This window comes from Lagenorhynchus albirostris, chromosome 2, assembly GCF_949774975.1.
Source record: "Lagenorhynchus albirostris chromosome 2, mLagAlb1.1, whole genome shotgun sequence".
Taxonomy (NCBI): Eukaryota; Metazoa; Chordata; class Mammalia; order Artiodactyla; family Delphinidae; genus Lagenorhynchus; species Lagenorhynchus albirostris.
The window spans coordinates 78324342-78449305 of NC_083096.1; the positions used below are offsets into that span (position 1 = coordinate 78324342).

A 124964-nucleotide genomic window follows, 5' to 3' on the forward strand; every position below is an offset into this window, starting at 1 on the left:
TGGTTTGGTTTTTTTGGCTGCATTGGGTCCTTGTTGCGGCACGTGGGCTTTCTCTAGTTGCGGCGAGTAGGGGCTGCTCTTTGTTGCGGTGCGCAGGCTTCTCGTTGCAGCGGCTTCTCTTGTTGTGGAGCACGGGCTCTAGGCGCGCGGGCTTCAGTAGTTGTGGCTTGCGGGCTCTAGATCGCAGGCTCAGTAGTTGTGGCACATGGGCTTAGCTGCTCCGTGGCATGTGGGATCTTCCCGGACCAGGGCTCGAGCCCGTGTACCCTGCATTGGCAGGCAGATTCTTAACCAATGCGCCACCAGGGAAGTCCACGGTCAGTTGTATTTTTTAAAGGGTGTCAAGACCATGCAATGGAAAAAGGACAGTCTTTCATCAGATGGTGGAGGGAAAACTGGACATCCACATGCAAAAGAATGAGACCCCTTCCTCATTCCATATACAAAAATTAACCCAAAGTGGATCAAAGACCTAAACTTAAGAGCGAAAACCATAAAAAGTCTTAGAAGAAAACGGGAAAATCTTCATGACATTGAATTTGGCAATAATTTTCTTGGATATAACACCAAAAACACAGCAACAAAAGAAAAAATAAATTGGACTTCAAAATTAAAAACTTCTGTGCATCAAAGGACACCATCAAGAGAGAGATAAGGTAATCCACAGAATGGGAGAAAATATTTGCAAGTCATATATATAATAAGGGATTAATATATAGAATATATAGAGAACTCCTATAACTCAACAAAAAACAACCCAATTAAAAAATGGGCAAAGGACTTAACTACACATTTCTCCAAAGAAGATATACAGGTGGCCAAAAAGCACATGAAAAGATGCTCAACATCATTAGTCATTAGGGAAATAAAAATCTAAACCACAAGGAGATACCACCTCACATCCATTAGGTTGGTTACTATCAAAAAACCCAGAAAATAACAAGGGTTGACAAGGATATGGAGAAATCGGAACCCTGCACACTGTTAGTGGGAATGTAAGATGGTGCAACCACTATGGAAAAATGCATGGTGGTTTCTCAAAAAACAGGATTACTCTATAATCCAGCAATTCTCCTTCTGCGTATATAACCTAAGAACTAAAAGTAGGGTCTCAAAGAGATACTTGTACATCCACGTTCATAGCAGCATTATTCACATTAGTGAAAAGGTGGAAGCAACCCAAGTGTTTAAAGACAGATGAATGAATAAACAAAATGTGGCGTATATATATACACATATATATATATACACACACACATGTATACATATATATAAACACAATGGAATATTTTTCCTCCATAAAAAGGAATGAATTTCGGATACATAGTACAACATAGATAAACCTTGAAAATATGCTAAGTGAAATAAGCCAGACACAGAAGGGAAAATATTGTATGATTCCACTTATATGAAGTACCTAGAATAGACAAATAGAATAGACAAATACCAGGGGCTATGGGGAGGCAGGGGGTGGAGGGTGGGAAATTATTGCTTAATGATTAGTTTATTTCAGGTGATGAAAATGTTTTGGAAATAGATAGTGGTAATAGTTACATAACACTCAATTGTACATTTAAAAATGGTTAAAATGGTAAACTTCATGTTATATATATATTTTAAAAATATTTATTTATGCATTTGGCTGCGCTGGGTCTTAGTTGCGGCACATGGGATCTTCATTGCCGTGTGCAGGATCTTCGTTGTGGCATGTGGGATCTTAGCTGAAGCATGCATGATCTTTACTTGCGGCAGGCAGGATCAAGTTCCCTGACCAGGGAGCGAACCCGGGCCCCCTGCACTGGGAGTGAGGAGTTTTTGTTTGTTTTAATAAATTTATTTATTTATTTTTGGCTGCGTTGGATCTTCGTTGCTGTCGACAGCCTTCTCCATTTGTGGCAAATAGGGGCTACTGTTTCGTTGCGGTGCGCAGGCTTCTCATTGCGTGGCCTCTCGTTGCGGAGCTCGGGCTTCAGTAATTGTGGCACGCAGGCTCAGTAGCTGTGGCTCGTGGGCTCTAGAGCGCAGGCTCAGTAGTTGTAGCACACGGGCTTAGTTGCTCCGTGGCATGTGGGATCTTCCCAGACACGGGCTCGAACCCATGTCCCCTGCATTGGCAGGCAGATTCTTAACCACTGTGCCACCAGGGAAGCCCGAGTGAGGAGTCTTAACGATTGGACCACCAGGGAAGCCCCTGAATCTAGATCTTTTTGACTATGTAAAAAACTATGCATATAAGGTAGCTGGCACATACTAGAAGCTCCAATCTTTTCCTTTTCCATCAACTACCTACACTTAATACAGTCTGAATAGTCGCCTACGTATGAACGAGTTCTGTTCCAAGAGCACGTTCGTAAGTCCAGTTTGTTCGTAAGTCCAACAAAGTTAGCCTAGGTACCCAACTAACACAATCAGCTATATAGTACTGCACTGTGATAGGTTTATAATACTTTTCACACAAATAATATGTACATAAACACAAAAAATAAAACATTTTTAATCTTACAGTATAGTACCTTGAAAAGTACAGTAGTACAGTGCAACAGCTGGCATGCAGGGGCTGGCACGCACATTCACATCTTTGAAAGTTCGCAACTTGAAGGTTTGTATGTAGAGGACTTACTGTATACAGTGAGTAGTTATTCCTTAGTATTTTCAGTTAACATATAGGCAAACTTATTTTGTACTTAGTGCACTTCTGAAAACTTTAAAAGTACAATGTCAAAGTTACTCAACAGAGTCCAATTTTAAAGGGGTACCTGTTTCCAGAGTACTAAACATGCCTGACAGAGGTAATCCAGTGGACATCTAAGAGATGTCATAGGTGCCAAAGATCAAGGTAGGAGGTATTGTATCTATCGCCCTGTAACTGTGTAAATACTAAAGCACCCCTCTCCCGAAGGTGATGCAGGAATAAAAAGATTAGGGCAATCCCCACTCATTAAATGACCATGAGGTATCCTCTAGCTTCCCAGAGCAGAGAGTGGAAGGTCTTTCTTCCATGACAGCACAAGCTGATTGGGACCTCACCAAGTCGGCTACCCGCTTCTCACACACGAGGCCTTTTCTACTGGCTACCTGCTACAACCCATCATTGTTCACTGCTCCAGGGTACATGGACAGTGGCCAGGACTGGAAATTAGGACAAGCAGGGGATAATTTCAGAGACGAATTCCAGAGCTTAGCCACCCCTTAGTATTTAGGAGAGACGACAGAAGCAACTTTAGCCTCAGAGAAAAGCTGCCACTTAACAGGGAGAAGTGCTGCCAAGTAACAGACCTAGTACTGCTATCACAAACATACCCTGCCATTTTGGCAGGAGCCAGGTCTTTATTCTTTAGCAACAGCAATCGGCAACAGGTGATAACATGCTGTGGCTCAAAATCATTCAAAAGTAATGTACTGAAGACCAAATTCAGAGATTGAAAGGTGATTCAGAAGTATGTGTCTAATTTGTTAACTTATTAAAATGAGGTTGTACAAAAGTAACAGAGTTGAAGACAGTCTGTATATAGAATTTCTCAAGCCGCAATGTAAGTCTCTAGAGGGCAAGGACCAGATCTTCTATTTATAAGCTGTTTCTATGTAGTGCCCAATAATATGCTTTATTCACCATGGGCCTTATTCCTGATGAGTGGAAGAAAGACAATCAAGCCCTGAGACACAAGGAACACTGGTTCCATCATATGTGCTGTTTAATCAGTAAGTATGGTTATCGTGAAAGAGAGAAAAAGACACTGAAGACAGAATTAAGACCAGAAGAAATCTGAAGCCACGCTACTGTACCACAAGGGGGCAATATTTGAACACTAGTAATCTGGAGAGATAGGAGGCTTGGCAGTTGGCTCTGTTTACCTTTTTTTAACATCTTTATTGGAGTATAATTGCTTTACAATGGTATGTTAGTTTCTGCTTTATAACAAAGTGAATCAGTTATACATTGTTTACTTCCTTTTTTAACACTATGCTGAGTGGGATCCACTCAGGGTGAGGAGAGATGGGCTAGCCACTTCCACCTACCCTCTGCATTCTCCTACAGGGGTTGGCACCAACTCTCCTTATACTAGCAGGCATGGCTGTTAGGGGACCAAGATCAGAGGAAACACAGCAGGAGAGGAAGCAGAGCAGCTGGTCTTCCCACAGTGGTCAGATGCCCCAGCTGTCAAGAGTCCCATGCCCAGGAGTGCCTGTTGAGGAGGGCAGGGGTGGTAGTTGGGACCTCCACCTGGAATCTCTTTTGAGTACTATAGGGCAATGGTTCTCCAATTTTAGCCTGCATCAGAATCACCTGCAGGGCTTGTTAAAATAGATTGCCGGGCTTCAACCTCAATTTCCAATTCGGAAGGTCTAAAGTAGGGTCCCAAATTTTCCATTTCTAGCAATTTCTCAGGTGATGCTACTGATCTGAAGATCACACTTTGAGAACCACTGCTGTAGGTATTTCTGGCTTTGTGCCCTTCTTTCTCTTAACATTCCCCCATTCTCTTTCCTACCATCCATCTACGGCTTTCTTTTCTACCAACCCTCCACTAGCCTCCCTTAGGAAAACCACAGGAAAGACAAAACAGGGGTGAATGTTAGACTGTCTTAAGGATTCCTTTGGGGAAGGGTTCCAGCTCTCTACCCTGGTTGATGGGTGTTTCAGAAGTAGAATTTATTCCAAATATATACTTGTTTCCTCTTCCTTTTACCTAATAGTTGGAAAGCAGTTCAGTAAAGAGGAATAGATCGTTTTCCAATAATAAGATCTTGCTTTGGGTTTCATAAAAATTAGACATGGTAGATATACTCCACTACATTTTAAAAAATTTCCCACTTCAGACTACATTTTAAAAAATTACAGTAAAATATAGGGACTTCCCTGGTGGTCCAGCAGCTAAGGCTCCATGCTCCCAATGTAGGGGGCCCAGATTCGATCCCTGGTCAGGGAACTAGATCCCTCATGCCACAATTAAAGATCACGCAGGCGGCAACGAAAATCCTGTGTGCTGCAGCTAAGACCTGGCGCAGCCAAATAAATGAATAAATAATTTTTAAAAATTACAGTAAAATATACAAAACATAAAATTTAACATTTTAATCATTTAAGTGTACAGTTCAGTGGCATTAAGTACATTCACGTTGTTGTGCAAGTATCACCACTATCCACCTCCAGAACTTTTTCATCTTCCCAAACTGAAACTCTGCTCTCATTAGACAATAATTTCCCATTCCCCTCCTCCCAACACCAGCCCTTGGCAACCACCATTCTACTCCCAGACTACTTTTGGACTCGGTTTCTCTTTGACTTAATACAAGAAAGTGTCTATTGCTGACTAGTGGGACTGCTTCTATATATGCAGGCCTTCTTGCATATATGTGAGTTTATTGTAAGAAAGGTAAGAGAAAATGGGGTGGGAGAAAGAAAAGAGGTGGAGACAGCTGGATAAGGATTTTCACATGGGGCCTCCTATCCACAGGCCTCAGCAGCCCTGCCACGGATCCGCCCGATTCTTTCGCATCAAGAAGTTGATCTTGCGAGCCATTTCCATGTTGTAGATTCGCCGGCAGGTTTCATAGCTTTCCCTCTGTCGCCGGCGGCAAGGCTTCTCGTAGTATCGCCGTCGCTTTATGTCCTCAATGAGCCCATCCATGGTAAGGATTCTGTATAAAGACAGGCAATGAAGTTAGAGGCTTAAGCTCCTTATTGTTCTTTTCCAGTTTCACAATGATCAGAAGTCAACTGACCAAATAACTGGTGTCTGTAAAAATGGTGTGAAATAGTGACAATACAGCATTAACTGCCAACATATAGAGGCCAGGCACCAAACAGTAATATGTGGGGAAATAAAAAGGCAATTAATTATATAGTCCTTGTTCTTGGGGAGTTTATAGTCATGGTCATGTTCTCAACCTTTTTTTTTTTTTCTACCACAACACACCTGAGGGATATGGCACAGACCCAAAAGAACAGTGGCTCCCTATGGCAGTGAGTCTCAACCAAGGGGCCATTTCAGAATTTTCAAATGGGTAAGTCATTTGCAATAGGAAAAAATAACTAGGGGTGATTCCTATGTGGTCCTTAGTGGAGAATGTAGTTCCACCCCTACTGTGTTTAAGAGCTGATGCAGCTGAAGTCTGTAAGTCTGAGAAATATCTGGGCCCACTTAATACAGGGAAAGAAGAGGCCCTTATCACAACAGTGATACAAATGGGAGCATTAAAATAACAGCCTCAACCATGATTTTTCCATGTACCACATGCTCCAACCACACTACTTTACTGACTACTCTCTGAACACACATTAATACCAAGTCTTTACTCACACTGCTTCCTCAGCCTAGAATGCCATCCCCAACCCCTAGCTGCCAACCTTCTGAGATTTTCCACATCTTTTTGATGCTAAATCCAGATGCCATCTCTCCACAAAAGCCTTCTCATCTTCTTAGAGAAAATAATTTTGTTGTATACCTATTTAGAGATTATTTCATTTTGCCATTCTGTTAGTTATTTATACAAATGTCTCCCTCACTAGACTAATAATCCCTGAAGACAGAAACCGTATTTTATTAATCTTAATTTAGTTCAGTTTGTTTTTTCCTGCCCACCTAATTCCTTACAACACAGTTTCTCTTGGATTCATAACACGCTTAACTCAAACCAGCCCCTTTGTTCTCACTGAGCCAAGAGGACACGGGGGTTTATTCTATAACCTACCTTATCCCTGGGCTCCTGAGAGCTCTGGCTCCAATCTGAAACTTGTCTCTCCCTCTCAACTCATCATCAGTTGGTCCTGAGGAGGTCTGGAGGCACCTGCTGCTACTGCCCTCCATCCTGGCACTGTTTACATGACCCCATTCCTGCCTACCCTTTCCTTTCATTACATGTAAAAAGTAAGTCAAAAACACAATTGGAGGTAGAGAAGTTGAGACATGGCTATTATAACTGGAAGGGGGAAAGCAGAAGGAAATAAAAATAAGAAACTACCAGCTACTTTCGCTCAGTGGGAAACCCTATTTATTGCTGGTATGTTATACCAAAAGCCCAAGATAACAATAATAGATTGAACATGTACTTGAAAAGATTTGAGCTTTGGGTACATTACAAATGTGAATAGACATGGGAACCACTATCCTTTGGGATCCTCTCCTAGGCTCCTGCTGATTTGTAAGATCAGTTTGTCTAGGTTTTAGTGGCAGGGAGATGGGAGGCAAGGGAATTGTTGCCAACTCCCAGAAGTGGGAGGAGTAGATAATTCAGGTTCTGTTGAAAACACAGTCATGCCCAGAAGTCATGTGGATCCAACACTAGAGTTGTACAATAGAAAAGCACAGCACCAGGGGACTTCCCTGGTGGCACAGTGGTTAAGAATCTATCTGCCAGTGCAGGGGACACAGGTTCAATCTTTGGTCCAGGAAGATCCCACATACCACAGAGCAACTAAGCCCCGTGTGCCACAACTACTGAAGCCTGTGCTCTGTAGGACCCACGTGCCACAACTACTGAGCCCACATGCTCCAACTACTGAAACCCACGCGCCTAGAGCCCGTGCTCCACAACGAGAAGCCACCACCACGAGAAGCCACCGCAATGAGAAGCCCACACACTGCAATAAAGAGTAGCCCCCACTCGCCGCAACTAGAGAAAGCCTGCGCGCAGCAACGAAGACCCAACGCAGCCAAAAAAAAGTAGGGCACCAAAGACTCAGTATCTTGGCCCACAAAAGGGTCTCCATTGCTGGCTTTCTTCCTAATTTACCCTTAACTGTTGGTATCCCTCCAGATTCTGACTGTAAACCACCTCCTTTTTGGTTCTACATGATTCCCTTAAACTTTACCACGGGCTTCAACCCTGTGCACAATGCAATCATTTCCTGAAGAGCCTTTAAAAAGCATTCATGCCTTGGTCCCGTTCCTCAGAGATTCTGATTTAATTGGTCTCCAGTGGGGTTATACACTGGGTATATTTTAAAACACCCCTCAGGTAATTCTAATGTAGAGCCACACTTGAGAACGGGCCCAGACACTGGTTGACTCTTAAATCATTATCTCTAGCCCCAATCTTATCTTAGAACTAGACTGATGTTTCCAATTGCCTTAAACCCCACAAAAACCAATTTTATTATCTCCTCCTAAAATTCATTCTTCCTCCTCTGTACTCTCTCTGCTAATGGCATCACCAGTTAGTCAAGCTAAAAATCTCACCATGTTCCTGGAGTAGGCCTTCTCCTTTACTTCCTACACTCACATTTACAATATCCTATACATTCTATAACCTGAAATAGTTCTTAGATCTTTTCCTTCTCTCCTTTCCCTATGGCTACAGCTCTTATTATGGTCCTTATACCTGTACTGAAATAATCATCTAACTGGTCATTTAATCAATAAGTATTTATGGAATCCCAACTCTGTACCAGACACTGTGTTAAATGCTGAGGATATAAAACAAACTTAGGCATAGTTCCCTGCCCTTGCAGTCTAGTAGAGAAGACAATTATGTAAGAATTACAATAGAATGTGATAGATGCAAAGATAAGGGAAGCACACAGGAGAGGTATATAATCTGGACTTGATAAGAAGGTGGTTATGAAAGCTTTCTAACGGATACCTTATTTGAATTGTGAAGGGTAAACAGGCTGCCCTATTTCCATTCTCCTTCCCTACACCAATTATTGTCCTAAAACATAAATCAGATTGTGGGACTTCCCTGGTGGCGCAATGGTTAAGAATCCGCCTGCCAATACAGGGGACACAGGTTCGAGCCCTGGTCTGGGAAGATCCCACATGCCACGGAGCAACTAAGCCTGTGCACCACAACTACTGAGCCTGCCCTCTAGAGCCCATGAGCCACAACTACTGAGCCCGCGTGCTGCAATTACTGAAGCCTGTGCTCCTAGAGCCTGTGCTCCGCAACAAGAGAAGCCACTACAATAAGAAGCCTGCACACCGCAACGAAGAGCAGCCCCCGCTCGCCCCAACTAGAGAAAGCCTGCACGCAGCAACGAAGACCCAATACAGCCAAAAAGAAATAAATAAATAAATTTATAAAAAATAAATCAGATTGTGTACTCTGATGTTAAAAAATCTTTCCCAATAAACAAAACAGTCTAAGCCAGTGGTTCCCAAACTTGTTTGCACATTAGAATACTTGGGGATCTTTAAAACATTCCAATTAAGTCACAAGAGGGGAGGGACACGGGCAGGGTTTGTTAAGTTCCCTAGGTAATTGCAATGTGCAGATAAATTTGGGAACCACTAGTCTAAGCTCAAAGTCCTAAACAATTGAGCTTCACCCTCTCTCTCTCTAGCTTTATCTTTAATAACTTGCCCTAAAAAGCCTATGTCTAGTCATATTGAACTAGGTGTTTTCCAAACACACTACACATGTATTTTTTACATTTGTTCATGATGTTCTCTGAGAATATGATTCCTTTCTTTTTCTGTTTTATGAAAGGCTATTTATTCTTCAAAGGCCCAGATCAACGGGTAATGATATTTGTAAACTGGTCCAGGAGAAATTAATCACTCCTTCTCTCTGTTCCCAACGCACAGTGGTTCTCAAACTTTGAGACTCATGCAACAGTCACCTGGAAAACTTGTAATGGTCCAGGGAGAACCAATGCCACAGTACACTTTTAAAGCACTGATCAGACAGTACTATATTTAGCCATGTTTGGTTTTTTAGTTTTTAAATTCTCCCTTACAGGGTTGTGTGCTTTCTAAGGTTAGAGATTAAGTCTTTCATTTTTGCATTTAATATACTACTTGGCAAAAGAGCAAATATCAGTAAATGTATGACAAAAATGAATCCTCTTGGTGACTGACAAATGTCCACAGCTCAAGGGATTAAGTTACTTTCTAACAGACACAGTTCTTGGGAATATTAGCTCAGAAGGCCTCAATATTACCTTTACTAAAATGGCACATTAGACTTTAGATAGCATTTTCATATCCATGACCCTAATCATTATCCTATGAAACTGATTAAGCAGGTAATGTCATCTTTTTTTTTTTTGGCCGCACCACGTGGCATGCAGGATCTTACCACTGGACCACCAGGGGAGTTCCCGTCATCTCTTTACAGATTAGAAAACTGAAGTTTAGAGAGGCGGACCTGCCCAAGATCACAAAATGCAGCTAGCAGTAGAATTCAGGTCTTTAGTGCACTCTGCTTCTCAAACAAAATAGCACTCTGCTTCTCAATATCCTATACTCTCAATATCCTATCCTAGCACTCTGCTTCTCAAACAAAAACCACTGAGGTTTGAAAGACAAATTATTGTGGTGCCCATGGGCAAAGCGAAAAATGAGGGAGGAAAGAGCTGGGCCAGGCTCCTTAATTAGAGTAAAAAGATGCAAGCCAAGACGACATGGCACACAAAGGGAAAGGAACTGATCCAAACAATTAAGTATTTATTTCTGTCTAGACCCTGTTTACTGCTATTTAATGAAGGCCACTTTTTGGACTAGAGACTAGTATATTAGAGAAAAAACAGAAAAAACAACAACAAAGAAAGTTCCTGAAAGGGAAAGACTGGAAATATAAAAAGGGCAAGGAGACTGGATTTGAGGAGAGACTATGAAAAGAACAGAGACCCTAGATATGACTTCACCTAGGAAGAAGAGCCTACTGGAATGACAAAGACAGTTTAAAGTAGTATGAAAGAAAACAGCAAAAGGAGGAGGAGTTTAGAAACACACTCAGGTATCCTACTGGAGTTTCAAAAGGGTTCTGAAACAGAAGTGATCATCTTACCAAGTAAATGCCTGTGTGGTCAGGCAGAAAAGAAAGACAAGAAAAAAGTACCAAAGGAATGTTAGAGGAGGTGAAAAAAGTGAAAAGATCGGTGGCCCCCAACATAATGATGGGGTTGCTAAATGGTGTTCCTTGGATGGTTCTAGTTCCAAAACACAAACCAAATAAATTCCAAGGTGCAAGGTGAGGATTTCCTTCCTTACCTTGCACTTTCTAGGTATCCTGAAAAAGCACAGATTATCTTCAAATGTTCCAGAATCCCTAAAGTAGAGGCATCTACTCAACTCATTTCTAATAAAGGATGTAGGAAGAGTTTTGTAGAACTCATGAAGTAAATAGAGAGGGTGTTACTAATGATGCTTCTGCTTTCACAGGTAGTTCAAGGACTAGTCAACCAAGGGGTTTAGAGTAAACAGATCAACCCGGAGTTTGGGCGCCTGGCAACCTAACATTTAAGGAGAACTCAGCTGCCAGTTCAACAGACTATGTAAAAGGAGCTGAGCTGCCTGGGCTGGGGAATTTGGGGGTGGCAGACTCACATGTCAGTGTAGCCAGCCTACATCAGGATCAACATGTACACAGAAGGACTCAATGGGCCCAGAAGCTCACCTACCAGGAATAAAAGGGTTCAACTGGGCATGCTTCCAGTGTGCTTGCCTTTCTTTACTGGGGCACCAGCCAATCACGCAGGGCTTCCTAATGACCCCCCACTCTCCATCTCTTCATCCCAGGGCACCAATGAGGGCCCTTGGTTATATAACAAGCATTTTGTGGTCGTCTCACTGTGCAGACACATAGGCTGTTTCCTTTGTAAGACTACATCTGTGCTCCAAACATGCTAAAGCTTTAACCACCTCCCTCTCCTCTCATTTGCTCTCATACCTATTGTTGTAATTAGACCGCAGAACATGCAACTTATTTTTAAACTACCAACTATCAGAAAGCTGAGAGAAACGAGGAGAAGCCCGGGATTTAAGAGAGATATACAGCAAAGGCAGCCAGAGGACATTACGGAAAACCAGAGGAAAAGAAGTAAAGTGTCAGAAAATACTGTGTTTGGATGGACTTGGAAGGCATTATGCTTAAGTGAAATAAGTCATATAGAGAAAGACAAATACTGTATAATCTCACTTATATGCGGCATCTAAAAAATACAATAAACTAGTGAAAGTAACAAAAAGAAGCAGACCCACAAATATAGAGAACAAACTAGTGGTTACCAGTGAGGAGAGGGGAGGGGAGGGGCAATATAGGGGTAGAGGATTAAGAAGTACAAACTATTAGGTATAAAATAAGTTACAAGAGGAATTCCCTGGCGGTCCAGTTGTTAGGACTCACCACTTTCAATGCCAGGGCCTGGGTTTGATCCCTGGTCAGGAAGCTAAGGTCCCCAAAGCTGCATGGCACAGCCAAATAAATAAATAAATAAATAAGCTACAAGAATATATTGTACAACATGGGGAATATAGCCAATATTTTACAATAACTATAAATGGAGTATAACCTTTAAAAAATTGTGAATCACTATATTGTACACCTGTAACTTATGTAATATTATACAGTAACTGTACTTCAATACAAGAAAAAAAAGGGCTTCTCTGGTGGCTCAGTGGTTAAGAATCTGCCTGCCAATGCAGGGCACATGGGTTCGAGCCCTGGTCCAGGAAGACCCCACATGCTGCAGAGCAACTAAGCCATGTGCCACAACTACTGAGCCTGCGCTCTAGAGCCCATGAGCCACAACTACTGAGCCTGTATGCCACAACTACTGAAGCCTGTGTGCCTAGAGCCTGTGCTCCGCAACAAGAGAAGCTACCACAATGAGAAGCCTGTGCACCACAACGAAGAGTAGCCCCCGCTTACCTCAATTAGGGAAAGCCCACGCGCAGCAACGAAGACCCAACGCAGCCAAAAAATAAATAAATTTTAAAAAGAAAGAGAAAGAAAATACTGGGCTTCCCTGGTGGTGCAGTGGTTAAGAATCCGCCTGCCAAGGCAGGGGACATGGGTTCAAGCCCTAGTCCGGGAAGATCCCACACGCCGTGGAGCAACTAAGCCCGTGCGCCACAACTACCGAGCCTGCGCTCTAGAGCCAGTGAGCCACAACTACTGAAGCCTGCGCACCTAGAGCCCATGCTCCGCAACAAGAGAAGCCACCGCAATGAGAAGCCCGTGCACCACAATGAAGAGTAGCCCCCGCTCCCCGCAACTAGAGAAAGCCCACACACAGCAACGAAGACCCAAGGCAGCCAAAAATAAATAAAATAAATAAATTTATTTAAAAAAAGGAAAGAAAGAAAATACTGTGTTTACTGTGTTTGACAGACTGACAGATAGGAAGGCTGGGACCCTCCAGAACCAACCTGCTCACATTTGGATGCTTAAAAGTCCTTGCCTATTTTAAGAACAAAATATTTGTTCACTTTTTTCTCCTGAGGCTAAAATACAATTTAAGGATATGTATCTAACACTCCAAGATAAAAAGGAACATAAATGCAGCTTCCTAAAGAATAAATCTACATTGACAAAATACATATCCTCCCCAAAGATTATAAAAATCACTGCCATAATACTCGCTCCAAGCTGGCTTCTTCCAACCATGCACTTCTTGCACTGTTTTCCTAGATAACCTTAGTCACAAAGTTCGAATTTTCCAAATTCATACGGAAGCCTAAAACGAGATCATCACACCTCAGGCCCTGAGTGTCTGGGACCAGAATTTCTTCATTTTTTTTTTCTGCCTAACCATGCCTCTCCTTTCTGATCAAATTCTTTTCTTTTTCAGCAATGTAAATTGTTTCCCCCCGCCCAGATCTACTCCTGTTGGTGTTTTAATCCCTGGAGTGAGGAAAAAGTAATACCACATTTCTTACCTAGGATACTTGATAGAATGCCAAGGGTACTATCCAAAGACAAAAATCTCTAGATAAATTCAATGCATCTGCCTGGAGGACCAACTTTAACTAGAGTGGAAGTGGGGGTGCTAGCCCTAAAACAAACGTAAAGACAACAAATAAAAATCACCTAAAATTTTAATTAAAAAAAGAGAGATTAAAAAAAGAAATTCCATGTTTGCTTGTGGTGGAAGAACCCCTTATAGTTCCTTCACTCTCCTCTCCTGTTAAGTATACTTCAGTGGAAAGGTTTGACAAACACTAAATTTAGGGAGTGACAGAAGATAAAGGAACATTTATATTCATTAAGTAGACATTTATTGAGAGCTTTCTATGCACCTGACACTTTGGTAAATGCAAGGAATATACAAATGAAAAAGCATAGATCTCTATCCTTAAGACTATTAAAATCCTAGCTGAATATTAAAATCTCATGAGAAATTGTAAAAAATGCTGCTGGTCAGACGCCACCATCGAGAGATTGATTTAGTCTCAGGTTGGGCCCTGACATCACGAGGGTTTTTGTTTTTTGTTCTAAATAAAGATTCCCCCAGGTGATTGGCAGCAGGGTCAAAAACCACATAGCGTTACACTGACCAGTTTCCTGCTGTTTCTGACTAAAATGAGCATTTCTACCCAGGAAAAAAGTATGCATAAACTGCAATTCACCTATAAAAAGAGAATCTTAAAAGTATGGGGCTCTTGTTTAACAAAAAGGAGGAAGGAGGGAAGAAGAAAGGAAAGAAGGAAGAAATCAATTTAGAGATATTTGAAAACAGATTCTTAGGAACAAGAAGGTATAAGATAGTACTAGGCCAGGCCAGATGACAGAAGGTATCCAAACACACCTCACCTTCTGTCATTTATTTCTTTTTTTCTCACCTACACCCACTCCACACCTGGGATCAGGAAAGATTTTCAGATAAAATGAAAAAAAAAAAAAAAAAAAGAAAAGAAAAAACAGGAAAAGCGAAACTCTCATGTTGCTTAAATAAAAAGGTATTTGCTAAATTAGGATTTCATAAGAGGCGGAGATACAGAGATTTGTTTCCAGGTTAATTAGAACAATCCCAGGCAAAAAAATAGAAGAAGAGTCTTCTCTCAGAAGGTGAATTGGCCTTATGCTTTCTGCAGACTTGGCATCAATAGAGAGATGATCAACTCCTTTAGGCAGGAAGTTAGAAACATTTTGTTTTTCAGGTTTTAAATTTTTGTAAGTGGAAATGGGGGATGAGGGAGCAGTGCATACAGAGGGAATAAATGCTGTTATTTCAAAATGAGATTAGCATTAGCATATAGAGAAGAAGCCTTGGTTGGAAAGTACCAGCATGTATAGGAAAAGTCATTCCAATATACCAGCAGCCAACTAGAGCCTCAGGACAAAATAAAGCTAAATTATTTTCTCATTTTTTCACCTCCAGGCCACCTTGAGCATAACTTGATAATCAAGGAGCATAAGAGAAAAAACAGTTAAAGCAAACTGTCAATCTCTCAAAACAAATGAATAAACAAATCACCCACGAAGTAAAACCAAAAGGGTAAAAACTCCCTTACAGTTACTTCCAAATTATGATAATAGCTAACACATAATGCCTACTATGTGCCAAGCACTGTCCTAAGCAATTTATTTATATTACTAACTTAATCCTCACATCAACCCTATGAGGTGGGCACTATTATTAGTTCCATTTTACTGAAGAAACTGAGGCAGAGATATTAAATAGCTAATCACAGATCATGAGGCCAATAAATGGCACAGCAGGGATCTGAACCAGTCAGTTGGCTCTGTGCTCTAAACCACTAAGTTATGCTGCCTCATTTATGTGAGAAAACTATTTTTAGGCCTGGCTTTGGTCAAAAGTATTAAAGTTGCAGCTACTTTCTTTCTTTCTTTCTTTTTTTGGCCTTGTGGCCATGCTGCACAGCATGTGGGATCTTAGTTCACGCCCCCACCTCCCCACCCCCAATCGTGCCCCCTACAGTGGAAGGGCAGAGTCCTAACCACTGGACTGCCAGGGAATTCCCTGTAGCTACTTTCTTGATACAACTGTAAGAAATGGTTCAATAAAAAATTCTGCACAAATTATTTTTTGGTTCTTCATCAGAGTAGTTAATTTCCTAAAAACAAAATTCTTGCTTTTGTGTTATTTGTTCTTTAAGAATAAAAGAGGTGAGGGGAGCTAAAGCTGAGCCTCTGGAAATTTGTTTTACCATCAGGTTAACAGCTGCCCTTTGACATCCCTTAACAATACAAACATCACAGTCACCCTAGTTAGAAGACCCATCTAAATCCACCAAAATAAATCATACAGAAAAAAACTTGGGATTCCTTGGCAGTCCAGTGGTTAGGACTCTGCGCTTGCACTGCAGGGGGCCCAGGTTCGATCCCTCGTGGGGAACTAAGATCCTGCAAGCTGCACTGCACAACCAAAAAACAAACAAGAAAACTTACAGGAAGAGGTCAGAAGGATGAGGTAATCTACAAGACTTCCTTTCCCCAAATTCAGCATTTCATCTCACTAGCTAATTCACTTCAGAATCTGTAAAGACATTCACTTGGTGCTTCCAGTATAGGGGCAGAGAAAGATCATTAGACATCTCAACCCTCCCACAGACATGCCACTTAAAGGTCTAAAATAGGAGAGTAGGGAATGAGCAGCAATACAAAAACATGAAATAGGATTATCTTACTGCCCTGTACTTAACTGATTATCTTTACTTTCGACACAAGTGAAAATGCAGAGGGAACAGCTTCTGCCCAAGGATATGACTGGCATGCACAGTCACTGAAAGAAGAGGCTGACCCAAGACCAGATCCTTTTAAAAGACATACAAATCATCCTCAGCCTGCAACTGCTTCTCAATTACATAGCTTCTGACAGCACCTTTGTCCTCATTTACTATGGTCCTCTGCCATCCAGCCCTCCACACCTAGAACTCTTTGCTTCGATAAAAATTGGTTCTCTTTCATTTACCTTCTTAGTCCCCAAGAACTCCACCTATATTTAAACCCAATCAAATAAGGATTCTTAACTGCAGAGTGACTGCCATAGGTCTCTCCATTTCCAGAGAAACTAGTCAATAATGTAGTAACAAAGAACATTGCACTAGAAAATTGTGATTTATGCTTCTTTCCACCATTCAACAATTGTAACCCAAGGAATATAACTCAATCTCCCTAGGCTTCTCTTACTTCTGACATAAAGCTACCACCTTAGTGGCCTTAAGGCAGAGGACCAGCTCATATATTAACATCTCTTTCATATAATTATTTGATAATTCAACTCAACAAGCATTTGTTTCTCCAAACTCTGCTTCACTGGGGAGAAAATGATAAGTGAAACTCAAAATCCTTACAACTAGTGATAAGGGAAGCTTAAGGAACTATTTTCTTGAGAAACCACAACTGTGAGGCGTTTTTTATTAGAGTCATTCTACATCTCTTACCCTAGCATTCAAAACCTTTCAATACAGCTCCTCCACTCCAGCCAGTTCATTTCCATCTTGTTTTTGCTTGTGTTGTTAACCTTTCTCTGAACCTGTAACACTTTTCTATCTCTTTCTTGCTTGCTTCTCTAAGATCCCAAATCTGAGTTCATCTTTTCCATTAGCCTTGTCCCACACCAATCCCTCACTCAGCTTTCTATATATCATGTACTATGTTTTCGCTTACTAGCAATTTTATAACTTGATTTTCCCTTTGGGCTCTTTTTAAAGTCTTGGATAGAATTCAGGTTCATTATCAAAGGAATGACGGCTGATAAGTAAGCCTCACAGTTAGGTTTGGGAAAGAATTTCATTTTTAATATAGTAAACTGAGGGTCTGAGAAGTTTCAAGGCTGTGAACACCTGGGCTGGCACTGGTTTGAGACAACCTACAACAGGGGAAGTGAGAGAATAACCACCGCACTTCTCAAGAGTTGGTCTAGGCATGATTCTGGTCCCTAACCAGTTACCTGTTTAGGGTCCTGTATGCACCTTCCACATTCCCTTCCTGTACCATCACAGTTCTGGCAATGAACTTCAGATGTTTTGCCATGACCTTGGATTTAAGTCTTCAGTCTGCAGGACCTAAAGTATGACGGAGAAAGGGGTAGTAAAGTATAGAGACCAGCTAATAAAGAGAAACACAACAGAATACACAACGACGTAGCTTATTCAGGGCCCGGAAATGCAACGGGCTCTAGAACATGCGCGACTGGGGCACCTGCAAGTCCTCATATCCTAGAAAGTATACGCGACTTGTTATCAAGATTCGCCCGATCTCTTTGCCAATACAAACCCTACCATAGGGAAGAAGACAGACGGTAGCAGGGCGTCCCCACGTAGATTTATCTGGCCGGTCATGGGAGACCGGGACGCGCCGCAGGCGTCCCCTCTCCCTCCCAATTACCGCTCCTCGTCCCAGGACGGTTTGGGGTGGGAGCTGGGAACAGGGTCTCTCCGTGCTTGGAAGGGGGGAATCGCGAGAACCGCGCCCTCCCGCCACACCCGCCTCACTTTACCCTTCCCCCGCACAAGGTCCTCAACGCTCGGCGCCCAGCCGACTGGAAGCCCGCCCCGACCGGAAGCGGAAGTTGCGTGATCTCCAGCGCCCCGCGAAGACAATGAGGCTGAAAGGGAAATGAAGCTACGTGGAAACCATGGCAACCGTCCTTCGGGCCGGGGTTGGCTGTTTCTCTAATCCTCCCCCACCACCGCCAACCCCCGGGCCTGGACTCAACACCTGACAAAGCAAAATACTTGTTGCCTTAAATTCCCCCCTAAACGGATTCCTCGCTTTCTCGTGGAGTCGCCGTCCTTCGGCATCAGAGGTCAGCCCGATTCCGTACCCCTTAATCCTATTAAATCTTTTTTTTTAAATTGAAGTATAGTTGATTTAAAATGTGGTGCCAATCTCTGCTGTAATCCTATTAAACCTTAAATAGATAATCCATTTCTTTTTCTGGAAGAATAGGCGAAGCTTCCTGAGCATGCTTCCTGTTTTCGCCAAGGACAGATTCCTTGAGATCTGCTCTCCGGATGGAAAAGAGTTTTACCCCCTCATCTGCCTGAAAACTAAGGGAAAAAAAAATGAAATGAACATGCTATCAGATTCCTATAACATCACCTTCTCAGACATTTCACTAAATAAAGTGAAATCACTGAAGAAAGAATCAATACAGGGCTTCCCTGGTGGCGCAGTGGTTAAGAATCCGCCTGCTAATGCAGAGTACACGGGTTTGAGCCCTGGTCTGGGAAGATCCCACTATGCCGCGGAGCAACTAAGCCCGCGCCTAGAGCCAGTGCTCTGCAACAAGAGAAGCCACCACTATGAGAAGCCCGTGCACCACATCAAAGAGTAGTCCCCACTCAACTCAACTAGCGAAAGCCTGTGAGCAGCAGCGAAGATCCAACGCAGACAAAAATATAAATTAAAAAGAACAAGAATTGGGAAACACCTGCAGGATTTAGAATCAAAGACTCTTTTATGTCAGCTTCTATCCCATTTGTCTCCTAGTGACAGTATAAATAACTCCTTTTTTATTTCTTCCTCATTGTGGAAACAGCTTTCCTTTTATTTTATTCGTATGTTACTTCTACATATATATCATTTTATGGTTATTCACATATGTTCGGATCTACTGGAATACAGTAGGGAAAGGCGCAGAAGAAAGTAGGTCCTAACCAGGTACTTGTGTAATAAGGTTCTTTGGTTACCTCCCCTAAAACACAGAGGCACATACACACACACAGATGTATCGTCATCAATTATGCTAATAGACCTCACACAAAAACTGAAGCCTTGGACTTCCCTGGTGGTGCAGTGGTTGAGAATCCACCTGCCAATTCAGGGGACACGGGTTCGAGCCTTGGTCTGGGAAGATCCCACACACCGCGGAGCAACTAAGCCTGTGCACCACAACTACTCAGCCTGCACTCTAGAGCGTGCGAGCCACAACCACTGGGGCTAGGGCCCAAGCTCTGCAACAAGAGAAGCCACCACAATGAGAAGCCTGCACACCGCAAGGAAGAGTAGCCCCCGCAACTAGAGAAAGCCTGCGCACAGCAACTAAGACCCAATAAATAAATAAAAATAAATAAATAAATTTATTTTAAAAAAAAATCTAAAAACAGAAAAAACCCTGAAGCCTGCTTTAGAGTAAGCCAGGTTCAAAGTACCAAAATAGAGCTAGACTGGAACATGATTATGCTTATCAACAAACTTTTATTGAATGCCTACTTTGTGTCATGCCGCTGACTCTTGGACTACCAAAAGACAGTAAGTAGCCATAAAAAATAAATAGTAAAACAAGGTAGCATATATTGAATGCAAAATAAATTACATAGGCAACATAATATAGTGTAAAGCAAGGATTGGAAGTCAGGAGATCTGGATTCTACGCAAATTCTGATACTGAGGCATATGACCTTGAACAAGTCACTTAAACCAGTAGTCTACAAAGTACTGCCTACCGGTCAAATCCAGCTCCACTCTTGCTTTTGTAAATAAAACTTTATTGGAACACAGCTGTGCTGTTTGTTTATATATTAGGTATAGCTGCTTTGGGCTACAATGGCAGAGTTGGGTAGTTGCAGCAGAGATGTATGGCCCACAAAGCATATATCTATCTGGCTCTTGCTAAGCCCTGACTTAAATGCTCAGTCTATTTCCTTATTTGTAAAATGGAACTAATATCTGCTGTCAATCACACAAAATTTGTCATGGGAATCAAATGGGATAAAATATAAAAATACTTTGAAAGATAAGAAGAGGAAAAGTAGCATTTTTGAGAACCTACAATATACCAAACCTTGTACTAAGCAGTTTATGTACCTGACTTCATTTGAAGGAGTAAAGGGCCAAAGACTAAGCATATATATCTTTAATGGAGCGAATAATTGGGAGAAGGACTTGAGTTAGTCATGGAAAGAAGTGTAGGGCTTAGTTAACAGAAGCAGGAAAGGCTGGGCAAGGTGAATGGCATGAACAGGAGTTTAGAGGCAAAAAGGCTTACAGTGTTCAGGGCAAACAACAAAAACAACAAAAACCTGGAACAGAGGGATCATACAGGGGAGCAGAGGGAGAAACAGAGACCTTGACTAAAGGCTCTAGACTTTCTTCTCAAAATACCAGGGAGCCATTGAATAGGTAATGACATGCAAAGCATTGTTCCAGGAAGACTAATCTTGTTATCAGTGAGAAGGGTTTAGAGGTAAGAGAGGCTATTGCTATAGTTAAGGTTTAGACCAGAGAGGTGGCAATGGAATGGATAGGAAGAAACAGATTTCAAGAGACATTCCAAATACAGAATAAAAGGGATTTGGTGATTAAATACACCACGTTTTAAGCCTAGTTATATAGAAAAATGATGGTACCGGGGCTTCACTGGTGGTCCGGTGGGTAAGACTCTGTGCTCCCAATGCAGGGGGCCCAGATTCAATTCCTGGTTGGGGAACTAGATCCCGCATGCCACAACTGAGAGTTCGCATGCCGCAATTAAGAGTCCACACGCCACAGCTAAAGAGCCCGCACATGGCAATGAAGATCCCGTGTGCCACAACTAAGACCTGACGCGGCCTCAATAAATAAGTAATAAATAAATATTTTAAAGAATTAAAAGAAAAATGATGGTACCATCATTAACAGAAGAAAAAGAGGTTGTAAAAAGGCAGAACGGGACATCTCTAAAAGCAGGATAATAGTTTGATTGGTGAGCACTAGAAAAGGTACCAGACTGGAAAATGAGTTCCGTATGACACATTGTGTTGTCTTACACAAGCTACCTAAGTTTTCTCATCTATAAAATGAAGGGGTTGAATTAGATACAGATGGTACCCTCTTGGCTCTAAAATGCTGAAATTTTCAATGTTTTAAGTGTTAGTAATATGTAAATGGAACTCTCCAGCAGAAATGTAGACATTCAGTATGTCATCTCAGGAAAGATTGGGACTGAAGATGAAGCTTCAGAAGTCTTCTAAGTTGAGGCAATAATTAGAACCATGAAAGGAGATGAAACCTTGAAGTGAAGGAATGTAGTTAGAGAAAAGAGCCAAGGGCTGAGTCTAAGGGAACATGCATACTCTGGAGTGGGCAGAAGTGAGGCTATTAAGAGATATAGAAGTTGTTGCCAGATAGGTAAGAGGAGAATTAGGATAGCGTGCTGACATGGGATCCAAGGGAGGAGAATTTCAGTAGGCATTACCAAGAGTGTCAAATGATACTGAGAGCATGGAGTACCTAGGCTTTGTAAAAGCCCCTGGGATCTAGCTATTGACTGGATGGAAGCTACATTATAATACTCTAATTCTGTAAGATCTTCTTAGTGACTTAAGAAGGTGCAGTAGAGTGATAGCAGTGGACGCTAGGCTGCAAGAATTTAAGGACTGAGTGGTGGAAAGGAGTCAGAAAGAGTATGATTAGACTACTCTTCTTTTTTTGGGGGGGTTGTTTGTTCATTTTTGTTTTTTTAATTTTTTGGCTGCACTGCACGGCATGGGGGATCTTAGTTCCCCGACCAGGTATCAAACCCATGCTCACTACAGTGGAAGCACACAGTCATAACCACTGACTGCCAGGGAAGTCCCTACTCCGTCAAGAATTATAGAGAAAAGATGAGAAAGAGGGCAGTTGGGCTCAAGAGATATTTTCTTTTTTTTTAAATTATTTTAAAATTTATTTATTTACTTACTTATTTTTGGCTACGTTGGGTCTTCATTGCTGCACGCAGGCTTTCTCTACTTGTGGCGAGTGGGGGCTACTCTTCGTTTTGGTGCGCAGGCTTCTCATTGCGGTGGCTTTTCTTATTGCAGAGCACGGGCTCTAGGAGTGTGGGCTTCAGTAGTTGTGGCTCACGGACTCTAGAGCACAGGCTCAGTAGTTGTGGCGCATGGGTTTAGTTGCTCCATGGCATATGGGATCTTCCTGGACCAGGGATCGAACCCACGTCCCCTGTATTGGCAGGGGGATTCTTAACCACTGTGCCACCAGGGAAGTCTCTCGAGAGATATTTTCAAGAAGGGGTACCTAATCATACTTGCGCGAGGAATAATTATTACTTGTAGGAGAAAGAAAGAATAAATAATTCAATAACAAATGGAAGTTACAAGGTAAAGAGGGCGTAAGTGACTCAGCAAAAGCTCCAGAGGTGCAAGGTAATCAAAAGCACAACTGGAGAAGTTTGCCCTAAGGGGAGGGCATGTTGTCTGAAATAAAATGAGACAATAATTCACTGAGAACAGAGGACTTGGGAAACAGGTGAAAGATGTATAACCAGCTATGAGAAATATGCTAAGTAGCCAATGTGCAATAACTAAAATGACTAAGTAGTCTGAAACATTGCCAAGGCTGGGAGAGGACATGGTTTTGATGGAAACTGTGACAAATCAGAAAGAGTAATGCATGGAGAAGGGTAGACGTAGGTAAATTCACAGACTTCAGTTTTGCCCTTTGATGACACTGGGTAGCATACATTTAGCAGCTGCAGGTTTTTGAAGAAGGAGGCCCAGCATCTGAGGGGACTTCCCATTCTGACAGTTCTGGGGCACCGCTTCCTCTTCAAAACTGGCAACCACAGTGGCTGTTCTGGGCTTTTGTGTCCCTCCTCTGGCAGCAGTAGATTACATATGCATTTAGCCACAAGCATCAACAGCTCCCAATAAAGCAAAGAGCTACCCCAGAGCAGTAGAACCTGCTAGTCTGGGCCAGCTGGAAGGTTACAAGAGTGAGAGACACAAACAGAAAGATACTAGTCTCTGGGCCTGAATGAAAAAACAACCCAACTCTGAACCCTGTAACTGTCCCAAGGGTGTTCCCTAGGAAGATAGCAGCAGAGAGTCCCTTTTCCTCTCCCACAGGACGTATATTGTCCCATCCAGACTTCTAATTTGGTGGAGCTCGGGTTCACAAACATTCCCATCCCCTTTCTTTCCTGCAGCTCAGAGGATAAATATTGGTATTCGAGGCAGAAGGTTTCAATTTCCCCCTGTCAGCAAACTGTTTAGGTATAAAATTTATTTAATCAGAAAGGATTTCTCTTCCCTCAACACAAATTCACACATCAACAGTTTAAAAAGTATATAGAGAGACATATATTTACACAAATTAGAAACTACAGTCTCAAGTCCTGCATTAGGGATTGAGAGGATGGACATCAGGAGCAACAGAAGGGTGGCTTCTCATCTGTTGTAGGTCTCCCATGGTCATCTCTCTGGTCATGGTGGGTAGACCAGGAGGGGATGGGGTACAGCTCCAGTCTGATGGCAGAGTTACTGGCAAATTGTGGCAACAAGGCCCCTCTCCAGATAGTTTCTTAGGATCACCAGGGATGACAGGAGATGCTGTAGTAGTAGATGGAACTGGAGAGGTTGGGGCTGAGTGGGTGAAGGGCTGTACTCCATGCTGGAGGAAAAGGATGACACCGATGCTGGTTCCAGTGCCTAAAGGACCATGGCTAAAGGAGATGGTACCTGGGGAACTGAGAGGGGGATTGCAAATTGGAGTAGTGTGGATCCAAGTGAGGTTCATAGCTGGCCATTCAGTGAGGTGCCAAGGCTGCTTTGGTTTCAATATTAGCTGTCCTAGCTGTGTCTGGTCCATCTTTTCCACAGAAAGTGCAGGAGAGGAAGCAGCTGGATAACTGTGGTGGCCTGAAGAATGCTTGGGACAGGGAGAAAAGAGAAAAAAATTATATGAGAAAGCTTTCAGATTAACTCTACCCGGTTGCTTAAACATTTGCTTTCCTTGGGAACTCTGTAATGCTAACATACCTTGTTTTATGCAATAGATAATTTCCTGTCAGGCCATGATTAAGTAAAAGTTTTAGTAACCAAACTGTACTTTCATTTACTTAACAAATTCTTGTACCACACACTATATAGGCGCTGGCTATTCACACGTATACAAAATAAAACAAACAGTCCCTTAGATTCTCACTATTTATAAACTAATTTATTTTAGAACTTCTTTCTAAAAAGTCTATTTTTAACTGGAATCATCATTTCCCAATTTCTGTATTTTAAGTTCTAATTTCCTATGTTGAGTTCCTTAAGAAGTGTAGATTAATATGCAGGCAACATCCTCCTGCTTATGTTTATGTATTTATTTTTTAATTTTTAAAATAAATTTATTTAATTTATTTTTTTGGCTGCCTTGGGTCTTCGTTGCTGCGCATGCATGGGCTTTCTCTAGTTGCAGCGAGCGGGGGCTTCTCTTTGTTGTGGTGCACAGGCTTCTCATTGCGGTGGCTTTTCTTGTTGCGGAGCACGGGCTCTAGGCGTGTGGGCTTCAGTAGTTGTGGCACTTAGGCTCAGTAAGTAGTTGTGGCACACGGGCTTAGTGGCTCAGCGGCATGTGGGATCTTCCTGGACCAGGGCTCGAACCTGTGCCCCTGCATTGGCAGGCAGATTCTTAACCACTGCACCACCAGGGAAGTCCCCCTCCTGCTTTTTTTGTTTTTTTAATTTATTTATTTGTTTATTTTTGGCTGCGTTGGGTCTTCGTTGCTGCGTGGGCTTTCTCTAGTTGTGGCGAGTGGGGGCTACTCTTCGTTGTGGCGCGTGGGCTTCTCATTGCGGTGGCTTCTCTTGTTGAGGAGCACAGGCTCCAGGCACATGGGCTTCAGTAGTTATGGCACATGGGCTCAGTAGTTGTGGCTCGTGGGCTCTAGAGCGCAGGCTCAGTAGCTGTGGCGCACGGGCTTAGTTGCTCCGTGGCATGTGGGATCTTCCCAGACCACAGCTCGAACCCGTGTCCCCTGGGTTAGCAGGCAGATTTGTAACCACTGTGCCACCAGGGAAGTCCCCTCCTGCTTATTTACAACTCAATTATGCCCACAGCAGTTGAAAACAAGGACTGTCCATTAGCTACAGGAAACATTCCTCTCCCTATCATTTGAGTGCCCCCTACATACTCTATTATTTGAAGGCACAGAAAATAGGTCATTCCACACTAGATCTAAGAATCTTTTCAGGGACTTCCCTGGTGGTGCAGTGGTTAAGATTACACCTTCCAAGGCAGGGGACATGGGGCCGGGAAGATCCCACATGCAGCGGAGCAACTAAGCCCGTGCACCACAACTACTGAGTCCGCGTACCACAACAACTGAAGCCTGTGCGCCTAGAGCCCGTGCTCCACAACAAGAGAAGCCACCACAATGAGAAGCCCGCGCACCACAACGAAGACTGGCATCCGCTCACTGCAACTAAAGAAAGCCCGCGTGCAGCAACGAAGACCCAACGCAGCCAAAAATAAATAAAAAATAAAAGAATCTTTGCAACACTCTCCTTATGGGTGCCCCATGGGTGCCTTCACCCCTCCCAGTGATGTACTTCTTGTGACCAGTCCTCAAAACCCATGCTTCCAGAAGGGTACTTGGGAAGGAGTAAAAAGAGGGAGAGGGAAAGGGGTTTAGGGGCAGCAGAAGAGAAAAGATTTGCAGAGAGAAGCTGAGGAATCTTCCTGCATGATTCATTTGGCCAGGTAAAAAGCATTCTGTATCTATGCAGAAAGCAGATAAGCTACAACATGAGGAACAGGGCTAAATTCCATGGAGTTCCTTGAGATGATCCAAACAAAATAGAACCCCCAAACACCTAGGAATCAAGACAATGAAGGAAGTTTAGGCATTCCCTTCCCTGAAAAGAAAACTTGTTGAAAAGATCCAAAAGAAAATGCAAGAGGGAGCCCATTTCTGCATGTACACTTCATTTCTTTGGTTATTTCCCCAACTTTTCCTCAGGTTTATAAGTTCTCACCTTGGTCAGCTGACTATGCAATGATGACTTCTGGGCAGCTATATGAGGAAACCAAGTCTTTAACATTCCTTCTACCTGTAGCAGGGTTCCGAGATAACGCTCTCTGTGAGGAGAAAAAAAAAGCCATTAGGTGTGAAAAAAGCAACAGGACAGGACTGGAGATAGGTCCTTTTTTATGAAGTACTGAGGAAAGAGCTCTTTTATGAAGTACTGAGGAAAGAATCAAGGGGACTTACCCCATCTGTGGCTTCTGCAAAACACCTACTATACGCTGGATCCTGTCCATTGCCACACTCTGCTGGAAACTGCTCAATCCTGGGGTCAGGAAAGAGAAAGATCAAGGATTGAGATTCAAGAATTTAATCAGGTAAAGGAAAGACAGAAGGGGTTAAAATGGATTCACCTAAAGAAATTGTCACAGGAGAAAAAGCTAATCATCCAGGCCCCAAACAAAGACTTAAGAGAAATACACACTCAAAACATATTTTGAGAGACAGAGAGATGAATGTAGCTCAAATGAATACAAGTAATCAGATAACTACCTCTCTCAAATCGACCCATCTTCAGTCCATTCAGTAGGTCTGTGAGAGGGGGTATGAATCCTCGGAGCTCTTTACACTGTAGAAAAACAGGACAAAGGGTATGAGAAGACCAAGAACTGCCCACACCAGTACTTATTCTTCCATCTCCCAATCTGAGAGCCAATACTATCCTCATGGGGTCCTTACCAACCAACTGGGTGCTAAGCCACTTGGTCGTATCTCCTTTCCCCAGCTTTCTCTTACCTTCTGAGCAAAGAGCAGGTCTCCTTCTGTGGTACAACCCTGGATGTTTAGACTGGTCTCCAATTCACCACCTCTTGATCTTTTGACCCCAGATCCTGACATAGAAGAAGCCAAGCCCCGCTGTTCCGAGTGAGATGCTGTAGGTTGCTTACTGGAAACCTTGGGTCGTTGCCTGCAGCGGATAGGACCAGGGCTGGGCCGAGAACCTCCCCTCTGACCAACAGTGTCTGGCCTGGGGCCATGGGCCCACTTGTCGTCCCTCTCACTATCGGAGGGGAAGCCAGAGTCACTGTTCACTGGGGAGGTGGAAAAAGAGGAATAAAGAGAGTAGGAAGAAACGCTAGATGGAGAATCCATGGGTTCAGAAGCAGGGGCTGGAGAGCAGCTCCCGGAGTACCCAAACATCGGGACCTGCAACTGAAGAGCAAAGAGAGGGAGTTTGAAACCAGAATCTGAGTATTAGGAAATGGACTGGGAGACTAGGGTGTACTGTCTGCGATCACAATATCTCCTCCCTCCCTCCCCAATATTACCTGTCTCAGGGACAATTTAAAAAGTCATCTTCCCCACCTCCCCTCCTCCATTAAGAACCTGGATTGCCTCTCTGGCCTCCGCAGAGCAGCTCTTAGCCTGACACATACTTTTTTCCCTTAGTTCAGAGTAAATATAATGATTTGACACCTTTCCCCGGTTCGCCTCTTCTGGTCTCATCCTGACCCCGTAGTGAGCCTCTCTACCTGAGATCACGCCACCGGCAAGCTGGAAATCTGCGGCACCCGAACCCACCTAGGGACCCGCAGCAACCTCCCTCCTCTTGCCAATCTTTCTGATCAGGATCCCTGCGCCGGACCATCTCCAGTCGCGCCTGCCACGTGATGCGATCCCTCTCAATACCAATATCCGCGTTGAGTCCCTAAGCCCACTCCCACCGGGTCTGATCCTGCTGCGCGGATCGCTCCCTGACCTGAGTCTCCTCACCTGTGTCGGTCGGCTCAGCCCAGGCTGTCTCCAGCTCCTACTCCGACTGTCGGGTCAGGGCTACCCACCTCCGCCTCCCTCCCACTGGGTCCCGCCCCTTCCCCCTCCCAGACACGTGCAGCTCCGCACGTGCCTTCCCCCGGCGTACACAGACCTCGCACCCTCATTGGTTGTCTAGCCGGTGGCACGTGACTCTCGTTACTGAAGTTCACATTCCATTTGCTACAGCATACAGGGGCTCGGCCAATAAAGAGGCAGTCAGGTGACGATTGGTTGGAAGGTAAGCATTCCGTGCTCCGCCCCTACATGCGGCTAGCGAGGAGGACCCGGTGATGAGAGAAGGAGGAGGATGGAAAAAGAGTGGAAAAGAAGGGAGGGGAGGAAAAGGGCGGAGCCTGTGGCTTTAAATAGGATGGTGGTGTGCCGGAGCCGCGCAGCTGGAGTGTGCAGACTGGTTGTGTGACCTAAGGAGTGCGCCTTGAGATGTGGGACTCTTGGCTCTTCCTTGAGAACCGACCCCTCTGCCCCCTCTTTCAGCGCCTCCGCTCACGAGTGCAGCACGTGGAAACGATCAGCGACTTGCGTCTGCAACGTGTGTGAGACAATGGATGTGTGCCACTATGTATACTCTCCCCCTCTCGGCGGCCCAGCTCTCGTGACTTCCCGGTCTCTGTTTCACCCTCCCCTCCTCCTCCTTCTCCTACAAGTTGGGTGCCTCCTGCCCTGCTGGGTGAGGAGGGTGGGGATTGCTGCCGAGAACACCGCGTCCTTTCCCCGGCTCCCGCTGGGGCGGCTCCACCAGCCCTTTCCTTATGTAACCCGCCACGCACGTTACCAGCTCAGATGCCCGCCCGCCACGACTCCAGAGGTCAAAGCCCCGCCGGGTTGCTCCTGACTTTTCTACCCCGGTTCCCCGGGCCCTGCGCCCTTAGTTCTGTGTTTCTTAGCACAAGAAAAGGAGAGTGGGTAGGTCTCTGATCTCCTAGATTATGTACTTGTCCAGATTCAGTTTCTTCATTTGTCCTCTGGAGAAGATTTGAAGGACGGAGGGTGGCAAGTCCGGAGTTTACTATTCACTGGCCCTTGCAGTGCTTTGTTTTGTTTTGTTTGTTTGCTTTCTTTTGCTGTGCCAGGAGGCTTGCGGGATCTCAGTTCCCCAACGAGGAATTGAATCCGGGTGACCGCAGCGAAAGCCCGGAGTGCTAACCACTAAGCCACCGGGGAACTCCCCCTTGCAGCATTGAGAGCACAGTGGAGAGAAGGGGACAGGACCCAGGGATTGTGGGCTGATTGAAGCTATAACATCGAAGAGGCCGCAAGGGGGCAGCCCAGTTCTTTTTAGGGTCGAAGGATAAAAGGAAAAAAAAATTTTTTTTCTTTTTAAGGTTTGTCCCTGGGTTTCCCTGGTGACGCAGTGGTTAAGAATCCAACTGCCGATGCAGGGGACACAGGTTCGAGCCCTGGTCGAGGAAGATCCCACGTGCTGCGGAGCAACTAAGCCCATGTGCCATAACTATTGAGCCTGCACTCTAGAGCCCGCAAGCCACAACTACTGAAGCCCACTCTAGAGCCCGTGCACCACAGCAAGAGAAGCCACCGCTATGAGAAGCCCGCGCACCGCAACCAAGAATAGCACCCGCTCGCCGCAACTAGAGAAAGCCTGCAGCAACAAAGACCCAAAGCAGCCAAAAATAAATAAATAAATTTATAAAAAGAAAAAAACAGTCTGTCCTCGAATGCCTTAATTACTAACTGAAAAGGTACATAGTTAGGGGCTGGAGGGGGGAGATAAGGGGAGGAGGGTGTGAATTTTAAAAATCTATTCTAAGTAGTTTTTGATATTTTACGTATGTTTAACAATGTGCTTATTTTATAAAAAGGGTTCCACTTCAACTTTCTTTCTCCAGATATACTGTCTCAACACCATATATGATAAAGCAAAACAGTAGAATTAGAGGGAATTATAGGCTGTGAATAAACCTGTTGTTTGTGGGTGTTTTTCTCCATTCTTCCCAAAATTTCAGGGTTTATTTTTTCACAGCCCTAATAATTCCCTCTAACTCTACTGTCGCCTAACTCCCTTCCTAATCTACCCTTCACACACTTATATCCTGGTGCTCTCTTCAGTGTTGCAGCTTTAGAACTGACCCTCATAAAGGAGTAGAGAGTAACCAGATTACTTCATTTATTTATTTAATCTTCCACTCTCCTCTTCCCAAATCCCCATCCAATGAGTCGTAGCAGCGTTCCCTCTCCTAAAAAAAAAAAAAACAAAAAAAAAAAACAACGAAGAAAGGGAAAAACAAAAAAACAGGGTCAGGGGACTCAGGAAGACCCTCCCACCTCTATGGAAACCCCCCAGATTTCTTATTTTGAGCTAGATTTCCCCATGACATCCACTACATGTGTCCCCCTCCCCTCTTTACTCCTTCCTTCTGCTAAACCCTTCATGCCCATAGTTATTTAGATTACCAACGTAAATTCCTTCCCTATAATACAGGTTTCTCTTCCTTCCCCCTTTCCACCATCTCTCCCCTACATTAGGGAACCACCCCCACTTCGCCTCTTGACTCTGCCAGGTTGTAGGGCCCCTCCCATTTTGCCCTCTAGCACCTGAAGAGCCTTAAACCAGGCCAGCTTTGATTCCTCGAGGCAGACTGGAAACCTGGAGAAGTTTCTTCTCCATTCCACCTGCTTCTGCTCTAGGAGGTCCTGAAATCCTCCCAGTTCAGAAAGAGTAATGACTCTTATGACAAAGGCCTTTGCCTCAACATCTCCTAAACCTCCTTAAAGTTAGATAAGATTTTTCTATATGTGATCCCTCTTTAAGCAGCTCAGACAGAATTGACCAGGCTGGAAACACTAGCCAGAGATACTGGTAAAATTGCTTCACAGACTCCCCCAAGGCCAATGGCTGCACTCTCACCTTCTACATGAAATACATCCCCCCCTGAACGAGGGCCCAGGACAGAAGGAGTGCACCAGGACTCTGCAGACTGGATACAGCATTGTTCAGATCTGGACTCTGCTAAAATACAGACATCCCCTCATAGTAGGCTAGTGTCACCCTTCCTACTGCCCACCTCCCACTCTGGAAGGATAACCATCTCTTTACACCAATCTCTGTCTTCTTTCCTCTGAGCTTAGAGAAAGATCCAGCCCTCCTCCCCATCACTATAAGAAGTCCTTTCCTCTGTGCCTTTCAGCCATTCCTGACCATACCAGGGAGACCTGACTCAATTCAATGAGATGTTTTTTGTTTTGTTTTTTAAGCTATGTGCATGACACTATACTAGTCACTGTGCTAGGTGCCATAGGGGGGACATAAATATAATTAAGACAGTGGTTCTGTCCTCACAGAGTTTACAATCTAAAGAGAGCCTACTATACACTTTAAAATATTTATCTGTCCTTGTCAAGCATCAGCTTTCCATTTCTACTAAATCTTCCCATCTGTGTTCAACTATATTCAGACTGCACTTTGATCCTGTTGCCCTTTCTAGCTGTTGCTTCTCTTTTTGCATTACCAGATTTCTCAGATGGTTGGTCTATCCTCTCCCTCCACTTCCTCACAATGTATTCCCGCTCTAACACCACAAAATCTAGCTTTTGCTACATCCACTCAATTAAAACTACTTTCTCTGTGATTATCAATCACCTCCTTCTCCTTGGCCTCTTGGTAGCTTTTGATTGATTGTATTAAGCTTTCTCTTCTAGACTTTAAAATATAAATTTGGCTATCTGCCTACCTCTCCAATCAGCTCGTTTCCATTTCCTTTGTTGATTCCTCTTCTACTAACTACCGGCACAGTCATTGGCCTTTTGGTCTTCTGTGTGTACTGGCTCTAATGAGCTCTACTTTTGTGACTGTGACTTGGCACTTAGAACTGTAGCACTGACTTAATTCAGCTACCTTTACGACACCCTCATAGGGCTGTCATTATAAATTCAGCTTGGCCAATACCAAATTTATAACTTCACTCCTAAATCATTCTAATCTCCCACAGTTCCCATTTTGGTCAACCGTTTTCCCAGATATCCATGTTTAAAACTTTTAAGCTATTTTAACTCTCTCCTCATTTATTGCCCATATGAAATTATCACTGGAGCAAGGCATTTTCTTCAAAATGTTTCTTATTTTTCTCCTCTCCATTCAAAATGCCACTTCCCTAGTCCAGACCTTTAATGGATTGTTTCTGGAATGATGCAAATCTCATGAGTCTCTCTCCACTCCACTGCATCCTTCATACAACCAGATAAATCATTTTTCAAAAATACCACTTTCATTGTGTGTTTACCACACTGAAGAACTTACTAGGCTCCCTATTGCTTATAAGTCTGAACCTTCCCTGATACTTCAGACTCTGTAATTTGGCCCTATCTTCCCATACGTGAGATTATCAAGCAAATATTTGGAGCATTGTAAATGTTATTTCTTAATTTCCCACTGTTCCTTTCCATATACCCTCTCCTTCAGTCATACTCCATCCACTAAACATACCCTGCTTGTTCTATCCCCCTTGTCTATGCAGCTCTTTCACTCTTGGAATAACTATTCTTCCCCCTAATTGCTTTCATCCTTTCATAACTTCCTGCCAACCAAAAGCTCACCTATTCTTCAAAGTGTATTTCAAGCATAATTACCTCCTAAAAGTCTTCCAGACAACTTCAGCCTGTGCTAGTCTCTCTCCTTCCACAGCCTAAAGCACTTGTTTGTCATATGCTGTCAAATGTATATGCAATTTAACATTGTTACAAATCTTTTCATTTTGTTTTAAATGTTTCATAAGTGTAAACTTGAGTTTTATGAATACTTTGAGGACAATAACAACATCACAGATTTCTTTTTCATCATCATCATCAGCAGCAGCAGCTCTAGGCATAGGTTACTTACACATTAAATACTATTCAACTGAAATTTAACTGCACCAAATCTTCCCAGTGTTCTGTATACGGGTTAGTATTAAATCTCAGTGAAAGCAATGATGGCCAAGCTGAGATGAACACCTGCATTGTAGTACTAGTTATTTGGCTCCCCCATCCACCAAAGCCTCCCTCTGCTGCACGTCACCAGCTCTGGGATCTATCCAGGGTAAGGGTTGTCTGTCTCCCCGCCCCCCCCCTTATCCCCAATCCACTCACTGGTTCCATTGTCACTGGTTTCTCTGTTACAGGCTTCTGATGGTCTGCAGGGTCTGTTTCACGACTAATGGTAGTCTCTACTGCTTCCATTACCTCCTTATCCCACTTGTTCTGCCCTCAGTAGGATTAGGAAACACAGAGTTATCACTGCTTCCATCCAACATCCTCACAGATTTTCTATTTAGAGTTCTTTTCTCTTTCACCACCTCTTCTCCCCCCTTCCCGTCCCCCAAGACTTAAACTCAGGGATCTTCCCTACTTCATGTTTGCATGGATTATGTACCCATCCCATTCACCATTTCCCTTGACTCAAGGATTGCTCCTCCCTTTCAGTGTCTTAGCAAACCTACTGCATTCTGGCTTTATCCCCAGCTTTGGTTAACAAATTTGTTTTGGGCTCACTACCTAGTTTCACTTCACCTAACTAATTTTTATTCCTGTTCATCACTTACATTTCAACAATGACCAGTTTCTTTTTAACTGTTACCTATCCTGATCCTCCTAGAGGGTCATGTAGATATCACTCACCAGCCTGTTCTCTGACTCAAACATAGAGTAATCAACAGTGAAGTTTGCACCAAAGTCATCTGGGGAGGAGAAAAAAAATTAGTAGTAACAAAGGTAGCACTAGATCTGGAAATGAGAAGAGGAAGAAACTGTTCAGAATACTTCAATTTGCTCAAGTTGTAAAATTTACTGGTATAATTCTAATGAACTTTTGATGTTAAAATGTTTGTGAATGTGTATGCATTTATATTTTCAATCTGGTATCTAAAATCATGTACAAATTTGAAAAATTTCTGATTTCTAAAGGCTTGAAAATCACTAGTTTGAGACATAACATCATGAGCTTGATAGTCTTTGCTCATAGCCACATTTCTTTCTGACCTAGTTATACCATTGTAAAGGAAACGTCAAAGTGTCAGAACTGAGCATCCCCCAAACCTCTCTCCATCCTGAGAAGGGTCAGAACCTCATACATACTCACCATAGTTGGGGGTGACTGTGTAATAATAGACCACCTGATAATAGTCATCCTCTTCCAGTCCTTCTTCATCCTCATATTCTTGTCCTAGGGGGACAAGGACTAGAGGTCAGGGGGCATCTGGAACTCCTTAGCAATAGAAGGACACCTGACGTTGACCTCAGCTCTATCAGTTTCCTTTCCTTCTGCCTCCACTCTACTATCTCCCTGCCTCTGTACCTCTAAACCTTTCTCAGTCTTCTGGGCTCCATAACTCTGATGAGACCTGTTACACTGTGCCCTTTCAATCCGGGAACTCCCAGAAGAGAAAACGGGTCCCTTCACACACTGTAACCCAAACTAAGCCTTAAAAAGGTAGGAAGCAGAGAGACACCAGAAATTAAGACCTCCAAATCCACTCCTCAGTATGCTCTAGACTTACTGTATTTGTGAGAGATGTTCTCTTATCAGTGTCTCCCACAACTAACACACACACACAGCCTCTTGGACTTGGGCTTTAGTTCCAGTTTCAATGCTAACTAGTAGAATATCTCTGAACAAGCCAGTTAACATCTGCTTTTTTAAAATGAGTCAGCTGGACTAAATGATCCATCTGCATTAGTTTTTCTTCCTTTCCAGGATTAAAAATATGTGGCTTGGACTTGACTGGGTCAGGAATTCTAGGCCTCCTGCTAAATATTTCCCTAAGCTCCTTGAATGCTCTCTCTTAACCCCAAGCAATGACACAGAGTCTGGAGGAAAAGGAAACAATGAGAGCACCTGGCAGACTGGGAACAAAGGAGGGAAGGAGCCAAGCTACTTTTGGGACCTTGTCCCTGAAGGCAGACAGTACTCACTATGGAAAAGCCACCCCTTCTGTGTCTTTACTAATACAAAGTTTTTCTCCAACTCGCTGGGAAAGAAGATACCCTGGCTTCCCTTGCTAGTTTCAGACTGCCCCACCTTCAAAGAGTCCACCTCTCTCCACTCTCACTTTAGTCCTTCTCATCTTGTTCAACTCTGTGGTTATGGTGAGCTGAATTCACTCTTGTTAGGACCTCCCATGGCTGGGGCTCCATCCCCATCAGCTGTCTCTTCTTTGACAGGACTATGCTCTCCTCCCCTTTTCCTGGCCCTAATTTCCAGGTTCCCCCTCTGCCCCTGACATCTAACACAGTTGAGAAAGTGTTATCACTCCTTATTGAACTGCACCTCCCGCCCTCTCCTCATTTTCTTTTCTCCCACCCCATTTATGGTAGAAGACCTGGCTCAAAAGCTCAGAGAGAGACGTGTACTTACCCAGGATGAGTGGCACAGCAAGGATGGCTACAAAGAGGACATCCATTCTGGATTCTGCACTAGTGCCTTGAAAGTAAAAAAGGAAATTACAGCGTTTCCCACCAAACTTACCCCGCCTTCTGCCCTCCTCCAAAGCAGGGAAGGAGCTGCAGCAATCTTCTCCCAGGGGGGGAATTCCCCGCCCACTTGCTTACTGACTGGGCCATCAGTTACTACCAGTGCGGTCCTCAGCCACAGCTGCCCAGATCAAGAGAGGCAAAGTGAACTTTGATGGAAACATGTTCATTGAGACTCTCTGGCTCTAGACTAGATCCATTCAGGCCTCCTGCTGCCACTTCCAGAAAAACAAAACAAACCAACCAACCCACAAAACCCCCCGCCAAAACCCAAACCAAACAACAACAAAAACCCCAGCCTACCAAGGAGTTTCCCCTCTCACCTACTTTCCTTCCTTGTTCCCAGTCCTCACAAAAAGCTCACCCTCCCTCTCACTGTCCCTAACTTACTATCACTATCCAGAGCTGCCCTTCTCTCTGAGGCTTCAGCACAATCTCTTTCTTCACAGTCAAAATATTCTTAGGAAGGGATGAACATTTTTTCTAGACTGAAAATAGTTTTCCTTCTCTGCGTGTCTCGGACTATGAAGTATGGGAACAATATCAACATCATTGTCTGACTCTCCAAGCACCTGCTGCATTGCTTCTGATTTCAAAAAAAAAAAACAACTTTCAGTCAAGACTAGTTACTTCCTCTCTGCTAAGTACTGATCTCACCTCACTTCTTTCTCAACTTTCTGCACACAGGATGGGAAAAGGGAGGAAGCAGGTAGTCTCTTTCCCTGCTGTATATGCCACACCCCTTCTCCCACTTTCAGTCACTTGGTATGTTCCCTTCATTCTAGCCTACAGGGGTGGAGTTCATCTTATCCTTCTCTCTGCTTTTATATTTCCCATTTTCATTCAATTCAATTTAGAAACATCAAACATAATGTATGTGCTAGGCACAGTGTGCTAGGCCTAGTCTGATAGGCAATTCAGGGTTCAGAGGCAAGGGAATAAGAAAAGAATGCAGGTATTTTTTTTTTAAGGGAGTTAATAAACATCCATTCAACATCTACTATGAGTCAGACACTATGCAAGTCTCTGTGGAACTACCAATGAACAAGATAGGTTTGATTCCCGTTCTTAAGTCAGCAAATGCTGTGGTAACAGCTCGAAGGAGAGATGAGAAGAGTTGTCTTATCCCTATCTCTTCTGGATTGCTATGCTCAGAAGCAAGACAATAGAGTCTTGAGCACTGGCCAGGATGTTCCCACCCTCTTAACCTTATTGGGGGAGGATTTGCATGGTGACTTCTCACGTACATCTATATAATCTATTCCTTCAGCTCCTTTCCAGAATTTCCTGGAAAAAAATGGAAAACTCTTATGTGGATGTACATCTATGCATTGCCATAAATCATTTCCAGGAAGGAAAGTAAGCCTGGTTCTCTCTGAAGAATTTCTACAGATTTTTTGGGTACTTTGATTACTCTCTCAAGAACAATATTCCAGTTTCCCTCACTTTCCCATCCTGGTACTCTTTTTCCCAAACATCCTCCCTAAGGACTAACCCCACCTGCATCCAAATGAGGATACAATACCCTCTTCTCATACTTTAACTTTCTTTGCTCTAATATGCATCCTCTGCGCCTTCTCTTCCCCCAGCCTGAGGAAAAGACACTACTGAGGTTCATTTTCAGAAAATAAATGGAGGAAGTATGACATAAAAGGAACTGAGTAACTTGGTGGGCTAGTGGTGGTGGGGTGTCATTTTCCAACTCCATAGCTCGAATTGCTTTTTACAAACAACTTTAACTCCCGATTTTAACTCAAAATCCCCTCTAACCTTCCTAACATTGCTCTCCAGGCTCCTTTTACTTCCCTCTGATTCTCTTGTCATTACGGATGAAGGCTTCATTAGCGATACACTGTATTGCATGCTTCCTATACTAGCCTGTTCAAAGAGCTCCTACTTTTAAGTGTAACCTTCATCTCTTAGGCAGTAGCTCTAGCTCATTTCCTCTCATTCAAGTAAGAACAATACCCGTCCCTATCTCCCTGCACCCTCTATCCTGTGCTTTCTTTGTATTTGTCCTTTAGGTTCCAACAGGATCTTCCCCCCTCTGCAGCTCTTCAAGAAGCGTAGGATTGCTACCACCCTGCCCCATAAAATACCGAAAGGGAACAGCGACCAAAGTCGAACCGAACCAGGAAACTGGGCTCGGGCCCAGCCCACATGTTTAACCGTTTGGAGCCACTCCCAGGGCCGAGGTCCAGGAGGAGGGCAGGACTACAACTCCCAGCACGTCGTGAAGCCACGCCCCCGCCTCCGCAGCTCCGCCCCCGCGGGTTCTCCATTGGCCTCCAGGGGGTGGGGATTAGATGGGAGGTGGCCATGGGGCCGCGGCAGGGGTTTGTCCCCTCCTCGGCTTCCGTAGAGGAAGTCGCGCCGACCTGTATCTGGGGTTTCGGTGTCCCCGCCTTCCCGGGGGTCCGGGGTGACATTGCACCGCGCCCCTCACGGGGTCGCGTCGCCACCCCACGCGGACTCCCTGGCTGGCGTGCTTCATCCCTTCGCCTCTCTTGGCCGGGCCCCCACCTCGCCCCCAGCTGCCCAGCCATGGGGGCCGCAGTGTTTTTCGGATGCACTTTCGTCGCTTTCGGCCCGGCCTTTGCGCTTTTCTTGATCACTGTGGCAGGAGACCCGCTTCGCGTCATCATCTTGGTCGCGGGGTGAGTTAAGGGGTTGGGGAGACGCGGGAGGACGCCGAAGAGAGAGATCCAAAAGGGGCTGGAGGAACTGGGGCGAGCTGGGAGCCTGAGAGGGGGAGACAAGTCGGAGGTGAAGATTGGAGAGGGTCGAGTCAGGGATCTGGGTGATTCGCCCTTTCCCGCAGTTGGTTTCCGCCTTCCAGAGATCGCACAGATTCCTCCTATACTCCTCCTGCGACGTCCGAGGAGGCCCAAGGCGAAGACTTGGAAGGGGGCTGTGCTGACCTCGGCCGGCCTTAAGGGAGTATCCAGGAATGGATACCTCGCCCTCCTGTCCTCCTACACTCTGGCTCTCATCATTCTGAAGACTCTTTAATCAGATTTCTTACCCTTTCCCTGCGTTCAGATCCCTACAAACTCCCTTGGTGGAGACACCTATCCTATCTCCTCCCTGTCTCCCTGGACAATCCGGAAGTCTAACTTCCACTTTTTATGCTGCAGCCTTGGTTGGTTCCCCTCTTTGATTTCCCTGGTTGCCCCCTACCCTTGCTTGTCTGATTGCCTTTGTCTTTTCTCAGGGCATTTTTCTGGCTGGTCTCCCTGCTCTTGGCCTCTGTGGTCTGGTTCATCTTGGTCCATGTGACCGACCGGTCGGATGCCCGACTCCAGTATGGCCTTCTGATTTTTGGTGCTGCAGTCTCTGTCCTTCTACAGGAGGTGTTCCGCTTTGCCTACTACAAGCTGCTTAAGTAAGGAGTTGGGGTGGTCTGGAGGGGAGAAGGGCAGAAGACTGAACTATAAGTGGGGCAGCCCTGGGTGGTGGTTTGAACGAGGAGGTACTAAGGGAAGATATTAGAGGGGAAGGCGATTCCTGCCCTCCCTCATGTTTCCCCTATCCCACCCACCCCACCCCAGGAAGGCAGATGAGGGGTTAGCATCGCTGAGTGAGGACGGAAGATCACCCATCTCCATCCGCCAGATGGCCTATGGTGAGCCAAGGGAGAGGGACTGGAGGAGGGAGTTGGACACTCCTCTCTCCCAGGGAAGTCTCTAAACATCCACATGTCCTAAGCGGCTTCTTGTTTTTCTTCATACCTGACTTCCAAGGAGAGGTGGTCTGGAGGGAGAGTAGGTGTGGGGGAACTGTGACTGGGAATGGGGAGGGATCACTGGTAATAAGGCTATAGTGATCTTTGACATTGATGAAGCCCTCCCTCCCCCCCAGTTTCTGGTCTTTCCTTCGGTATCATCAGTGGTGTCTTCTCTGTTATCAATATTTTGGCCGATGCACTTGGGCCAGGTGTGGTTGGGATCCATGGAGACTCACCCTATTACTTCTTGACTTCAGGTAAGGTCCACTTTCTTTCTTGCCTCCATGCCCCATTCATCCCTGACCCTGATTTGATTTATTGGCCTTCCCTGGGAGACTTCTTTGGCTCAACATCTCAGGAGGCTGGGAGAAGATGAGGGATGTATCTCATCCCCATCTCCCTCCCTGCAGCCTTTCTGACAGCAGCCATTATCCTGCTCCATACCTTTTGGGGAGTTGTGTTCTTTGATGCCTGTGAGAGGAGACGGTACTGGGCTTTGGGCCTGGTGGTTGGGAGTCACCTACTGACATCGGGACTGGTGAGTTGGGGACAGGGGCCTGAGTTAGAGAGAAAAGAACTTAATGGTGAGTGGGATGGAGGGGAAATATATTCTCACTTCTTAACATTTAAAAACTTACCTTGGGAGGAGGCAGAAAGGTGAGTCTTTAGACGTCTCTCACCTCAGCATCAATTGTATAACCTGCTCTGGGGATGCTCTAGGGAGGAGTTTGAATGGATTAGTCAAACTAATGCAGATGGCCTGAGGTGAGCAGGAGTGGCAGAAACCTCTGAGGGGGCTGAAAAATCACAAATGCCCTTAACCGTGATGATATCGGTGTTCTGAAGGACTGGGAGATTCGAGTGAGATATCTGGGGGAGATTTGGGTCAAAGGCACAAAGAGAATATGGGGATTAGAGGAAGAATCTAACCTCTTTTCTACTCTTTCCCCCATCCCCAGACATTCCTGAACCCCTGGTACGAGGCCAGCCTGCTGCCCATCTATGCAGTCACTGTTTCCATGGGCCTCTGGGCCTTCATCACAGCTGGAGGGTCCTTCCGAAGTATCCAGCGCAGTCTCTCGTGTAAGGACTGACTACCTGGACTGATCGCCTGACAGATCCCACCTGCCTGCCCACTGCCCGTGACTGAGCCCAGCCCTAGCCCGGGTCCATTGCCCACCATTCTCTGTCTCCTCGTCGGTCTATTCCACCACCTTCAGGGTTTTGCTTTGTCCACTCATGACCTTTAGTCTCTAGGCTTTACCAGGAGCAGTCTGGGTTCAGCCAGTCAGTGACTGGTGGGTTTGAATCTGCACTTATCCCCACCATCTGGGGACCCCCCCTTGTTGTCCAGGACTCCCCATGTGTCAGTGCTCTGCTCTCACCCTGCCCGAGACTCACCCCCATTCCCCTCTGCAGGCCGACGGCAGGAGGACAGTCGGGTGATGGTGTATTCTGCCCTGCGCATCCCACCCGAGGACTGAGGGAACCTTGGGGGGGACCCCTGGGCCTGGGGTGCCCTCCTGATCTCCTCGCCCTGTATTTCTCCATCTCCTGTTCTGGACAGTGCAGGTTGCCAAGAAAAGGGACCTAGTTTAGCCATTGCTGTGGAGATGAAGTCAATTGGAGGTTCAAGGGTAGACAAGCTCTGAGTTTCCCAGTACCCCCTCCCCAGACTGGATATCTTAAGTCTTTTTCTCAGGTCTGAGGGGAACCATTTCTGGTGTGATAAAGACCCCCAAATTGCCTTTTTCTTTTGAAGTGGGAGGAGGGAGGAAGTATGTGTTAATTCTTCTCCTAACCTCCTTGGACTATATTTTCCCTCCTCAAATTGCTCCTTATGGCTGGGCTTATATCTATCCAGCTTTCCCCTTGGTCCCAGGCTTTGGGGGAAAGGAAGGAAGTGCATGTTTGGGAACTGGTATTACTGGAACTAATGTTTCAACCTCCTTGACCACCAGCATCCCTCCTCTCCCCAAGGTGAACTGGAGGGTGCTGCGGGGAGCTGGCCCACTCCAGAGCTGCAGTGCCACTGGGGGAGTCAGCCTACCGTGACATCGCAGGGAAGGAGGGCAGATTTTTTTCTAGTTTTTAATTGGGGGATGTGGGGGGGGCGGGGAGGTTTTCTATAAACTGTATCATTTTCTGCTGAGGATGGCGTATCCCATCCTTTTAATCAAGGTGATTGTGATTTTGACCAATAAAAAGGACTTTATAATTGTGGGGGAACTTGGCTTTAAAAGGAGGGGATAACATGTTGATTGAGGTTTCTGCCCTCTCATGTCTCTTTTCCAACCTCCCTCCTAACCTGGCAACCTCTCGTTCCCTCCAAGCATAGCTTCGATACAAGGGCAGAAATCTGGGCTGGGGGTCTAACATGTCAGAAGCTCTGGGTTAAGCATTTTCTAGCAGTGGATCTCCCCTTCTCCAGGATTGGGGTAAAAGGAGTTACTCACCCATTCGTCCTTTTCCATACCCTTTGCCCACCTCTGCCATCTGAGGCATTAAGGAATTCTCCCATTCTCAAGAGCCCCCAAAGTAAGGCCAGAGGCGGGGTCGGCAAATTTAATTTCCTAATATATTGAGGGAAAAAAACATAGCAGCAGCAACCCTTTTTCCTAAGGGGAGATCTTGTACTATATCTCGGGACAGGGATACAGAGATGAGGGGGTGGGGGACTTTGGGGCACATCCCCAGCTTCCCCTACAACTAAACACAGTTCACCCTCTGCATTGTCAACATAGGGCTGTCCTTATCTACGTGTTTTGAGAGGCTGAAGGTTCTGTTCTTCCTTGAATGAGAGCCTGTCCATACCTCTGTGTAGGGGCTGTCTGGAGGAAGGAGGGATGTCAGCCTACTCCTACAGTATTTTCTGGCCAGTCCCTGCACCCCACTTTAGAAGCTCCCTGATAGGCGAGGGGAAGCCATCTGTGGTGACCGGGAAGGAGTCTATGCCTCGGTGGTTCGTGCTGAGGTGAAGACCACACTTTTCCGGTTTCCCAGTCTCTTCTTCCTGAAAGGGAGAATGGTTCGTGGAAATGGCTAATGTCCTAGGCGAAACAGATTCGAGGTGGAGTAGGCGAATGCTTTTCAACGCCAAAGAAAAGACTGGAGGAATGGAGAATAGGAACTCACCGAATCTTTCTAGCAATGAAATAAACAGCCAGCAGAAGGCAGAGACAGCCAACCAGGATTCCCACTCCCAGACTCAGCATTTCACCTGGGAGAGATAAAGGTGGAAGGTGTCAGCCTAAGACTAACATAGATATTGAGCTTTTCCCTAACTCACTGAGGAGAACCCTACCCTGCACTCCACCCCTCGATACATGGGTAGGCCTGTCTTACCTGTGGTATACAAGGATCCCACTGTAAGGGAAGAAAACTTGGGTCAGTGAGACTAGATCCCCACCCCAGTTGGGAGCAGCACACCGTGCCAGTACTCGGGGGTGGGGCATGGTTCCCAGTCCAAGCAAGTCCTGGAAATCCCTTCCCCTGGTAGCCTTCTTTTCCTTCCCAGGGGTTCCCTAGTTCCTGCCATTGAGTCCCCCAGTTTCCCGTCTCCTTTTCTGAGCCCTGTACAGTTACCTTGGATGAAAGAAGCAAAGACCGTTCGCTGATTGAGAGGCTGGGGGGCTCGGTAGTTCTGTACCAGGAGCTTAGAGGGCTCCTCTTCCGTGGAGAACAGTGTCTCTTGAAGCTTTTCCAGCTGAGAAGTAGAAGAGTGGGATTAAGGGACAAGTGGCACTCGCTCTCGGGAGTGGGAAAGGGTTTGAGGTTACAGCTATGTCTGCTGTCTCACCTCTCCACCACTCACCTGTCCTATTGAAATCTGGGCCCTTCGACTGAAGACCGTCCAGAGCACACTCTGGTAGCAGGGCGGTGTGGTGAGCGAGCCATTGTAACGGAAGTACTGCGCCAGCAGTGGGGGCAACAACTCTCTCAGGTTGAAGGGAGGCACTGAGGTCTTCTGATCTGGGCAAGAACAGACTAGGACTCATCTCCCTCTCACTGCACCCTCGCTTACCTAGACAGGGCTCCTAGAAGCGAACACCCTACCTACCTCCGGCCCCAACTCACTGCCTCGTTCCAGGCCTCTCAGGCCTTTTTGAGAAATTTCCCTGAAGCCTAATTAATGTTACTTTGTCTTAAGATAGCTTTTTAGGGCTCACCTTTATGCCTGATTTCATGCAAGTGACTCAGAATGTGTTCATAAGCTGGATTCTTAGTCTCACCCACCTGTATGGGGAGGAAAGGGTGAGAGAGTTCGGGATGAGTCCATGTTTGGAGTAAGACACTTGTGTATAGGATAAATAGTCAGAATGGGTTGCTGACTTGTCTTGGGAGGGCGACCAGCAGCACACATGGGCAAAATAGGACTGAGGGATGCAGAGGAAGTGGAGAGAGACCAAGGAGGGATTGGGGGCCACTGACCTCAATGAGGATGCCCAAGACAGCCAGGCCCTGAGGCCTCTGAGCAGCCTCACTTAAGCTTTCGTAGGAATCAGAATCATAATGTACGATGTGGAGCTGAGGGAGGGGAGAGGGAATTGAATCATTTAATGTTTCTCCACCACCCCCTCCCAAAAGCTTTTATCCTAGCCACCACCACCACCTCTAGCACGCCCTAAATCTGTCCCACAAAGCTTGCCCTTTTCCCCCAAGTATGACTTTCCCCAGTTTCCAGATCCTTCCTTTCCCCTGGCACCGACAGTGCCTACCACTGTGTCCTAATCCAGGCTTTGCTCCCTGGTACCTCTGCAGCTGTGGCTTCGCCATTGATCTGGTGCTCTGACCCCCCCAGGGATCCTTTCTGACCCCAGTGCAGGTGGAGCTGGGCAGCTACGTATTTTCGGGGAAGTCCTTCCAGATACAGGGTTGGGGGCAGAGAGAGTTGCACTGTGAGGGAAAGAGAGCGAGTTAGGGTTGGTGGACGAATGTGGATACGTTCCCACCCCTGGGTTGCCACCACTTTGGGGAGATTTGGCCAGCCTTTTCTGTCTCCCTGCACATCACCCACTTCTTCCCATAGGCCACTGCTTTTCTTTTTTCTTTTTGGCCGCGCCCTGCGTGCGGCATGTGGGATCTTAGTTCCCCGACCAGGGATCAAACCCGTGCCCCCTTGCAGTGGGAGCTTGGAGTTTTAACCACTGGACCACTGGCTGGAAGTCCTAGCCACTGCTTTTCTCGTAAAGATCTAGTCAATGCTATGATGCTAACCCACCCATAAAGCTTGATCTTACACATTCAGTTCCCACCTTTGGCTACAGGAGCCTGATCCCCATTCTCATGTCTCCAAATTTACAGATGAAACCTTCTGAGAATTGAAGTTAGGAGAATGCTTCTTCACTTCTGACTCCTAAGATTGGAACTGGAGCTTATATCTCCTTGGAGGCCTGGTCTTTTTACCTGTGTGGCCATTATTGTGCAGGTCCAAAGGCTCGGTGCCAGGCTCTTCATATCCATGGGGCTGCAGAGGTAGCAACTCAGGGTCAAAAGTCACACTGCCTGTCTGAATGTTGATGGGGGACTGGGCGTTGCTTCCACACTCAGGGTAAGAGGCTGGCCAGTGGTCTTGACCATGTGGACCTGGTGGGGGTTACCACAGACATCTGTCCTGTCCTCCAGCCCCTAACCACCCTTCAGCAACCCTTCACCCAGCTTTACCCGTGTGGAGGCAGAAATGCACTTCTCTCCACCCCAGATGAAGCCCCCAGGTGTGCAGGGCTGGGTGAGCAAGGAGCCCCTCCTGGACTTGCTGCTGCAGTCCCTTCACCTACGCAGAGGCAGTGATGATTCCCCAGCTCTCCTGATGAACGGGGAGCAGTTGCTTTTACTTACTTGTCTTCTTGTTGGAAGACAAGAAAGCTAAATGAGAGGAAGAGGGGATGGATAGAAAGCCCGCATACCCAGAAAGGTGGGATTTGAGTAGGAGCAGGAAAACTGGGGAAATGAAATGGTCCTAGAGAGGTAGGGTCTCCTTGGGGCCCCCCTATCAGGTGGCCTTAAGATTCAGATCTGCTGACTTTCCATCATTCACTTCTTGCTTTCGCACTGGACCTTGCATTGACTCTGGAATTCGGTTTAAGTTATTAATCAGAAACGCAAAGGAATCGGGTTCCACCTCTGCCAGGGTCACAAACTGTCCTGCCGACCTCTTCCTCACCCCTGACCTCAAGCTCTGTCCCAATTCCAGATTCAGGTGGGGGTAGGATCCATCAGGATAGAAAGCGAGCCAGGAGGAGAATTGGCAGCTAAGCTTATGGCGCCTTTCCCCACCCAGTTCCCTTTCCACTCCAGCTCCCTCATTCCCGCACAGATTGACTGAGGACATAACTGGCTTTTCTGCTGAATCAGGGTGTGTGGGATTTGATTGTTAGAACAGCGTCTAGGAATCATATATGTGAAAGCTGGGGCATGGGGAGTCGGGGAAGGAAGGAGCTAGGGTGAGAAGCTGGAGGAAACCTCCCAACCCACGTGGCTAAGTCTTCCCGCCAGGTGAAGAGGTCCCAGTGGGAAAGGGGTGTCGGTAGGCCTTGGGTTCTGCTCTCACCGTCATATGTCCAGTGTTGACCTGCAAGGCAGAATAATTCGAGTTACAGCCAGCGCAGCCTGGGGCAGGGCCCTCCTCCACCCCGCCCCCCTTTCTCCTCCCTCTGCTCTACCACTTCCCAAAGGAAGCCCTGAAACTGGACACCTCGGTGGAAAGGTCGAGGGTGGGGGGGGCCCTATTTAAAATCACCAACCAGGCTGTGCTTGTGCTCGCTGAGTAAAGGGGGAGGAGAAATGAAAAGAGATAAAGCCAGGAGACTAAAATTAACCTGGATCCAAATGTGCAAAATACCCAACCCTCACTTTTCTACAGCCTCTGCCAAGCCAATCTAACTCTTAGAAGATGGGGCTGAGGTGACGGTGTAGGGTTTGGAAGAAAGGGACTGGAACAAAGAGAGGGGCAAGGAGTTCAGCGTGGGCGGGCAGTGCTGCTGAGGGGAGAGGGCCATTATTCCTTTGCTTGGAAGCATTGCACGAAAGAAGGCACTGAGCTGTGAATTAACATTTAAGTTCCTCCTCTGGTCCCAGGAACTCTAAAGGAAACTTTCCCCATCACCAGGAACCTCTGCTCCCTAGATTCCCAGATGGCTGGGGAAGGTGGGAATCGGGCAGGGTCCGCTCCACGTTGAGGGTAGTGGGTGGGCACAGGCCGCCAGGCTGGCAGGGACAGGATGAAAGTGAAGCGTTGTGTATGGAAAAGGGCACTGCCAGCTGGGTCACATGCCAGGCTCTCGTGCAGTCCTGTCTCCAGCTAAAAGGTCGGGGGCCTGCTGGTCCAGCTCTCACCCAGGGCCAAACTGCTTCAAGGGGAAAGGGAGGCCTTCCTGTGGGTTGTCTCTGCATTATTCAAACTGCTAGAAACTTTGGAGAAAAATTCTAACTTCCTCCCTGTCTCTCTCTCTCTCTCTCTCTTATTCCCTTAAACAAACCCCTCAGACTTCTAAGATATCCTTGATCTCATCGTTGGGCTCTTCTCCTGGCCCATCCCTTCGTTCAGACAATTCTGAAAAGCAGCGCAAGGGAGGGCTGGAGGCAGCCTCTCACTCACCAGCTCAGTGGGACACTTCAACAACTCGAATTCCCTGGTTCTGGGCAGGCTGAGAGCCTTGCCCTTCCCCTCCCACCAAATCCTCAGCACAGTAGTTTTACATCTCTTCCTCCTTTTCCCCAATTGGTTCCTTTCTCCTCAGGTGCAATTTACAACTCTCCTCGGCTGGGTGCCCCTCACCATCATCTTCTTTGTGTTCCCCTTCTGCCCTCTAGATACCCCCCTCATCCTGTTCTTCCAACAAATTTTAATTACACACCTGCTATGTGCTAGGCACAGGGATCACAAAAATGAGGGCTAGGGGTTCTGGGGACATTCCTGGAGCACCTCGGCCTGTTCCCCCTCAAGAGTCCATCCTCCTCTCCTGGGAGTTCCTGAAAGTCCTGTGTAAATTGTAAAGGGCCCAAGAGTGTTGACTGTTATTGCTACAGCTTTCAGGAAAAACCGGGAAATTAGTCGCCCCATAGAACCGAGAGGGGACTTTGGCCATGAGGTTCATAGTCAGGGATCAGGGTGTGAGTTTGGCAGGAGGCAGGAGTATTCCCCCCACCCCATCAGTCCTCTATCTTTTCACTCCAGGCCTCTTTGGCTCCCTAATTGGATGAGTTTGTAGATAAAGAAGACCAGGAGGGTTGCCTGGGACCAGGGCAGTGGGGGAAGGAGCTCCGGAGAGAATTTGCAGCCTGCAAAGTGACTCCCGCAGTGTGTGTACACATCCTGACCCAGGCTAGTTTGCCCCCATCCCCACGAACAGCAAGGCTGGAATGGCAAAGGGAAAAGAAGGAAAGTGGTCTCCTCCCCAGTCCTGTCTTTTCCCCTGCATCCCTGAGCCTATTATTCCAGCCCTAGGCTTCCTCTTACACTCCTCCTCCTCCATTAAGCATGCATGGCAACATGTGTACATCAGCACACACAGACACACACACAGACATCCAGATGTACCTACCCCCGTTGGCAGCCAGGGTCCAAATCACCTCTAGCAGGAGCGTGAAGAACAACATGGTATCCCTGGAAGAAACACAAGGTACTGGGAGTTTGGGGACTAGAGGACTAGGGCAGGGAGAGGGGGGAAGAGAGGAGGGGGAGAGAGAGAGGCGGAGGGGTGGGGGAGAGAGAAGAGAAGTTTCCTGGAGTTGAGTGTATTTATCTTTTTCTCTTGCTTTCTTTGTGCCTCTGCGGGCTTCCAGGGGATTTGGTTTTCAGTGGGGTACCGTGAGTTTCCGGGTTCCCAGGATAAATCTCTCTCTGCCTCTCTTTCTGCCCTCTCTTTTTTATCTCCCTCTGCAGTCTTCACTCCACTTGCTGGCCAGCTACTTCACAATTGCCTCCCGCTTTTAAGGTGGCTCTGGACGGGTGTACGTGGGGAGTGGGGACTGTCTGGGTTGTTGGCGAACAGCTCCTTAAATAGCCGATTAAGCATGCAGGATGGCCTTGCTCAGAGCGCAGCACAGCGGGTTTCGCAGGGGACCTGGCCCTGGCTCAGGAGCGCAGCTGGGGTGAGCTCTTCCTTCCTCTGCTATTCACACAGACACTGTTGAGAAGGGTGTCCCCTGGAATGGGCGGGGGCAGGAACGGAGGGTTTGGGGGTCCGATCCTCTGGGGTCCCATCCAGCTCCCTCAGGGGTTCTTATTCCCCATCTGGCTTCTCCTCTGAGGAGCAACTCCCTGGATGGTGTAGGGCAGATGGTGGGAGGACCCGTTCCCCACGCCCTGCAGAACGTGAGTGCCCTGGAATAGGAAGAGTGCAGAGTTAGGAGAGAGGTAAATGAGAAGGAGCTGGGAGACTCAGGGTGCGGGTGGAGGGGAGGAAGTCAAGGACCAGAACGTGGGGTGTGGAAAATAAGGAAGAGAAGTGAGGCAAAGGGAATTCGTTTGGAGCGATCTCCTTCTCCTGCGCCTGTCACCACCGGCTTCCCACGGTGAGGCTGGGTCCACGTGCCTGTGTGGCCTGGGAGGGGGGTGGTTTTGTTTGCTGAATAAAGCCCATTTGTGTGCCCAGCGGGGGGTGGGGCTGCAGCAACACCCTGGAGAGACAGCGGCTCCAACTGTGAGGCCCAGCCATCTCCCTCCCCAGGGAGTCCAGATCTAGGGCGGCTTTTGTCACCAAAGAGGACACTGACCCCTGGCACGGTGGCCAGGGCAGGAGGAGAGACGGGGTGACCTTAGAAACAATCACTACCACCATCAGAAAAAAGGCGGACTCCAGGGCAAGAGAGGGGAGGGAGCAGAGAGAGACCATGTGATCCTGTTGGAGTGGAAGAGGGGCCCAGGGTCTTCCCTCCTGCCCAACAAAGGGCTGAGGCAGGACTTTTGGGACTGAGTGAAAACTGCCACCAGAGAACTGGGCAAGTGGAGCATAGAGGCTGCCGAGTCTCAGGAATGTGGGCTGGTGTTTGTTCCCCCACGGGACTGGAAATCCCGATTGGAATGTACATCCTAAATCCCTCACTACAGAATGTGAAACCCAAAGATAACTTCAGGCCAGACTTTGAAATCTCTTTTTCCTGATACCCTTCACCGGAGTCACAGCCAGAAAGATGCACCCGTTTGAGCTCCTTCTGCCCTCCTTGCTTCTGCCAAGTAGCAATAAATAGCCAAAACAAAGGGAGCGGAAGCTAAATAAGGGTGCAGGATAAAAGCCAAGTGAACAGAATAATGCATCTGCTAGATCATCAGCCCCTGCAGAGGCAGGAGCCTACCATGCTTTTCTGTCCACTGTGGTTGATCTGCAAAGCAAAGCCATTTTGCAGATGTCATTTCCTTTTTAATTCTTTCATCACCCTCCGAATTACTTTTCCCTTACAGATAAGTTTTATGTTTCAATGTTCCCCCAAAGCCCCACTCATCCCATCTAAGAAGAAGAAAAGGCTTAAAGTGTAAATTATACTTACTGGGAATCAGGACAGTTAACACAGAGGAACAGAAAAAAGAAAGAAAGCAGAGACATCTTTTGCAAGGTAGGAAAGAAGAGGCCCGGACAGAATGACCTCTGCCAGGACAGAGTTCCCCTGGAGTGTCTGGGGCTGTGATGCAGCCTCCCAAGGTAGGTAACGTGTCTTACCAGGCGCCACCTCCTGGTTGTCTATGAATTTTTTAATTTTTAAAGTTTCAATTCAAAATGTTTTGTGTGTGATTCCTTCTGGGAAGTGTTTCACTACTGGTGGGCTTTGGCATTTTGCCTACACAACTGAATAATGTTTCACAAAGATGTCTTAGCCCCAAATCAGCATCTTCCCACTTCTGAGTGAGCAGTCCCTCCAGGCCCTCATGCTTCCCAAAAGGACGAAGGCCCTGGTATCTAGGAGAGAGGGGGAAAGGAGGCAAACTCCAGGCACTTGCCTTTATTTATTTATTTCTTAAAATTTTTATTGGAGTTACCTTTATTTTTACCTTTGGCTTTACTGTGGATATTCCTGTTGTCACCAGGCTGATTTGGAGTAGTGTCAGGAGGACCCCTACATGTTAAAATAAAAAAACGCCCCCACAGTTGCTACTCAAACTCTGATGCCTTTGTTTTAATTCCTACTTCTCCCTCTAGCCCTTTGCTCACTCTGGGGTTGGCTGAAACCCTGCTAAAACCAAGTTCTGCTGCCTTCTGGCGCCATCTCCTGTCCTTCCAAATGCAGTGAAATATGAACCAGTCAGAGAGTCAAAGGTATCCAAGTGTGGTGACTTTTGGGTTTGTTTTTTCTTGCCTTGTTTTATTTATTTATTTACTCGGCTGTGCCGGGTCTTAGTCGCGGCACGTGGGATCTTTGTTGTGGCATGCATGTGAGATCTAGTTCCCTGACCAGGGATCAAGCTTGGCCCCTCTGCATTGGGAGCGTGGAGTTTTAAGCACTGGACCACAACGTACGTCCCAAGGGTTTGTTTTTTTCTTAAGAGGTCCTTTTTTTTCTTTTTAATAAATTTATTTATTTATTTATTTTTGGCTGCGTTGGGTCTTCCTCTAGCTGCGGCGAGCGTGGGCTACTCTTCGTTACGGTGCATGGGCTTCTCATTGCGGTGGCTTGTTGCAGAGCACGGGCTCTAGGCGCGTGGGCTTTAGTAGTTGTGGCACGCAGCCTCAGTTGTTGTGTCTTGAGGGCTTCAGTAGTTGTGGCTCACGGGCTCTAGAGCGCAGGCTCAGTAATTGTGGTGCACGGGCTTAGTTGCCCCGCGGTATGTGGGATCCCGGACCAGGGCTCGAACCCATGTTCCCTGCATTGGCAGGCTGATTCTTAACCACTGCTCCACCAGGGAAGTCCCTTAAAGGGTCCTTTCTTAAAAGGATATTTAAACTTACTAAATACGGTAAATAGTCTAAAACACCTTGCAGTAACCCACTAAGTGCTCTGAGTTTGTGTGGTGGGGAATATGAGAGTTCAGCGAGGGAGGGAGGCAGATCAAAAGGAAAGAGGAATGGTCAACACAGAAATTTGCTCAAACAGTACAGGTGGTGACTAATTGCCTAGAAGAGAGAATCGATGAGACAGAATTAGATGGATTCAGTTTCCTAAAAGGGCAAGCAACTTTGCGCCGTGAGTAACATAGTAACACAGAGTAGTAACATAGAGTAACATAGTAACATAGAGATAGTCTATTTTGATAATCGCATTTATTATCACACGCTTGTCTTCTAACACACTGGTACTGAAGGCCCTTAAGCAAACACAAAAGCTTTCAAGAATTAAAGTCAAAGTAATTTGGGGGAGGGGCTGGTCAGAACTCTGGATCATTTTCTCGGTTTTCCAGTTCACATCGCATGACAGATTCAGTATGAGAATCTTGTAGACAGAAGACAGGTCAAAGTTTGTGGTCTGAAATGTTGCAACTTTAATTAAAAAGGAGTAACTTTGTGTCATGCATTAATTCCATGCTCAGAACACTGCCTGGTACATAAATATTTGCTGATTGAATGAATGCGTCTAGTCACTGGAATATTTATTTACTTTCTTTCTGCCTTTTCCCAGAATTTTAGGCCAGGAGGGTCCTCAGGCATCATTTCAACTCTCTTGTTATACCCTATAAAGACTGAGTTTTGAAGGATTTATGGATTCTCCCATGGCTAGTCATAGAGCTGCTAAGCTAAACCAGAAAAAGGACATAGGCGCCATTGAACTTTCTCTTTTTGGTTTTCAAACGTCATTGTACATCAGAATCACCTGGAAAGCCTGTTAAAATTCGGATTTCTGGGCCTCTGACCCAAGGTTTCTGATTCTGTAGGTTTGGAGTATGTCCAGAGATTTGCATTTTTTGATAGGTAAAAAGTAGATTTATTAATAACGCTTTGTAAAGAGGTTGGAGGAAAATGGGGCACAAGAGGATGGTCATGTTCCAGGTCTTGGGCAAGTTCCTGGGACAGGCTGCCAAGTGAGGGTCCTTGGCTTCACTCAGGAAAGAATTCAAGAGGGATTCTTGAATCCCTGAAAGTGAAAGCAGAGAGACACATTCCATAGGCAGAATGTGGTCCTTCTCAGAAGGTGAGAACGGCCCAGAGACTTGCATTTCTAATAGGTCCCCTGGTGACCTGTTAGATGGTACTGGTCTGAGGGCCCACACTTGAGAATCAGTGCTCTACACCTATTGGAGGAGCAGAGGTGGTAAGGAGTTTGCTTTTTCTTTCTTTTTTTTGCTGCACGGCCTGGCTTGATCTTAGTTCCCCAGCCAGGGATTGAACCTGGGCCACGGAAGTGAAAGCACCAAGACCTAACCACTGGACTGCCAGGGAATTCCCAGGAGTTTGCCATTCTTTGTAGAGATTCCAGCCATCTGGAGTTGTTCTTGCAGTCCCTTCTGCAAAGGTTAGCGACAATACTTTCACTAGTTTACAAACATATATTGAGTACTTCTAGGTGCTAGGCAACATGGCAGGCCCTAGAAAGAAAAAATTAATGACATAATCCCAGCCCTCAAGAACTTCACAATCTCTTTAGGGGATGCAGATACCTTACCCAATTACTGGAATACAACAGTGAGAAGTTCTAAATAGTGGTAGAACAAAGTGTTATGTGAACCAAGGGGGGTGGACAATTGGCAGTGAGATTTTCTTTAGCTGATGTCAACAATCTTTCCACAGGATGGGTGCGTAACCAGGGCCTATAGTTATATATGAGAACATAAAAAGTGCACTCCACAGCAGGCAGACCCATGCTTCACTGTCTCTGAGATGACGCCAAAGGATACGTTATGTCAAAGCAGGATTCTCCTTAGTATATTTAATAAACTGCTTCCTCTGCAAGGAAGGATATCATGGTGCCCTGGAATTATAATAATTTGTTCCATCTACTCTGGTGGCCTCCTCATTCTGCCTGACTTCTCCCTTTTCTTTTTATTCTCTACCATTCATCTAACTCAAATGAAGGTTGTGTTCCAACCCAAGCAAAAGACAGTAACACTTATGCCACTTCCCTTCAATAGTGAGAAGATTCTAGTTAAAGATATTTTTCTTTGTTTTTTAAAGAATTGTTATGTCTGAATTGCTATAGGAATAGGAATCAGATGATAATATAGCAAAATCTTGTGACGATGGTAGCTTATTACTGGTTTAATCATCCCCCAAATAAGAAGTCTGTTCTCAGATCAGATTGTGACAAATGATTTGGGTTTTCTTTGAAACCTTAAAGGAAAAGAGCTTGCTGTGCTTTCATCGACATTTTATTTGCTTCAAAATATCTATACTTTTTTTTAAAAAAAGAGCATGAGGGCTTCCCTGGTGGCGCGGTGGTTGAGAGTCCGCCTGCCGACGCAGGGGACACGGCTTCGTGCCCCGGTCCTGGAGGATCCCACGTGCCGCAGAGCGGCTGGGCCCATGAGCCATGGCCGCTGAGCCTGCGCGTCCGGAGCCTGTGCTCCGCAACGGGAGAGGCCACAACAGCGAGAGCCCCGCCTACCGCAAAAAAAAAAAAAAAGAGCTTGAGTCTTGAAAGGTAAAGTGGCTTGGCTGGGGTCATGTAGAAATATTACTAGGACAAAGCAGCAGGCTCTGACAGACTCACCACTCAAAATGTAAGATACTTTAAAAACAAAACCAAAAACCTTTAAAGGAAACAGATGACATTTTTGACTCTGGCTGCTTCTGCCTCAGTTAATTCCCTGTAGCTGGTGGGGAGTCATTGCTTTGAGGAGGAAATACAAATACAAAACCAACAAACCTTTTTTTTTTTTAAAGGTTCGAGTCATTTGTAAGGCAATACCTGCAAAAGTGAAATGCAGTTATTTATGAGCTCATAGATCCTGCATTCTCCCCATTTTTCTACCATCAAACATGCTTATTGTTTCATGTATTACATATATTTTATTTAAATAGCACCATCACTGGCTGGTTACAAATCCATGCACATTGGCAAGAATTTCTTTTTGTTCCTTTTTTAAAAAATAAAAAGGAAATGTTGGAGTTGGCTCCAGAATGGTAGAGAATATCAGATCTTAGCAATGGCTTGTCACTTTTCCTCTTAATTATTATTTTACAATATACAAATAATACCTGATTATTTTAAGGAAAAGAGAAGATTCCAAAAAGCAAAAAAGAAAAATAACATCACTCAAAATTCTCCTAATTAGAGATAACCACTGTTACCATTCTACTAACTTACAATCTTTTTTCTATGACGCTATATCTAAATGCATATATTTTGTGTGTATAAATATTATTTTTTTTACAAAAATAGGACCAAGCTATATACATAATGGGCCTATAACCTTTTTTCTTGACACTACTTTGTGAACATTCTTCTATGTCAATAAATATATATCCCTGTCAGCAATTTGAACTGCATAGTATTGTATAGTAGAAACCCAATGTGTTTAACTAATCCTCTGCCTTTGGACTGGTAGGTGTTTTTCATTTTTTAAAAAATTTTTACCTATGACAAACAATACTTCAATCAGAATATTCTTGTTCATATATATTTACACATTTGTCCAACTCTTTCCTAGAAGTAGAATTGAAAGAGGGTGTATACTTTTCAAAAAAACTCTTTATTATGAAAAATTTCAAACTCATTCCTTTTGTTAAAGTCAGGTTTCTGGAGGTGTAATTTACATGGAGTAAAATTCACCCTTCTTTTTTTTGCGGTACGCGGGCCTCTCACTGTTGTGGCCTCTCCCATTGCGGAGCACAGGCTCCGGACGCGCAGGCTCAGCGGCCGTGGCTCATGGGCCCAGCTGCTCCGTGGCATGTGGGATCTTCCCGGACCAGGGCACGAACCCGTGTCCCTTGCATCGGCAGGCAGGCTCTCAACCACTGCACCGCCAGGGAAGCCCCACCCTTTTTAGTGTAGAGTTCTATGAGTTTTGACAAATGCATAAAGCCGTGTAACCACCATCATAATCAGGACATCACCCTGTCCCGGACATAATTCCTGCTCTGTTTCTCACCCTATAAGTTTGCCTTTTCCAGAATGTCTTATGTATTAAATTATACAGCATGTAGCCTTTTGAGTCAGGTTTCTTTCACTCAGCATTCATTCATGTTGTTGCGTATCAGGAGTTTGCTTCATTTTACTGCTGAGTTTTTCTGTTATACAGTTGTACACAGTTGGTTTATCCATTCACTAGTTGAAGAATATGTGGGCTGTTTTTAGTTTTCAGGAACCACAAGTAAAACCACTATAAACATTCAAGTACAGGTTTTTGAGTGGACGTATGTTTTTATTGTTCTTAACTAAATACCTAGTGCTGGGTCGTGTGGTAAGTGTATGTTTAACTTTGTGAAAACTGCCAAACTGTTCTTCATAGTGTTTTTTATTCCCACCAGCAGTGTTTGAGAGCTCTGGTTGCTCCAGCACTTGATACAGTCAGTTGAAAAAAAAGTAGCCAATCTAATAGGTGTGTAGTGATATTTCATTTTGGGTTTAATTTGGGGTGTGTACTATTTATTTATTTTTGGCTTCGTTGGGTCTTCGTTGCTGTGCGTGGGCTTTCTCTAGTTGCGGCGAGCGGGGACTACTCTTCGTTGCGGTGTGCGGGCCTTTCATTGCGGTGGATTCTCTTGTTGTGGAGCACAGGCTGTAGGTGTGTGGGCTTCAGTAGTTGTGGCATGAGGGCTCAGTAGTTGTGGCTCGCGGGCTTTAGAGCACAGGTTCAGTAGCTGTGGCACATGGGCTTAGTTGCTCCGTGGCATGTGGGATCTTCCCGAATCAGAGCTCAATCCCGTGTTCCCTGCATTGGCAGGCGGATTCTTAACCACTGTGCCACCAGGGAAGCCCTGTTTCTTCTGTTTTAGCCCTATGCTCACCCTCATCTTCAAGGATTCTTAGTGTTTCCAAATTCAAAATCTTTGTGGGATTCTACAGTGTAAATCAGTTTGTCTCTCAATCTCCTGCAGGCAGTAAGGTTTCAACTTTCTCCTCTCTGCTAAGACAATTACCTCTAGTCTAATGGGGTCTCTGAGGGGGTCCCAATAATAGCATTCCTTCTTTGTGCAAGCATCCTGAACAAGTTGAGAAATAAAGCAAAAAGTAAATATGGAGGTCAACATATCTCCTTTGTTACTGTTGGAGGCCAGATTGGAGGATGCAGCTTAGTTTGACAGTCAGTGGGCCTGCTAACTGTACCCCAGAATCAGGCAGCCTGGATTGGGGCAGACCTCAGTGTGGAGGAACACAGCAGAATGTGTGTTCTGATGAAAAGGCTCTCTCTCCCAGGAGCACAGAGGATGGAAGGAAGTGGAATACTCCACTTAGGGTGGATGAACAAAGGACTGGGAGAGGCCCAGCTGTACTAACTGAGCTCTTTTTTTTCAAGAAGGAAAACATCAGAAGTGAGGAGAAAGCCTTTCTGAACTACATGGTTCATCAGCTTCACAGATTCCATAATTTTGTTGGGCTCTCTCATCAACTGTCTTCTACTTGTTCAGTCTCTTTGTCATTTTGTGTTTAAGTTTATTCCTTCAAAGTCATTTTAGTAGGTTTGGGAAGGAATGGAGGTAAGTATGTACTATATTAAATTCTCCATGTTTAACTAGAAGTTTCAAGTTATTTTTTGAAAGTTACCTTGTTATCAAGGTTACACATTTTTTTTAAGGTAACTATTATCTGTGCTACTGGAGAAATGCAATGATGCAATAATTCTTAGAGTGCAAAATCTCTAAATCATTTCTAAATCATTTCTATTTGATATTGCAATATAGATTTATTTCTAGGAGACTTACTCTCCCAATTTTGTTTTACTTTGACTAATGTTAAAACTGTTTTGTACTCCCTTTGTACACCTCATAAAGAGGTGACTCAAACTGGGGAATATCAACCTAGAATTTTATCCTTTTGCAGATATTTCCTAGAATTTGGTATTCATACAGCAAAACTCAAGAGTTTATTGTAATGGTATGCTTCCCTTTTCGCCACTCATTGAAAATCCCTACAGAGAAAAGGTTCCCAAATTAAAGAAAGAATGAGATTGAAAAAAACCTGGAAAATGTGTGGCAGTTCAATCATTTTATAGTATTCATGGTGCCAATCAAACCCTTTTCTCAAAAAAAATCTGATAAATATCTTCAACTAAATTAAAATTTAGTGGAGTTCTTACATCTCAACAGGGGTCATAAGATTGAATATCTATGTGTGGCATTTTGGGCATTAATGGGGTAAGAATATTTTAGGGAGCAGAACATTTTGTGTACATGAATTAAACAGGATTATAATGGTCACCTTCGGAAAAAGATGTGAACTTTGATCAGAGGAACCGGGTTTCAGATTCATCTTCACAAAGCACTAATCGTAGGACCTTGAGTGTATCCCTAGTTTTGCTATTGTTTAGTTATCCATTGCTAACAAATCACCTCAAAACTGAGTAGTTTAAAATAACAACCGTGGGGCTTCCCTGGTGGTGCAGTGGTTGAGTGGTTGAGAATCCGCCTGCCAATGCAGGGGACGTGGTTCAATCCCTGGTCCAGGAAGATCCCACATGCCGCGGAGCAACTAAGCCCGTGCGCCACAACCACTGAGCCTGTGCTCTTGAGCTCGAGAGCCACAACTACTGAGCCTGCGTGCCGTGACTACTGAAGCCCACATGCCTACAGCCCGTGCTCTGCAACGAGAAGCCACTGCAATGAGGAGCCCGTGCACGGCAACGAAGAGTAGCCTCTGCTCGCTGCTACTGGAGAAAGCCTGCGTGCAGCAGCGAAGACCCAACACAACCAAAAAAAACAAACAAAAAAAAAACAAAAAAACCCCACAACAACAACTGTGCTGGGAACTCCCTGGTGGTCCAGTGGTTAGGACTTGGTGCTTTCACTGCCAGGCCCAAGTTCAGTCCCTGGTCAGGGAACTAAGATCCTGCAGGCCGTGCGGTGTGGCCGGAAAAAAAAAAACCAAAACCATGCTTTATTTACTTAAGATTCTGAAATTTGGGCAGGGCATGGTAGAATGGCTCATCTCCACTCCACATGATGTTGGCTGGGACAGCTTGACAAGGGCTGGACGATCCAAGATGGCTTCACTCACATGGCTGGGACCTCCACGGGGGTGGCTGGGACAGCTTGGGGGATGTCTGGGCTCTCTTTCTCTTTATAGTCTCTCATCCTCTAGGGCCTCTCTCTAAATATGGCCTCTCTCTCCAGCAGCCTAGTTGAACTTCTTTATTTGAGAACTGATCCCTAAGAGAGCAAAAACAGAAAATACCAGGCCTCTTAAGGGCTAGGCCCAGAACTTGCACAGTGTTATTTCCACTACATTCTATTGGTGAAAGCAAATCACAAAGCTATCCCAGATTCAATGGGAGGGGAAATACACTCCACTTCTTGATGGGATGAGTGCCATATATGCACAGGGTGGGAGAAATCGTCCATGGCCATCTTTGGAGACAATTTACCCCACCATTTAGCCACAATAAACTTCCTTTTTTTCCTTTGGAAAGGTAGCTCATTTTAGATAGTTATAGATATAGGTATAGATATAGATATAGAGATATATAGCCCTTAACTCTAAGATCCTATACAAATATAACAACTTACTTTGCCTTGACGGGTGTTGACCTGGAAGCTTTTCACAGAATATTAGCACAATGAGCCTGTAGAATTGTTCATATTCTTTGAGTATTGATCATCTATCCTGGTGCCAAGAGGGGCAGTAGCGACCCTGTTGGATGGTTTTCTGGGATTTCTCAGAGGTATGGGTAGGAAAAGTTTCTCGTGGTTCTAAATCAGCCTGAACTCTGGAGAAAATGCACTGGCATTAGTTGCACCAGCTTAGTTTTGTCTTGAGACTGCGAATTAACTAGTTTGGAAAACGGAAAGGTAAAAAGTTAAGAGGAAGAGAAGTTTGCAGTTATCCTTAGCTCCTATTACTTATTCCTCAAGAAGGCATCAACCAAACTCTGTATTTCCTAATGGAAGTATGAATTTAAACTACCATCTCAGAGTTATTTGAGACATAATCAATTACTGAACACGTCTTGAGTACCCACTGTGTGCTCAGCACTGTGCTAAGGCCTGTGAGTGATGCCAGAGGAAACCAAGTTACTGACTTGGTTTTTCTCTAGGAAATTCCAATCTGGTTGGGCAAATTGAATTAGATAACACCTATGAGACGTTGCAAGGCAGCATAGGATAAACGCTGAATACGTTTAATAAGTCCTAAGGATTCAGAGGAGGTAAAAATCATTTTGGTTAAAGTAGAAGAACAGCATAAGCAAAACTAAAAACTAAAAAGAGTAGAATGACTATCACCAGTACAGAGCAAAAGGGCACTAGTGAGTCTTGATCAGAAAAATGTGATCGAGGGGGTTGTTCAAGTTACAATTGCTGTATAACAACTCCGAATTTAGAGGTTTAAATGATCATTTTATTCTCTCTCACGGTTTTTGTGGGACAGGAATTGGGGACAGGTTCAGCTGGGTGGTCTGGCTCTGGATTTCTTATGTGGTTGCAATCAGACAGTGGCTGGAGCTGGAAACAGTGGGGCCTGGAGAGACTGAGGGCTGGCTGGGTACCTCTCACCTCTCCATGTAGGCTGGAGGCTTCTCCATGTAGTTTCTCCCATAGGTCAGTTTGGGCTTTCTCAGAGGGTAGCTATGTGGAGAGGGGCTCTGTCACATGTTTGGTTCCCTAGGAACTCAACTGTGAGATGGAAATAGCATTCGGGATATTTACTGATATTTTCAGGGGAATGCTCTTGGGACCAATACCTGTGGAAGGGAGGAGAAGGAAGCAGGATTAAGCTGTGGGAGAAACTGAATGGCAATGCAGTCCAACAAAATTCTCAGTCAACCCCTGGGGGTGCTCTAGAGCTGGGATGAATAAGTCTTGTCAGGGCAAAAGGGCTGGCTGGGCCTTTATACCCCAGTGTTGATCACTCACTGGATGTAGGATGCCCCCAGAAGGAGGTATAACCTTGGGCAAGGCAACTTTCTTCAGCTGAGGCAACCCCTACAAGTACTGACAGCTGAAGGTCATCTTCCGGCAGTACTCCCAGTACCATGGAATAAGTCCTCGTTCCTGAAGGAAAATCTGGGTGGTGCATCACAGTGTTGGCTATAGCCCCAAACAGATCTGTGGCTTTCAGTAGAAGGAGTTGGTCCTCTTGTACCCACCTGACACAGAGGCAGTTGGGGAAAAAATACTCCAACCTCAGTCTCCTGCAGACTTCCAATTTCCTGTCAGTGCCCCTCCCCCATGGACCCAATGCAGGAAGTCATAGGACTTGATGCAGTTCACGTGGGTTTTGGGTAGCAGAGCAGGGTGGAGAAGGGTGAAGGGTGGATCTGGAGAGGCAACAGAAGATATTCGGCAGCGGAAATGACTTTAGTTTTTGAACGTTAAAGATGTTGAGTTAATAATATCCTGATGCATGCTTCTTATTGGTGCATTAAAGGAGTGTTCTGAACTGTCCTCTCATTCATTCCACTCCTTGCTCCTTGACTCCTGAATCCTTAACCTCACTCTTTATTCTACCATTTAAACCCTGCCTCATTACTTCAGCTTAAAACATGTTTTACTTCACAAGTTTGGCTTTTTTCCTGACTCTATTTCTTTTTTTTTAATTTAAAGAAATTAAAAAAATTAAAGTATGGTTGATTTACAATGTTGTGTTAGTTTCCGCTGTACAGCAAAGTGATTCAGTTATATATATATGTATATATTCTTTTATTTATTTTTTTGGTTGCGCCAGGTCTTAGTTGTGGCAGGCAGGCTCCTTAGTTGCGGCTCACAGGCTCTTTATTTGTGGCATGTGAACTCTTAGTTGCAGCATGCCTGTAGGATCTAGTTTCCTGACCAGGCATCGAACTCCGCCTCCCTGCATTGGGAGTGTGACGTCTTAACCACTGAGCCACCAGGGAAGTCCCTATATATATATTCTTTTTCATATTTTCCATTATGGTTTATTATAGGATATTGAATATAGTTTCCTGTGCTATACAATAGGACCTTGTTGTGTATTCATTCTATATACAATAGTTTGCATCTGCTAGTCCCAAACTCCCAATCCATCCCTCCCTCTTGGCAACCACAAGTCTGTTCTCTATGCCTATGAGTCTGTTTCTGTGTCATAGATAAGTTCATTTGTGTCATATTTTAGCATCCACATATAAGTGATATCAAATGGTATTTGTCTTTTTCTTTATGACTTACTTCACTTAGTATGATAATCTCTAGGTCCATCCATGTAGCTACAAATGGCATTATTTCATTTTTAAAGGTATACACACACACACACACACACACACACATACACATGCACACTACATCTTCTTTATCCATTCATCTGTAATGGACATTTAGGTTGTTTCCATGTCTGACTGTATTTCATTCTTTTATCCTTCATTTAGCTCCATACACCTGTCTGCTAGTCTGGTAGTATTCTTCTTCATCCAACCCCTTCCCGGGCACCTTTCTTTCTGTGTACTAGCCCTGTGGGGAATTTCTATTCCCCTGCATCTTTTTTATCCTGGTTTCTTGATTAAGACTAGAAAGTTTCAGGGTATTGAGGTAATGGAGATAAGAGATGATATGAGGGTGGGGACAATGGGTATGGGGGGTAAGGCCCACTTTCGTGGATCCCTGTTTATGCTTACTATGGTGTACTTTCTGCAGCTACTATCCAGTGGGGAAATGAATTCATGGCCTTTCCTCACATTCAGTATTTCTAGCCCACTCTCGCATTCTGTCTACTGTGTTCTGTTACAAAAGCCCTACCATTTAACCCCCTTGAAATTCTTTGGCTTCCATACATTTTTTCCCCACAAATTCACCTCCTTCTTTTCTACCTGCTCCTCAATTTCTTTGACAACTATGGTAGACAACTTAACTTCTCTCTCCTCTTTCCCCTCAACCATGTTTTGCTCTCCTTTGCCTGGTAAGTCTTCTTATATACATTCTCTGTGGACATCTTATTTTGTTCTCATGCCCTCAACTATCACTCATATGTGGATGACTCCCAAATCTGAATCTCCTTCCCTGAACTCTCTCTGAGATTCCATTCCAGAGTTCCAGACTCTGCAATGGCTAGGGGGATCAGAACACAGGACTTCTTCCTAAGCTGGTACTAAAATGTGCTTCCAGGTTTCTTTGTAGCCCCTTTTTTCCTTCTCTTGTTTTTTAAACTCTTCCTTGAACTGTTCCTCAGTTCATTTTGGTTCAGTTTTATATCATCTTGGCTTCCTTTGGCCTGTATTCAAACAAACAAACAAACTAACTAACTAAACTAACTCCAAATACCTGCCCCCTGCCATGTCATTTTATACCAAAAGCTCTCCCTCTCCCGCTTTGTTTTCATCTTCATAAAATTTCCTTTTCAGGGAATTCAAAGGAAACACTTGGCAAGGAAAAGACAATCACTATTTTGTTTTCCTTTAAAGTACTTAACATGCCAAATACCAGATATTTACATTTTAAATGTAAGCCTATTTGAGGAGCTGTGTGTCTCAGTATGGGAGGAGAGGTGGTGTGGAGTGGTTAGAAATCTGTATCCTAAGGTCTCTAACTTGAGAAGCTGGAAAAATAGCAAATAAAACATTCAGCTCTGGGAGAGGTTGTACTAAGTCACCCACTTCCTTCCCCAAATCATCTGGAATTTCTTTGGGTATTTACCCTGAGAAAGGTATAAAGGAATGGAAAGGACAGAATTTAAGCAAGAACTAAGAAAAACTAGACTCTCAAGACAAAATTTTTTAAAATCATTCTTACACCTCTTTTATATTCCACATTGACAGACTTTTAAAAGCACATTTAAACTACAGATTTCCATGGAAACCAACCAAAGGGATTTTAGAAAGGATAGGCATTGCAGTACCATTTCTATGTGCGTTGATGTCTCATTTTCGTTAGGCCAGCACTGTTTTCCCTCCAAGGTCTTAGTGTTTATTACAGCAACAATTACCTCAGTAACAATTCCTCCAGGATAGTTTTATTTAAAGGTGCCTAACTTATACCTCACCCAACTGCTTTCAAAATCGTTCAGTCCTTCCTGCTGGAAGTTAAACTACCATCTTTATCCCTGCTCTGGTTCTGCACCAGAAGCCTATCTCCGGCAGGACAGTGCCACGAAGGCGTCCTTTTTATGTGATGTGCACGTTGCTGTACACTTTGGCTGCAAAGCAGGAGTTGTGCTTTAAAACCGCCAAGAGCGGGGTGGGTGCCGTGTGCTAAATTATCTGTCTCGCAACTTCCACACGTCAGAAGGATGCTTTCTTCCTTCCTTTAACACTAAAATCAGGCAAAACAAAAACAAAAAGAAACCCGACAGGCTTCAAAACCGTCCGGTCGCCTAGGGAAAGCGCGCCAATCACACAAAGAAAAGGAGGGGGGCTACTGGGATTCAAAATCATTTCCCCGGGACGAACACCTTCCTGGACCTATCGGAGTTAACTGCGCGCTTGGTCGTAGCCAATAGGCACAGTGTTTCTGGCTCAGGTCCTCCCTAAAGACTGATAGACATTTATGTAACCCAATGGAGTAGTGAGATGCTGAAGAATCAACCAATACATTCGGGAGGTGGGTGGAGTGTAGGCCAGGGGGTTGGCGGTGCCGTGTCATGGAGGCTCAGTCTCCGAGCAGCCATTGAAGGGGAAGGAACTGCGGGTGTGTGTATGTGTGTGCGTGTGAGTGCGCGCGCGAGTGTGTGGACAAGAAGGTGGGGGCAGCTGAGTTAGAGTCCCAACTCCTTGGACTCCATTTGCTATTCCCTTCTTTCTCCCCCACACCTATCTGGTGGTGGTGGTGGGCGTTTATATTTGCATTTCTTTTCATTCATTTCCAAATCTTTTAAAATTTTAGGGTTGGGGGTAGTGGGAAAGGCAGGAAAAGGTAAGGGAGGAGAGTAGTAGCAGAAGAGCAGGAGGAGGACATGGAGATGAAGAAGAGGATTAACCTGGAGTTAAGGGACAGAGCCCCGGAGGAGGTGAGATGACTCAGCCCCCTCCCCTTCCTCACCAGCCCTGTATTCGGAGGATCGGGTTTCTGGGGGTCCTGGAGGGTGTGTGGGGCGGGGTAATGAATTAACCCCCATCTGGGGGTAGGGCTGGGGGAAAATATTTAATTTTAACTTTTAAATCATTAAAATCTTTTACTTAAAATGGCGAAGGGTTTAAGTTTCTAGGGGCGTTTTTGTGTGTGCTTGGGGGCTAAGCCCCTTCGCCTCTCCTCGAGTCAGACGTCCTGGCCTCGTGGAGGCGGGAAGCGGGGTGTTGGGGGCCGCTCGGCCGCTTCGCTCCTCACGTTCCAGCTCCTTGGGGCCGGCGGCGTGGGCGCGACCCCCCAGTCCCACTCGCCTCTGCCGCAGCCATCGTCGCCTGAGAAGTTAGTCCAACTTTTCTGCAGTGCTGCCAACTCTTTTTTTTGGGTTGGGGGGCGTCTCCGGCCTCGAGTCCCCTGGGCGTTGGACGACGTCGCGCCGGGCGCGGGCTGGGGTCGCTCGCGGAGTCCGCGGACGGCCCACTGCTGGCGGCGCCCACTCCCCCGGGAAGCGGTGCGCGCCGCCCGCCGCCAGGCGGAATCTGGGTCAGCGGCCCGTTCTTCGGCCGCGGGTAAGTTTTGGGACTCGTCGCAGTGGCCGAAGGTGGGGAGAGGACACGAGGCTTTATCCCCTTCGTCCCCCCGCGGTGTAACGAAATTCGGCGTGTCGTAGTGGTGGCTGCAACTCCAATTTTGATCCCTGGAGACGGTTTGACAAAACTCAACAAATGGGTCGTAGAAGTTTCGTGTTTTCAAGATGGGCTCGGCGAAACTAAATGATGCGCTCTCGCTGCTGTCGCCTTAGTTAAAGAGACGGGGTTGGGAGGGGCCACGTGAGGCGGGGTCGTGGTCAACTTTTCGGGGGTCGGGCGGGAGGCGTTTCCGCCTCCTTTTCGCGGGCGCCTCCTCGGCTTCACCCAGCTCTCCCCGCCCGGGGCGGAGGCGCTAGGGGAACGCGGGCTGGGAGGCGACCCCCTTTTTCCTTGGGGAGTCCCCGCCCCTTGTGGGGTTTCCCGTCGGTCGGAGCGGCAGGTCGCGAGAGCGGGGCCCATGGCCAACGAGGAACCTCGCATTTCTGATCGCAGAGGAAAATGTCTATAGGGTCTTGCTGATTGCGGCCTCTGAAATAAACCCCAGAATTGCAATATAAGGGATATAATTTTTTTCCAGCAGGGGTGGAGGTGGTGCTTGTGCATACCAGTGTGGAGGATGAGTAGGGTCTGTTCGGTGGGCTGTGGCGGCGTGAAGGGTGGGAATCCAAGGTCCTTATGTACTTTTTAAAAAGTCTCTGTTTTGCTGAAATTGGTAGATAGCAGGGAGGAGGAAACAGTCACTACTATCATCCCACAGATAACTTGAAGTTTCCTAGGGCCTAGTCTTTAGGGGCTTAAGGAAAAAACAAACAAAATCAAAGTTAAAATGCTGTCTCAAAGAAGCACACATTTCGAATACTCTTTTATGTCTTGGGTTGGAAAAGTGGGTTTGCCCCTCCTTCCCCATTCTTATACCTATCCTATCCCTAGTAATTTCCTTGCCAGTTTTGGGGAGTGCCGGATGTTGCCTTTTTGCAGCCTCTCCTCCTTCCCCTGTGGTGTAATAACGGTCTTCTATTTGTATAGCCCTTTACAGTTTACAAAGCACTTTTCGTGTTTGTTGTTTCCTCCTTCCGACAGACTTGTAAGGTGGATGGTATTGTTGTAGAATCCAAATTAGCAAAAGGAGTCTCAGGGCAGTGAAGTTACTTACTCAAGTGGAAGAACTGGTTTTCTGACACCAAACCTAGTGGCCCTCTCTCCTCCACTCAGCTAGACTAGGAGTCAGAAGACAAAGTGGAGGCACAGCTCTGCCACATACTGTGACTGACCCTAGGCAGTCATGCTTACCCTCTGGGCCTTGGCTTCCTCCTCTCTAAACAGATTATGATGCCTTCTTTGCTTCCTGAAATAATTATGTCATGTTCAAATAGAGAAGGTAGCATTCCTTGTTGCTAATTTTTATTTCTCAAAATACCTCAAACATATTTTTGCATTGAGAATGGAGAGCCAGGGTTTCCTGCCTCCCTCTTAAGATTAAGTCCATTTAGGCCCACACCGGAAAGTTTTGTTACAACTCTGACCTAAGAGAGGATCCAGCAACCCCTTCCCAAGACTGGGGAGAAGTCACAAAAATTCTACCAGGGTGGCAGGGAAAAATAGCATTTTGTCAAGGATGTGTTGTCCTGGGTGATATTGTTTCGCCTCGATATTAGAACAAATAACACATGAACGCTGGGCTGTCTCAGAAGGAGCTTTCTAACATTTCTTCATGAAGGGTAACAAGGTATTTTTGAGTTTTGGTGACATTTATCAACCAAAATAAGGGGGTTTAAACTGAAAAAGTGAATAAAACAATTTCCTTTCTTCTCTCTGCTGTTTTAGGACTCACTTAAATCCTTTCTCAGTAGCCTTGGTATCCCCTCATGCATAAATATATGCCCTGATGTTGAGGGTCTTTTTCATGAGGGTCAGAAACAATTTTCACATGGGACCTTTTTCAAAGTCTTATTTTTTATGCAATTAAAATTTTTTTATTAGTGATTTGAAGCAGGCATTGAACTTCTTAGTCCAAGTTTAAATTTAAAAAGTTAACTTATAATGATGACTTAAGACTGTATTTCAATTTGGGGGGAGAATGAAAAGGATCTATATGAGGGAATTGATGGTTTTAATATTCACATTTCCAGAGTGTCAGGACCCAGGTCTTTTGCTAAACAGACTGCAAACTAAAGAATCATTCATATTCTCTCTTATAGGTGACAGAGTTGGTCCTTGATAATTGCCTCTGTGTCAATGGGGAAATTGAGGGCCTGAATGATACTTTTAAAAAACTAGAGTTTCTGAGTATGGCTAATGTGGAACTAAGTTCACTGGCCCGGCTGCCCAGCTTAAATAAACTTCGAAAGGTAAGCTGGCACTAGGCGTGAAAGCATCATGATTTTGATGCCGTGGGCTATTATGTATATTTTTTTCCCAAATGAAACAACCATTCTGCATTTTAATTAGAAGGTTCTAAGTTTCTAGAGGTAGGAAAATGGGGTTTTGTAGGATTTTGAAATCAGCTGTCATATTACTTTTGGAAATTTAAATTGACTAATGAAATCGCTTTATGGCATGAATTTAACATCTACCAAATGTTTTTCTTTGAAACATAAAATCCAACTATTATACAACTGGAACCAAAACTGAGTTAGAAGTCTGTTATATAGAGATTCTAATATTTTATTTGGCAGTCATAGGTGGGATTTTGGAAATTAAAGACTGTGACAGTCCCTTGAAGCCAGAGAGAATGACAATTGTTTTCTTCTTTAAATTGATACATTTGAGAAATCTTTGATGTGTCCTAAGCCTTCACCATTCTTTGTTTTCTCCCCATGTTGAATTTATAGTTGGAACTTAGTGACAATATAATCTCGGGAGGCTTGGAAGTCCTGGCAGAGAAATGTCCAAACCTTACCTACCTCAATTTGAGTGGAAACAAAATCAAAGATCTTAGTACAGTAGAAGCTCTGGTAAGTGGAAAGGTTTGTCTCTGGACTTGCTTTTTTTGGTTGAATTTTTCTGAGATTTGCTTGAATTTTATCTTACTGACTTGTATTTATGTCACTCATTTGAAACTTCTGAATCTCTTATATGTCGTGATCTAGATGATACTGCTTTATTTTCCTTTGGAGTAAAACATTCAGATAAATTTTTTAAAAATAAATTTATTTACTTTACGATTTTATTTTATGTTTTTTGGCTGCGTTGGGTCTTTGTTGCTGCGCGCGGGCTTTCTCTACTTGGCGGAGAGCGGGGGCTACTCTTCGTTGTGGTGCGCGGGCTTCATATTGCGGTGGCTTCTCTTGTTGCGGAGCACGGACTCTAGGTGCGCGGGTTTCAGTAGTTGTGGGTCGCGGGCTCTAGAGCGCAGGCTCAGTAGTTGTGGCGCATGGGCTTAGTTGCTCCGCGGCATGTGGGATCTTCCCAGACCAGGGCTCGAACCTGTGTCACCTGCATTGGCAGGTGGATTCCTAACCACTGCGCCACCAGGGAAGCCCCAGATAAATTTTTAAATCAGTGAGAAATTTATTTTATCATCAACTTCAGGAGCTGAATATCTGGTTTTAAAATTTCCAGTATTTTCTTAAATTCTATTCCTTTTTCTTTCTTCTTGATTATTTTTATTTGCTCCTTTGTTTCCTGGTATGAGGGAAGGAAAAGGGGATGAAGTGAAACTCTGAAAATTGTTGCTCTGATTTTTTAAAAAAAGCTTGGGAGGAGGTTGAAATTGTTGAAAATAAGCTTGACTGTGGATTTAAACTAACCATGTTATTGTTGTTGCCTATTTAGGCACAGATTCAGTCAACAAAGTATACTGAGTGCATACTATGAGTAAGGCACTAAGCCAGGTGCTAGAGATACAGCAGTTGCCAAAACAAAGTTCCTACTCCCGTGGAGTTTAGGTGCCAGGGCCTCATTAAGAGAATTAGCTGTGCTTGATATAATAACCCTTCATTATAAAATTCTAAAAATCCAAAAATCATTCTCTTGATTTAAAGTTTTATACATGTTCTGGTTCATGAATTAAAAATAAATAACATGAGTTTTTAAATCTTGAATGTAATTTTTAACTTTTTACTTTTCCAGCAAAATCTTAAGAATTTGAAGAGTCTTGACTTGTTTAACTGTGAGATCACAAACCTGGAAGATTATAGAGAAAGTATTTTTGAACTGCTACAGCAAATCACATACTTAGATGGATTTGACCAGGAGGATAATGAAGCACCAGACTCAGAAGAAGAGGATGATGAAGGTAATCATTCTTAATACTCATAAATGTGTCACAGTTATAGCCTCCAGTCTAGCTGGCAGATTAGATTGGGCCTGGGTATTTAGGTGTGGGGAAAAAAAGACGTTAGTAAGACAAAAATTTAAAAACTCATAGCCCTAGTCTCATATTCATTCAGATTTCTGATAGCTTTGGGGAATTTAATGATTGTTATAATATTAAGCTCCATGAAATTTTATATTTCTGTAAACTTAACCACCACCCAGTAAAAGTGGTAACTTTTAAAATAGTACTAAAAAAAAAAAAAGAACCATTCATCACATAATTATCCATACAAGTCACAAAGTAGAAACAACCCAAGTGTCTATCAACTGATGAATGAACAAAATGTGATAAATCCATACAATGGAATATTATTCGGCCACAAAAATGATTGAAGTACTGATACATGCTACAGTGTGTGAACCTTGAAAACATTCTGCTAAGTGAAAGAAGCCGTACTCAAGCCACATATTGTATGACACCATTTATATGAAATGCCCAGAAGAGGCAAATTCATAGAGACAGAAAGTAGATTAACGGTTGTCAGGGCTGCGGGAGAGGAGGATGGTGAGTGACTGTTAATGGATATGTTTTTTTTGGGGGGGTGGTGGTGGTGATGGAAATGCTCTAGAGAGTTGAATATACATTTTTGGATAAATGGGTGACTAATAGATCTGATGACAGAAAAGCTGTTGTCAGTAATGGGACACTGTTACTACTGGTTGAAAAGTTTTTCACATGTAAGAAGAATTTGATAGATAAACAGTGTTATAAAATGATGGAATGATGGACAGGCAGATTTTGAAGTGTCCACAAAGTAAAATAAACTTCAGTCCATGTAATGTTTTGATGAAAAATCTATACGTTGGGAAAATTTTAATATTTAGACACCATATTTCTCAAACAGTAAATGGGATGTTATAAAAGAGAAATCTTAAAAAAAAAAAAAAATCACCCTGATATACTTTCTACCCATTGGCTTACGAGTTTGAGGGGCCAAGGCAAAAACATTTGCCTGGACATTTGCTTATCTTTTAAAATATTTTTAAAGATGGAGATGAAGATGATGAAGAGGAAGAGGAAGATGAAGCTGGTCCACCTGAAGGATATGAGGAAGAGGAAGAAGAGGAGGAGGACGAGGATGAGGATGAGGATGAAGATGAAGCAGGCTCAGAACTGGGAGAGGGAGAAGAGGAGGTGGGCCTCTCATACTTAATGAAAGAAGAAATTCAGGTGAATAGACCTTCTTATGTGCACTGAAAATTAACTGTTTAGGCATAGGGTTAAGTAATATAAAAAGTAAGCTGTGTAGAAATCTGAGAGTTGTTTCTAACTTGTGTGTATGTGCGTGTGCCTATCTTTTTTCCCACTGCCCCTCAGTTCATATTATATCCAGATAATAATAAACCCTATGATTTTACCTCCTAGATAGCTTTCAAATCGGTTCTTCTCTCAGCAGCATGGGACAGTGGAAACATTTTACAAATGTTTCTGAGCCTCAGTTTCTGCATTTATAAAACTGAGATTATACCAACTTCATAGGGTCGTTAAGGATTTAACAAACTAACATGTGTAAAGTATCTAGTTGCTGGCACGTTATAGGCACTCATGAAAACTTTCCCCTAATTATTTCTTGCTTATGCTTTTCTAGTAGTTTTCTAAATGGTCTCTTTGAGAACAGCGTCACCACTTTGTTGTATCCTCCATAGTGCTTGCCTGTGTAGTCTGCATGCAAATGTGATCATATCACTGGCCTGCTTGAAACCCTTTAATGTTTCCCTGTTGCCACCAAGACATACAAGGCCCTTCATTATCTAGCCTCTGCTACCTTCTCTAGCTTCATCTCCCTCAATACCAAATTAAATCATCACACGAAGCTATTAATGCCTTTCTGTCTGTATACACATTGTTTACTCTATCTGAAATGACTTTCTACCCATGCCTTCTGATGAACTTTACTTTCTTTTTTCTCAGGTAAACATAAATATACTAAAGCATGTAAAGTGGACTGATTTTATGTACAACTCCATGAAATTTTATATATGTACATACTTGTGTAACTACCACTCAAATCATGCCTCGTGATTCTTATCTTTAAACAGTCAACTCTGGCGTTGCCTCATTATTGAAGCTTTCTGTAATTTTTAAGAGACAGTCACTCCTTCCTCTGTTACCTTTGAACCTTGATTAGGTGTCTGTTGCCTGTAGACACTTCTGTAAAAACTTGTTTATTTGGCCACTTTCTACTAGATAGCTCCTTCAGGGGAGGGCTGTTCATTTTTCTATCTCAGCATCCAGTACATTGACTGGGACATAGTAGGTTCACAGGAAATCAGTTGACTTGAACAAATGATCTTTAGTCCCTGGGAGTTTAGATAAGTTATTTTCTCCTAATGTTAAATTATTGAGTTTTGTTTTCATAATTCATAATTTAAAGTAATATTTATTAAAAATAACATCTCTTATTTAGACTAGAAATTGTATTTTTGTTTGTTCTCCTAATGACTTTTACATTAGTTAGATAGACAGTATCACTAATTAATGATGATGTTTCTCAGATACCATTTTTTAAAAAATTTTATCATTTATTTTATCTATTTATTTTTGGCAGTGTTGGGTCTTCTTTGCTGCGGGCAGGCTTTCTCTAGTTGCGGTGAGCGGGGGCTGCTCTTCGTTGCTGTGCACAGGCTTCTCACTGCGGTGGCTTCTCTCGTTGTGGAGCACGGGCTCTAGGCGTACGGGCTTCAGTAGTTGTGGCACGCGGGCTCAGTAGTTGTGGCTCATGGGCTCTAGAGCACAGGCTCAGTAGTTGTGGCGCTCCGGCTTAGTTGCTCCACGGCATGTGGGATCTTCCCAGACCAGGGATTGAACCCGTGTCCCCTGCATTGGCAGGCGGATTCTCAACCACTGCGCCACCAGGGAAGCCCTCTGATACCATTTTAAATATGAAACTAGTGTAGAAAAAATGGGACTTAAACTTGTTTGGGGCTTTCGTGAGTTAGCTTTACAATAATGAAGAACAGAACTTTTAAGCATTTTAAGTATTCAGGGAGAAAGGCAACCTATTCAGTTTACATCAGCATACAACTTGAATATTTTTCCCCTAAGTTTTAATTTACTTAGTAAAATAATGGACTTGTTATTTTGCAGTTTGACTTTGTTTTGGTTTGTTTTGTTTGTTTGTTTGTTTGTTTGGCTGTGCTGTACTGCTTGCGGGATCTTAGTTCCCTGGCCGGGGATCAAACCCATGCCCCCTGCAGTGGAAGCACGGAGTCCTAACCACTGGACCACCAGGGAATTCCCTGCAATTGACTTTTTATTTTCTCTGCCAGTAATTCTTCTTTAAATAGTATTAAGTCATTTAAAAATGACCTTCAGCTAATTGCAAATGTTTATGTTTATCATTCCATTGAGTACTGGGAAATATTAACTAAAAATGATGTGGAGTATAGAGCAAACATCTCTAAGATAATACATACAACATTAAGTCAATGTGGTAGCTGGGACCAGAAGTTTTCAATCATGATGAGATAATTTGGATGTTTTTTAAAATGAAGTCTTGTTTTTATTTTTAAAAATAAATTTATTTATTTTATTTTTATGTATTCTGGCTGCATTGGGTCTTTGTTGCTGCATGCCGGCTTTCTCTAGTTGCGGCGAGCAGGGGCTACTCTTCGTTGCGGAGCACAGGCTCTAGAGTGCAGTCTCAGTAGTTGTGGCACATGGGCTTAGTTGCTCCGCGGCATGTGGGATCTTTCTGGACCAGGGCTCAAACCCATGTCCCCTGCATTAGCAGGCGGATTCTTAACCACTGCGCCACCAGGGAAGCCCGAAGTCTTGTTTTTAGAAGCTAAGAGCCAGAGAAACTTCAGAGACTATAAGACTTAAAAAAGAAATTAGAAGGAAATAGAAATGGTATTTGATTAGCTCTGTTTTGTTTGAGTCTTGTTTCTATTTCAGCTGCTCTTCAGAGGTAAGGAATTAATATGTATAAAGAAGGACTTATGTATGTGTAGTATACTTCATTAAAAATGGAGATGGGGGCTTTAGAAGAATTGGGAATTATGGTGTTCTTGAACTATTCATAGTACAAATGAGGAAACATTTTATTACCCACTAGTTAGGAACTAAGACCATAATCTTTACAGAGCAAGTCTCTGGTAATCTAATAGATGATATATTTTTTTAAAAGGCATAAAAACATGAATTGATTAATCATGTTTTGTTTAAAACAAAATCCAGAGAAGTGATTTGCTTTTTAGACTTGGGCTTTTCTAAATTATCATGAATAAATGTGATTAGTATTTCAAGTGGCTTTTAAAAAATTATAAATATTTAAATACCCTCATTTATCATTCCTTGCAGATTTGAAATGTTTAAAATGTCCTTTTCTTTCTCCTTCTTTTCCTCTCTCTTTCCCCACTCTTCCATCCCCTCTCTCCTCTACCCCTCTTCTCTTCCTTTCTTTTCTTCTTTAAATGTAAGCCCACACATTCTCCTGATTTTTACTGTAGTTCCTTAGTTTATTTGCTACCCCATCTATTGCTTATGCTCCTGGCAGCTTGGGTGTTCTGGTATGGAATGTTTTCGTGTTTGAATTGACTGTATAAGAATGATTTCTGATATAAGTGTCATGCAGTTTAGTTTCTCAGGGGCTTTAAGCTAAATGCTGGAAAAATAGGTTCTGTTTAATATTTATAGACACAAATAGAGCTGTGGATACTTTGAAAAGTGTGGGTTGTCCAAGTTTTTCCTAACTACCCAGCAGTTTTTAACATTTGCCATTTAAACTATTTTTAAGGAGGGGTAAACTATTTTGGGGTTGGAGGGGGGACCCTCCAATCAACCCCTAGCTTGATTCCATTTTTTCAAACATATATTAGAACTTAACCATTTGGAACACAACCAAGCACAAGGCGGTAACTGTGAAAGGTATACGTAACAAAAGACATTTTCTTTGTAGGAGAGTATTCAAGCCATTATTCTAATCCTGTTTTCTCTTTTATATTCAGTTCTCTGGTAAGCTTGTTGATCTATTTTCTGAATCCATAGCAGATTAAAATTGAAATAGTAACTAACTGCAAAAGAGAAGGCATAAAAACTATGGAAAGATACAACTCAAAGTAGAGGCCAGGGTCATTTTAAAAAGGAGAAAACCATCTTATATATACTGATAGGCTTTGAGAGAATTGGCATATACTAATTAGTGTACTGCTCATGGTCACAATGGTGACTATGACAATTCAAGAAAAAGATTTGTTAGGTTTAGCATAAAATGGTAGAAGTGTGCAATGTACTTTAGAGATTTTATCCCAGTTGGCTAAATTAAAAAATAAATGGTTATGATGTTTCAAGGCTATGTTTAAATCTTAGCTATCCAGAACAACTCATTCCACAGGGGTTGTAGATCAAGTTTTATTGTGATTTTTATTGACATTTGCTATTTTGATGTGTAGATTTTTAGATGTAGAAGGAACTTAGAGATCTTTCTAGATGAATACTTTCTTTCATTGATTGGAAAACTAAGGTCCAGAGAGATTAAGTGACTTATTCAACACGTGTAGCTGTGTTCAGGCTAAGATTCAGGTGATCCTTCCTCAGTCTATAAAACAGAAGACTGTGTCTTTGAAATAGTCAAAAGTTACTCTGTCCATTAGCCACCGGGCACATTTGTTTATTTAGTTAAAGTAAAATAAAATTAAAACTCAGTTCCTCATTTGCACTGGTCACATTTCAAATGCTCAGGAGCCACCTGTGGGTAGTGGTTACTGTATTGGACAGCACAGGTACAGAACATTTCCATTGTTGCAGAAAGTTCTTTTGAACGTTGCTGGTCTCAAACATAACTTGTTTTCATGAAGAAACTAGATTTAGTTGGGTTTTTAAAAAAGACCTCTGTAAGTGAGGCAGAGGTTGTCAGAACACAGGATGACCATAGTTTTTGCTCCTATTGGAATGTATTATTATCAAACAGTGAATAGCCCATGTCATGGCTTATTTATTCTCAAACTGAATTTTTTTCTTTTAACTGAAGTATAGTTGATTTACAGTGTTGTGTTAGTTTCTGGTATATAGCAAAGTGATTCAGTTATACATATATATGTATACATATACATATTCTTTTTCATTATGGTTTATTGCGGGATATTGAATATAGTTCCCTGTGCTATACAGTAAGACCTTGTTGTTTATCTATTTTATATATAGTAGTTTGTATCTGCTAATCCCAAACTCCTAATTTATCCCTCCCCCACCCCCTCTCCCCTTTGGTAACCGTAAGTTTGTTTTCTATGTCTGTGAGTCTATTTCTGTTTCGAAAATAAGTTCATTTGCATCATATTCAAACTGAATATTTGAATCTCAAGGATGAAGAAGATGATGATGACTATGTTGAAGAAGGGGAAGAAGAAGAAGAAGAGGGTGAGTTACATTAGCCATTCAAAAATCCTAAAAAGCTATTATTCATGGATTTTAAAGAATGAGTCTATAATTCAAATTATCACTGATCTCTTTGATGTTGGTAACATATAATAGAATTCCTTGAAAGGTGTAAAACCTTTTTTTTTTTTTTGGTGTAAAACCTTTTTTAAAGAGGAGTTTTCTCAGGGTATTCATTAATTCCATTTAAAAGAAAAAAAACAGCTTGTAACATTTATTTTCTAAACAGGAATGAAGAGATAATGGAACCATAAGCTCAATTTATTATTTTCTTAGGGCCTTTCATTTTGGAGGGGGTGAAACTTTATTTATAAGAGAAGAACAGTTGAACTCCAGATAATGCCCGTTTTAGATTTGCTCTCTGCTTCTCTTTACCTAGGCCTTTCAAGAAATTTAAAAATTCACTAACAATTCCAATGATGTCAAGCCCTTGGTTTTTTGATCTGTACTTCATGATTTGGCCACAAGGGTGCATAGCAAGCTGTCATTATTTATGGATTTCTAAGTCTATTAAGGCGCATAGCAAGCTGTCATTATTTATGGATTTCTAAGTCTATTAAGGCGCATAGCAAGCTGTCATTATTTATGGATTTCTAAGTCTATTAAGGCTGTTTCAATACTGAAATTGAAAGTAATGCAGAGGAGAAACTTAACCTATAATTTTCATACGCCATTAACTTTTCACTAAGATTCAAAATTCTGTAGCTTAACAAATATTCATTTGTTAAAATTAAGTATTTTACAGTTTTCCTTTTACTCTTTCAGAAGAAGAAGGTCTTCGAGGGGAAAAGAGGAAACGAGATGCTGAAGATGATGGAGAGGAAGAAGATGACTAGATCATTCTAAGACCAGATTCCCTAATGTTCCTGGGTGTGCAATAGAGTGATCACATCTTCTTTGTTTCTTCATGTACGATAGCTATCCCTACAGAAGATAATGTGTAACTTTTTATAGGAAAAGTGTGGTTTTACTATTTTTGCCTTACCATTCCAAATAAGATTAACTAGTCTGTTAATGATCATATTGTATGTAGAGACAAATTTTCATTGACCCCATTGTGAAATTCCCTAGCAATTTATTTAGAATCTTAATTTTTCTAATTAAAGTTCACTGTGTTAGTCATTTTTAGTATAATTAAAACATGATTGCTTTTACACAGGCGTAATATGGTGCATTTCATTCATAGGATTTTAAAGTTATTTATAAATTAACTGAAATCACAGTTGGCTGGAATCTGGAATGAAAATAGTCTCTTGAATGATAAGTTGGTTATTTTTTTAGGGGCAACCCAGAGATCTTTAGTTTGAAGGCAGTGACTTTTTTTTTTTGGCTGAGGGTATTTGGGTGCTTTTTTGTCACATGAGTAGCTTGGAAAGTAGGAGCAGAATAGTAAAGGTTCTATTCAACAATATAGTTCATGGCTTTTGTGAAGGCTTCTAAAACCTTTTAAGCCAGGTGACTAAGAAGATTTTAGTTTCCAAGGAAAAATTGCTTATACTGATTTCAGAGACATGTAGGAGAGCCCTTTCTTCAAGTCGAAGATCATGACCTGCCAACGGTTGTTATTTTGTTTTGTTTTAAGTGTGCATTCTTTGTTTTCCTCTCAGTGATTCTTTTATGATCACCTTCCTTTCTTGTTTCACTCCCCTCTTCTCAAAAAAGAGTTGGGAAACTTATGGACACCCAAGATGACTTTGTCTTATACCTCAACCACCTTTTCAGACCTGTCTTAGCTTTAAACAAGCTAAGTGAAAGAAATTGAGTATTTTCTGAAATAGGAATATTATTATCAATACAGTTTTATGCAACAGACTCTGCTTACTGTAAATCTCTTTCTTGACAAGATGTACAGACTGTATTAGGAGGATGAAGAAAGAAAAGAAGCAGAGGAGGCTCTTGGAAGCAGCATGTGTGTTCCTCAAAAGTCAGAACAATTGCCTGTTGATAATTAATGAGACATTCAAATCAGATTAGCTTCCCAAGTGATTTAGATACCACTCTGCAAAGTACTTCTAATTTTCCTGAGTAGAACCTTTAATTATTCTTTCTATAGTTTTAAAGCATTACCAGATATAGCATTTAATTGAAATATACTGGACAGTTGGAAAAATATTTGAAACTAAATCAATATTAAAATTAAGATTTGGTTTCAGGTGGATGTCCATTAAAAATAGAAAAATATTTGGGATAACTGTGAGTGTGTGTTTCCTTATACAGCTACTAAATATAATATTATGAGTAGGCAAGTACATCCCCTTTTTTTGTTGTGGAGGCTCCATGTTCAAGGCAATTGCTTTCTTAATCTTGGCTATCTAAAAATTTTTTCCCCTTTGTTTTGAATATTTGTAAGTTTTTAAAAAGTTAGTATCAGCAAATTAATTGAAGTTACACTTTCGTACTGGGACACATTTAAATTACTGAATATAGTATTGCTTCTTTTTTGGTTTAAAATGTATGACTTGGGGATTTAAAGTAAAAAATGATGAAGTTATTTGTGGATAAACTAAAAAATTTGCATAACTGACTGAAATAAAACTGTTGGGATACGTTTAGTGGGGGGATTGGAATCTCCAAAAGGCTAACATTTTACTCCTTTTTAACAATTATAATGCCCTGTTTTAGTCCGTTAAGGGTTCTCATTGCATAGTATGCCAGATTATAAAATACTTATTTTAAAAGTTAAATCTATATATTGACTTTCTTATCAATCATCTTATTGTGCAATCAACATGAGAGTTCTTTGGTTTGAAAACAACACTTAGAGCCTCCAAAAAACTTTTTAAGACTTACTTAGCTTTGTGGGTGGTATTTTCATGCAAATAAGTAAGGGTGGGTTTTATATTTTGTAGAAGTTTTTGGTCCTATTTTAATGCTCTTTGTATGGCAGTATGTATATAGTGTGTTGAATTCCTCGAAACCCTCCTTAAAAACTTTGAAGTTAATACTTTTGTGCAACTGTGTTTTGAATAAAGCCATGACAGTGTTAAAAACAAAAAAATGCAGTACTCCTCATTATTCTTTTATTATTTCTGACTGTTCCGTGTTTTTTTTTCTGTGACTGCTGTAACTTAAAGTTTTTGAAACCGAATTGCTTCAAATAAATTGAAGATTTGTTGTTAATGATTAGTTTCACTGTATGACATTCATTTTTTGAACACCACCATTGGGGGCTTTGAAGGTCTTTTTAGAAACAGAATCAGCTTGAAAGTTAACATTCAAACGCTTGGATGTGATATGAGGTACTACAATGTAATAGTTTAACTCATCAGCTTACTAACTTTTTTTCCAAAGAGCAGAAAAAATTGATTTTCCTTTTTGAGTTGCAGATTGAGCCAGTACTTTTTGTATTTTGATTTGAAGTAATAACGTATTACCTACAGTTGAAGTAACTATATCTATAGTTAACTAAAGTGATTATAAACCTCTTGTACACCAAATAGTTTTCTAAAATGAGTGCAAAGTCTCCATTCTGTATAATGTTTACCTTCAGAGTCCTTAGGTAATGTAAGTATAAATAATTCTTGCATGTTAACCTTGAGTAAATCCAACCTGATTCAAACATGTTTTTCTGCTCTCATTTTGGCTTTCCTGTGATAAGTGATTTTTAAAATGTTTCATTTGTAGACAACTCGAATCTATTTTATAAAGTCAAGGCATAAGTGTAATGTTAAGTAATGTTTTCATGATTGCTTTACAGTTTAATATCGAAAAGGTATTTTAATTATGGAATTCTGCTTCCTGACAGCTGGAAAATATTGAAGTATATTTCAACTGCAGGAATTATTTATTGAAATTAGTATGGTATTTTTTGGTTTTATGGCTTAAAATATTCAAAGCCTTTCCCCTCTTGGTTAAAGAAGATGGTAGAAATACACTAAAAGTTTTTGGTGGAGGTGTTAGGCAAAGAAGCAATTCTGTGACAGATTGTGAAGGTAAAGAAGCAATTCTGTGACAGATTGTGATTCAAAAATACTTTTAAGTATTGTTTATTCCTTGTTCTATATTTTAAAGAGAGGCTTTGGAACACGTGACATTTATTCTCCTTGTTGCTGAAAATTTCCCCTCTGTTGTTCCTAGTACTGGATGCAATGATATTCTGCAGCTGTTGCTTAATAATAGCATTCTACTACTGTATTCCTTCTTCATGTACTAATCAGCCTAAGATTTGAGAACCAGGCTTGGGTAATTTGGCCTGAGGCAGCTACTTGTGTTACTACTAGTCTAATGAAGAGCCCTAACTTGAAGGAGAACAGATTCTACCACAAAATGGAAATTACAAAATGATTTCCAGGAGAATCTTTAAAAAGGCTTTATATATTGGTAAAATACTTTTATACAAATCTAGCCACTTTTTTGGGTGGTAAGACCCTGAAGCAGGGTTATCCCATGACAGCAGTTCTGCTTGAGTAGGAATCAGAAGCAAGTATGACTTTCAATGTTATGAATATTTACAAATAATTTAGATTTTTGTTGAGGCATCATTTGTACCTGGTTACTTATAAAATGGACACATCCACATTACTTGTCAATACTGACGCCACCAAATAGGCACACAACACTGGTGAAAACAACTCATTCTAGCTGTTCAAGAAGTGACTTTGTAAACAGTTCCCTATTTTCTCTGATTCTCCTATTAAATACTCAGACGGCACCATCTTGCAGATGAAGGCCATGACCTGTGCCCTCCACTTTAGTTGTAACTTTTCCTGGTTAGACTCACTCCACAGCTCCAGAATTCTCTGTGTTAATTCTCCAGTTAATTCTCTGTGAGAATTAACTCACAGAGGCTATTGGGTTTCTCCACTGGAAGGCATTTTCTCCCACAGTCATCTTCTCTTGGCACCAAGAAGCCAGTAGCAGTGTACTCAATGGAGCTCAATGTCATTTATATAGACAGCTGTGTCTGAGGAATACTAGGGTTGGTAGAAGAATCTATAAGTATCATGGAAGGAACTGAAGTTGGAGCAACTATATTTCTTAAGAACCAATGACAGCAGCAACAGAGGAAGCTAGTGTCTGCAAGGGAAGCAGCAATTACCATCACGCTGCAACTCTAGCAGAAAAGCCAGTGCAGGTTCAGAGCTTTTAGCTGTGCACCCCGTCCCCGTTTTCTGAGAATATTCTGAGTTATGAACAGACTCATTTCTGCAGTGTTGAGGATTTATTATTTGTAGGAAATGAGTGAACTCTTCCTGAACAGGATTCCAGGTGAGGGGTCTTATTTTTACCAAGCTATCCATATTGCGATATGTGGAGGGAAATTTCCTTTTTTTATTGTTTCGACATATTTGGCATCTTATCCTTTTGCAATACTGCTTGATTTCCCAATGCCAAGGTTCCTGGGCTGTAAAAGTCAGTTCATGATGGATCAGAACCCTAGAAATCAGCCCCATCCATCTTGCTTTTACTCCATGCCCTTCTCACTTCAAGGACTCCAGCTTTAAGACTGAGTTTCTCTAAAACCTGTTTCTCGTAACACTCCTCTGGGGCGAACCAACCACATCTTGCAGGTAATCTTATCCCAGTATCATTGCTTCAGATTCTTGATAGCAGCCTGGAATAAACAGAGCGGGAGATTTTACTTAAATGCTTATATTGAAATAAAGTAGTCTTTTAGGGTATGTCTTTGAGGCTATCCGTGGTAGTCCTGTGGGACACTTGCCTCTTCAAATTTTTACCTTAATTTCCCTAATCCTCTACCACTGAGATATAAAGCAGTTTTTCTCTTCCTAGGGGATTGATTTTACATAAAGGCGCCCTCCAGCGATTCTGGAGTCTCACGCAGTAGGAAGAGGACCTGAGCGTGCTGGGGAGAGAGCAACAGGACTTGAAATTACAGAAATACACTCTAGTTATAGAGAAAAATAAATAAAAAGCGCCAGTCACTTTAGAGCGTGCCACTAATTTCATTCACGGAACACACGGAAGAAAGTTCTGACAAACTAAATTCTTAGATTCAAGAGCGGAGTCAAATAGCCAGGAAATTAGGGACGAACAGGGGCCACCCGAATTGCTCTGCAAGGGCGCTTTCCGAGACGCCTCGGATTGGGCCAGAAATGCCGCAACCCGGTCACGTGTTTTCGCCCCGCCCTCCCCGCCTCTAGATAAACGAGGGCCGGGGCGCCCCCTCGTCTTTAGGTCAGGGAGTTGCGCATGCGTCAGCGAGTTGCTCCAAGTCGCGCCGGGAGCCTGGGCGCCAAGGGTCCCGCTGAAGTGTTCCCTCCTCTTCTTCCTCCTCTTCCTGAGTCCGCCAGCTAACGCGGACTGGAACTCTCCCGGAAGGTGGGGTCCTTACGACCTTCCTTTTCTTTACTCACGTTTTACAGCCCTCGCTTAACGGTTTACAGAGCTTCTGTTTCCTTTCTACTTTTCAAATATTGCATGATTCTTAGTCCCACATTCACGAATATCATCCGATTTAACGACTATAAACTGAGATGTGTTATGTCTGTTTTCTAGATCTCTAAATGCGATTCGAGCTGAGGCCACTTTGTTTCTCCCTCTCCTTGTGCCTTTCTGCTTCAAGTTTGCACTTGAGTGACCTTCGTTTGGTGGTGAACTTTGCTTCTTGTCCCCAGGAGTTAGCCAGCTCTGCGGTTCCTATTCCCATTTTCCCTATCTTAAAGCCAGAATTTCTGGATTGATGTGAGCCTTAATAGTTCAGTCAAGTCGGTACCTAAGGACGAATCAATTCTGGAAAATATTAGAGCAACCAACTATCTGGAGGGAAGTCACTAAAAGATGACGCTCAGCCCATATGTAAAATGATAAAGAGCTGTAACATATGTACGATCTTTTCTCTCTCCTAGAATGAAAGAACGCTTCTACTGGGAAAATTTTGTAAAGGTCAGTTTGCAGGCTTTTAGTTAAGGCAACTGAATTGTAGTTTGTTAGAAGTGTCTCAAACTATTGAAGAGAAATTGTCATCAAATTATACTTTTTATTGGAATCGGTAAGTCACCTTTCAGAGACTATTTGATTCAGTTTGTCTTGTACACCAGAAAGGTTTCTTTGGAGATATGGAAAATGAAGGCAAACGAATTCTTGTATACACAATTTTTATAAAAATATTAAAGGATGGGGAATTCCCTGGCAGTCCACTGGTTGGGACACCACCCTTTCATTGCGGAGGGCACGGGTTCCATCCCAGGTGGGGGAATTAGGAGCCCACAAGCCGCGTGGTGAAGAAAAAAAAAAGAAAAAGCGTTCATGATTTTACAGAATTAGCAACTATAAATATTAAACCTCAGTAAAACTGATGCCAATCCTTTCTCAGGCATTTTCAATGGCTTTTGCAAAACAGCCAAAAAATTGGGTAAAACAAAGGCCATCTTCTTCATTTAAAATAAAAGATGAGAACATACCTGGCTTTTTAGAAGCCAAGATCTGTTAGGTAACAGCATTTCTCAGAAGAGGATTTTCCTTTTGTCAGAAGTAAATATTTAGAAGTTTATTTATTTAGTTCTCCTTGTGTTGAGGGATTGTGTGTGTTTTCACCATGGTTTTGATACTGCCACAGTACTCAGAAATAATTATTAGCAGAGGAGGTTGATAGTGAATTTGTTTTTTACAACCCATAGGACATTGAGAAGCCACCTGCTGAGAAAGGGGCTATTGCCATCTGGTCTATGTTATGAAGCCAAATCATTACACTGATCCCATAATAAACCTCCTTTTCTTTTTGTGTCATCTGTTTTCCCTTCCACCACTGTTTTATATTAGCCTCAGGTTGCTGTTGGAGTTCAGGGACAAATAAGAGGTCATATAATGTAGGTCATTGCATAATGATGAAATATCAATTCTGTAGTCTGTCTCTAAGGCTCTGTCCTTGATAATATAGTGTGCTGTGGTGCTTATGAAGCTTTCACTCCACATTAGATATTATTGTTTTTAGCTCACGTGACTGTATAAGTTCACTTTCAGGTTTTTATGTGTTCAATCTTTATAAGTGGCAGTTAACGGATGAAGAAGTGAGGAGGTTATGCACAGTATTTCAAGGCAAGGAGGCCTGTAGCTATGATCAAAGGCAAAGGATGTAGAAAAATGTTCATTTAACAAACTTTTTAATATCTTTGTTTAAAGCACCTAAGTGCTAGGAAAACAAAGATAAATAACACACAACCCTATCCTTTGAAAAACACAGTCTAAACACAAGATTATGAACTGAGAGAGAAAATGATGGAAGGTAGAGAAATGACTGAGCTGACAGCTTGTGCCCAGGAAGCTCAGAGGATGCCAGAACCTTGACTTGCTCACTTCAGTGAAGGTCTCATCTTCCATTTAGCATGGCTTAATTTTGTCAACGCAAAGTTGATCAGCCTGTGAGGGACAGGCTTGTGCCATGAAAACTCACAAGAGGCTAATGTCTAAACCAGAGGGTCAATTTATTGCTTTATAGGGAGATGGTATAATTACATTGACTGCGGTGTTCTTTTATTTTTTTTTAGATTTTTTTGATGTGGACCATTTTTAAAGTCTTTATTGAATTTGTTACCGTATTGCTTCTGTTTTATGTTTTGTTTTTTTGGCCGCAAGGCATGTGGGATTTAGCTCCCCAACCAGGGATTGAATCCACACCCCCTGCATTGGAAGGTGAACTCTTAACCACTGGACTGCCAGGGAAGTCCCAACTGCAGTATTCTTGTTCAGTGTTCTTGTTCAATAGGAATATAATAATATCCACAAATGTGAGCCCCAAAAGTAATTTAAAATTTTCTTTTTAGCCATATTAAAAAAATAAAAAGAAACAGGTAAAATTAATTTTAACAGCATATTTTATTTAACCCAACTTATCCAAAATGTTATAATTTCAACAGGTAATCAAGAAAATTATTACTGAGGTAGTTTATTTATTTGTTTTTTCATACAGAGTCTTCAAAATCAGGGGTGGATTTTATACCTACAGCACATGTCAATTCAGATTAGCCCTATTTCAAGTACTCATGTGGCTATGTGAAGGTCTAGGATATGCCTTTCCTAGAAGAAGTTAACCGGGAGGCCAAGATAATAATCAGAAGACTCTCTGGTGAGCATGGAATCAGAACGGGGGGTGCTGGATAGTCTTGAAGGATACTTTATTGGCCTGACAAGCATGATGAACCTACCCTGATCCAGTAGAGTGTACCTTTTTGGTGGTTTTAGAGTTTGTTGCATTTAACATGTCTTGCATCAGCAGTAATACACTGATACTGCCAAATTCTTCTTTTGAGTTTATGTAAATCACTTTTTTCTATTAACATTTTATTCAAACAGGTTTAAATTTTTTTTACCTCTTTTATATTTAGTCATATTTGAATGCAGACTAGTCAATATTTGGTTTGTATGTTCCTAATCTCTTCAGCCAAACAGTTATTCTTTCATGGGGTTAATACTTTCTATATCTAGCTAATTTCATCCATGATGTGTTTTCTAAAAGTAAATATAAATTTATTATAGATGTATTTTAAGAATGCAAATTACAACCATATTACCAACAATTTGGAAAATAGAGAAGAACAAAATTTGCCCCAATACAATAATTGCTTATTAAAGTGCATATTTTTATTTAGTTGGACTAATAGACTGTAAATCTATATTCTGTTTGTTTTTTCCCTTCATGTAATAATACATTAAAAAAAGCAGTTTCCCGCATTTTTAGAATTTCAAATGAAATGAAATTTCAAAACAAATGGAATTTCAAATGAAATAGAATTTTTTAATGTGTTTATTAATTCCATATCTGTACTCATACACAGATTGGCATGATAGATTTTTTAAAACATCCTTTACATGTAGTTATATATATTTTATAGCCTTTTTCTTATTGTGATAAAAAACCAACATGAGATCTACCCTCTTAACAAAATTTTAACTAAAATTTAACTACATTGTTAACTATAAACACAATGTTGTACAGCAGGTCTGTAGAACTTTTTCATCTTGCATAATTGAAACTTTATACCTATAGCCTTATTTTAAATTAATATATTAATTAATTGTTTTTTCTTTTACACCTGGGTGCCCCAGTGTTGGAGGCCCCTTGTCCCAGACTCCTCCGTGAGGAGTGTGGCTCATCCCACCTATTAAGCAAACCCCAGTCCTCCTCAGTGCCTTCCCTCCTACTCAGAGTCACAGTGCAGCGCCGCCTTGGCTCAGGGCCTGTGGCCAGGTGTCCGGGACAGGGCTCTGGCTCCGAGGCTGTGCAGGGGCAGGACAGCCGGAGGCCAGAACGGGGGAGTGAACTGAACACGCAAGGGGCGCAAGTCTCTTCTGGGGCAGTGACGTGAGCCCCTGGCCAGGAACCATGGGGCCCCAAGGTCCAAGGCCAAAGCAACCCGAACGCACATCGTTGGGGCCGGTTGTTCCTCCCAGCAGTAGTGAGGTGTCTAGAATTCGTCTCAGGAGACCATCGCTGCCTGTACCTGGAGCCTCTCCCCTGAAGAATAGACTCAGGGCACCAGTCTCTTGGACCCAGCCCAACTGCCAGCACCCTGCGATGGGGAAACTGGCCCATTTACCCAAGCCCCTCCATCCGGAAATGTTCTCTTTTCAACAGCATAGGGGACGGCTGCAGGCTGGGGCGAGGGCCAGGGCCTGGTCCAGGTGGGTGGAGTGTGGGGTTTCCCAGGAAGGTAAAAACAGACTGCAGTTGGAGCGCGCAGGGTATACTTTGTGGCTTTGGGTGTGTGTGGAGGTGTAAATGTGGGTACAGATGGAGGGGCACGGAGGGAATGCGCTGGGACGCGCTGACTGCGAGAGGTGGCTCAGAGGATGGCGGAATTTGAAATAGAATTTTAATCTGTGGGTATGGCATACTTTATCCAATGCTTTTTGAATATTTATCTCTCTCTCTCCTTTATTATTGTTTTTCACTCTAGTGAACACCTTGACATTGTGATTACTTCCCCATATTTTAGGATAGTTCCTTAGAATAAATTCCCAGAAGTGGAATTTATAGGTTAAAGGATATTAATATTTTTATGACTTTCAATTCCAAAAGGATTTTTAACAAACTATCATTGATGATGAGAGTAACAGTTTTATTTCACCCGTCCTTGTAATGGTTATATCTTTCTTCAAACATTTATTTAACAGGCTTATCCATTTATTTATTCATTATTTATTGAGCACTTGCTGTGTTCCAGCAATGTTCTAAGCACTCATGACACAGCAGTGAATAAAACAGACAAAAATTCCTGCCCTCATAGATCCTCCTGGGTGAAACAGTCAACTAGATAAATAAATGAAATATGTGTGCTAAAGGGGAAAACTAAAGCAGGAAGGAGAACGTGAAGTGTCGTTGGGGTGAGCATTTTAGAGTGGCTAGTAAAGGTCTCATTTGAATAAGTGACAAAATTCTAAAAAATGTTTTAAATTTAAATCACAAACCTACAGAAAACTTGCAAGCATAGTAGCAAAACCTTTTTTTTCCTGAACCATTTGAAAGTCAGTGACTTACCTATATAATGTTCCACCTTCCCCAAATATTTCAGGGTGTCTTTCCTATAAACAAAGACTTTTTTTGTTTTGTTTTTTTTTTTTTGCGGTACGCGGGCCTCTCCCTGTTATGGCCTCTCCCATTGCAGAGCACAGCTTCCGGACGCATAGGCTCAGTGGCCATGGGTCACAGGCCCAGCCACTCTGCGGCATGTGGGATCCTCCCGGACCGGGGCATGAACCCGTGTCCCCTGCATCGGCAGGCGGACTCTCAACCACTGCGCCACCAGGGAAGCCCAAGACATTTTTTTACTTAACCAAAATGTAACCATCAAAATAAGGATATTAACCCTGATACATTATTACTGTCTTATCCTCATCCCTACCCCCCCATCAAATTTTGTCAGTTGTCTCAATAATGCCCTTCATAGCAAAAAGATCCAGTTCTCCGTTATGACTTGTTACATTTAGTTATCTTGTCTCTTTAGTCTCCTTCAGTTTGAAACAGTTTCTCAGTGTTTCTTCAACTTTTATGACTTTGACACTGTTGAAAATTTCAGGCCACTTATTTTGTAGAATAGCCCTTAATTTAGGTTGTCTGCTGTTTCCTTATGATTAGACTTAAGGTTATACATTTTTGGCAGGAATATCACAGAAGCAATGCTGTATTCTTGTTGTATCTTATCAGATGGCACATAATTTCTATTTGACCCATTACTGATACTGTTTACTTTGATCACTTTATTTAAATGGTGTCTTCCAAACTTCGCCACTTTAAAGTTAGTCTTCTTCTCTTTGTAATTAAGTGTTTTGTGGGGAGATACTTGATGACATTTCTCATCAAATTTTCAGTTTATTTGTCTATGTCTATATGAGCTCACAGTTTCCTGTTTTAATCAGTGAGCTAGTATCATTATTTTGGTGGTAAAACTATTTTCACATTTTCCCATTGGAACATTTCAAGCTAAGCTTCTGTGTCTTTTCATCATGTCCCGATCATTCTTTGAACATGTCCTTGCTTTCTGGCATACCAAGATGTTCCAGGCTTATCTTGTACTTTCCTGCCCCAACCCTGGAATCAGGCATTTCTCCAAGGAGCCCTTGAGAATGCTATCTTGAAGCCACACTCTGTGCGCTAGGTATGCTCATTGCTATTGGCATTTTGCTCCTTCCAGGTACTTTCAGTGGACCGAGAATATTTTTGTATGTATACATATAATATATATATAAACAATATATACATATATTTATTTATACTATGTTTATTATTTATACTATATTTATACTATAACTATATTGAAAACCATGAGTTCACTTCAATTTCAATCCAACACTTCAGTTTTCATTCTAGTTTTATCCCTTTCCATCTTTGTACCTCTATACTCTATTAGTGGGAAATTAGCTGTCTTTATCCTCAATGTATTTACTTATTTGATCAAACCCTCTGTGTATAAATAATCTCTTCTTCCGCTGCCACCCTTTCCCCTGCCTCGATGCCCTTCTGACTGAATATGGGCTCAATATGGGCTCCACCACTCCATGTAAGCACGTCTTCACCCTGCTCAGGCTTGACACCCCATATGCCAGGCCACCCCTCTGCATGGGTGCCCTCTTGGTCCTGCTTGGCTCTGACACACCACTATGGGCCAGTGTACCTTGTTCTGCCCCCACTGAATATCTTTAAGACTAAATTGCCAGGAAATGAAGGAAAGGGGAGGAGGAAAATAAAGGCAAATTTTTAGTAAAGACCCAAAGGAAATTAGAAAGTGAGCGATTTGATATCTTGGTAAGAGCATTCCAGATAAAGAATAGCAAATGCAAAGGCTCTGTGGTAGGAGCATGGCTTGTGTGGTTAGAGGGACACCAAAGTCACATGGCTAGAAGAAGGTAAGCAAGAGGGATAGCAATATTAGATGGAGTCATGGCGATAAGGGATGAGGTAGGGTAAGAAGGGAATAGATCATGTAGGGCTTGTAAAGTTTTTGGATTTTACTTTGAATGGGAATGGGCAACTATTGGAGAGTTGAGCAAAGGAGTGAGAGCATCTGCCTTAGGTTTTAACAAGTTCACTATGGCTACTCTCCTGAGAACAGAGGAAGAGGGGCAAGGACAGAAGCCAGCACACCAGTTAAGAGGTTATTGCAATAATCCAGGTGAAAGATGATGGTGGCTTGGATCCTGGTGGGGGTGGGGGAAGTGAATTGAATTCTGGGTGTATTTTGGAGGTGGAGCTGACAGAAATTGCTGACTGCTGAGATGTGGCATATGAGAGAGAGGAGTCAAGATGGTACCAAGATTTGTGGCCTGAGCAACAGGAAGAATGGAGTTGCCATCAACTGAGAAGGAGAAGACTGCAGGAGAATCTGGTTTGGGAGAGAGAGGCATTATCAGTAGTACAGAATGAGATATATTTGCATTAAGTTTGAGTCTGTTGTTAAAAATTCAAGTGGAGATGGCAAGTAGGCAGCTGGATATTCCAGTCTGAATTGGAGATATAAATTTTGGGAATCAGTGATAAATAGGTGCTATGTAAAGCCATGAGACTGGTTGAGGTCATTAGGTAATGAGTCTAAATACTATTGAATTCCTAGAGCACTTCAACATACAGAGGTTGGGGAGATGAAGAGCAAAAGAGCCTAAGAAGGAGCTGTCAGAAAAGTAGGAGGAAAAGTAGATTAAAATGGTACCTTGTTGTTGCTTTCATTTGCATTTCTTTGGTTACTGGTTGCGTGGTCCTTTGTAGATTGTTTATAACCTTTATCAATTAGGCTTCAGTGATTTGATTTAAAAAAATCAATTGTATTAATTTTTTATGTAATAGAGATTTTAACCTTTTGTCATATTAGATGAAATATTTCTTCTCTTTGTCTTTTTGTTGTTATATGAATGTTTAAAATATTTATGTAGTAAGTAGTAAATCAATTAGTGTTTTTATTTGTGATTTATCTTCTTCTTATGAAACCTAGAAATTTGTCTCACCCTCCAGAGATTTGAAAATCATTTAATTCTACTTTATTCTAGCTTTTCATTGTCTTGATTTATTTTTATTAACCTTTGTTGTTGTTGTTGTTAACTTTATTTTACTGACTTTATTTTGTTTACCTTACAGAATTAGTTTTGGTGCATAATGTGAGGTCAGGGTTTAAACCCATTTCCTCAAGCAAAGGGCTCAGGCAATCAACACCAAGTATTATTTGGTTCAAGCAGGAATTCATAAATAGAAGGTTCAGGAGGATGCAAGGGGCCATGCACTCACTCTCCAGGAGAGTGGTGTACTTGCTTGAGTGCACCAGGTGTGCTGTGGTCAAACATGGGAGTGGGCTGAGAGTGGAGCTGAATTGGGGTGTCAAATAGCCTGAGCTTGGGTGCCAGCTCTTTAGGGAGCTGCTGGAAACACTAGCTGTCCAGCACTTGGAGACTTTGGAGGAAGGTGAGATCAGGCACCTCCAGATACCAGCCAGCTCATTGTCAGGCAACCCTGGGGGAGCCCCTGGGCCCATTCTTTGGACACTCTTTTTTGTCTCTCCATGCTCCCAAATTGTTAGTTTTTCCAGCACTATTTATTATTGAATCATCTATCCCTTTGCCAGTGATTTTTTGATATCTCCTTTTTAGCATATATTAAATTTTTATGGTTATGTTTTACTTGTGTCTAATAATTTAAAAATATTAATATCATTAACAGCAGGATAGTAAACTTCATGAAGTCAGATTTTAAGCATATATTAATTTTTTAAAAAATTAATTAATTTTATTTATTTATTTTTGGCTGTGTTGGGTCCCATTGCTGTGCACGGGCTTTCTCTAGTTGTAGCGAGCGGGGGCTACTCTTCGTTGCGGTGCACGGGCTTCTCATTGCGGTGGCTTCTCTTGTTGCGGAGCACGGGCTCTAGGCACACGGGCTTCAGTAGTTGTGGCTCATGGGGTCCAGAGTGCAGGCTCAGTAGTTGTGGCGCACAGGCTTAGCTGCTCTGCGGCACGTGGGATCTTCCGGGACCAGGGCTTGCACCCGTGTCCCCTGAATTGGCAGGCGGATTCTTAACCACTGTGCCACCAGGGGAGCCCAAACATATATTAATTTGATATGCAAAACATATACTCTCATTTAATACAGGAACAGGTTAGCGTTAAAAGAAAGCATTATTTTATGTATTTACTATTCTTATTTCTGAGAAGTCTTAAGTTTTGTCCGTAATATCAATAGACTTTTCTCTCTAGCTTGAGTGCTATGGTTCTCTGCAGTAGAGAATTTTCCAATAAAGACAATGCTTAAAATAATGGTTTTCTATTTAATTAAAGCGGATATTTGCAAGTAGGTGTATTTTCACCTCACTTTTGAATACATTTGAATTGTTGTTATACTCTTTTTTTTTTTTGGCCATGCCGCTTGGCCTGTGGCATCGAAACCACTCTCCGAGCAGTGGAAGCACGGAGTCTTAACCACTGGACTTCCAGAGAAGCCCCATGTTGTTATACTTTTGAAGGTGAGGCATTTGTTTATTATTCCTTTATAATTATAGGTGGCTGCTAACATTCTGGTTCATCTCTTTTAAGTACCTAAAAGATGCCCTCTCAGTCTGAAAATAAAATTATCCATTGGAAAATAAAACTAGTAAGATTAGTACTGAATACTAAAAATGAGTCTCGCCTATAAATATAGACTTCGAATCTTAAATAAAAAGACAAGCAAATAAATATTAAAATATATTGAAAGAATAATTAATCACAACTGAGAAATGCTTATCTCAGAAATTTGAGGATGGCTTAATAATAAGAAATCTAATCTTAAAACAGAAAATGAAAAATCCAAGATCTTTTCAGATGCTGAAAAGATATCTGATAAAAAGTAAGCATTCTATTTTAAGTACTTATTAGGAATGGAATAGAAGGATACCTCAACATGAGAAAAATATTTTTCAAAATAACAGTATTCTTCTTTCTTTCTTGTTTTAACTGAAGTATAGTTGATTTACAATGGTGTGTTAATTTCTGCTGTAGAGCGAAGTGATTCAGTTATACATATACATACGTTCTTTTTTATATTCTTTTCCATTATGGTTTGCCACAGGAAATTGAATATATTTCCCTGTGCTATGCAATAGGGCCTGGTTGTTTATCCATTCTTAAAATAACAGTATTATTCTTAATGGCAAAAAAAATTAAGGATGTTTCCATTAAGATGAGGAGCAAAATTAAGGAAGCCCGCTATTGCCTGTGCAAATAAATGAAGACCAACCAAATGAGAAAAGCAAAGACTATTTATTCTGAGCTTGCTATAGCAAAGGAATCAGCCTCTGTTACCTGAGTTTTGTCAGTGACTCAAAATCAGGTGCAGAAATGGGAACGCTTCATAGTGGAAAAAGGGAAGGCTTCAGGTGTGCGCTGATTGGAGGCTGCTGGCGTGGAGAAGCTTGTAGGCAGGCTACCTAGAAATAGGGCATCCTATGTGATTGGTTAGGGGTGCATATTTGGCTTTCTATGGTTGGTCCCACATTGGGAGTGGGGACCAAAATTAGGGAAGCTGTCAGTTATTAATGAAGTCCTGGCCATTTTGAGCCATTTGTTAGAGAAGTTATTGTTTAGCTACTTGGATTGTCACTATAGATAGCAGCCTGGCTTCCTGCAAGTCTGACATAGCAGGCTGGCTTCCTGGGTTGTTTATTGTAGATAAGGGGTTAGTTTCCTGGGCAGATGGGTGCAGCTGGTGGGTCAGGTTTCTATTTTCTATATGGTCTGGCCATTATCCATTTTTATATTTAGTCTCTCACTATAATTTAAAATTGTTTTGAAATTTCTGACTCATGCAATAAGATAGTAAATAAATAAGTGGTTTAAATCCTAGGGGGAAATAGATGATAGAATTTTTATGTTAAACTGGACATTTGAATTAATAAAGTAGTTCAGGAAAAAAAATCACTCTACTATTCTGGCAATAATTAGGTAGAAAATGTAATGAAAAATATCTCATTCACTATATCAACAAATAAAATTCATAGGCATGCTTTTATTGAGGAATGTGTTTGACCTATATAATCCAAACTGTCAAATTATTACCAGAGAGAAAAAATATTGGAAACACCCTTTAATAGAAACACCCTTAGTTTTTCACCACTGAATGAAAGGAGAGGCATGCTAAGTTTTGGATGGAAACCCTAAACATTTTGAAGATTTCACACCATCTTAAATCAACTTAAAAATTCAATACAATTCCCATTTAAATTCCTTATGGAGGTTTTTTAGGGGGGAACTGAAGGAACTGAAAATTTTTTATAAAGTTAGTCTAAAAGAATAAACAAAAAGACCAAGACAAGTTTATCCATTCAATAAGTACTTATTGATTTCTGTGTTCTAAGCCCTAGGGATACATCTGTGAATAAGATGTTACAATTTAAAAGTAATCAGGTGTAAGTATAATGTGTTATCTTCTCTTCTTATGAATTGTTATTATCATTGACAAATGTAATTTTATGAAGATAAGAAGACGTAGACCTGATATTAAAAAATCAGTGATAAAAATTTTTAAAGAAATCAAGTTAAAATAAAATGTGTTATTTTTTTCCCTAAATTCCTATTATAGCATAATATTGCTTTTTAAAAGCAGGTATATTAAAATGATAATTTAAAATTCTCTTTAGATTAACAAAATTAAAAAAAATCCTTATTACTGAAATATATTTAGATAGGATTATTTCTAATAATTTATTCTAAGGAAATAATCTGTAAAGCAGATAGTGAGTGCACTGGGATGTTCACTGCAGGGTTAATTATATTAAGGAAAAACTGGAAGCAGCCTAAATGTCCAACAACAGAGTAATAGTAAATTATTCTTTACTCATAAGTAGGATATTATGGTGTTTTGAAATAATTTAAATGAAAAAGGGAAACACTGGAGTTGAAAGGAGCATTGGTAATCATAGCCTCTTCATTTTACTAGATAGTCTGGAGAGGTAAAGTGATTTGCCCAAGGGTACACAGTAAGGAAGTATGCATTGTGGTTACCAGCATGGGCTCTGGAGTAAACTGAACTGACTTCGAATCTTTACCATTTACTAGTGTTATGAAGTTGGGGCTCATATGATCCCTGAGACTTAATTTCCTAATTTGTAAGATGGAGATGATAATAATAAGGCTTTGTGAGAGTTAAATGTACCTGTTGCAGATCAAGTCCTTAATAAATATTTGTTATTAATATGCATGTAATATAATAAAGACTATATCTAGTCTTTGTCGCCAGTTCCTGGCACAAGCTTCAAAAACTTGGAATTTCCTGAGTATCTTTTGTTATTCATTACAAGCCCCTTTCTACCATACCTGAATTTATGCTAATGAAATGACTCTTGGTGGGACCTTAGATAGTTTCAAGTGAGGGACTGGCCATACCAGAAAGACCTAGCACATGATTAAAGGATTGGAACTTTCAACCCCACTCCCCTAACCCCCACTCCCAACCTCCTGGGAGGGGAGAGGGACTGGAAATTGGATTCAGTCACGTGGCCAGTGATTTAGTCAATCATACCTATGCAGTGAAACCCCAATAAATATTCTGGATCTGAGGCTCAGTGGAGCTTCCTGATTCATAGACACATTAATGTGCCAGGATGGTGATGCACTGGATTGCATAAGGAGAAGGCATGTGTCCCCCTCCTCCCGTCCCCCACCCCAGACCTTGTCCTATGTTTCTCTTCCATTTAGCTATTCCTGAATGGTATTTTTTATAATAAACTTTTAATTGTAACTACAGTGCTTTCAGTGAATTCAGTGAATTGTTCTGGCAAATTATCAAACCTGAGGGGTTGTAAGAAACCTGAGAATTTGTAGTCAGCAGATGTGCAGGTGGCTGGTGTCTGAAATGGGGGCAATCTTGTGAAGGACTTTGCCCTTAACTTGTGGGGTCTGCACTAACTCTCAGTAGATAGTGTCAGAGTCGAATTGTAGGACACCCAGTTAGTGTCAGAGAACTGGTGTTAAAATGCAATACAACTAACATACTAATGATAATAATCGTACCACTATTCTCCGAGTCCTCAAATTCTGTCTTACCTCATTTCTTATCTCCTATAACCAGTCTCTCTTGTATGTCCTATTCTTTATAAACCTTATGAGACCATTTTATTTGAGGCATCACAAACATGTTCTATTCCTAAAGTAACTCTCTGCATGTTATTGTGTCTTTTTCTCACATGAGTTTTACATAATAATGACAACTTAATTTTCCCAAATGGATAGTTTCATTAGTAATACTCTTTTACCTAAAAATATTCTGCGGGGGAATTCCCTGGTGGTCCAGGGGTTAAGATACTGGGCTTTCATTGCCGGGGCCTGGGTTAAATCCCTGGTTGGCGAACTAAAATCCTGCAAGCTGCACGGCATGGCCAAAAAACTAAAAAATAAAAAAAAATAAATTTACGAAAAAACAATTCTGTGGCACAACCCATTGCTTATTCATCAAGGTCTTCTACAACTCTTTCCTGTGTTATTTTCATTCTTCCCCAAGATGTAGTCTACTTTCTAGCCACATTGAACTTCTCATTACCATATGTTGTGGGTTGAATTGTGTCCCCCCAAAACACATGTCCAAGTCCTAACCCCCAGTACCTGTGAATGTGATCTTATTCGGTAATAGAGTCTCTGTAGATGTAATCTTTGTAGATGTAGTTAAGACGAGGTCATCCTGGATTAAGGTGGGCCCTAATCCCATATGATTGGTATGCTTGTAAGAATAGGAGAAGAGACACAGACACACATGGAAGACAGTCATGTGAAGAGAGACACACACAGGAGAATGTGATGATGGAGGCAGAGATTGGACTGATGTGTCTATAAGCCAAGGAACACCAAGGATTTCAGGCAACCATGAGACGCTAGGAAGAGGCAAGGAAAATTCTCCTCTAAAGCCTTTAGAGAGAGCATGGCCTTGATAACACCTTGATTTTTTATATTTATCATTCAGAACTATGGGAGAATAGATTTTTGTTATGTCAAGCCGCTTAATTTGTGGTACTTTGTTACAGCACCCCTTGGAAAACAGTATACCATATCTCTCTGGTTTTGGTCACACTTTCCCCTTTGCCTGGAATGTCCCCCATCTCTATTCACTAAGATCCTATTCATTGTCAGGGCAGTTTCTTTTATGGATCCCTCTGGATTCAGTCTTTCTCTAACATATCCTTGGATTGCTTGTCTAGAGGTCCCACATGATGTGGCTGTTAGTCTCTTATCATCATTCTTCTGGTCCCCACCAAAATGAAAACTCCTGGAGGGCAGGAATTGTCTTTGCATCTTCCACCTTTTGCAGCAGTGCCTTGTTTATAATGCTTGTTTAGATTTTTAGAATTCCTTAGTTATCAGTTGCCTCATTACAGAAGTACAAGAAGGGAAAAATTTCAAATATAGGTTAAAAATAGCTAGAGTTTACTTTACTTGAAATATTTTTCCTTAAGCTCATACTTTACTTGTTGCACTTTTATGTAATTTTATGTTACATAAATCATAAAGTTCTCTGGAGGCATTTTACCATATCACAGAAGGAGAAAAAATAAATTGTATAAAGCATTCCATAAGAGAAATACAGTAAAATCTCCAAATTACTATATATATACGTAATCCATATATTGCCAATTCAGATTAAACTGCTTAGTACAAAGGACACCTTGATGCCCAAAGTGATGCCAGGTGAAAATAAAGAAGATGTTCTGTAATGAATTAATGTACTCTGTAGACACTATTTTAAAAGTTTAAATCACCAGATGATATTGAAACCTGACAGGAGGAGATGAAGCAAGAGAATTTCTGAAGCTTACTTTCTTAAACAACAAGTGCTAAGCTAAAATAATTTCTTCCATTTCAAGTCAAGGAATACACCTTTTGGCCAATTTAAGAAACAGCATCTGGATTAAAAATTCTTGTTTTTCATAAGTACTTTGGAAAAGATGAGAAAATAATCTGTATACAGAGTTTTCTTCATAAAGTTTCAAGGGTCAAAATCATAAGCAGTAATGAACGTTGTTTGGAATTGTATCTTTTCCAAATTTGTCAGTGGGTTGGCAAAGGTAGGAAAGTTGTTTTCTTCTGGGAGTATATGCCATTGTTTAGTTATTTGAAGGTATTGTAACCCTTAAAGATTGTAATTATAATTCCTTAAAGAGTGTCTGAATAATACTTCTCCATGAAAAGGAAGAGTTTATGGATGCTTGCCATCAAAAGGATTATTGGGAATTACTGTATCAAAATGAGGCACCACAGGTGCTGTGTGATGAGCCTTCACAGTGACAGCTTTCACTGTTAAAATACTAGTGAAATAGATGAGAATAAAATTTCAGACAGTTCTCTCTACCTACATGAAAGGGATAGGCCTATTTTTCATAATATATCAAGCTCAGTTCTCTCCTACAATGACTTAACTTGTTTATAACAACTGCTACAAAGGTCAGCTTTCTGCTAAAGGGTCACATCAAAGTAGCATTGTTAACTTTGCCATTTTTGTCCTTTGAAGTCAGATTCTATTTTATGAATCAAATTTCAACTTGTTTAACAGCCAGTATAGTTGGGCTACTGGACTTTTTTTGTCTCTTGAGATTCGATAGGTAGCTATTGCCACATATTTAAATGCGTGTTTCATGTCCACTAAATTTGTCTTGCAGTGCTAGAGCAGATTCTCCTCATTGTATGTGTACTAGCCTCCAGGTTTTAATCTTGAGATTCATGTTATTAAAGGTGAATAGCAAGTATGTTTTAGTAAAATGTGATAGTTATTAGCAACCAGAGAAAGAGAGCACCTGTACCTTTAAAAATTGTGAACATGGTAATAATATGAGAGGTAATTACTCAAATGCTGAAATTCTGAATTAACAGGATATTAAAAGTACTAAAAGAGTAATGAAATGTTCCTGTATTAGTTTCTTAGTGCTGCTACAACAAATTACCACAAACTTAGTCACTTTAAATAATACAAATTATTTTTTGTATAGTTCTGGAGGTCAGAAGTCTGAAATGGGTATTATGGGAATAAAATCAAGGTGTCGGCAGAGCTGTGTTCCTTCTGGAGGCTCTAGTGGGGAATTCATTCCTTGCCTTTTCCAGCTTCTAGACATGGCCCACATTCCTCAGCACGTAGCCTCTTCATCTTCAAAGCCAGCTATTGCATCACTGAGACCTCCACTTCCATCATTCTATCTCCTCTGACTTTCCTGTCTCCCTCTTTCACTTGTAAGGACCCTGTGATTGCATTTGGCTCAGCCAGATAATCTAGGATATGCTTCCCATCTCAAAATTGTTAATGTAATCATACCAGCAAAATCCCTTTTGCCATGTAAGGTCACATATTCACAGGTTCTGGGGATTAGGACATGGACTTCGGAGTAGAGGTGGGGCGATTATTCTGCCCACAGGCTTCTAACTGCGGTGTCTTCTCTTGTTGCAGAGCACCGGCTCTAGGTATGCAGGCTTCAGTAGTTGTGGCACGCGGGCTCAGTAGTTTGGTGCACGGGCTTAGTTGCTCCACGGCATGTGGGATCTTCCTGGACCAGGGCTCGAACCCATATCCCCTGCATTGGCAGGCAGATTCTTAACCACTGTGCCACCAGGGAAATCCCTTCCTTTAGCTTTTTTTTTTTTTTTTTTGCGTTATGTGGGCCTCTCACTGTCGTGGCCTCTCTCGTTGCGGAGCACAGGCTCCGGACGTGCTGGCTCAGCGGCCATGGCTTATGGGCCTAGCCGCTCCGCGGCATGAGGGATCTTCCCGGACCGGGGCACGAACCCGTGTCCCCTGCATCGGCAGGTGGACTCTCAACCACTGCGCCACCAGGGGAGCCCTCCTTTAGCTTTTTACTTTGATCCATGTCATGTAACTTTTCTATGTTGTTGTTTTTAACTTTTCTATGTACATTGTATTTAAACAATATGCATTCTGAATCATTTGGTTGTCCTTTAAAAGATCAGAGCCTAAAACCTCTTTGTCCCTGGCTTTATTATATGACTAGAAGACTTTCTAACTGAATTTAATTAGAGAGGATAGAATGAAACCAATATGAACGTTCAGCAAAGCAACAGCCTCTAAGAGGTCAGGAGTGATCACAAACTGCTCTGTGCAGCTAAAATAGATTTCCATTCCAAGGTTCTGCTAATAAGAGCTTGACAATTGTAGAGCTTTAATACTTTCAATTTCACTAAGCAATAAATAAAATATTAGATCTGAATGTGTTAATAAAAATGATATGTTTTTAATTATATAAGTGAATTTAAATTGTTTATTGATTCTTATTTCTTGTTTATTTCTCCAGTAAAACCAATTGGGCCAGTGAGAACTTTGATGAGGGGAGGAAGTTTCATTCAATGTCAGTCCAAACTACGTTTTATTTTTAAAATATCTAGTCCTCAGTCATTTGTAGGCTTTAAAATTCATAGAATCAGGACTTACACACATAAAGCACTTACATGAGGAAAAAGTCATTCATAGCAGATCTGAATAAACCCTCCTAATTAAACTTCCTAAGTCCAGATTTGAAACATCCTCTGGTATTTTATAAGAATTTTCATATTATGTTTACGACCAGTACAGATTCTCTGTTGCCTGACCCTCTAAATTTTGCTAGAACATAGTACAGACACTCATACCTCCCCCCACCCTTTCCCAGTCATGTTCCCTATATTCAGCTAGAAGTGCAAGCTTTATTTTCTAAGCACTTTGAAAGGAAGTGAATAGATCTAAGAAGTGAAGCTGGAACATAACGGAGTAAAGAGTTTCCCACCAGCCAAGATTTTGGGGGTGGGGAGAAGAACTGAAAATCTTAATTCTCTATTTTTTTGTTTTTCATGCAGAAATGAAAGTTTCTTTTATTTCACTCAAATGAATGAATCTAGAGAGACTTTTTTTGTTTATAACTTTCAGGACTAATATGAATGTTTTGGACAGCCTTTAGCAGTTCTCAACCAGGGACGATTTTGCTCCCCAAGGGACATTTAACAATGCCTGGAGACATTTTTGTTTGCCACAATTGAGGTAGGGGTGCTACTGCATCTAGTGGGTAGAGAGGCTGGGGATGCTGTTCAACATCCAACATTGGACAGGGCTGCCCCCACAGCAAAGACTTATTGGCCTCAAATGTCAATAGTATGAAGTTGAAAAATCTTTGGTCAAGAGGACGCTATCTAATTTTTGACAGACTTTGATATGTCAGTATTTAAAAATTTTATTCTAAAAGTGTAAGCACTAGAGGGCAGTACCTGCCCAACAGTTGTGACTGATATTACTTTACTTTGGGGGTCTTTCTTTGAAGTTAAAGAGGAGCTCGTGATTTAGGTTACTTGAAGATAACTGACTTTAGGAGACCCTTAAAGAACTGTTTAAGTAATTCTAGGCCAAAAGGCAGTTTTAATGACTACTCTTTCTGAAATCAGTAAAAGCAGAGCAAGCATTTTTTTTTTCTTCTTTTTATAAATGATGCCCTGTGAACTTTTGCCAGAGAAAGGGGGAAATTCACGCTACGTTTTTCACACACAGAAACACTATCATTGCCACCTACACTTCTATTTGCTCTGTCAAAGAAGGTGATGGAAAGTCGCTATTCCTAGGGCATGTGGATCATTGTAATGCTGTGGAGGATGTGTCTGGGACAGGGGGACTAACAGCAGAAAGGCAGAGCTGATTGAACCCATTAAATGAGGTAGAGTCTGAATCAGCTCTTTGAATCTTCAAAACAGGTAAATAATAACCAGTTTGTTTGAAGTTATTTACATTAGTTAACTATGGAAGAATGCAATACCATTTTCTGTTTTTTTCCTAAGGATCAGTCCACTTTTTAAGAATGAAACAATATTTTCTCTTTTCAGTGTGAGACATCCAGGCTGAAGCCTAAGATTTTAGGTATTTTAATAAAAATTGAACCTCCCTCCCCTAAACAGGACAAACCATTTGCTAAACTCACATTAAACCTACACATTCCTTTTTATTTATTATTAAACATTCAAGGTATACAACACAGTATAAAGAATGGACATTTATGAACCAGTCCAATTGAAACCTTCTGTGCACCCTTCTCCAATTGCATCCTTCTCTTCCTGTCTCTCACCCTGCCATCATGCTCAGGTGCCCAGGTAAATGACTTTGATGTTAAACAATCCCATCTGTTTCTTCATAGTTTTATTATATATGCTAAATATGCACAGTAATATATAGTTTTTGCATATTTAAAAACTTTCTATAAATGGCATGTAACTAAACTGTAATTTGTGTTTCCCTTTCAATGTTATGTTCATAAGATTTATCCATGTTGATACAAGTATCTCCAGTTATACCAATATTATTTATCATCCTCCTATTATAGTTATTTAGGTTATTTCCAATTATTTGCTAATCCACATAATGATGTTATGTATGTTCTCATATGTAGCTGTTTTTGTGCATGTGTGAGAGTTCTCTAAGGCAGGAGTCAGCAAACTATGGCCTGGTCCATAGGGCTTTCCACCTGTGTTTGTATGATCCAGAAGGTAAGAATGGTTTTTACATTATTGAATGGCTTTTAAAAGTTTAAAAAGAAACACTGATATTTTATGACACATGAAAATTCAAGTTTCAGTGTCCATAAATAAAATTTTATTGGAACAGCCATGCTCATTTGTTTATATATTGTCTATGGCTGTTTTCAGGCCCAGTGAGTAGTTGCAACAGAGATTAGATGGCCTGCAAAGACTGAAATATTTACCTTCTGACCCATTATAGAAAAAGGTTGCTGCTTTCTGCTCTAGTGTATACACATAGGATGGAATTGCTAGGTGGCACCTATTTATATTTTGCTCTCATCAATTAAATCTAAGTTTAAAAATGCAAAATCCTATCATCTGTTGCATCAGATTGTATATTTTCTCAAACTCTGAAACAGATATGAAAAGAATTCTCTGAATCTTACGCTTTCATTTGGTTTAAGTAATGAGCTTAAACACATCTTTGTTGTAGCTTCTTTCCCCTTAGCTCTGGGTAGGTACTAATTGGTGCAGTGGTACAGAATACTAATTAGGTTTATCATTCTTTTGAAAGGGTGCTGGGAATGGGGAAAAAACTAGGAAAATTTTTATAATTTTTGAGTTTACTTTTAAGGCCTTTTTAAAAAAATAAATTTATTTATTTTATTTATTTTTGTCTGCGTTGGGTCTTCGTTGCTGCGGGTGGGCTTTCTCTAGTTGCGGCAAGTGGGGACCACTCCTCGCTGCAGTGTGTGGGCTCCTCACTGCGGTGGCTTCTCCTGCTGCAGAGCACGGGCTCTAGGCGAGCGGGCCTCAGTAGTTGTGGCTTGTGGGCTCAGTAGTTGTGGTGCACGGGCCTAGTTTCTCCGTGGCACGTGGGACCTTCCCGGACCACGGCTCGAACCCGTGTCCCCTGCATTGGCAGGCTGATTCTTAACCACTGCGCCACCAGGGAAGTCCCTTAAGGCCTCTTTTAAATATCCAAGAATATGTGATCTTAAAAAAACCCAAGTAGTTCAGATTGACTTTATTGGTCATTGGCTTTACTGCCCTCTACTAGAATGTAAACCCAATGAAGACAGCAGTTTTTGTCTAGTTTTGTTTATACTTGTAAAAATGCCTAGCACATAGTAGATGTCCAAGGAATACTTAGTAGTTGAATGAATGGATATATAGAACATAATCCATCTGAATTAAAGCTTGAAATTCATTGAACTACCTGGATATTTATAATACATCCCTTAATATTAAGCAACACTATATTTGGAATTATACAAGATATTTCCTGTTTTCATCTAGGTATTTTAAACAGTAAGGGCATAGTTTGTGACTTTGCTCTCCTTGGTGAATAATAATGATGATGAAAATAGCTAACACTAGTCTGTAAGTGCTAGGCACAGTTCTAAGTGCATTACATGTGTACAGTCATTTAATCCATATACTGATAAGAGCTCTAGGAGCTAGGTACTATCATTATCATCATCTCCATTTTTACCAATGAGGAAACTAAACACAGAGAGTTTAAATAACTGCCTAGGGTTATAAAGCTACTAAGTGGTAAAACAGAGATTTGAAGCCAAACAAATTTTGGAAGAATATATATATATATTTTTTGCCAAGTCATGTGGCTTGAGGATCTTAGTTCCCCCACCAAGGATTGAACTTGTGCCCTCCGCAGTGAAAGCGTGGAGTCCTAACCACTGGACCGCCAGGGAATTCCCTGGAAGACTGTTTAAATCCAGGAGGAGGGGTCTTTGAAGTCCTGTAGTCCCTCAGGGTAAGCCATATAATAGGAATATAATGTGAGCCAATTTTTTAAAAATGAATTAATTAATTTAGTTTTGGCTACGTTGGGTCTTCATTGCTGTGTGCGGGCTTTCTCTAGTTGAGGAGAGCGGGTGCTACTCTTCATTGTGGTGCAAGGACTTCTCATTGCAGTGGCTTCTCTTGTTGCAGGGCACGGGCTCTAAGCGCACAGGCTTCAGTAGTTGTAGCACACGGGCTCAGTAGTTGTGGCTCGCAGGCTCTAGAGCACAGGCTCAGTAGTTGTGGTGCACAGGCTTAGTTGCCCCGCAGTATGTGGGTTCTTCTCAGACCAGGGCTTGAACCCGTGTCCCCTGCATTGGCGGACGGATTCTTAACCACTCTGCCACCAGGGAAGCCCCTGAGTCACGTTATTTACTTTAAAATTTTCTAGTAGCCACGTTTAAAAAGTTTTTTAAAAATTGGTGAAATTAATTTAAATAATATATTTTATTTAACCTAATTAACAAAATATTATCATTTAAACATATAATCAATATAAAGATGGTTAAGATATTTTACATTATATTTTCATACCAAGTCTATAAAATGTGATATGTATTTTACACTTACAGCATATCTGAGTTTGCAGGAGGCACATTTCAAGTGCTCGATAGCCACATGTAGCTAATAGCTACTTTAACTGAACAGTGTAGCTCTAAGTTATAGAAGAGGGAATGTAAACCTTGAAAGCACATAAGTTGTCCAAAGTCATGCAATTCGTTGGGTGACTCACAGGTAAAGGTAAAAATTTTATGATTTTGGAGGTTGTGGGAGCAGTGCCAGGGATGATGGCCAATGAGAGTTTCTAAAACTCTGAGAAATGGAGCAGGACCAGGGCAGGCCTGTAGAAATACAGGGGTAATGTGAAGTCCTCTAGAACCACTAAGTAGGTCTCAAATGGATTGGTTTTAATGGCCAAGAGGTTATTTGTTCACATTCTGAATTGAGGTTCATCTGGCACTTATTTGTCTGCCTAATATGGCGAGAGTAGTATTAATATACTGCATTTTTAGTAACTACCTGTCAATTATAGTAACTGGTCTCAATTATATTTGATCATTTTGCTAGCTGAACTCTACTTACTAGCTCTTTACCAATTAGAGAAACAGTCATCATCATGAAGTTCTGATTATATGCAGAAGAGCTGGGGAGTGGGTGGTAGGTTCACTATGTAAAAACCATATGATCTTGGCTCTCATTAAGCTTGAAATCGAGTGGGAAAGTAATATTAGTATAGAGATTTAGTTAAATTTTAAACTATAGTCCTAAAGTGCTAAACTCCCAAAGTACTAAATGCATGGTTCCAGAAATGCAGAAGGAGAGAGAGTTCATCATGGCTTCTGAGTTAAAATGAAATAACTAGTTATTTCAAAAACAACTTCATATTCATCCTAGCAGTCACACTGGCATTATTTACACATTATAGAGACAGTATGTTTTAAAGTTAAGCTTAATTTGTTTTGTTCCATTATGAAAAGGACCCTTTGAAAATTTTGAAAATATAAAAAAAGAAAAACATGAATCCATAATTCTAAAGACAACTATTTCTGTATATTTCCTTCTAAGTCTTTTAAAAACATTAAAAAGACTTGTGATCATGAAATAGAATTGTTTATTTTGGTTTTTTCCTTAAAATTATATCACAAGCATTAAAAATGTTCATCTATTTCATTTAAAATACCTACTTGACAATAGTGAGATGTGTCATCATTTGTTCAGCCATGCCCATTTGATGCTTCAGTGACCATCTTTGTGAACCAACTCTTTTTTGTATTTAGGTTTTTTTCCTTAGGTCCAATTCCTGGAAGTTGAGCTGCCAAGCTAAAGAGTATACCATTTTTAAGGTTCCTGATATATTTTGACACATTGCTTACTGGAAGTATTGTCCCCATCAGCGTGAGGCCCATTTCATGGCAGTCAACAGCACTGAAGTAGTCTCATTTGTTTTTCATTTGCTAAGTTGGGAGACAAAAAATGTTATTTTATTGTTTTAGTATCAATTCTTTGATGACTATTATTAAGTACGAACAATTCCTCATATTTATGGTTATTTCTTTGTGTTTTGTTTGTTTGTTTGTTTGTTTGTTTGTTTTTTTGCGGTACGTGGGCCTCTCACTGTTGTGGCCTCTCCCGTTGCGGAGCACAGGCTCCGCACACGCAGGCTCAGCAGCCATGGCTCACAGGCCCAGCCGCTCCACGGCATGTGGGATCCTCCCGGACTGGGGCACGAACCTGTGTCCCCCACGTCGGCAGGCGGACTCTCAACCACTGCGCCACCAGGGAAGCCCGGTTATTTCTTATTTATTTATATTATTATATACTTTGTAATTTTCTCAGGTTTTATCAGTTTGTTTCAGTTCTTGATGTGTTAAGACATTGCTAGTTTTTTTTTTTTTTAATGGATAGTGTTGATAGTTCTTTTAAAATAATATTCCTTTAAACACCAGTTTTCAACATGTAGGGTTTTGGGATTCTAAAAAATATATTATTTGGGGAAAACATTTAGTTTCCATTCTTTTTAGGCACTCTTTGAACTGCTTTCTTATGCTGTCAATGGGTGTGGGCTCAAGTGGTGTAAACTACTTATACTAAGCAATTACTTTAAGAAAAATAAAATTACAAAGATACATTTTCTGTAAAACATACATTGGGTATACAAAAGTGTGGTAAAAAATGTTTTTGGGAAAAAAATGCTTTGGGGAATATTTACTACTTTGAATTATCTGCACTATTTTCCTACGGTAGTGCCAATAGAGTAGATTGTGTGTGAAAAGATTTTCTGAGTTTATTTATTTATTTATTTATTAAAGTTTATCTTTTGAGATAAAATTCACATGTGAAAAGATTTTTACCTTCAGATTTTGGAAGACTATATTGTTTAATTTAGAAAGGAGGCATGGACTGTGTACCTCTTCTTATGTACCCCCAAACCTGAAGTATGCCTTATTGTTAATTCCTAGTGCTCAGGACTGAATTTTTTTTGTTATTTTAAATTAGTGCTCGTTTCTATGGGCTGCAAACTTTTCCCAATAGCTGAAGCAGAGACTTCTGGGCACTGTTTTATTTCTTCTTTCTTCACAGTTTTAAAAGAGCCCCTTGCCTCCTCTGTTTGTCATTACGTGTACTGAAGTACAGAATAGAAAATGCAAAACAAGACAGCTGTACAGGAGGTTTTTCTTTTTAAAGAAGTTGATAGACAAATGGTACAGGGTTCACTGTTCTCGCCAGCTGAGAGTTTAGCTTCCAGAAACCGCTACTTTAGGGGAACAAGTGAAGTAGTGTGGAAGGCCTGAAAGGCTTCATTGACACAACAGCCGGGAGGCTCTTGTACTACTTTGTCTGGTATGCAGTGCCCTTCGGAAACCAGCTCTTCAGAACTCTACACCCCCAACATCCCCAAAAGCTTAAAATATTAGGCTTTTTTATTTTTGGTGGGTTTTTTTTTTTTGCCACTATACTTGGTTTTCTAAGTGAAATTACTGAAAAGGAGTTTGTTTTTGTTTATCTTTTGCCTTTGAGTGTCAGTCAGTGATTCACATAATCTCTTGGCTTGCTTAGTGGTAACACTGGGGGTCTGGGCAGTAGGGCCAAACAGTTGAACCTAACAAATTAGTGGCCCAGCTTTAGTATTTGCTTTCTGAACTAGAATCTAAGTGCTGCAGCAAAAAGGAGTCCTTGGGTGGGGGAAATAAGACAAATTTGAAGCTGATGATTCTCAGCTGTCTTGAAGGTTGATCTGGAGAGATTTAAGTTTATGCTAAGGAATAACTTTCCAGTAGAACAAGATATTAAAAGTTGTTAGATTTGTATCAGTGAAGTTGTAGACTCACTTGTAGACTTTGAGAGAGTGCTTCAAGGAAGACACAATCATCTGTGGCATGTCGGTTTGGTATAGAAGGGCTGAGGCCAGGCAACCTTTTCATCAATGGTTTTCATTCAAGTATTAATAGAGCTCCTATTATGTGTCTAGCCCTGAGAAAGGATGTGGCCTGTGCTCCCGAACTTTGAGGAGCTCAGAGTCGTTGACCCATAGGCTGTGGAAGATCCTTAGAGATAAACGGTTCAGCCTTATTCTGCAGGGAGCATTGAGGCCCGGAAAGTTGACTTGCTCGAGATTACATGGAGTTCGTGGCAGATTTTTGACTGGAAGCTAGATCATTTTACTCCCAGTTTGGTATTTTTCCATTCGACTCTTGTTGAAAGTGCCTATTGCTGTCAGAGAACAATTCAAGACAAGATATGCTGAAGTGCACATGGGAAGAGTTCATTGCTACCTGGTGTTATCTGGAAGTGTGACAGATTTTGAAGAATGGGTATGGTGTGGACATTACAAAAGAACCAGAAAAATCTGGTCTCTGTTCTGTGTTGTTGGGGGATATTTACATCGTTCAGTTCAAGTATGAGCCTTTAAATGTTATCTCTGTTGGAGCACGTGCACACAGGAAGTTCCCTTATTAAACATCAAAATGGAAGCTGGGTGAGGGTTGGGAGGTTGGAGGTGGGAGGGGAAGTGCAGTCCAAGTGATTCACAGATTTCTGAGTAAACTTGGCCATCACACATTGGAGGATGAACTTTGAGTTCATTGCTAGAACTTGGGGTCTATGACGAGAGGGGCCCTTGTGGAGCTCTTGTGGAGGTCTTGACGTAAAGAACTTGAGCGACCCCCCTGGAACTTCTGCCTGGCTGCTAGGAATTAGTTCTTGGCCTTAATATTTGATCTCTTCTCACTCTATGCCTATGCCTATAGGTTTCCTTTCCCATTTAAGAGCGTTGCTAAAAGCAAAAGCAACAATCTTAACCATCTGCTCCTTAAACAAGAGGAGATTTATTACTTTTAATCGAAAGGATACTTGTTCCAACAGGAGAAGTGTATGCCTCAGAGAGGAAAGCCTGTGGCAGCACATATATTTTGGTCGCTGCTCTGCAGTCAGTTGTGTGTGTGTGGGGTGCTCCCCAAAGTGCAAGCAGCAGATACAAGAGTTTAAGGCCAGAGAGAGCACTGATGGTTCAGGAAACAGAAAGTTTAGTGCACATGCAATACGGCTGGAGTATAGAGCAGGGGGCGGGGCCCTGAGGCATCTAGCAAAGGGAGTGGGGAGAGGGAGATTGGGGCTGAAGAATCCAGATCTGGAGGGCCTTGTAAACCATGTTAAAGAAAGTAGACTTTAACTCAAGGGCAATGGGGATATGACTATGAGATTTAAATCTTAGATCACTCTGATTGCTGTATTGGGTTGGATTATAGGAGAGGGAGAATGAGAAACAGTAGAATCAGTGAGACTAATTAGAAGAATGTTGCATTAGTTGAAGAGAGAAGGGTTGGTGGCCTGAACCTGCAGGGACAGAACCATGAAAAGCAATTCTGGCACTCAAGGCAAACAGCTAAAAATTGACCTTCAAACAATTCTGTAATTCAAGATATGGCTTGTAAGTGGATGTGACTGTGATGTGCCTTCCAATAGCTTTCAATTTAACTAAATATTGTGGATAACCAGGTGCTATTCTTTTAAAATAATTGTGTAAAAGAAAAACAAACCCCAAAACAAAAAAACTTCCCTCTCTGCTTTTTTGTCTCCAAGGGAAAAGCACCGTCAATCCCTAGCATTTAGTCTGGGGCAGAGGCAAGGGGAGGGAGGGAGGTGACCAGATTTAAGAGATAGTTGAGAAGTCGGATGGACAAGGAAATCTTTTGAGGGAAAAAATTTTTGAGTTCTTTTTTTTTTTTTTTTTTTTTTGCGGTACGCGGGCCTCTCACTGTTGTGGCCTCTCCCGTTGTGGAGCACAGGCTCTGGACGTGCAGGCCCAGCAGCCATGGCTCACGGGCTCAGCCGCTCCGTGGCATGTGGGATCCTCCTGGACTGGGGCACGAACTCGTGTTCCCTGCATCGGCAGGCGGACTACTCAACCACTGCGCCACCAGGGAAGCCCCTGAGTTCATTTTTAAAGTTGTTTTTTAATTGAAAGAGTAATACATGCCACGGCAAAATTCAAACCGTACTAAAGCTGTACAATGAAAAGTATGTCTCCTTAACCAGAGTCAACCACTGTTACTAGTTCTTGTGTATTCTTCTAGAAGTTTTCTGTACCACTGTAAGCTTTTTAGTATTTTCTGTACCACTGTAAGCTTTTTAGTATTTTCATTAAAAATATTTCTTTTTATTAAAACATTTAATATTTTTCTTTTTATAAAAATGGGAGCATACCATACACCCTGATCTTCCCTTTACTAATTCACTTAACATTATATTGTGGCAGTCTTGCCACATCTGCTTCATTCTTTTTAATGACTGTTTAATAGTCCATTGAATGGGGACTTCCCTGGTTGTGCAATGGTTAAGAATCCACCTGCCAGTGCAGGGGACATGGGTTTGAGCCCTGGTCTGGGAAGATTCCACATGCCATGGAGCAACAAAGCCCGTGTGCCACAACTACTGAGCCTGTGCTCTAGATCCCACAAGCCACAACTACTGAGCCTGTGTGCCACAACTACTGAGCCCACGTGCCACAACTACTGAAGTCCGTGAGCCTAGAGCCCGTGCTCTGCAACAAGAGAAGCCACCGCAAAGAGAAGCTCGCGCGCCACAACAAAGAGTAGCCCCCACTCGCCACAACTAGAGAAAGCCCGCGCGCAGCAACGAAGACCCAACGCAGCCAAAAGTAAATAAAAAGTAAAATAAATTTATAAAAAAAAGAATGATGCATTTAAAAAAATAGTCCACTGAACGAATGTGTTATCATAATTTATTTAAATTGGTCTCCAAACTGATGGACTGGACATTGGGGCTATTTCCAATTTTTGGTATTTGAATTAGATTTTTACATAAGAGAAGAGACATGAATTAATAAAGGAAGAATTTTAGGTCATGAAAAAAGGTTTATATATAAACAGGGACCCCTGGCATTTTTGTGACTGAGGAACTGCTCTTGACTTGCCTAAGCCTTAGGGTGAATGTAGTTATGAGGGTGGAGGTGGGAGAGTAGTGAGTGTTTATGCAGACCTTTGAGTCTATGTGACTTAAGAACTGGGCATGTCTAACAGGGATGGATTGAAGCTGGCATAGACACTTCTTCACCAATTAAAGATCTTTCAGGGGAGGAGGCTGCCACAGCTGTGAACACTGACCATATTCCCCTCCAGTAGAAATGCCCTCTTGTCCACCCATGGCTGTCAGTCACTGTATTGTATCCTAAATCTACCTGCTGTCACAGTTGTTTATCTGGGCCCCCTAGCCATCGTGAGAAACAGGAAGTATTTGTAAAAGAGAGTAGGTCTGATAGCTTGGGAGGAATGAGAAATGGGCCATTTTGTAAGGCTACCGCCCACTTGTTCTTCCCTTTGGTTTAAGCACACTTTGTCCTCTCCCACTGATGTTGGAAGAGTTAGTTTCAGATGCAACCATTTACCAGTTGCATGATCTTGGGAAAGTATCAATATCTCCAAACTTCAGTTCTCCCATCAGCAAAATGGGTATAATAATTCCTGGTTGGCACAGTGTTGGTAAGATTTAATAAGCCAATGGATGTGAAAGGGCCTGTGTTTCATTTTACTTTCTTCCAAGACCTTGCCAGAATGGAGTTTGTAAAGCAATATGTAATCCAACCCAAGACAGTGAAGCATATTCTATTCTTTCCTGGGATGTGCCTCCCAGTGTAAGCCTCCCATACCCTCGGCTTTTATGCTTTATTGAAGCTATTCCTGAAAGTTCATCACCTTTAGGAAAATATTACCAGATTTCTTTACATTTCTATAGCACTTTATGGCTGGCAAAGAGACCTGAGCAACAATGATCTAATTTGAGCCTCCCATCAAACCATCTGGGGTAAATAGGGCATGTTTTATTCCCATGTAAAAGATGGCGTAACTGAGGCTCAGAGAAATTTTTATAAAGAAACTGAGACTCACAGAAGACACATTGATAGAGAGCAGGAAGAGGTCCCTCTAGACTACGACAGGACTGATGAGGTGAGAGGTAGCTTCCCTGCTCTCAATCTGCTTAGGCTTGGAATTCTTGAGTCTGTTTCCCCAATCACATTTTACATCCTAGTAAAATACATGTCACTGTAAATATTTGTTTATTTATTTGGCTGCGCTGGGATCTTAGTTGCGGCATGCAGGCTCTTAGTTGCAGCATGTGGGATCTGGTTCTCCCACCAGAGATCGAACCCAGGCCCCCTGCATTGGGAGTGTGAAGTCTTAACCACTGGACCACCAGGGAAGTCCCCATGTCACTTTATTTATTTATTTATTTATTTAAAAAGATTTTTTTGATGTGGACCATTGTTAAAGTCTTTATTGAATTTGTTACAGTACTGCTTCTGTTTTATGTTTTGGTTTTTTGGCCACAGGCATGTGGGATCTCAGCTCCCCAACCAGGGATCGAACCAGCACCCCCTACATTGGAAGGTGAAGTATTAACCACTGGACTGCCAGGGAAGTCCCCCCATGTCACTTTAAAAATAATTTCTAATTGGAAAAAAAATGTTGTATTAGTAAGACATTTCACAGTTTGCAAAATACCTTAAAATCCACGTATGCATTTGATTCTTACAATAACCCTATGAAGTAGGTAGAGCAAATGTGAGTAATTCCATTTTGCAGATGCGGAAATAGATTTAGGAATTGAGACCTGCCCAAGGTCAAACAATCAATAAGGAGAAGAGCCAGAATGGGAATCTGGCCTTCTGGCCACAATTTCAATGCCTTTAAAAAAAAAAATTATTTATTTAATTTATTTTTATTCTTGGCTGCATTGGGTCTTCGTTGTGGCATGTGGGCTTTCTCTAGTTGCGGCGAGCAGGGACTACTCCTTTTTTGTTTTTGTTTTTGCGGTACGCGGGCCTCTCACTGTTGTGGCCTTTACCGTTGCAGAGCACAGGCTCCGGACGCGCAGGCTCAGCGGCCATGGCTCACGGGCCCAGACACTCCGCGGCATGTGGGATCTTCCCGGACCGGGGCACAAACCCGTGTCCCCTGCATTGGCAGGTGGACTCTCAACCACTGCGCCACCAGGGAATCCCCAGGGGCTACTCTTTATTGCGGTGTGTGGGCTTCTCCTTGCAGTGGCTTCTCTTGTTGCGGAGCACGGGCTCTAGGCACTCGGGCTCAGTACTTTTGGCTCGCGGGCTCTAGAGCGCAGGCTCAGTAGTTGTGGCGCACGGGCTTAGTTGATCCGCGGCATATGGGGTCTTCTCGGACCAGGGCTCGAACCCGTGTCTCCTGCATTAGCAGGCAGATTCTTAACCACCGCACCACCAGGGAAGTCCCTTAAAAAATATTTATTGAGTACCTTTGTGAACTGCTCACCATCTAGTTGGGAGAACGGAAAATAAACAAATGGTTACAATCAAAGACAAAATATACTTTGCAGTTTGGAGACTTGATAAATGGTTTTTAATGACAGCGTGATGACACCTTTTCCTCAAAAGTTAATGATCACTATTGACTTTTGTAAAGAGTGGGAGAAAGAAGCCACACATGCACATACCCATAACGAGCCCCCACTCCCTGACATCAGTGAAAATCATCTGAATTTTACATTCCAATAAGTAACTGGCATTTTCTTGGCATGTTAATCTGTAGGGAATTACAGGCTGCAGGGTAGTAGTATATCATCAGAGAATGTCAACTAGATTACAGTATTATGTTACTTTGATGTCACTGCCCAGCCTTGTTTTAGTCTTTTCCTTACTAACAGCTACATTTGCTAGATCTTATTTCAGCAACATCATGTAAAAAAAAAAGAGAATTTGTAATAATTTTCTTTATAAACAGCATATTTCTTGTTTGATAATAAAGACTTTGCTTACTTCTGTCCTCTTGCTTTCTTGGGGCCATAATTGGTTGTAGGTCTGCTCATCCTTCTCAGTTCTCCAGGGCAACATGTGACCTGAAGCAGACTCTAAAAGAGGAAAGATAGGTCAGACTTAGAGATTCAAGATTAAACAGAGCAGTGTGTTTAGAGCACTAGACTTAGAATTAAAAAAAAAAAAAAAAAGAGTAAATCTCCCTTGTATAATGAAGAATTAACTTTACCCAAAGAGAGGCCTGGCCTTTGCCCTCAGCTACTGGGAGGTAATATCTAGGCCCCTAAAATGTCCTACCTGATAGGAGTGTCTTTGTCTGCCTGGGGGGTTTGGCCACTGACCAGTCTAACAATGTGATTTATGATGGTGGCTTTGAAAGATGCTGTATCAGTTCTGACCTCCAGAGGACAGGAGACGACAGGTCAGAGGTGTGGGCAGGGTGTGACTGAGCCTCAATAAAAACTCTGGACACCAGAGACTTGGGTAAGCATCTCTGCTTGGCAACACTTTTTCTTTTTCGGTACGTGGGCCTCTCACTGTTATGGCCTCTCCCGCTGCGGAGCACAGGCTCCGGACGCGCAGGCTCAGCAGCCATGGCTCACGGGCCCAGGCGCTCCACGGCATGTGGGATCTTCCCAGACCGGGGCACGAACCCGCGTCCCCTGCATCAGCAGGTGGACTCTCAACCACTGTGCCACTAGGGAAGCCCTGCTTGGCAACACTCTTGAATGTTGGCACACGGTGTAACCGGGAGGAGGTAATGCTATCCAGGACTCCATGAGAGATGACCCGAAGCTTCATGTTTGGGTCTCACCCACATTTTACCCCATCTGTCTCTTCTTTCAGCTCGTCCTGATTTGTATCCTTTTGTACTAATACTTTAATAGTAAGTACGATGCTTTCCTGAGTTCTGTGAGTAGTTCTAGCGAACTCTCAAACTTGACGGAGTAGTGGGACTCCTGCTCTTGTGACTGGTATCTGAAGTGAGGGCAGCCTTGTGGAGGACTGGGCCCATAACCTGTGAAGTTTGGCCTAAACCTGGTAGTTGGTGCTGGACATCACTGCGTTTTCCCAATACCTGATTTTAGATTTAGATTTTGGCACTTTCTAGCTTGGTTACTTCTCTCAGCTTCAATTTTTTTTTTAATCCTTAATTTGGTGTCATCTCTGTCCTACTTTCCTCACAGGGTTAATTCTTAAGATCAAAATAAGTAATGTATGTAAAAGTTATTAATAGCAAACAAGAATATGCTATTTAAAAACTAATGGGGGGCTTCCCTGGTGGCGCAGTGGTTGAGAGTCCGCCTGCCGATGCAGGGGACACGGGTTCGTGCCCCGGTCCGGGAAGATCCCACGTGCCGCGGAGCGGCTGGGCCCGTGAGCCATGGCCGCTGAGCCTGCGCGTCCGGAGCCTGTGCTCCGCAACGGGAGAGGCCACAACAGTGAGAGGCCCGCGTACTGCAAAACAAAACAAAACAAAACAAACAAACAAAAACTGTAATGGGTCATCAAAATATATTAATATTATTACAATGGAACTAAATGGTTGCGATGAATTTGGCAGATGTGTGCATGGGTTAGGCACCATTTTATTCAGTCATTCATTATGCAAACAATTTTTGCGTTTATATTGTGTGCAGCGTGCTAGGGAGATAACAGTGAACAAGTCAAGGCCCTGCCCCCATGGGGCTTATATTCTACTCAGGGAGAGAGATAATAACACAGTAAATGAGACAAATAATGAGACTGTGCTAATTGTTGTGAAAGAAGCAAACAGAGGGACATGATAGGGAGCAGTTCCATTGGAAGGGGTGCTTTTGAGACAGAGTGGCCAGTAAAGAGCTCTCAGAGGAGCTGACATTTGAAAAAAATTTTAAGGAAGAGAACTAGTGTTTTTTTAGGCAGAAGGACTAGGAAGGGCAAAGGTCTTGAGGTAGGAAAGAGGTTGGTGTGTTTGAAGAACAGAAACGAAGTCTGTGTGGCTGCTTCTGGGCAACATAAAGTGGGAGACGTGCATGGGTCAGATGATGAAGGGGAAGAAGTTTGGATTTTTATTTTGAGAGTGACGAGAAGCTTGGATGGCTTTATGTGTGTGTGTGCGTGCGTGTGTGTGTGTGTGTGTGTAAAGTTTTTTATTTATTTGGCTGTGCTGGGTCTTAGTTGCATCCCATGGGATCTTCATTGCTGCATGCGGGATCTTAGTTGCCGCATGCAGGATCAAGTTCCCTGACTAGGGATCGAACCCACACCCCCTGCGTTGGCAGCTCAGAGTCTTAACCACTGGATCACCAGGGAAGTCCCTTCGATGGTTTTAAGTAGGCAAGTAACGTGAAGTGCTCTAAGGATTCCATCTGCTGAGTGGGGAAGAGGAGAAGCAGGGGGAGCTCTCCAGGGTCCTAAGGGACTTCGAAAAGGGAGGTCTGTGGGACAACCACTGGCTGTTGCTGTGGTTGGTCCTGGGGCTACAGCTGGTAACTTATTGTCTCCCTGCTCCATTATCTACTCTAAATTCCACTCTCCCTCTCTTATGGAGATCAGTCCACTGTCACCTCTGCTGGTCTTGATGGCTTACTGGGTGGTGTAACCCACACCCTTATTCTTGAGGAGGTCTGAGCCCTGATACCCTCACCCTTCACAGGCTGGGCTGTGCTTGTCATTCATGTCACAGTTAGGCCACAGAGTGCCAAGAGGTGCCCAAATGGATACCTGAGTTCCACACATATTCCTGTCCCATGTAGTAGCAGTTCTACCTCCTTTTGCTGATGAGGCTCAGTATCCCTGAGGCCCCACTCAAAGCTGCAGCCTTGGGGAGTGACATGCATGATATAACTTATATATGTATGTATATGTATTTTAAAATATTTATTTATTTATCTGGCTGCGACGGGTCTTAGTTGCGGCATGTGGAATCTTTGGCTGCAGCATGTAGGATCTTTTTTTTTTTTTTTTCCAGTTGCGGCATGCGGGATCTAATTCCCTGACCAGGGATCGAACCGGGGCCCCCTGCTTTAGAAGCGTGGAGTCTTAACTACTGGGCCACCAGGGAAGTCCCTAACGTATTTTTAAAATGTCACTCTGGCTGTTGTGTGGAACCTGGATGGAAAGGGAGTGAGAGTGGAAGCAGGGAGACGCAGGGGTTCCTGTGGTGGTTCAGATGAGAGATGGTGGTTGGGGCCAAGGAGGTGGCCATGGAAATACTTCTTCTTGCTAGACTACAAACTCCAGGAAGGCTCAGAGCTGTCTCTTTTGTGTAACTTATATTCCAAGCTTCTAGAACAGTGCCTGGCGCATAGGAGGTCCTCAAAAAATATTAGTTGGATCAATGAGTGAATAGTTACTTTCTGGAGTCAGACTGGAATCAGGTTTAGGATAAATAAAAGTGTAAGCTCTTCTAAAAAAAAAAAAGCTGCAACTTTGTGTGTCTCCCAGTATATGGGCTACAGCAGTATTCCTAGGGGGTGGAGCATATTGTCTCCAGAACAAAGAGGTCCACCAGGGATTGTGTTTCCTTCTTTGTGGATGCAAGATGCAGCAATTTGCCTTTTCTTTAGATGGGTGTCCTAGCTTACCCCTACCACTGGACCCCAAGTGACTTTACTGAAGGGGCAGTTCCCTGAATGTTCCTAGAGTTTATATCTCACCCTCCTGAGTGCTTGTGTCTTACCAAGGCTTTAAGGTGCTAGCCACCTTTTGCTCAGTCTCCTGAAACAGCATAATGTCATTGATGCAATGGATCGATGTGATATTCTGCGGGATGTCGAGATGGTCTAGATCTTTTCTGAATATATCACGACATAGATTTGGAGAGTTACCACAGCCTGGGGAAAAAACTAAATGAATGTTGTTCAGTCCACATGAATGCTGTTTCTGATCCTCTTTCCTGATTGGGATAAAGAGGAATGCATTTGCTAAATCAGTGGCCACATATCATGTACTTGAAGTCATATTTATATGCTCTATCAATGAGACCACGTCCAGCGTGGTGGCTGCAATCGGGGTGGAGTTGAACTGGCAACAGTCTACAGTCATTCTCCAGGATCTATCTGTTTTCTGCAGGACCCAGACTGGTGAATTAGACAGAGGTATGGTAGCGACCACCATCCCTGCATCCTTAAGATCCTAAAGAGCGGCACTGATTTCTATCTTCCGTCCAAAATGGGGTATTGTTTTTTGTTTTTTTTTTTTTTTGGGTATTTTTTTTATTTACCATCTTGTCTGGGGAGCAGAGGAGTGGGGAGAGGTGCACAGTTTTGGAGGTTTCCATTTGTCCTTCTCCACTGTGAAAGCTCTTATCACATAAACCAATAACCCAATGTGGCGGCTTCGCCAACTGCCAAATATAGCAATCCCAGCTACACGTTCAGGGACTGGGGCAACGACCACTAGGTGGGGCCATGGACCCAGTGGACCCCCTTTAAGCTGACTTCAGCCAGGACTCCATTTTGACCTGGCCCATGTCCCATCACTCTAATGGGGGTCCACAATGACATTTTAGGTCTCTGAATATCAGCATCATTTCAGAGCCTGTGTCCTGCCGGATATTCCCCCCCAACCTCCTAGTTTACAGTCACCCAAGTAAAATGGCTGTGAGTCCCTTTGCAAGAAGGACTGGTAGAATTATTACAGTGTATACTTGCTGTGACATTGCAGGCTCCTTTCTCCTGGGGACTTGGACACTTTTTCATTCAATAGATTTCAAGTCTGAAAGCAGTTTCAGGTCTTTGAACTGGACAAGGGATTATGACTTTTTTATAAAGTGTTTATTTTATTTTATTTTTTTGTGGTACGCGGGCCTCTCACTGTCGTGGCCTCTCCCGTTGCAGAGCACAGGCTCCGGACGCGCAGGCCCAGCGGCCACAGCTCACAGGCCCAGCTGCTCCGCGGCACGTGGGATCCTCCCGGACCGGGGCACGAACCCGTGTCCCCTGCATCGGCAGGCGGACTCTCAACCACTGCGCCACCAGGGAAGCCCTATAAAGTGTTTTAAAAAATATATATTTAGCTGTGGTAAAAAACATAAAATTTATCATCTTAACCATTTTTAACTGTACAGTTGAGTAGTGTTAAGCATATTCACAATGTTGTGCAACCCAGCTCCAGAAATTTTTCATTTTGCAATATTGAAACTGCATCCATTAAAAAACAACCCATTTCCCCCTCCCTGCAGCCCCTGGAAACCACCATTCTACTTCCTGTTTATATGACTTTGACTATTTTAGATACTTCATATAAGCGGGAGCATACAGTATTTGTCTTTTTGTGACTGGCTTTCTTTGCAGTCCTCAAGGTTCATCCATGGTGTAGTATATGACAGGATTTCCTTCCTTTTTTAAGGTTGAATAATATTCCACTGTATGTATATACTACATTTTGTTTATCCATTCATCCTTTGGTGAACACTTGAGTTACTTCCACCTCTGGCCCACTGTTAATAATGCTGCTATGAACATGGATGTGCAAATATCTCTTTAAGATCCTGCTTTCATTCTTTTGGATATATACCAGGAGTGGGATTGCTGGATCGTATGGTAATTCTATTTTTATTTTTTTGAGGAACTACCATATTGTTTTCTATAGTGGCTGCACCATTTTACACTCCCACCAACAGTGCACAAGGGTTCCAATTTCTCCACATCAAGGGATCATGATTTTTTCTTATTGGGGCAACAGTGTTCAGCTCCCTGTTCACCTAGTCTTGCATTCTTTTTATATATTAAACAATGCCCATCTATTTTGTCCCTAGGGATATCGTGTTCTATTAACCAACTCAGATCTCTGTGGGTTAAGCCCCCTTGGTTGGCCCTTCAATCTTGCTGTTCATTAAGATAATTGTGACCCCCTGGTTCCTACTGTTGCCACTTGGCCTCAACTGATGGAGATGGGGAGGGGGGTTTGATTATCTCCATTGCTATCAATGACCCCAGCTCTGTGATTGCCTCTCCTGCTCTGCAGAGACGAGCCACCACTGAACTTAGTGATGCTGGTGCCCCTCTAGTGGCTGCGGTGAATGGTTTGTCTTCTGAACCTTGCATGAAATATAATCCTTTGGTGGGTCTTCAGGCCTCAAATAATAGATCCATTCCACTATGTCCACTCCCTAAGCTTTTTAATCCTTTCCTCCACCGTCTGATGTGGCAATTCCAGCATTCCAACTTTGCTCAGTGTGGGACATCACTTTTTCCAGGCTTCTAGGAGCACTCTAAGAACACATTGGAAACAACTCTGGTGTCCTTGCTGAAATGTAAACCCTATATCCCAAGAGAGTGCCCCTAAATTAATAAACTCTTTCTTATCCAGTTTTATATTCTGGTACCCTTGATCAAGCACACTCAAAATCTAATCCATGGGGCTTCCCTGGTGGCGCAGTGGTTGAGAGTCTGCCTGCCAATGCAGGGGACACGGGTTCGTGCCCCGGTCTGGGAAGATCCCATATGCCGCAGAGCGGCTGGGCCCATGAGCCATGGCCGCTGAGCCTGCGCGTCCGGAGCCTGTGCTCTGCAATGGGAGAGGCCACAGCGGTGAGGTCCCCGCGTACCGCAAAAAAAAAAAAAAAAAAAAAATCTAATCCATGGCATCCTCTCCTGCTCCTGCTGTTACATACTGGGTGTTAGTTCCTTTTCTTCCTTCTGAGGTCCAACATGTTCTCAGCTAAATTGTGCTGTGACTTAGCACTAGTTATCATCCTGGCAGCCAGAAAAGGAGATGGGGTCAGATCCTGACCTCTGCCACCTTCTAGGGAGGGGCCTTTACTGGGGATAGGTGATGCTAGCTCTGAACGGGGAGGCGTGGATCACTTTTGTATGGGAAACCAAAATCTTCAGGGACATCTACCATCCGAGGATACCGGATGTCCCCACTCCATGTGTCAGGGTTCCAGTACAGGTTTTCTCAACTAGGGCCCTGGCACAACAGATCTACCCTGTCTGAAGGTTCTAGTTTCCTGCCTCAGGTGAAAGTTTGTCTTTGAAGTTCTGCATCTCTACTAGTTTCTGAGTTGGGTCTTCATTCTTTACTGCTCTCTTAACAGCAGGAGAGAAGAACCTCCTTGTAAGCTACCAAAGAAGCCTCAGGCTTTCACACTTAATTTCAATTGGTTGGTAATTGCTTTTCCTTGTCTCCCCATAAGATGCCAAAGCAGTTTAGTAACAATCAGCCAATTTTCATGTCCTTGTATGAGTCATTTCCCTATACTTTTCAAATACCTGAATCATTTCACTGGCAGGAGGGTCTCCTCCATCAGATCATTCTCCTGAATTACCACTGGTGAAAGTTTTTCTGGCTGGAGACTGTTCCTGTCTCTCTATTATTTTTCCAATAAATTTTGCTTGCAAACTGAATGGTTCCTTCTTTGGTTCCTTTCTCTTGCAAAAATACCTTATCATTTACAGCTAAGAAAAGCTTACTGGTACTTTCAACATTCTGCCTGGAAATCTCCTTAGCTACCTCCAATAAGCTCATTAGGTACATTTTCTATCTTCCAAAGTACCATAGGTGACAGTTTCATAAATTATTCCACCACTATTTAACACAAGGTAACCCTTTCTCCAGCGTCCAATGGTAATTTCCTCCCCGATCATCCAGCCTCTACTAATAGTCTCTTGGCTGCCCTTCTAGCCTCTGTTTACTGCCTGGTCCCAATGCCAGTGTCCTGTGTTTTGGGTTTTAAGTATTGCAGTTTCCTACTTTAGTGTTTCAGTTTCTACTGCTGAATAACAAACCACCCTCAAACTTAGTGGCTTAAGACAACAATGATTTATTAATTTCTCACAATTCTGTGGGCTGACTGGATGGTTGGTCTTTGGTCTTGCATGTTGTGCTGCATTTAGCTTGCGTTTGCCCAGAGGCTCGGATGTTTGGGATGGTTTCGTGCCGTTTCAATGCCTCTTTCTCCACATGGTCTCATATCCCAAAGATGCTCGGCCAGGTTTCTTATTTGCAGCTAAATTTTAAGAGGGCCAGAGAGGACACTGTGAGACCTCTTAGGGCCTAAATTCTGGAACTTACACAATTGCACGTTCTACTGGTCAAAGCAAGTCACAAGGCAAACCCAGATTCAGACAGCACTTGGAGAAATAGCAATGCCTCTTGAGTGGGAGAAGTAAACTCACAATGCAAGAGCATGGATGGAGGTTGATTCATTGAGGGCCATTATTTAAGGATCTACCACACTTAAATTTAAGGTGCCTGTTAAAATGGAATACTATTCAGCCATAAAAAAGAATAAAATTTTGCCATTTGCAGCAACATGGATGGATTTGGAAGGCATTACGCTAAGTGAAATAAGTCAGACAGAGAAAGACAAATACTGTACGATATCACTTATATGTGGAATCTGAAAAAATATAACAAACTAGAGAATATAACAAAATAAGCAGCAGACTCACAGATACAGAGAACAAAGTAGTGGTTACCAGTGGAGGGGGATATAGGAGTGGGGGAGTGGGAGGTACAAACTATTGGGTGTAAGATAGGCTCAAGGATGTTGTATTGTACAACATGGGAAATATAGCCAATATTTTGTTATGACTGTGAATGGAGTATAACCTTTAAAATTGTATTAAAAGAAGTTAATACATCCTAAGAGTTCTCATCACAAGAAAAAAAAAAAAGATGCCTGTTAGACACCCAAGTAAAGATGCCAAATAGGTACTTAGCTGTAAGTGCCTTGATCCCAGAGCCGGGGGTTAGGCCAGGGAAGGAAATTGGGAATCATCAACATACAGACATGATGCTATGTGAATCATCCTGCCCTGCGGGTTCCTGGTTGCTGCGGCAGTGGACTGTGGAGGAGTCAGGGTGCCAGCAGGGTGCAGCGCTCTGAACGAGGCTGGGTAAAGGCTGGGGGAAGAAGGACATTCTGCTCTTGCGGCGGCTCCAAGTCCACTCCCCCACTCGGGTGTAGAGGATTCCACTAGCCCTCTCCTTCCACCTCGCTCCTTGATAGAGCCACAGGCGTTAGGGATGAGGTTAGGACAACTGGTCTGCACACAGAGGATATAGGACAGGCAACCATTCCACTGCCTTGTTTTGCCACCTAAAGAAAGGAACCCAGTAAAACGGGGAACGAGCCACATTGCCCTGCTTAATCTTCTTTCTGTTGCGCTGCATTTGCTGCCAGGTAGGACAAATTTGCAAAAGCAACTACATTCCCATTGTTAGCACTTGTGGCCATTTCCTCTCATTCTTCATCTAGAAGACAGTTTAGGCATCATCCTCAAATGTCCGACAACACTTTGTCAACCCAAAACTGATTACCCTTATTTTAGATTTTTCTGTGTTTCTTAGGAGGAAGGGGCTGTTTGCTGTCATGGTTTTACTATATGGAAGAGGAAAAGCAAGAATGAGGTTGAGTCTAGTATTTTTGAAAGAAAGAGGTGATTTCAGAGCTATTCCAAACCAGCAGGAAAGACAGGGGAGATAAATCCAACTTGTCCAAAGGAGAAAGCAAAGAGGAGGAGGGAATAAGTCGGAGGCTGTGATGCAGATCAACAGTTCTATGTTACCTGCTCTTCTCTAAGTTACTCTTCTCCGTATTGTCTTTACGAAAATGAAAACTGCCTATGTACCTCCTTTCTGTAGCTGCATCAGCCTCTCCCACCTGATAACTTAGGAAGAGCAGGGAATCTGTATTCTCCAATTCTCCCCAACCTTAACGCAGTTCTCTCCATACTCGTTAACTCTCCAAGATCTTATTTTTAAGCTGGTTTTGCTAATTTTTGCATTCTCCTCAAGGCTGCTTTCAAGCCCAGGCTGGGGTTGGGGCCGGAGCCGGGGTGAGGCAAGTACAAGAGTTTCTGGCTCCATCTCCCATTTCCTGAGCTGAGCTGGGCTGTACTAATTGACCTCGAGGGTCTCAGCTGTGCTAAGTTGTATGTTTGTTAGATCTCGTTAGGATTGTAATTAGTGCAGAGAATCTAGGTCAGAGGCAACTGGTTGGATTGATGGTCTCAGGGGGCATGAATAAAGGCCGGGAATAGCAAACAGGTTCCTCGTTCTTGGGTGGGGTGAGCCAGGGGCAGGGAAAGGTGGGACTTGTGTCAAACACACAGACAAATAGACACAGGGTCACGTGCAGAGAGGCGCTCAAAAACTGTTAGCGTGTGTGTGTTAGGTGTGTGTGTGTGTGTGTGTGTGTGTGTGTGTGTGTGTGTGTGTGTGTGTGTGTGTGTGTGTGTGTGTGTGTGTGTGTGTGTGTGTGTGTGTGTGTGTGTGTGGTGTTCGCTCCCACATTTACTCGGGTTTCTTTTCAACCTCTCCATATATGGTGTGGCTCTAGAGCAGCCTGGGGATTGGCTGCTGTTGTTGGGAGACTCGGAGGTAGGAAGACAGCAGAAAAAAGAACGAACCCAGCAAGGGGAGGGAGTGTCAAGGGGAGGGGCTGTAGCTGAGCTTTGAGGGTTGCAGAATGGGGCTGGGTCCCCTTGCCTGTAAGGTTTAGAAAGGGGAGAGATTCTTCGGGGCTGCTTTTTGTGTGTAATGAGGTAGAGCTTACTGTTGGCAGAGGGTCTGGGAGAGGGCAGGGAAGGAGGCAAAGCTATTTCCCTAGGGTCGGCGCAGCATTGGTTTGTGAAGGCTGGAGCGGGAGTTAGAAAAAGTTGTTTTTTTTTTTTTCCTTTTCTTTTCACCCTAAACAACCTACAGCTATGCTGTGGAAATAGCATGCAAATTAATTCATCAGCTTTCCAGGTCAACACCTCAGATATTCTTCCTAATGGAGGCCAGTCAGGACTGTACCGCACTCTGTTCCCCAAACCTGTACAAGTTAATGGGGGAAGAACAGGAAAAGTTGAGGAAAATGTCATTGAAATAGGAAATGGCATTTAGTTCTTTACCTGTCTCTACCCCTCGCCCCATTTCAACTCTGTGTGTACTGGATTTCCTCATCTCCCTTGCCTGGGGCCTCCCAAAAGATTCTCCCTTTTCCAGTTCATTTGTGTCAGAAAAGAATATAGCAAAGATGTTGGAAGAGAGGAAAGGAGGAAGAAAAATACACATCCTGAAAAACGTCTATCGGCAACTGTGTAGTAAGCAGGTTGCCCCGCACCCCTACTCAATCCACCCATTTGCCCCAGAACACGTGACTGGGAGGAAGTAAGGGAAATATTTCAGGTAAAGAAACTGGAGTGATGCAGTGAGGGAAGACGGATCTGGGAGGAGGGAAAAGCTAGAGTTCCAGCATCATTATCCTCCAGCCACAGTGCCGGTGCTCATGCTTCCTTAACAGAGATCACGCTAGCAGCCCACCACCAGCATACGCTCTTAAGCTGTTTTTCTAGCGGGGAGCCTGGCTTTGTGCTAAGCTCTGAAATTCTTGAAGACAGGAGATCAAGCTTTCTCCCTTCTTTCTATCTCTGGCCTTTAGCCCAGTACCTGGTATTCTCTCTCCTTGAAGAAAGGCTTATGGGCACAGTCTGTGGACTGGATCAACTCGTGTACCAGAACACAGTGACAGTAACCCCATCCCCTAAGCCTCATTCTAACTGTACTCCTACCACCTGAGCTACTGTTAATAGCCCACTGAGTCAAACTAATAATAGCAGCAGCTGCCCCTTACCAGCTGGCAGGCATTTTCCATACATTGTCTTTACACTTCCACTTTGCAGATGAGAAAACTGACACTTGGAAAGCTTGTGCCTTGCCCAGGGTCTCATAACTAAAAAGCCAGAATTTGAACCCAGATCTGTCTGGTTCCAAAGCTGGCCTCATCTTACCACCTTGTGGCCTGGTTTTGGTGCCTTAAGACTGCAGGAGCCCAGCGCCCAACCCTTAGTCTCCCGGGGTCCCTGATCTTTCTTTTCTGCTTCCCCTCACCTTTCTCCTCTCCGGTGTCTCCCTCCATCCTCTAGCTCCCCTGGGAGC

At 42.8% G+C, this 124964-nt stretch overlaps 6 protein-coding genes and 4 long non-coding RNA genes across 19 annotated transcripts; 5 read left to right on the forward strand and 5 right to left on the reverse strand.

Moving 5' to 3' along the window:
• Window positions 1-5059: 5059 nt before the first annotated feature.
• MRPS21 (mitochondrial ribosomal protein S21) lies at window positions 5060-18252 on the reverse strand. 3 transcript variants are annotated; one of them, XM_060139057.1, is made up of 3 exons: window positions 18131-18252; window positions 17582-17696; window positions 5060-5640 (listed from the first exon to the last, which is right to left on the reverse strand). In XM_060139057.1, the coding sequence occupies exons 2-3, from the start codon at window positions 17662-17664 to the stop codon at window positions 5460-5462; spliced, it is 264 nt and encodes an 87-aa protein (XP_059995040.1). In that variant the 5' UTR covers window positions 17665-17696; window positions 18131-18252; the 3' UTR covers window positions 5060-5459. The 3 variants fall into 3 exon arrangements, with proteins under 3 accessions (XP_059995040.1, XP_059995042.1, XP_059995041.1); XM_060139059.1 differs by having other exon boundaries at window positions 18121-18144; XM_060139058.1 differs by lacking the exon at window positions 18131-18252 and adding an exon at window positions 17913-18068.
• Window positions 18253-23604: 5352 nt separating this feature from the next.
• CIART (circadian associated repressor of transcription) lies at window positions 23605-30353 on the reverse strand. Of its 2 annotated transcripts, none has more exons than XM_060139060.1 (6): window positions 30272-30353; window positions 27146-27562; window positions 26903-26978; window positions 26597-26675; window positions 26361-26463; window positions 23605-24264 (listed from the first exon to the last, which is right to left on the reverse strand). In XM_060139060.1, the coding sequence occupies exons 1-6, from the start codon at window positions 30275-30277 to the stop codon at window positions 23737-23739; spliced, it is 1209 nt and encodes a 402-aa protein (XP_059995043.1). In that variant the 5' UTR covers window positions 30278-30353; the 3' UTR covers window positions 23605-23736. The 2 variants fall into 2 exon arrangements, with proteins under 2 accessions (XP_059995043.1, XP_059995044.1); XM_060139061.1 differs by lacking the exon at window positions 30272-30353 and adding an exon at window positions 28124-28198.
• LOC132514404 (uncharacterized) lies at window positions 28523-29845 on the forward strand. Its single transcript, XR_009538771.1, has 2 exons — window positions 28523-29089; window positions 29566-29845. It is a non-coding gene; the product is annotated as an uncharacterized LOC132514404 (long non-coding RNA).
• On the reverse strand, window positions 29816-35594 carry C2H1orf54 (chromosome 2 C1orf54 homolog). Of its 3 annotated transcripts, none has more exons than XM_060139063.1 (6): window positions 35529-35594; window positions 34254-34337; window positions 33794-33852; window positions 33266-33376; window positions 31050-31148; window positions 29816-30378 (listed from the first exon to the last, which is right to left on the reverse strand). In XM_060139063.1, exons 1-5 carry the CDS (start codon window positions 35572-35574, stop codon window positions 31053-31055), a joined length of 396 nt encoding a protein of 131 aa, XP_059995046.1. In that variant the 5' UTR covers window positions 35575-35594; the 3' UTR covers window positions 29816-30378; window positions 31050-31052. The 3 variants fall into 3 exon arrangements, with proteins under 3 accessions (XP_059995046.1, XP_059995045.1, XP_059995047.1); XM_060139062.1 differs by having other exon boundaries at window positions 31050-31151; XM_060139064.1 differs by lacking the exon at window positions 31050-31148 and having other exon boundaries at window positions 30300-30378.
• A 2352-nt stretch (window positions 35595-37946) lies between these two features.
• APH1A (aph-1 homolog A, gamma-secretase subunit) lies at window positions 37947-41591 on the forward strand. Of its 2 annotated transcripts, XM_060139066.1 has the most exons (7): window positions 37947-38301; window positions 38859-39029; window positions 39196-39269; window positions 39506-39628; window positions 39782-39909; window positions 40331-40454; window positions 40791-41591. In XM_060139066.1, exons 1-7 carry the CDS (start codon window positions 37964-37966, stop codon window positions 40853-40855), a joined length of 1023 nt encoding a protein of 340 aa, XP_059995049.1. In that variant the 5' UTR covers window positions 37947-37963; the 3' UTR covers window positions 40856-41591. The 2 variants fall into 2 exon arrangements, with proteins under 2 accessions (XP_059995049.1, XP_059995050.1); XM_060139067.1 differs by lacking the exon at window positions 39782-39909 and having other exon boundaries at window positions 37950-38301.
• Window positions 41592-41922: 331 nt separating this feature from the next.
• On the reverse strand, window positions 41923-48418 carry CA14 (carbonic anhydrase 14). 2 transcript variants are annotated; one of them, XM_060139069.1, is made up of 12 exons: window positions 48180-48418; window positions 47915-47976; window positions 45922-45942; window positions 44778-44957; window positions 44125-44267; window positions 43803-43898; window positions 43541-43607; window positions 43186-43343; window positions 42957-43077; window positions 42717-42737; window positions 42507-42591; window positions 41923-42384 (listed from the first exon to the last, which is right to left on the reverse strand). In XM_060139069.1, the coding sequence occupies exons 2-12, from the start codon at window positions 47967-47969 to the stop codon at window positions 42321-42323; spliced, it is 1011 nt and encodes a 336-aa protein (XP_059995052.1). In that variant the 5' UTR covers window positions 47970-47976; window positions 48180-48418; the 3' UTR covers window positions 41923-42320. The 2 variants fall into 2 exon arrangements, with proteins under 2 accessions (XP_059995052.1, XP_059995051.1); XM_060139068.1 differs by having other exon boundaries at window positions 47915-48018.
• On the forward strand, window positions 48368-50846 carry LOC132514409 (uncharacterized). The gene is made up of 3 exons (XR_009538772.1): window positions 48368-48464; window positions 49774-50011; window positions 50507-50846. It is a non-coding gene; the product is annotated as an uncharacterized LOC132514409 (long non-coding RNA).
• A 13075-nt stretch (window positions 50847-63921) lies between these two features.
• ANP32E (acidic nuclear phosphoprotein 32 family member E) lies at window positions 63922-78745 on the forward strand. Of its 3 annotated transcripts, XM_060139070.1 has the most exons (7): window positions 63929-64283; window positions 67128-67277; window positions 67761-67883; window positions 69001-69166; window positions 70236-70417; window positions 75550-75604; window positions 76388-78745. In XM_060139070.1, exons 1-7 carry the CDS (start codon window positions 64230-64232, stop codon window positions 76456-76458), a joined length of 801 nt encoding a protein of 266 aa, XP_059995053.1. In that variant the 5' UTR covers window positions 63929-64229; the 3' UTR covers window positions 76459-78745. The 3 variants fall into 3 exon arrangements, with proteins under 3 accessions (XP_059995055.1, XP_059995053.1, XP_059995054.1); XM_060139071.1 differs by lacking the exon at window positions 67128-67277 and having other exon boundaries at window positions 63930-64283; XM_060139072.1 differs by lacking the exons at window positions 69001-69166; window positions 75550-75604; window positions 76388-78745 and having other exon boundaries at window positions 63922-64283; window positions 70236-70400.
• A 3045-nt stretch (window positions 78746-81790) lies between these two features.
• On the forward strand, window positions 81791-84684 carry LOC132515988 (uncharacterized). The gene is made up of 3 exons (XR_009539228.1): window positions 81791-81904; window positions 82432-82468; window positions 84492-84684. It is a non-coding gene; the product is annotated as an uncharacterized LOC132515988 (long non-coding RNA).
• A 36158-nt stretch (window positions 84685-120842) lies between these two features.
• Window positions 120843-124898, reverse strand: LOC132514412 (uncharacterized). The gene is made up of 2 exons (XR_009538773.1): window positions 121827-124898; window positions 120843-121044 (listed from the first exon to the last, which is right to left on the reverse strand). It is a non-coding gene; the product is annotated as an uncharacterized LOC132514412 (long non-coding RNA).
• Window positions 124899-124964: the final 66 nt, after the last annotated feature.

Excerpts from the sequence above, each read along its gene's own strand:
- MRPS21 (XM_060139057.1), bottom strand. The coding sequence starts at position 17,664 with ATGGCAAAACATCTGAAGTTCATTGCCAGAACTGTGATGGTACAGGAA. Across the intron at positions 5,641-17,581 it reads GCATACAGGACCCTAAACAG|AATCCTTACCATGGATGGGC; the intron begins GTAACTGGTTAG and ends GTCTTTATACAG.
- APH1A (XM_060139066.1), top strand. The coding sequence starts at position 37,964 with ATGGGGCCGCGGCAGGGGTTTGTCCCCTCCTCGGCTTCCGTAGAGGAA. Across the intron at positions 39,270-39,505 it reads CATCCGCCAGATGGCCTATG|TTTCTGGTCTTTCCTTCGGT; the intron begins GTGAGCCAAGGG and ends CCTCCCCCCCAG. Across the intron at positions 40,455-40,790 it reads TATCCAGCGCAGTCTCTCGT|GCCGACGGCAGGAGGACAGT; the intron begins GTAAGGACTGAC and ends TCCCCTCTGCAG.
- ANP32E (XM_060139070.1), top strand. The coding sequence starts at position 64,230 with ATGGAGATGAAGAAGAGGATTAACCTGGAGTTAAGGGACAGAGCCCCG. Across the intron at positions 69,167-70,235 it reads AGAAGAAGAGGATGATGAAG|ATGGAGATGAAGATGATGAA; the intron begins GTAATCATTCTT and ends ATATTTTTAAAG. Across the intron at positions 75,605-76,387 it reads GGAAGAAGAAGAAGAAGAGG|AAGAAGAAGGTCTTCGAGGG; the intron begins GTGAGTTACATT and ends TTACTCTTTCAG.
- CIART (XM_060139060.1), bottom strand. Across the intron at positions 26,979-27,145 it reads ACCTGCTCTTTGCTCAGAAG|TGTAAAGAGCTCCGAGGATT; the intron begins GTAAGAGAAAGC and ends GTTTTTCTACAG. Across the intron at positions 26,464-26,596 it reads TTGCAGAAGCCACAGATGGG|AGAGCGTTATCTCGGAACCC; the intron begins GTAAGTCCCCTT and ends TTCTCCTCACAG.
- C2H1orf54 (XM_060139062.1), bottom strand. The coding sequence starts at position 35,574 with ATGGATGTCCTCTTTGTAGCCATCCTTGCTGTGCCACTCATCCTGG. Across the intron at positions 34,338-35,528 it reads TGCTGTGCCACTCATCCTGG|GACAAGAATATGAGGATGAA; the intron begins GTAAGTACACGT and ends TTGTCCCCCTAG. Across the intron at positions 31,152-33,265 it reads AACCAGTGACAATGGAACCA|CAGAGTCCAGATCTGAACAA; the intron begins GTGAGTGGATTG and ends TCTGTATTTTAG.
- CA14 (XM_060139069.1), bottom strand. The coding sequence starts at position 47,969 with ATGTTGTTCTTCACGCTCCTGCTAGAGGTGATTTGGACCCTGGCTGCC. Across the intron at positions 42,738-42,956 it reads CTTTGCTTCTTTCATCCAAG|TGGGATCCTTGTATACCACA; the intron begins GTAACTGTACAG and ends CTTCCCTTACAG. Across the intron at positions 42,592-42,716 it reads GGGATCCTTGTATACCACAG|GTGAAATGCTGAGTCTGGGA; the intron begins GTAAGACAGGCC and ends TATCTCTCCCAG.